Source organism: Lytechinus variegatus, chromosome 3, assembly GCF_018143015.1.
Source record: "Lytechinus variegatus isolate NC3 chromosome 3, Lvar_3.0, whole genome shotgun sequence".
NCBI lineage: Eukaryota > Metazoa > Echinodermata > Echinoidea > Temnopleuroida > Toxopneustidae > Lytechinus > Lytechinus variegatus.
The window spans coordinates 30,895,813-31,007,336 of NC_054742.1; the positions used below are offsets into that span (position 1 = coordinate 30,895,813).

Here is a 111,524-nt window from a genome sequence, read left to right on the forward strand (position 1 = left end):
AGAACAAAGGGTTCGCCAGTCATAATAATGGATGAGGGTCGCCAGTCATAATAGTAGAAGGGGTTCGCCAGTCATAATAATGGATGAGGGTCGCTAGTCATAATAATAGATGAGGTTCGCCAGTCATAATCAACAATGAGGGTCGGAATTCATAATACTAGATGAGGGTCGCTAGTCATAAAAAGGAAGAGGCTACATTGATCATAAGGGTCGCCAGTCATAATAGGGGATGAGGGTCGCCAGTCATAATGGTAGAAGGGGTTCGCCAGTCATAATAATGGATGAGGGTCGCCAGTCATAATAGGAGAAGGGGTTCGCCAGTCATAATGATAGATGAGGGTCGCCAGTCATAATAGTAGAAGGGGTTCGCCAGTCATAATGGTAGATAAGGGTCGCTTTTCATAATAGTAGAAAGGGTTCGCCAGTCATAATGATAGATGAGGGTCGCCAGTCATAATAGTGGATGAGGGTCGCCAGTCATAATAGGAGAAGGGGTTCGCCAGTCATAATGATAGATGAGGGTCGCCAGTCATAATAGTAGAAGGGGTTCGCCAGTCATAATGGTAGATAAGGGTCGCTATTCATAATAGTAGAAAGGGTTCGCCAGTCATAATGATAGATGAGGGTCGCCAGTCATAATAGTGGATGAGGGTCGCTATTCATAATAGTAGAAAGGGTTCGCCAGTCATAATGATAGATGAGGGTCGCCAGTCATAATATGGATGAGGGTCGCCAGTCATAATAGTAGAAGGGGTTCGCCAGTCATAATGGTAGATGAGGGTCGCTATTCATAATAGTAGAAAGGGTTCGCCAGTCATAATAGTGGATGAGGGTCGCCAGTCATAATAATGGATGCGGTTCGCCAGTCATAATAGTGGATGAGGGTCGCTATTCATAATATAAGGAAGGGTTCACCAGTCATAATAATGGATGAGGGTCGCCAGATATAATAGGATTTATTTATTGGAAACATTTCTTAATAACTTTGGCGCAATCTATCAAAATGTATCACTGCAAGGAAAAGACTCCCTGCAGATTATTCAAATCCAAACGTTAACATATATATATCTCAATTAATTATGATATCAAATTATTTGGGATAAGATTAGATAGGCCTATCCAGCCATAATGATTATGCATTCTTCTTTGGCGACTTGCTGTTTTGAAATTGACTGCGGTATGGTTTCGAATTGGGAGGGGGGGGGGACTCGGGTTAAGTAAGTTCGAAATGTTTGTGTGTGTTTGTGGGGGGGGGGGGTTGGTTAACATTGTACTGGTTTATTGAAAAGGACGGCAAGGGGAGGGATTGAGCCTCTCATGGTCCCGGTTTCCTGGGCCAGTCAGAATATCAAGGAAAGTAATATTACATTTCAAGATATTGAAGGTCAAGTCGCAAGAAAAATGTTGACTTAACGTTAAAAATTTCTTATAGATTTATTTATTTAATCATTTATTAAAACATCTTTATACAGGATAAAATGTTCAAATAAAACACTGTTTTTCAACACGGTCCTGTTATATCAAGAATATGAAATAACAATAAAAATGCATACAAACTTAATTAAGTTAAAATACTGAATATGCTTAATTTAAAATAAAAGTTGCAAAAAAATAGAGAGAGCAGGAAGAGAAATAGTGTGGTTTAGTATATGGCAGAAGTAGAGAGAGAGAGAGAAAGAGAGAGAGAGAGGGGAAAGAAAGGAGTACAACAGCATAATACAGAATTAACTAGACAGTTAAGTATACAATAAAATATGGATAAAAGGTCAGTCTACTGTTAATTTAAAAATACTTGTTTTTGTACGACCTCTTGAAATGTAGGAGGTTAGAAATATTCTGGAGTTCATTTGACAAGGAGTTCCATGTCTTTATTGCACTAAATTTAAAGGATTGCTTGAAACTTTCAATATTTGGCTTATAGGTAATACAGCATTCAGTGAATCAGCATTACGTGTATCCATGTCTATCAGTAAATAGTTCAATATCATTACAGAGTCTAATAGGGGCAAGTCCATATATACATTGGTAGAAGCTAAAATACATAAAAAAAATCCCTCCTTGTATCAAAAGATTGTCATAATTTCAGTTAAATCTGTACAACTAATAGAAAATCATATTCTTTCATTACAATACGTGCCGCTCGCCTTTGCAGTCTATTAAGTTCCCTGTTTTTCAATGAACAATTACCCCGAACGGAACGAGCATGATCTATACATGACTGATTATTTTTTTCAATAAAGTATTATGTAAATCTGGTTTAAGAGTTTTACTTAAATGTCGTAAAGCATTTAACTTATTGATCTACATAGATGTTTGACATGAACATTTCATATGAGATTATTATTAACTTCAACACCTAAATATCTTACAGAATTAACTTGTTTGAGTTGCCATTAAGCTTTATATAAAATTTTCCTTTGTTTTTTGAATAACGAGTTGAAATAAGCATAATACTTATTCTAGTAACATTGATCTTTAAACAATTGTTTATATACCACTTATCAATTTCATGTAAACATACCTGTAAATCGCATTGAATTGTTATGTAGTATTTTATGTAGTATGTATTTAAGTTCCTGTTATCCTTTCAGTCATTCACATTCACTTGTTTACAAACTCCCCCAATGTCATCTAAGAATCCAAAAACCCCAATGCCATTTAAATCCTAAACCTTGACCATTAATGACCAACCTCCAGTGATGTCAGCTAACTTCAAGGAAGAAGTAGGACTCACACTTCCAGCCCGAGTCACTTGCACAGAGCATCACCACACCCCTTATACCAGAGAAAGTTTGATAGACAGTTACCTATAGACCAATCAGAACAAGTTAACATCCCCCACCTTGAATTGTTACACCCCAAAACTAATGATATAAATAAGACTGCTTGATTATTGAAGAATAGAATACAGAAGAATACTAGACCCACGCTCATCCAGATAGAGAATCGGAAATGTACACAATTACATAATCAGCAAAAATATTACAAACATGCAGCAGCACTGGCGTAAATCCCGGGATGGGGATATACCCCCCCTTCAAGGAGGGGGAGATGGCCCGAACAAACACCCCCCCCCACACACACACACATACACACACTTTCTACGAAAGAAATGAAAAAAGTATCACAAGAGATAATTGTTCTATTGGTGAAAATTCTTCCTAAAATACCGCTAAACAAATAAAACAATATTATTTAATCATAAAATGCAAATAAAGAGCCAGTTCACCATTTCCAAACGAAATACTTATGTCATTGAAGAGAAACCCCGGTTTCTTCAAATTCATCAATGTTGGGTCTTTGGGAAGGGATTAAGATGGAATGTCAAAAAAATTGAAACATATAATAAATCCATTAAACCATCATCATGATGGGATAAAAAAAGATAATATTGGAGGGGGTTGCCGTATGGACACACAGTGGCGTAACTAAGGGGGGCATGGGGGGCAGCCCCCCCCCCTCCAATCAGCTGAACAAAAAAACAAACGGGGAAAATGAGAAAAGAGGGAGAATGGAAGAGAAACGTAGCGGTGAAGAGGAAAATATTATTCATTATAATGTTATATTATATGATAATTGTTACATTACATAAGAAACATTGTAATCATACCTTTATGAAACATAATTTGCCCAGGGCCTACGTCTTCATTGTTCCTGGTGCTCGCATTGTCTGTTTCACGAGATATATAATCCTGTTGTACTAAAACATCCCGTTTTCAAGTCAATATAAACCAAATATGTTTCCTAGCACTTGAGTTATCACTGTTTTATTTAGTGACATAGCTTCTTTTTCATGACTCAAAAAGTGATTGCCCCATGTTAAGGTCTTCGTATCTATGAAACATTTCCTTCCATTATTACGTTCGCTTTAGTGGATTGGTGAGATATGACAGCTCTTCATGAATTTCTAAAAATCTGTCTTTAAAATATCCCTTCTCCTAATCTGAATAACAAAAAAAATCAGCTCTCGCTCGCATGATTTGGTTAATGAAATACGTATATGGTCCTAGTTAATTCCTACAAAGAAACCTTAGAATGCCCCACTATAGGTCTATATTATTTAAATTTTCAGCTCGCGCTTCGCGCTCGCAATATTTGTCAGATGCGTTTGATAATCAAAATTGCAATGACTGCAAAAAGTGTTTCATGTGTTCAGATGTAATTCTAATAAAATCAGCAAGCGCTTAGCACTTGCATAAGATGACTATGGTGAGATATGCATACTCTAAGTGGATTCCTAAAATATATTTCTTAAAATCTCGCTGTTTGTGGTCTAATTGTGGTCAGTATAACCATGATAACTGGCAATCACTCAGTGATTCAAATATTTTGCTGGCGCCCCCCCCCCCATGCCGTGACCCACGGTACGCCACTGTGAAAGTTATCAAACCATTGTCCTCATCCACTATTATGACTGGCGACCCTCATCCATTATTATGACTGGCGAACCCTTTCTACTATTATGACTGGCGACCCTCATCCATTATTATGACTGGCGAACCCCTTCTACTATTATGACTGGCGACCCTCATCCATTACTATGAATAGCGACCCTCATCCATTATTATGACTGGCGAACCCCTTCTACTATTATGACTGGCGACCCTCATCCATTATTATGACTGGCGAACCCCTTCTACTATTATGACTGGCGACCCTCATCCACTATTATGACTGGCGATCCCCATCCATTATTATGAATAGCGACACTCATCCATTATTATGACTGGCGAACCTCATCCATTATTATGAATAGCGACCCTCATCCATTATTATGACTGGCGAACCCTTTCTACTATTATGACTGGCGACCCTCATCCATTACTATGAATAGCGACCCTCATCCATTATTATGACTGGCGAACCCCTTCTACTATTATGACTGGCGATCCCCATCTATTATTATGACTGGCGAACCCCTTCTACTATTATGACTGGCGACCCTCATCCACTATTATGACTGGCGATCCCCTTCTACTATTATGACTGGCGACCCTCATCCATTATTATGACTGGCGTTCCCCATCCATTATTATGAATAGCGACCCTCATCCATTATTATGACTGGCGATCCCCATCCATTATTATGAATAGCGACACTCATCCATTATTATGACTGGCGAACCTCATCCATTATTATGAATAGCGACCCTCATCCATTATTATGACTGGCGAACCCTTTCTACTATTATGACTGGCGACCCTCATCCACTATTATGACTGGCGAACCCCTTCTACTATTATGACTGGCGACCCTCATCCCTTATTATGACTGGCGAACCCCTTCTTCTATTATGACTGGCGACCCTCATCCATTATTATAACTGGCGAACCCCTTCTACTATTATGACTGGCGACCCTCATCCATTATTATGACTGGCGAACCCCTTCTACTATTATGACTGGCGACCCTCATCCATTATTATGACTGGCGAACCCCTTCTACTATTATGACTGGCGACCCTCATCCACTATTATGACTGGCGAACCCCTTCTACTCTTATGACTGGCGACCCTCATCCCTTATTATGACTGGCGACCCTCATCCATTATTATGACTGGCGACCCTCATCCATTATTATGACTGGCGAACCCCTTCTACTATTATGACTGGCGACCCTCATCCATTATTATGACTGGCGAACCCCTTCTACTATTATGACTGGCGACCCTCATCCACTATTATGACTGGCGATCCCCATCCATTATTATGAATAGCGACCCTCATTCATTATTATGACTGGCGAACCCCGTCTACTATTATGACTGGCGACCCTCATCCATTATTATGACTGGCGAACCCCTTCTACTATTATGACTGGCGACCCTCATCCATTATTATGACTGGCGAACCCCTTCTACTATTATGACTGGCGACCCTCATCCATTATTATGACTGGCGAACCCCTTCTACTATTATGACAGACTGGCGACCCTCATCCATTATTATGACTGGCGAACCCCTTCTACTATTATGACTGGCGACCCTCATCCACTATTATGACTGGCGATCCCCATCCATTATTATGAATAGCGACACTCATCCATTATTATGACTGGCGAACCTCATCCATTATTATGAATAGCGACCCTCATCCATTATTATGACTGGCGAACCCTTTCTACTATTATGACTGGCGACCCTCATCCACTATTATGACTGGCGAACCCCTTCTACTATTATGACTGGCGACCCTCATCCCTTATTATGACTGGCGAACCCCTTCTACTATTATGACTGGCGACCCTCATCCATTATTATAACTGGCGAACCCCTTCTACTATTATGACTGGCGACCCTCATCCATTATTATGACTGGCGAACCCCTTCTACTATTATGACTGGCGACCCTCATCCATTATTATGACTGGCGAACCCCTTCTACTATTATGACTGGCGACCCTCATCCATTATTATGACTGGCGAACCCCTTCTACTCTTATGACTGGCGACCCTCATCCCTTATTATGACTGGCGACCCTCATCCATTATTATGACTGGCGACCCTCATCCATTATTATGACTGGCGAACCCCTTCTACTATTATGACTGGCGACCCTCATCCATTATTATGACTGGCGAACCCCTTCTACTATTATGACTGGCGACCCTCATCCACTATTATGACTGGCGATCCCCATCCATTATTATGAATAGCGACCCTCATTCATTATTATGACTGGCGAACCCCGTCTACTATTATGACTGGCGACCCTCATCCATTATTATGACTGGCGAACCCCTTCTACTATTATGACTGGCGACCCTCATCCATTATTATGACTGGCGAACCCCTTCTACTATTATGACTGGCGACCCTCATCCATTATTATGACTGGCGAACCCCTTCTACTATTATGACTGGCGATCCCCATCCATTATTATGAATAGCGACCCTCATCCATTATTATTACTGGCGACCCTCATCCATTATTATGAATAGCGACCCTCATCCATTATTATGAATAGCGACCCTCATCCATTATTATGACTGGCGAACCCTTTCTACTATTATGACTGGCGACCCTCATCCACTATTATGACTGGCGACCCTCATCCATTATTATGACTGGCGAACCCCTTCTACTTTTATGACTGGCGACCCTCATCCATTATTATGACTGGCGAACCCCTTCTACTGTTATGACTGGCGACCCTCATCCATTATTATGACTGGCGATCCCCTTCTACTATTATGACTGGCGACCCTCATCCACTATTATGACTGGCGATCCCCATCCATTATTATGAATAGCGACCCTCATCCATTATTATGACTGGCGACCCTCATCCATTATTATGAATAGCGACCCTCATCCAATATTATGACTGGCGAACCCCTTCTACTATTATGACTGGCGACCCTCATCCACTATTATGACTGGCGATCCCTATCCATTATTATGAATAGCGACCCTCATCCATTATTATGAATAGCAACCCTCATTCATTGTTATGAATAGCGACCCTCATCCATTATTATGACTGGCGAACCCTTTCTACTATTATGACTGGCGACCCTCATCCACTATTATGACTGGCGAACCCCTTCTACTATTATGACTGGCGACCCTCATCCATTATTATGACTGGCGAACCCCTTCTACTATTATGACTGGCGACCCTCATCCATTATTATGACTGGCGAACCCCTTCTACTATTATGACTGGCGACCCTCATCCATTATTATGACTGGCGAACCCCTTCTACTATTATGACTGGCGACCCTCATCCACTATTATGACTGGCGACCCTCATCCATTATTATGAATAGCGACCCTCATCAATTATTATGACTGGCGAACCCCTTCTACTATTATGACTGGCGACCCTCATCCACTATTATGACTGGCGATCCCCATCCATTATTATGAATAGCGACACTCATCCATTATTATGACTGGCGAACCTCATCCATTATTATGAATAGCGACCCTCATCCATTATTATGACTGGCGAACCCTTTCTACTATTATGACTGGCGACCCTCATCCATTATTATGACTGGCGAACCCCTTCTTCTATTATGACTGGCGACCCTCATCCATTATTATGACTGGCGAACCCCTTCTACTATTATGACTGGCGACCCTCATCCATTATTATGACTGGCGAACCCCTTCTACTATTATGACTGGCGACCCTTATCCATTATTATGACTGGCGAACCCCTTCTACTATTATGACTGGCGACCCTCATCCATTATTATGACTGGCGAACCCCTTCTACTATTATGACTGGCGACCCTCATCCATTATTATGACTGGCGAACCCCTTCTACTATTATGACTGGCGACCCTCATCCATTATTATGACTGGCGAACCCCTTCTACTATTATGACTGGCGACCCTCATCCACTATTATGACTGGCGATCCCCATCCATTATTATGAATAGCGACCCTCATCCATTATTATGACTGGCGACCCTCATCCATTATTATGAATAGCGACCCTCATCCATTATTATGACTGGCGACCCTCTTCTACTATTATGACTGGCGACCCTCATCCATTATTATGACTGTCGACCCTCATCCATTATTATGACTGGCGAACCCCTTCTACTATTATGACTGGCGACCCTCATCCATTATTATGACTGGCGAACCCTTTCTACTATTATGACTGGCGACCCTCATCCATTATTATGAATAGCGACCCTCATCCATTATTATGACTGGCGAACCCTTTCTACTATTATGACTGGCGACCCTCATCCACTATTATGACTGGCGACCCTCATCCATTATTATGACTGGCGACCCTCATCCACTATTATGACTGGCGACCCTCATCCATTATTATGACTGGCGACCCTCATCCATTATTATGACTGGCGAACCCCTTCTACTATTATGACTGGCGACCCTCATCCATTATTATGACTGGCGAACCCCTTCTACTATTATGACTGGCGACCCTCATCCACTATTATGACTGGCGATCCCCATCCATTATTATGAATAGCGACCCTCATCCATTATTATGACTGGCGACCCTCATCCATTATTATGAATAGCGACCCTCATCCATTATTATGACTGGCGACCCTCTTCTACTATTATGACTGGCGACCCTCATCCATTATTATGACTGGCGACCCTCATCCATTATTATGACTGGCGAACCCCTTCTACTATTATGACTGGCGACCCTCATCCATTATTATGACTGGCGAACCCCTTCTACTATTATGACTGGCGACCCTCATCCATTATTATGAATAGCGACCCTCATCCATTATTATGACTGGCGAACCCTTTCTACTATTATGACTGGCGACCCTCATCCACTATTATGACTGGCGACCCTCATCCATTATTATGACTGGCGACCCTCATCCACTATTATGACTGGCGACCCTCATCCATTATTATGACTGGCGACCCTCATCCATTATTATGACTGGCGAACCCCTTCTACTATTATGACTGGCGACCCTCATCCACTATTATGAATGGCGACCCTTATGATCAACGAACCTTTTTCCTCCTTATGACTGGCGACCCTCTTCCTTTATTATGACTAGCGACCCTCATGTTTGATTATGAATGGCGACCCCATCGTTGATTATGACTAGCGACCTCTATGAACAAAGCCCCTTATGAATAGCGACCCTTATGACTATTATGACTAGCGGTCCTTATAACTAGCGGGTATTATGACCAGTGGTCCTTATGACTGGCGGGTGGACCCCATTCTTTCCCTAACCCCTGACTATCCTTAACCCCATACTCTTTGTTTTTTGGATTCACACTGTCTTTCTTAACCCCATACTATCTGCTTAGCCGGGGTTAACGCCTTAACCCATGACTATCCTACAGCTCATGAATATTGATGATTTTACCATACAGAGCATGATAAACGTGCAATTTCTACCTCTGTGATTGGCTATTGCTTAGCCCCACTTTTCCTTAGCCCAGTTTCGTTTCACACTCATCTCTTAGCACCGCAATTTTGGTGCTAGCACCACAATAAGCCGGCTAACCCTACTTTTTGCAGGGCCAGATAGTACCGTACTATTTACCATGCTAGCCCACTTTGCTATGGGAAATTGGCCCCCCCTTAGCCCCACCAATTTCCCGAGGTTAAGGAAAATAAGTAAGTGACCAGTAACAAAAACATACTGCTTCAGAGAAGTTGTGGCACACTACCAACAATAAACCCCATGGTATCTTGGAAAATCTAGTGTAAAGTGTAAATCCGGTGTAAAGGTGTTACCCCTAAGATTAGAGGAGGTATACCTTGTTCTTGAAAATCACAACCTACAAGGTGTGGATGAAAAGGTGTAGGAGAGATTCCAAGCTCTTTGCCCCTAAAAGGGGATTTGATTAGGAGTGTTATTTCATTTATCAATCCATCCAGCATTCCAGGCCGCAGAGAAAACGGAGATAGAGTTCATGGGGACAATCCTTCAGATCTCAAGAACACCTGGAGGAGGTGGAGTCGCCCAAAATTATGCGGAGCTTAACCTCAAATTTCTCACACTTCGATGTACACGGGAGGGGTAGCGTAGAAGAGTAATGACAACCTGAAGTTCCAACCAGCTGAGCGTGGTTAGGGAGCTAAGGCTGCGCCCTGCAATTAGGGGGTGATGGTTCAAGCAGTAACCAAGAAAAACTTGCGACAGAAGCGATATATGCGCCCTGGCAGGTAGCGGTGGTAGTAGAAATCTAATTCTGATCCAACCACGTAAGATACCGATGATTCACCTTCTATCCGCCAAGAATCAAGGGCTAAGGAAGGCATGGAGCTGGCAATTAAAACGCCACAGAGCTCGAGAGCATGCAGAAACTTTAGTCAAAGTTGTGATATTGCTCCATCGGTACATAAAATGTACAAGTGCCTGTAAACACCGGGTACACGTTGTAACATTTTTCATTCCCTCTTCTGGAGCCACTAACGCTCGTGGTCTACTGTTGCAGTAGCGTAAGGCTGCCATGAAGCTGCTGGTCAGCAGCTCGGCGGAGACTGATGGTTTCCAAAAGGAGAAACCACAGTTAGAAGGCCTGTGTTTGACCCTCAATCTCCTCTTGATTAGAGAGGACATCGCTCCCCCAATCAAGTGCTTCTCATTATGGGTGTAGGCTGGGGAGCCATACCCATAGAGGAGTCATGGAAGGATTTGTTGATGGACGAGAAGTCTTCCTCAATAACCTGCAGAGCATGTGACATCTGAATAGACGGTCTCCTCCCCGGATGTGGCACTGAGAGCTGCCGGGTTGGCCAGCCACCTACATATCCCTCAGGCTGACTCATACTACGAGCAGTAACGGCTAGTTGAGCCAGCATGACGGTACTTGGCAGTTCCAGATGCATGGGGGAGACACCACCTGTGCTGGCCTGGGAGTCAGTGAAACATGAGTACTACTGGCGGCTTCCCTTTGCATGGAAAGGCTCTCTACACCTGGCTCATCACTAAAGTGTGCAGGGACACTGGTGGATGAGTCCTGCGAGGCGCTCGGTGAAACAAGCCCACACTGCTCTAGAGCGCTATGAATTAGATTCTTTAGCATCTGAGTCTCCACGCAAGAGGGCGTAGGATCGCCCGGTTGGCTGGGGCTTATATTCGTATTATACCTCACTCTTCTTCCTCTTCTCTGTCGGGGCTCTGCAGGAGCAGAAGAGGGTAACAAGAGGCCTTCAATCAGTGTTGCCAGGTCCGAGCTGAAGAAAATTCCCAAATGGCATTCGAAAAATCCCCAAATTGGACCCTAAATCCCCAAATTTTTAAAATCACAATAATTCATGAAAAATTGAGGATATTCATCATGGTTATTGCCCCAAATTAGTTAATATGTGTTCATTTGTTCATACCATTTTGGCATACACAGCAGATTTTTTGTATTTGTTTCGATGCAAAGTAGATTGGCAACCCCACCATTTACCGTATATTTTCAACCAATTAAAGTTCAATGTAATGAATTCATCGGTTGAATTGCGGGTGATCTACGTATTTTAGCATAAGAGAGTGATATATCTCTGTATTTTTAGCATCATAAATTACTGAAAAATAACGAATCTTGGTGCTTTTCATCAAAACCTTCAAAAATCCCCTGAAATGCATGAAAAATCCCCAAATTTATTTCAATCCCCAAATAATTTTTTCCATCCCCAAAGGCTTCTCAAAATCCCAAAATTTTCAAAATTTGGGGATGGAGATCCCCAAATGGCAACACTGCCTTCAATCTGGTCAACGATCCTAGACAGCCACCATCCTGACTGTCTTTAGACCTGGGTGATTTGTCCCACTCACCAACTGCAAAGAACCAAGTCAATGCGCCTCTTATGACGAGGGTCTGACCACCCTTTGCCCTTGCCCGCAGCACAGGTCTTCAGGCATCAAGCCTAGTCGATTTCAATGCCAAGGAGAGAGCTGCACTCTGTCCCTGGCCCAGTGACCAAATGGCTGGTGGGTCGGGCAGGCCTGGAGAGAGGTTTCAGGTTCCCCTGCATTTAGGCCCTGTCACGGGGTCTTTGGCCATAACCTTGGGGGAACGTGAACGTCTTCAATAAGACAACACGTTTCCAACCCCTCTCTAGCCCATCATAGAAGACTCTTACTTTTGCCTTCATACTCACTGCTGCTTCTGAAAAAGATACACCTGGGTGAGACTCGTTTCCAGCAGTGAAAATGGGCTCGCCTGTAGATGAGTTGGAACTCATCCTCTCCTTTTTGTTTGTCTGAAAAGAACAAGTGGAATGCCTCTGGCAGTCTCACCTGCATTAGGCAATTTGATATAGCAGCAGTACTGCCTTTGAAAACAGCTCATGAATAATTATTCACAGAAGAAAACACTAATATGATAATGAAATATTATGTCCATTGACCCAAAATGACCTATGACCATGATCATGTGACCTAAGACAAGTGCAAAACAATCATTCATACTTGATTATCCTTATGTCGATGTTTATATGCTAGATCCATAAACTTTCTCAGTTATGATGCCAAATCAACACATACTCCCAACACGCCAGAGTTTACCTTTACATGACCTTTGATCTTATGGTCTGGTATAAACAAAAAACAAGAAAAAAGCTGAGAAAAAAATTGATAAAACCACCATTTCATTACTACATGCATGCAGTGTACAGTACAGGACTTTATATGCTAGGATTGCACATAGACACAACACAATGAAAAAAAGTGCATGCAAACAAGTGGGGGACTATACATGAATATTGCTAATTTACAGAAATAAAGCTAGAAAATCATGAAAAAATATGGGCATCAATAGAGAGATTATGAAATTCCCCACAACTTTAATGTACAACTTTTTTCATATAACCTCCGAATGATAAGTTATAGTGTCTCAACTATGATCAAAATTAGAAAATCACTCTCTTGAGCATTACCAAAAATAAACTTGGCAAAGGGGGATTAGTGGCTAGCACTTAAGGGTTGAGTGCACTGGCAGTAAGTGTGTTGCTGGGGGAGCAGGTAAAGAGTTAATCATGTGACCTGAAACTCAGGTAGGATCTTCAGTGATAAACCAATACCATTATGTCGAAGTCTTATGAACTTGGTCCATATCCCCCAACATGGTCTAAGTTCAATGACCCTAAATCACTTTTGACTTTGGTCATGTGACCTGAAACTGAGGCAAGATGTTTAGTAATACTTCATTACCCTTCTGTCCAAACTTCATGAACTAGGTCCATATACTTTCTAAGTTATGATGACATTTCAAAAATATCAGAAAACAAAAGAGAATAAATTCATTTTGTTCTGTTTTGTTCCTACAAAGGTTAATAATCAATAGTAACTGATTAACCAAGTAAAAGAGGGGCAAGGATTATGAATTAATTCAATTAAATAATCCATCAAGCCAGAAGAGGCAGAATTAATAATAACAGCCTCTAAAAGGAGCGAAACCAAGTCTAGAAACCTATAAAGGACAGACTGAATGAAAAGAAGTCTGGCTGCAATCTGAAAGAAAGCAAAGGAATTCACGTTTTAAATCTTAGAGAAGGGGCGACTCCTAAAACTCTGGCTGTGAAGCAAGGAGAACTATTTGCATTACAAAGGACGGTAATAATAAAGAACAGGCATCAAGCAAAGAGCTATCACACAAGAGAGAGCGCAGTGGCCCTAGGGGAGGAAGAAGACCTCCAATAGGCACTGTGTACAAAAATAGTATAGTGGTAAAAAAAGAAGCAATTCACAAGGGAATTTAAAATGAGCCAAACCATACAGTAATGAATTAAAAGTGATTGGCAATGAATCTGGTTGCTAAGAAGCAACACAATATGGCATAAAAATGTATTTTGGAGGTGTACTTAGCTCTTTCAAAAAGATACTTTCTTGAAGACATCTTCACACCGCGAGGGCAAAGAAACAAAGAGGTCTTACGTACGTGCTCACATGATATAGGTGTGAGCGGAAGTAGGCATGGAGCTATCGTGCAAAGAAATTTTGAGGGCAGTCCACGAAATATGGACTAGCAAAGTAGATGGATACATAACGATTATTGAAGTTAATAGAAAATACTCTGAATAACAAGATGCAACAATCAAGGAAAAAAAAAATCATGTTTATAAATAAACCAAAAAAATAAATTTAGAATAATGGAATGGCAGGGTAGAAAAAGTTTGATAATCAGTGATTAAAATACAAGAACCAGAATGTGTTCATATCCATAATATCCATCTTTTATTCTGACTCAGTATTTTTCATAAGGGATGGCTTAAAAAGAGATCCTCTGGATCACAGGTAAGTTTTACTAATAATCCCCAGATATTGCAAGAGTAAAGTGATAAATATCACAATATCCCTACCCACGCTATCTCTTATCACTGTGGAGTGCTAAAAAGCGATCCCCACAGGCATTTGGCAATGAATAAAATGTCTTTAAAATGAGGTAGTAAATATATGAACAGATCCTTATCAATACAGAAAGAGTACTTCCAAAAGATTATGCAGCCTCCGCCAATAATCATCCCCAGAAATTGAGAAATGTATTGGACGATTCCTATCAGTATATCTGTTAGTATATGCATAGGAGAATTGCTAGACAAGTCTTGTTTATCTTCCTAATTCCTTAATCCATTAAGAAAATTACACAAATCCACATAAATCTCATCAATACCATGTAATTGTTGTGATGTCACAATCTTGTTGAATTATTTGTGCCTTTTTTGTTACATCAAAAATGTGGAAAGTTACTTACTAAAATTTAGCCTGCTTGGTGACAGGGCAACTACTTTTTAGCCAATTTTGCTCGAGCACCGACCGTTGGCCGTGCCACTGGATCTTGGGGCATCACCCGATCACCACTCAAGATTTAGCATGGAGTTAAAATTCTGGTGGCGCCTGCTCACTTTTCACTCGCTACCCGAAATACACTCTAAGTCCGGTTTGTCGCCGTCCCGGTGCCGACATAATCGAGCAGTCGCGGTTGAACGAATTAGGTCGAAAATCGTACTTGTTGGATCAACAGCTGTTGAGCGGTCATTGGCCGATCGCCAACCGGTCAGAGATCAGTTGATGATCAAGATCGGACGGGCGATTATCTAAAAATAGAACCGCCCGAGATTTGGTGGGTTGTCAGCGGATCACTGCTCGGATGCCAAACAGTCCTGATTTGACCCAGTAATGGGTAATCGACTGGGTACTGCTCTGCAACCGCCAAGTATTTTTCAGCCCGCTCAACTTCTACCTACAAAAATCATTCTGCAATGCCTAAATTCCAGCAACGCCCAAGCAGGCTACTAATCGGTCGGTTGCCGCTCTGACTTGTGACTTCATCTATATACCATGTATAGAAAAGATTAAGGCCAGTAAACAGAGATGCTAACTGATAGCTCAAAAAAATGCTGAAAACCCAGGCCGGGGGTCCAGGGGCCCGCCCAGGGCCCCTGGCGGGGTCAAGGGCGAAGCCCCCTGAAGCTGGAACGTTTTCTTATTCTTTAGAGGGCTGAAATCATTAATCTACAGTAGTACATAACAAATAATTAATGACATAATAAACTTCATATCATAGGCAAGAAAGGTGCTCAAAAAAAAAAAAAATCATGTAACCCGTACTCATTACGGTACGGGTTAACCTGCTGCGGGTTAATATGCTGCGGCCAATGGGTGCGACTCGGGACGGGTGTATGTAGCAGCTGGGGTGCCCTTTTTCACTCACTGTACTCATCAACAAGACAATCCTATACTATTGAAAATCCATAAATCACAATTTCTATCAAAATGATGGATAGTTCACACATATGAATTGATGAATACGCACCAGTCCACGTCGATTAGCTGAAATCCCGCGGCAGACAACCAATCACTCACGCAGCAGCAGGCAATTGCAGCCACACCGGGCCGTGCTTCGAGCGGTTCTACCGGGCGATCGCCCGACTGGGATAGCGCTGACACCCGTATCCCTGCAGGGTATAGGGCGGCGTTTGCAACTGCTACAATGTATTGCTCGCGCGTACCGTGCAAGTACAGTACCAGCTAAACTTCATGCTGCGCACAACGCTTATAATTTTCCGTCTGCGCAAATTGGCCATCCAAAATTGAAATTGCGCTCTCCGTGACAAGATTTGGAGGGGAGATTTTTACGGATTTCACTTTGACAATCGATTTTTTTTTCCGGAATATTTTTCAGCAAAGGAAAAAATCCGGAATTCCGGAAAAATCCGGAAAATTAGCAACTCTGAGTAAATCATATAAGTTTAATACATCATTTCTGGTCTCCTTACAAAATGTCTAGACTTTTAGAAAAAATTATCTGTCAAATTCATGAATTACCAACATGTCAGGTATGGCAAAAATTAGAGTAAATGTTTATGAAGAAAATTACTATTCCTTTGGTAATTTTTTATGAATCAAAGCAATGAATCATAAAAATACTTACCTGACATTCGTACTTTCAAGATGATCGGATATATCCGTCTACTTTTGCTAGTTCATGTTTCATGGACTGCGCTTGAATATAAATGTACACAGATTTTGCAAAATAGCACCATCTCCAGGCCAACCCATGACCAAATCTACCTCCGCTTACAACCATATCATTCTAGCACGCATGTTAAACCTTCTTTTTGAGCATTCACTAAAGTAACATGTTGCCAGGCAAGGCAAGGGACAGAGGGCAGGATAGTTCTTCAACAATAAAGGATATATTCTAAAATGGAGTAAAAAAGCCAAGAAAAACAGCCGATGCGGCAATAAACCAAACAGTTAAGCCCTGGCATTACGCTCGCCCTGGCCACAAGGACCTGTGAGCCCAAGGGGTATATCCACAAGCATAAGCCTCTTTATATCTAGATGCAAGATAACAGGGCAAGTTTATATAATATGTGTGTACAATGTCTTGGACAAGAGCTGTGTCAGGAATCGAACCTCGGACTTTCACAGTGCAGTCATACGCCATGGACCTCATGACCATGGCACCTCAAAATGAAACTGGTTGTCACTGGCGGTGAAAGCCAAGTCTGAAAAGAGATCATACACACGTAGGGAGGTGAGAGCTCAGGTCCGGCAGACACCCCCTAAAATAAGAGCAAGGCTAGGCTTCAGATAGGCAGCGCATTATGGAGGGTACAAGGTATCCTAGTGCTACCTCAACATACCAAAACAGCTGGAGTTTAAGTCAATTGCATCGTCCAACAACAACAACAAGCCATCATTCCCCTGTAGTGCACCGAGTGTTGAGGGGAAGGGTATGATACTCGGGTGGTGTGAAAGCCCCTCAAGTGTAGCACAACGGGAGTCTTGCGGCCCAGGAAGGCTCAGGTCTGGTTGTGTTTGAAAACCATAGACCTGTGCACAAATTCCTAAGCCCAAGGGCATACTATGCAATAGATGAAGAATTGACATGAAAGGGAAGGTGTGAAATCCTCCCTGATAACACATTCAAGTGAAGTTTCAGCTCCTGGAGATTCAGGTCCAGCAGCGCTTAAAAGCTGGGAGTAATGTTCGTAAAATCCTACACAAAAGAGCATACTTGTGCAGAAAAGTGAGGACAATTACAATGACAGGAGGATGTGAAAGCCTTCCTGATAACACATCCGAGTGAATCAACACTCGGCTGTGCTCCATCCTGATAAGTCTGTGGAAAAAATAACCAACAAACTACTTGCCGAACGAGGCAAAAACTACAATGAGTTTAGCCAACTGGGCATTGTGAAAACCCCCACGGGTGACTATTCCAAAATAAAAAGCCCCCATAGGCCATTGTGCTGCAGTTAGAAATGTCTAACTCATAAAGAAGTAGATTTTTGCCCAAAAGAGTGAGGTGTGAACACTTCCTCAAGACAACACGGGGGGCAGAGCAGTGGTCGAAAGCCGGTGCTCATGTGCGGGAAAAGGACTCGCCGCCAGCTTGGTGTGTTAGCGTGGGTTAGGGTGTGACCAGATCAAAACGCACCAGACCGGTGCTATGATCTAAGGTGGTGAAAGTGAACTGGAGCTAGGACAAATAAGCCTGGCGTGACCAGTAACGAAACATACCACTCCAGGAAGTCATGGCGGACTGCCACTGATAAACCTCATGGTAACTCTCGGAAAATCTTGCCAGGCTACCCGAATGCGCCAGGGAAACCTAGATTACTGACTGGAGCTCACTGGCTCCCTGGACGGCAAAATGATAAGACCACAGCTGGGTTGTTGGTGAAGAATCAGTACTGAAAGGTATTTCTGTTCGGCCTGGTTAAAAGGCACTACCCCTAATGTAAGGGATTTATGCCTTGTTCTTCCCTTACATCACACCCTACAAGGTGTGGCGAAAAAAGTGTAGGAAGGATTCCAGGTTCTTTGCCCTTAAAAGGGGATTTGATTAGGAGTGTTACGTAACACATCGATCCACCCAGCAGCCAAGGCCGCAGAGAAAAACAGATGCACAGTCCATACGGATGACCCCTCAGATTCCAAGAATACCCGGAGGAGGTGGAGTTGCCCGAAACAACCGATTGCTTGACCTCAAATTTCTCGCACTTCGATGTACAGAGTAAGGGTACAGAAGTAGAGTAATGACACCCTGAAACCCCAACCAGCTGATTGTGGTAAGAGAGCCAAGGCCACACCCCACAATAAGGGTGAGATGCTCGAGTGGGTGCTCAGAAAAACATGCGACAGAAGGGGTATATGCAGCCAAGTAGGTAGCAGTGGCAGTGGAATTCTAATTCCATTCCAACCGCGTAAGATGCCAACGATTGGACTTCATTCCACCAAGAATCAAGCGATAAGAAATACATATAGCTGGTGGGTATAACGTCAGAGCAGAGCATGAAGCAACTTGAATAAAAGTTGTCATATTGCTCTGTCAGTACAGAAAACATACGACTGCAGGTAAACACACGGCTCATGTGGCAACATTTTCCGCTCCCTCTTCTGGGGCCACAAACACTTGTGGTCATTAGCGTGAGAGGGTTACTGTTGCAGTACATAAAGGCTGCGCGAAGCTGTTGGGTAGCAGCCGAGGGCGGCTCCTGGGAGCCTTGGACGGTTTCCGAATGGAAGAACTGTGTGTGGGAGGCCTTGAGAATTGTTTGAAATCTAATTTGCCTGTTTTTAACCCTAAATCGCCTCCTTAAGGAGAGAGGTGATCGCTACCCCCAACAAGTGCTTCTCAGATTGTATCCAGAGTGTGCCGACAATGGTCAGCATAGATTCATAAAGTAGCAAACTATCCGAGACAGAAATGTTTAACTCCCAGGTTCTGGAAGGGATGGAGAGGAGATTTCAAAATATGCTGTAAGATGCGATGTTATCTTCTCTGGGGTGTTTTATGAAAGGGAAGTCGCATGCTTCATCTGACCAATCCTGTTTATCCAACAGTTACAGTGATTCTCAGCCAAACAGAATCAAGGCGAGAAGTCAGAACTAATAACTGATGAAGCACTCCTCCAATCTCTAAACTCTGCCATAAACAGCGCCTGAGAAGCGGGTACCCACTCTAGCTCCCACCCTTTGTGTTGGGGGAGGTGCTTATTGCTGTGAAGACTCTCAGTCTTCATGCATGAGAAATAATTTCCATACAGCAGGGAAGATGACACCTTCTTGTGGGCATGTGCAGCCTGCATGCTGCCCTTCCAAAGGAAGGCTTAAAATCATTTGCAGGGGGATGCCCGACATGGGTGCTCACCTTGAAAGAAATGAATGACTCCTCTCCATCATCAGCCAACTCAGTCGCTGATGGGGGAGATAACGCTGGAGCGGTGCTCACCATGCGGTGTAGGCTGGGGAGCCGTGCCAATGGATGAGTCATGGAAGGATTCATCAGCACACGGGAAGTCTCATTCAATAACGCGCGGGGACAGTCTCAATGGATGGTCTGCTCCCTGGGTGGTGCGTCAAGAGCTCCCGAGGCGGCGTGGATATGTACACATCTCTCAGGCGAACTCATCATACTGCCAGCAGTCATGACTCTTGCGCCGGCATGACTGTACTAGGCAGGGCCTGATGCACGGGGGAGTAACCTCCTGTGCAGGCCTGAACGCAAGTTAAACGTAACACTGGCAGCTTTCCTCTACGTGGAAAGGCTTTCTACGCCTGGCTGATCACTATCGTGTGCTGGGACACCGGCGGATGTGGCCTGTGAGGTGTTTGGTGAAATGAGCCTACACTGCCCCAGAGCGCTATGAATTAAATTCATTAGTGTCTCCATGCAAGAGGAGGCATGATTGCCCAGTTGGCGGGCTTTTTATTCCGGTGACATATCACTCTTTTTCCTCTCCTCTGACAGGGGCTCCAGAGGAGCAGAAGAGGATAAATGGTGCTTTGAATCTGGTAGGAGATCCTCGACAGCCACCCTCCCGATTGATGGGAAAGCTGCCGTCAAGTCGCTGTCACTAGTTTCAGGGTCAGGTGAGGTACCTCTCTTTAGACCTGAGTGATTTGTCCATTTCTTCAAATGCAAAGAGTTGACCGAGTCAAGTCAACGCGCCTCTTACGACTAGGGCCTGACCGTCCCTTTGCCCTGGCCTGCAGTGCGAGTCTTATGGGGCATCAAGCCTAGTCTGATGGCCGGTAGGTCAGGCAGACCTGGGGAAGATGCCAAGGTTTCCGCTCCTGTTAAGGCCCCATCGCCGGGTTCTCTGCCATTGCCTTGAGCTCACATGACCATCTCCTATAAGACAACACAGTTCCACCCCTTCTTGAGCCTGTCGCAAAGGACTCTTATGTTTGCCTTTATACTCGCCTTCGCTTCAGATAAAAAACAAACCTGAGGACTCGTCCACTGTGGTGAAAATAGGCTCGCCTGTAGATGAATCGAAACTCATCCTCCCTTTGTTGTTTGTCTGAAAAGAACAAACATCTGTAGGGAGAGAAACAGGGGGCGGGTGGACATCTGTGGACCCCCAATAGTGCCGTAACAGAAAACAAATGAGAGATAAATTCACTTGTGCTGTTCTAGTTAATTAAATGACACCGAAATAATTAACTACTCAATAACTCAGACAAGGGCTATCAATCAATAATAATTGATTAACCAAGTACTACTACAAGAGAGGCAAGGTTTATAAACTAATTTGATTAAATAGTCCATTAAGTCAGAAATATTAACAAGAGTCTCTAAAAAGGAGCGAAACAAGGTCTAAAAACCTCTAATAAGGGAGACTGAATAAATACTTCAAGTCCAACTGCAATTCAAAAAGAAAGCGGAAGAAAGAATTCATGTTTCTAGCCTAAGAGAAAGGAAGAAGACCTTGCATATACACTGTGTACAAAACCAGTACACTGGGATAAAAGAAGCAATTCCCAAATTGCTTAAAACGTTGCACTCAGAGAATTTAAAGTGACCTAAACCATGCAGTACCGAAGTAAAAAGGGGTTAGCAATGGAAGTATACTTAGCTCTTTCAAGAAGAGACTTTCTTGGAGACATCTTCACTCTGCGAGGGTGAAGAAACAGAGAGGAAGTTTAACATGCATGTTAGCATAATAAGGGTGTGAGCAGAAGCAGAAGTGGTCATGGGTTTGCCGGGAAATGGCGCTCTTGCGCAAAATCCGTGTACATATATATTCGAGGGCAGTCCATGAATCATAAACTAGCCAAAGAAGATGGATACATCACAATTATTGAATTAAATCACTTATCAGCCCTGGCTTTATAATATAAAGTAGAAGTATTGCATCGCAAACCTGCAATTTATCCTGCTGCTTACATGTAAAGAATAGTTGAACATAATTACAACTTCTTATTTCCAGGCAAGACATTCCATTCATAGAATAATTTTCAAGAAAAGCTGTTCATGAGATACTTCAAGTATTTCTTGCTCACTATGTTTAAACTTAATGCTTAAACACCTTACAACTTTTGAGTTTGACTACCATTATCATCTCAAAACAACAACAAGTTTATGCTTCTCACAAGCCTTCTGTTTCCCTCTTTTCTGGAAAGAAGTAGCAAAGTGACCTTCTAGGGGTAGTTAAGAGCAATGGTTTGTTTTAAACCCCAGAAGATATTAATAATTCAATAAGTTGACATTTGGAAGTGGAAATCTATTATGGATTTTTTCAAAGAACAGCTGTTAAAAACGCAGTAAGATTACATACATGCAAAACGCATGAACAGGTACCATCAGCACAATTTTATATTTACGAATTAATACATACTAGCTACATATCAGGGTAATATATCAGGATACATGAAGGTATCACGTTTATTATCTTAATTTCAACATTACTGATAAGTTAGTGTGATACACGTTCAAATAAACAATAGAGTCCAACAAAGTTAAACCCGAAAGAAACACAAATATCACATTGAAACATGTATGCAGAATATTTGTGTAGAATGTTTTCATATCTTAATAAGATTTAGAAATCTCTTTTTGGAGGATATTATTTCAATAATATTTCAAAGGAATAAAGGCTATTTGTTTTTTTACTAGCTACATATCAGGGTAATCAGAATAACAATTGCTCATACATGCAATATACCACAGAATACCCCTCTTTGATGTACATGTATAATGATTTAATTCTGCGGGTATCAAAGTAATTGCATTTGCCAAAAACCTATGGCTAATTAGCACTGAGTATGATAGACTATGCTGGTACCGTTTCCATAATTATTGTTTTCTCAAAAGTGACGCAAATTGAATAGGTAGAAAGTAAGATGATGAATTGCGCTTAACACAGTTAAAAAACAGCTGGATTCAGGTAAAGGCTAGTAAACAGGCAGGCAAAGGCTAGTAAAAAGGCAAGCAAAGGCTAATAAAAAGGCAAGCAAAAGCAATTCATATAAAAACACAGTAGAAACATTATAATAACAATACTACACCCTGCGTAGGCATTTTATTTTGTGTCTTCAAATGAATTGCGATGACTTCTTGTCAAACTAATAACTTCTTGAGAGCATGCATGAGCAAAGAAAAAAGGTCAGATTTGCTTCAAATTCAAGGTCTCCCGGGAATTCAGGAAATACTTGTAGATTTTTCAGTCAACAAATATGGTTGATTAAATTCGCAGTCATGATTTCTGCAAGGTGGCAGGAAAGTCAATGTTGAAAAACCATGAAAAGGAATGGCAGTGGGAGTATGAGATAACAATATATGGAACAAAGATGGTGAAACAGCAAAAAAATGAAATTATGGAGGACAAAATACCAGAAATTTATAATAATGTGGAAAAAAAAAATGTCTCGGAGAGTGTGAGGATAGAGAGAGACATGACAAAAATGAAGATAAGTGAAAGATGAGGAATGTCACAGAGAGAGTGGGAATGAGGAAGGGAGGGAGATATCAAAACTAGATTCCTACACGCAAAATACAAGAAATGATAGCAAGGGCACAGGTAATAAGTGATATTATACTGCAGATGATTTGAAAAACACAACGGGGAAAAGGAATAGAAGAATAAATTTAGATAATGAAAAAATAAATAGTAGAGGGATAGGGGTGAGAAATGGGGAGATTATTGTAGAAGGTATCGAAAGGGGAAGAAATGGAGAGAAAATAAAGAGGCAGGGGAAGAAAAGAGAGGAAAAATGAAAGGAGAAAGATAGAGGGAGAGAGAGATAGGGTTATAGGGACAGAAATGGAAAGTCTATTGGGGGAAATGCAAAAGGAGAAGGATAGGAAAATTAATATCTTTATGTCCATTCACACCCTACTGTCAGGCATGCAGTCAGCTATAGAGCCGGAATACCCTTGATTCAATTCTCAGAATCCTGCCCAGGGTCTCCCCACACATCAACATTGATTGGGTAAGGCTACAAAAATTAGTGTTCTATCCAACAGACTACCCTATAATCTTCAGTGATGAATGAAAAAAATGTATTCAGGAATTGGGGTTCAGTGTGATTAAAAAAAAAAAAGATTGCACAATAATGATTAAAATTAGCTTGTATTTGTCTGCATTTAATTGCAAGATCCATGAAAGAAATTCCCTGATATTCCACTCATGTTCTTAGTTAAAATAATCAACATCTTTGATGACACCCAACTGTCATTTCCTGCAATGCATGTGAATAGCAGATATGAGCAATTTAATTGCGTGAAATACTATTGACATAAATGTAATAAGCAGTCTGATAAGCCAAATTTAAACACTCATCTCACTTATATCAATATTCTATCAATTTAAAATTTAAGAAGAAAAAAAACTAAAACTAAAACAAAGAATATTAACATAACAAAATTTTTTCCTCAATTAGAAGAAAAAATTCTGTTTAAAAATTATTCAGACTTTCCCCCAGAGACCCCCTTAAACCCCCAAGAAATTCAGTGTATGGTTGTTCACTTCAATGGATGTAATGTGAAGGGCATATAGATACATGTACAAGGACGCCCCAAGTCCCACTGCTATCCTATTCCTGCTCAAATAAATGTGAATGTGATACATGAATCTCCTTGGATACTAATCCAACAATTTCAGCATCTCATTCACAGCAAACGGGAGATGAGGCTACCGCTGTGCTTCAAGAAAGAGGAGGATGACACTATTGTAAGCAAATTCAAGAGAATCATCTCAGAGGAAAATATGAAATATTAGCTCTGTTAAAGTCATACTAAAGATCTGAACAAAATAACACATTCAATTTGAAAAAAAATTGTGGAATAGAAGGACTACAGTGTTGTATACATTGGTGTGACACTCATATTTTTTTCACCATGGCATGTGGAAAAGGGTTACTCCCTGTACAGAATCAGGACTCGCATTGAAGAACTTTAAAGGTCCTTTCATAAACCTACCCTCCAATTAGCAGCCTAAGAGTAATGCGGATAATTCAATAAAAATTGTGTTCATAAACTCCGAAAATAATCCGCACTATTTTTACGAGCGCCCGTCCTGAAAATGGAGGATAATCATCATGGCAACCGCACACACCCCCTCCGATGCGGTTGCGTTGGAAAAGGGTGACCTTGTGACCGCTCCATGGCAACTATCCGCATTACTTTTGAAATGCGTTCATTAAGTCAAAGTCTGGTCCCGATGCTGCTATTATGCGGATAATTGCAGCATCAAAATAATGCGGATAACTCTGGTCCTCCTCCGATTTTACGACCAAATTATGCTGCTATTAGCCGCATAATAGGGTTTATGAAAGGGGTATAAGGATACTTCACAGTATGTACACTGTATCTTTTGACAAGGTATAGACTCCTACCACAAGGTTATCATTTGAATGTCTGAAATAAATCTTAGGCCATTTTTTAAGTGCTCCAGTATGTAAATTACACAATGATATGATGATGTAATCAGAAACATGCACACCTTTTTACATAATGTGGTAAATGTACAACACGTAGGTACTCAATACACTCTGGTCAAGTCTTTTTCATTGTTACCTTTCAATCATACCAGAACTCAATGCACTTTTTAAGAATTTTTTTTAAACACCTAATGCTTCTTACATAAGCCTGATGTCCATAGCATTGTATTAAAGTAAATATCTTTTCTTTTTCATTCCCACATTTTCATGATTTTATGTTTGCTTTAAGTAATACTGTGAGGATCCACATTTTAAAAATAAGTCAGTTTGCATTGGTTTAAAAAAGTGTGACAGATATCTCACAAAGACAAAAGGGAATTTATTTTCTGGTATGCAAAAAATATCTTTCACTTGTCATTTTGAAGTGGAAGAATGAAAACAAATGTGTGAGTTTCAAATGGATCTATAATGTGATCTGTTTTAGATGTATTACTTTCAAAGTTTTTGTTTCATTTATTTGGTTCAAGTAAGTAGTCATTGATCGTAGATGTTCTCTTTTGGTAATTCAATATGGTAATGAATGCTTCAAGAAGTGTGTTTACATTACTCCTGTAAGATTTTAAGAAGTATGACTGAAAAAATAAAGAATGGCTGTGCAGTTTTAAAACAAACAAATAAGGCAAACAAGACATTTTTTCTATAGTATGCACAGGGTTGGGCGGTAAATACCGGTAGCGGTAATTACCGGTGGTAAATACCGTCCAGTAAATAAGATGGGCGTCCAGTAAATATGTAAAAAACTGGAAATATGATTTATAATTCTTTTTTTTCAATAATTTTAGTTGTTTTTAACCTCAACAAATGAAAATAGTGTTCTGAAATAATCAGAATCACAAAACTCATAGTAGAAACACACAAACAGATAAAATTCATACTGCATGCATGTACATGTACAGTGTACATACCCAAACACACATAGGATCTAAGTCCACACATACGTACACAAACTCAAATTATGTTCCTGGAAATTGAATAATCATACTAAATCAAACAAATTTTTCTCCCTGGTTTAACTTTTTACATGCCATTGTATCTCATTACAATATGATTTTTGTTTTTAAGTGTGAATAAAGCTCAGTATTCTACTGTGTGTAATTGTAAAGAGTTTTAGTGTGTACTAGTGGTTGCTGGTTTTGAATCTTGATATTGCTTATAGAAAAAGATCTTTTTGTAGCCTAAAAAAATTACACAACTCGGATTATGCCATTTTTAGTGTTGCAATTCTTTTAATATAACTTTAAAAAAGTTTAACAAACAAAGCAAACACAAAAATTAAAAAAGCATAACTTATACCAATGTACACAAAAGTGGAAAGAGATGTCAAAAGTTGTTTCCTTTAAAAAATATAAAATGAATACAATAACAACATAATTGACATACTTAAGCTACTGAATGTTTCATGGGAAATGTAAAATAAATAACTTGTACAGTTTGTCATATTCATATTGATTGAAAGCTATTGTAAACAAATCAATCTTGGAGCACGCTCAATTGTTTCCCTTTACAATAGCTTCTCTTTTTAATCAGTCAAAGTGAGATCAACAAAATTTCAAAAGAAAGTCTGGTGCACATTGAGACAAGGATATCCTCGATATACAAGTTTATGCTCATTATGTAGGTATTCATGAATATGGTAATTATTGACTGACTTAATGAAGAACATCATATTTAAATTAGATATATTTTTGGGATCTTTTTAGCATTTAATGGAATTTTTTCCAGCATTTCATGATAACAGACATAGATAACACCCAAACACAAACATAAACATACGAACAAACACACACACATACTCACACAAATGGTAAACACCAGAGCAATCATACTCACCACCTTTGTTTTTATGTTCAAAATTTGACAATCCCTATAGAAAAGTGAGTGGAAAATTATATTTCCCGGTATTTCCTGGTGAAAAGTGGTAAATACCGGAAAAAAGCGGTAAATACCGCTTATTTCCCGGCGTCCGGGAAATAAGCCTCCGAAGCGGGAAATATGCCAACCTTGAGTATGCATATCAAACTGATCAAGTTCATCTTACATGTATATATTTTTTCCTGTTCTTCAAAAGAGGACTGTCCTCCTAGGAGAATTGATTTGTCTCAAAATATGTGAATGTATTGCTGCGATAGCAACATAGTGCAGTAAATACATTTTTGCTGAAAAGTGAGACAAGTTATTTTGGCCTTTGCTATAAATTACAATGGCAGTTTGAACTTTATCAGAAAACAAGAGCTTTGTAACCTGGTTGTTCCTAGTAAAGATATCCGTGGTAAAAAAAATTCTAACAAAATTTGTATCAAAGACTATGATATTGCATTATGGGTAAGGAATCATGAACATATTAATAATGATACAAGTTGATATAATTTTTAAGGCACCTATCTACACTAATAAAAACTGGTCTCTATAAATTCCCCTGTCATGCCCACCCCCATCTTAGCTTTCTCCAATATATCTCTATCTATCTCTCTGCATCCATCTTCTCCCCTTCCCTGGGGCTATGCTCTTCTCAAACAAATGGCACCTTCATTTCATAAGATTATCTTTCAACACCCTGAATGCTAGGTATGACTAACACAGTATTATATCCCTTGCCTGGAATGGGGTGTGGGTTACACAACTTGGTCACACGTGTTAGATTATCAACGCATACATGTACATGCATGTGCTATAGATCAACACATGTAATTTTCATTTCTTTTCCATATTATCCAGCATAAATTTAGGCCCTACAAAAAAGGCGGGAAAATAATTTTGGGCAAACTTTGACCCCAAAACCTACAAAAGGTGAAACCATCAGATAAGAATCAAATACACATTTCTATATTCATTTCCTAATTCAGACATTCATTGGTTAATTGTTCATTAATTTATCAACTCATTCAATTCATGTCATGTCAGACATTGATTCATTTCTCCAATTTCTCATTCATTTATTTCTTTATTTACAAATATTTTTAGAAGGGTATATCTGCACAACATTGTGAAATTTTGTGAAATAATTTGGGTAAATATCAATGGGAACTCGATAAAATTTGATTGGAGCTAAACAGATCATTTTTAACTCTTAAAAACGTTACAATAAAAACAATAGGACTCCACAAAATATTCATTAAAATGAGAGAGCCATACTACACAGAGATAATAAACTATAAGTTGATATCTACCTTAGATAGCTGAAGTGATCACTAATTAAAGGTCATCTGAGTTACTTGACACCATTACCGGAAAATAGGCAGGAAAACCACCTGTCTACTTTTTAAACATCCCACTTATCTATGGATGAGTCTCCTCACAAGAATCTTACCCAAATACAGGTGCATTCTGTATCAAAAGTCACCAGATACAATCTGCATTTACAATCAAAGTCAGAAGGATTTGATTTTTATGATATTTTCTGGTGTTTCTTTTAAACAAGTAAAAAGCTACTCCATGGGTAAATGCAGAATTTTCGTGTTTTTATTTTCAGTACAAACTAAACAAGATCAATATGTTCTGTACAGAAGCATAATGCATCAACCCTCAGACCTTGCAATAAGGGAGATTCATCTACATCTCAATAATGCACTTTTCAAATTAAACCCACCTGATCACAGAACATATCTGGTATTCATGATGATCAGGAATTCTACCTAGATCAAACAAATACTAGAAATTTTTAAAGTGTGAGAGACATGTTCTCTTGCAATATCCCTAAATCTTGAAAGAAAATGCCTGTTATTAAGTAAGTACTTCATTTCTTTTCAAACCTTAGACAAATTGTGCAGGTCATCTCAGCATTGTTTTCAGTGTGTGAAAGCAAATCAAGCACATTTCTTAAAAATAAAATCTAATGTAACAATATCTTACACAGCCACAAATAAATTACAAATAAGGCTTAGATTAACATGTGGTTATTGCATTAGGTTATTTGGGAAGGGGACAGTTTCCCCATACCTGTCATACTTATGTTCATTTATATAGCACTGTTACTATGCGCATATACTCAACAACGCTTTGAAATGTGGCATTTACATTATATACATAGACATGAACCAAATTTGAAATCGAGTTCTAAAATAAATCCATCAAACAGTTCTGAATTTATCACAAGAATTAAGGACAAACAAATAAGAATGACCTGATAAACTAGCACATCAATGATGTGGAGCTCATCCAGCATCTTGCAAAGAAATTTAACACATTTCTAAATTTCAGCCTAGATGACACTGTAGTAAATTATATTGGTGACATCAATTGAGCAAACAGAAATGAAAATGATGAAGAAAAAACAAAGAAGATTTTTTGTTATTTATGAATACATTTTGTATAAATAAGCACAAATAATTTCTAGTCAAAATTTCTAAATTTTGTGTAGAACTTCGGTGAACCTCATGTAGCTCTCAGATTGCACAAAAAAATCAAAATCGGTCAACAAATAAATAAGAAGCATTTTTTGTGAGTTTTCAAAAATATTCATAAATTAGCATTTCTAATGAGTTTCAAAATTCTGTACACAAATGTTGTATCCCTACCTCGAGCTATCATATAAAACAAACAAATTTGAAATTAATCAACAAAATTAATGAAGGAGAAAAAGCATTTTTGTGATTTATAAATAAATTTTGCACAAATCAACAATTTTCTAGTCAAAATTCTGTGTACAGGTTTGGTGAACCTCATGCAGCTCTATCAGATGCAAGAAAAAAAATCAAAGTTGCTCAACAAATAAAGAAGAAGTATTTTTTTTGAATTTTGAAAAATGTGCATAAATAAGCATATTTAATGAGTTTCAAAATTCTGGGTAGATGTTTTGAATCCCCACATAGTGCTATCATATAAAGCAAATAGAATTGAAATCAATCTTGAAATAACGAAGCTAAGCATTTTGAAATTGTGGACGGACAACGGGCTAATAAGCGATAATACAATTCCTTTTTTTTTTGATCTATTTTCAATAAAATTTTCAGTTGTTCATACTTAATTGCTCTCTTTTCATTTTACATTTGGGGTGGATTTAACATTTAGTATCAATGCCAATGGGTAAAATTGAAAGAAAAAAAAACATTAGTTATTAAGTAAATTGAAAAAGGGAGGGATAATTTTGAGGTGAGATATATTGAAGAGAACCTTAGCAAACTGAAACATTAGAAGTGATATTGAGTGGTAGATATGAGAAAATATGACAGAGAAGGTAAAAATTCAAATAGATCATACTCACAGCTCACATAGTCGAGGAGAATCTCAAATTCATTGGGGCTTAGCTTGTCCCATATTGAGAGAGCCATACCTCACTTGTCAATGCTTCCGTGGTCAGCTCCAAGACGCCAACGGCAACTTATGACCAAATTCCCAGCGAACCACAGCAATTACGTTATGTTGTAACCGTCTTCTCAATTTTCACAACCACTAGGCTACTTGAATACAATGTTTCCAAGCCATATGGAAGCAGGAATTTGGGTACGAATACTGAAAATCTCTCACAATTTCCTTTATGATTGAAATATCATTGTTGCCCGATATTTGCTGACAAGACAAGAGTTGGCTATTGATTTCAGAAGCTAATTCCTGGGACTCAGTCTTCCTTTTGCTACTCTCCGAGAACACCCAGGTGGGGGTATTGCTAATCCTAAATAAAACCTTGGTTTCAAAATGGTGTTGGCATGGCACAGGAATTTGGGTCAATCAGATGTCTGGAACTGCATATCTGTGGTGAGGAGAGAAAGTGTGAGAAGGGAAGGAGAAAGAGCGAGACAGAGAGGGAAAGAGTTGCAAGAAAATAGAGAATGAAAAAAAAAATATTACTATGTTATGATTCATAATGTACGGTATGTTATTTTAAAAGAAGCAAGAACCTATGAAATTGATAAAATCTATTTCCATAAGAATAGATTATTAAATAATTTTCCCTTTGAATTCATTAAATCAAATGCATTGTGTTAAAAACACCCACACAACTAACTACATGTATATGTCATCAATCACAAACCATACACTGCTATATTTCACAGGTAATATCCAAATTGGCATGGACTGGAAACAAATTTTCAGAATCCTTGTCACAAATCTAGTCTTAACCTACCGACAATAGCGTTGATAGGCAATGAACACATATCCCAAACACACTTTTGTTTACTCCTGAAAACACTCTGAGCATAATGAGAGACCTGGCTAATATGAGGGCAAAACCTACAGGGAGTCATTATTTTCCCATTCCTTGAGATACACATAATATGCAACTGAGTAGAGTAATTACATTTCTACTTTGAATTAAGGCAGGCGCCTGCTATAACAATCCAGATCTTAGATGGATAGAGGTGGCACAGGAGTAACAGAACGAAAAGGATAAAGGGAAAATGACTTGGGTAATGACAATCTAGCACTGCTTTTATCACCGTCAAAAGTTCATTAAGATCTTATTAATTATCCATGCTCTATACTTTGAACTCTTGTTAATGAGTTCAGTTGAGCAAACCAACATTCACAGATGGTTTCAATCATAGCTTTGATGTATACAAAGTAATTAACTCTAAGCAATTTTTTCTTTCTTTCTTCTTCCTCGCTACACATTCTGCACATTTTAAGCTGAAGACTGCTTTTGGCACATAGAAGATTACAAACTGCTCATACCTTTATTATATGAAAAATATTGGTTTTGAAAAGAAATAATTGGCATGAAACTATTCCTTATGAATGCACCCCCTTATATCCTAATCATGCAACTTTCCTTCATCATTCACATGCATCCCTACACCTTTGAAGGAAAGGATGTCACAGGTCAACTTGCCACTCACACCTAAAAAAAAGAGCTCTTTGTCTTTCTCTGAGAATGAGAAGAAAAAAATAGACAAAGTCAAAGACACAGGCATATGATTCCTGCCTCAAGCCTAACAACTGCAGTTTTCATATGAACACTTAAACCTTGTATGTCATAGTTCGAAAAATATCATTTATTATAAAGACAGAGTTGACATGGACAATTGTGGCCTAATGGTTCTGGCTCTTGCCTTTCATTCACAGAGTTGTGGGTTCAAATCCCAGCCATTCTTTTATTTCCTTCAGAAGGACATTTATCTATATTGTGCTACACTCAATCCATGTTAGGGAAATAGGGGCATGGCAGGAAATAATTTCGTAAGAGGAATGAAAACAAGTGTGTTACTGTAACAGCTGCTCTGCTAAATCAAGTGTAATTATGCTGCATTATTATGGAGTGCTTATAGAGAAAAAGTAAGAGATCAATATTATACAAGATGGCCAAATTATTATTATTCCTTTAAAATAATTATGAAGTAAAGAAATAATCTTTTCAATGACAATGATGGTGTTCAATTTCAAGTGAAATGTATGACTTGCAGAGAATGATTCGTAGTACAACCAAGGCAAATCTTTTCTATGACAAAAAGCCCAGTTCCAGTATTAATAAATCCTCCCCAAATTGCATTCCAGTTGTTACTATTCAATTCGTCCCAATGTGTATACCTTGAAATATTGTGATAAGGATGAATTTATTCTATTGGAGATGTGCAAATTTATAATAAATATTTTGATTGGGTGTCTGATAAAGCCTGGTCAATGAATGCAACAGAATACATGCATATGAAATGATTATTATTATTATCAATACTTATAACCCTACTGTGACTTTCATATTAGGTCCAAAACATTTACAATTAAATGAATTGTGTACAATTATGTTTTAAAGCTACATGTACTATTAAACACACACACATATAAAGAGATCCATTTATAATGCCTCTACATGTACTATTAAACACACACATATAAAAAGATCCGTTTATAATGCCTTTCTTAATATTTTCAATGATTAAGACTGTCTAATTGCAAATGCATGGCAAATCAACACGTTTAATAAATAAATGATTATTTATTAACTATTCAATATTAATGATCCATTACACCATTTTAGTTCACGAAAATTACTGATGCAAAATCTCTAGTATATGTCACAAGAACTGTAGTAAATGAAAAAAAAATCCTTTGGCCACATCATACTCTACAATTATTTCTTTTAAAATACACGAAAACCCATACATCAAAATAACCTGAATTCTGAGCTATTTCAAAAGTTTGTAATAAAGGTTTCTCTAGTTTACATTTTGACTAAATGGACCATGAATTTCATCTTCATATTTCTCTTGGCATCCTGCAGTAAAGAGATTATACATGCCACATTAAACTCGAGACTTCATGGTTCCAGCTTCACTTAAAGGAGCTTGCTACTGTACCTTTGCTATCCACTACCACCTCTGTATCAACAATTTTGAAAGAATCTCCATTGATTCTGAAGAGCTTTTAGTAAGACAATATTATTGTTTTATTTCCATAGAATAAACCTAATGTGGATTATTCTGATAAAAATCTTGTAGGCTTACAGGTTTTTTTTTTCATGTCACTTATTTGTAATGATAAAAGGAGGTGTTTGATTTTTTTTTTACTCAGAAATGAGCAAGGAAATGGAAGGATAATTTTGAAAATTATTCTAAACCATTCTATCTTTTTAGATTGACGAGGTGATTGTGCAAATAACTCATGAGTATGCAATGAACCTTTAAGAGGAAGAATATAAAATGAAATCCACTTCACCGGAGGGGACTATTTTTCTTCACCCTTCCGATTGCTGTCATAATAAGACTACATATTATATGAACGCGCGTCAAATGAGCCATACATCTGTGACAGGTATACACAGTGAACTAGGGAGATGACACAGGAAAAAAACAAGAAAGAAAACAGTAGAGGCTTAGAATCATGAGCGTGGTTTTTAGATAAGGATCTTGAGTTACGAGCACAGACAAGCATTCCCAAATTTTGCCGCTGACCATTCTAAATGCAATGAGAGTCCCATATGGTAGAAATGTTATCTCATGGAACATATGGATACTTGTTAGTGTTTTCTCATATATTTATACTTATCTTTTGCATCTTGTTTTTTCAACATGGAAGAAATTGTCTGGGAATCAAATATCACCTTTTGCAATTTGAAATCAATATGAGGTTATGATATATTTATAATTTTTTTTAAATAATGTGTATTCATTGGTTTTGCAATCACAAACATAATCACAATAGAGTTCGTTTCTTGTTTACTTCCCAACCGCTGTGTGTAATATCTATTTGAAATTCCCATTAAAAATGTTTATTGCCTTATACTTGAAAAGTTTACACAATAACCGATAAAACAAATAAGTAACAAAATAGCAGCTCTATACACTATATCTATGCCAAATAAAATTCAAATTGATTTACTTTTTTCATTTTTAGCATTTGCTAAAAAAAAAATATGCATACAAAGAGGAAGGACTTGGATTGGCCTAACTATGAATATGAATTTTATACTGACTTTCACCATTCTTGAATGGGCACTAGTGCAGATAACTATTGGCACAAAAAACAACATCCAAAAGTTATTCTCTTACATTATCTTTTGTGAAAGTGAATGCTGGAAAGATGATATGCTGCTTTCCCTCTGCCAACCTAACCCCGCATATTTGCTATAATCTTTCCTCCCACTTCCCCTCACTCAACCCTATAAAAGTTTCCGTTTCCCAAATCCCTAATGGAGGGAGACACAAACCATTATTTACATCAACATTTGTTTCACCCCCAAACCACACACAGCACAGTACACTGCCATGACATTTGACTAACCTGTGTAATGTACTTTTTAGGAATTCACCTGCTGCTTCCCAACACAGCAGAACAAGGGGATGGAAGGAACATCTACAATGGGCTAACAGGGACCAATATTGTACATTACATTCCCCTTTAGCCCACAGAGCTCACAAACACACAGCATAAACACACACATGTTTCCCTCCCCTCTCTTTCTCTCTCTCTCTCTCTTGAGTCCACAATAGATCTATGGTAGATGTTGATATATTATAAATCAAATGTAGCTCACTGTCTTAAGCAATACTCGTTTCCATCTTCATTCAACCGTTCTATTCTTTCATTCTCCCATGTTTCTCTTCCTCTTTGTTAATCTTAATTCTCTAATCTCTTAAGCCTCCCCCCAAAAAAATGATAATAAATTTAAATAGAATAAATTGCATCAATTGAATAAATAAAAATTTGAAAAATACATGAGTAAATGTGATGATTAAATGAACAAGGTGTATTCAAGCAAAATACTAAGTAGTCTTCCCATCCTTTCTTACCGGTTTTTCTTTTTCAACAAAAAATCAGGGCTTTGTTTCATACATACACTCAAGGTTAATAAATGGCTTTACAAATGAAAGGAGTATGACACGCCATATTATCAATTATCTTCATATTAATCAGATGATGTTTCAATATGAAGATATCAGTTTATAAATTGTTACTATCTAACACAGCCTATTCCAAAGTATAACTTTTGCAACAAAACAGAAGAAATTAATAGAATCATGATAATTTTTTTGGGGGGGAGAAGTCTCAATCATCATGACAATTTTGGTGCTCATATCCTTGTTTTCTGTCAGAGTAACTTTACAAATGGATTTTACAGAACAGGTCCCTATTGGTACAAAAGTTTATGGCAATTTTTCAATCAAATGCCTACTGGAATCGGGTGGTTCCTGCCTGTACAAATCCTGTATGGGAATCACATGATGGGCTTACTACAGGAATAACTTGGTTCCTAGATCCAAGTGTTAAGAACCAACATCACCATTTTCATGAATTACTGAATCATATAGCAAAATGAAATATAGATTATTTTGTTGCATCAACCAGCATGTGCATCAGTCAAAATGACCATCCTAGATATTTCCAAAGGGATAAAATTGGCACCATAGTCCATACTGGAAATCTGCAAAAGCTGATCGGGATATAAAATAATATGTAGGTCTTCAGAGGCGGTTGGTTTACAAGAATGTTGCTATATTCAACAATACTATTCATATTCACATGAGGCAAGTGTAACAAACACACAACATAAAGTTCAATAAAAAAAAATTGTTCCATTTTCTTCAAAAGTTTTAAGTACTAAATGTGGTATGAGGAAATCAATAGGGGATTTTCAAGAAATTTGCTTTCATACCAGCATACATGTACTACCAGATATTTTCTGATTGAAGATTTCATATTATGAAAATGATAGGTTATTTGAATGATCAAGCAGGTGTCAAACCACACAGACCTACCAGGATAGAGTATAGGTATACTAGATATAGGTTAACAGTCATTGGCAGTTCATTTCACTTTTCATGCTTTGCTTCACTGGTCCTGGCAGTATCCTTAAGAATCCACACACTGTCTGATGCACAACTGATCAAGCAGAAACTCGAATTACCTGTTTTGATACCATTCTCAAGGTTATATACCATTTGAGGAGAGATAATCATCATTCATATGATGGTCCCATTACTCTAAATATAACTAACATTTAATACAGTAACTAATGGGCAACTTAATTCTAGTCATATTTTCTTCAGTGCCATCCCATTGTAATATAGAAAGGACATTACTTGTTCCGGAGCATTTTTTTGGGGGGGAGAATTTTTCTTTAAAATAATTATTTACTGTCATCAATTTAGTTTTTGCGCTTTCCTTTTTTTTAAGTGTAAAGTATCTTTAAAGCCATTTAAAGGTCAATATTTATTTATACATTTATTGTGGTCAATTAAATTCATGCACAACAGTTATTCAAGGTCCATATTTCTTCATAATTATCAGGGAAAACAAAATACCAATCATTCAAGCAAATAATTTGTCCCTGTGAACCACAGAGGCTGTAAAAATAGAATCACAAATTACCAGAGCAAAAAAAAAACTATTGATAATGAAAAGGGTTTTTGTACTACAGAAGTACTAGAAGGTATGGCAAAAAACAAACAAACAGTGAATGCAATTTTGCATATCTTTGTCTGTGTGGGCGTGTGTATGAAGGGAGGGTATGTGTGTGTAATAATAATAATAATATAGGGTATTTATATTGCACACATATCCACCCTGTTGGGTGCTCAAGGCGTTCCTATATTACCCGGCTAAGCTAGGCGTTCATAGCGCACAGAGCTTTTTAAGGAATTACTTCCTACCGGTACCCATTTACCTCACCTGGGTTGAGTGCAGCACATTGTGGATCAATTTCTTGCTGAAGGAAATTACGCCATGGCTGGGTTTCGAACCCACGACCCTCTGTTTCAAAGTCCGAAGACTAATCCACTGGGCCACAATGCTCCACACATGTGTATGTGTAGGAGGAGTAGTAGAACAGAACTGTGAAGATCAACAAATTACAGTTGATGGTTTTAAGTTTGGTGTTAGTATCAAGAGCATGAATCAAGCTACCTGAGCTCCAACACCCAATGTAGGTTTACAAAACTAACACCGAGTGAGGTTAGTCCTATAGAACCAGCCTAATATCACATTCATTGCTTGGGCTGGAGCTCTTTTCAATCACTGAAAGCTGATCCTCATATTTCATAAGCACTTTCCTCCATTTTCAAACATATTTTTTCCCTTTTTTCAGAAATTACAAGCCATGAACCATATTTTCAATTTCCTGAACCCTTAATTATTATATTTTGAATGACACAAGTTTAATTTTCCCTAAGGTATAAAGTTTATACACATGTTTTTTAAATTGTAAGTTTAAAAATAATGTTTAATCTCATAATATGTAACGTGCATTTTAAAATCAAGCATGACATTTGATTGATCTAATACATACTACTTGATTGAGTTATCCCCTTCCTTCAGCACTATACACTGGAAGATTCAATTATCAACAGAATTAATAAGCAATTACCATTGGCCTTGGGGAGTATATGAACATAAACCCTAGGAGACTGACTTGAAAAGGTTGTCCATACCGCTTTCTGTTTATGGACGTTATTGCAAACAATCATATGCTATGATGATGATGACGTTTGCGTAACCATGTATCATTCCAAAGGTCATCTCTTCCTAACAACCGATGGTAAACCCTGAAAAGTTGAATGTCAGGAGTCAGATTGACCTCTAACATAAACACATTAAATGGTAAATAATCAAAGTCTTGAAAGTTTAAAGTGCACTAAGGTTGATCACACTGCCAAGACAATGTACTACAGTCAAAAACATGTTTCAGCAAACAAAGATGTGACAATATTGTCATTAATCTAAACATTAGATTAATAGATATAGACAATATTGTCGTTAATCTAAATTACTATTATTGATGAGTTGATCCAAAATTTCTAAATTTCTTTATTAAAAAAAATTAAAGCAAGAACCCCATCATTGCCTTAAATCAATAACAATAAATCAAATAGAAACTGTGTCAGTGTTGTGTCATCAAATGCACATTATCAACCCACTTTATCACAAATGAAGGGAAGTACCAAAATTTGGCAGAACAAATAATGCAATGACACATTGAAAGATCACTTGAAATTTGAAGAAAACATAGCACAGTTGGCATGAAGAAACTTATTTGTATTACACTTCATTCATTTTTTAAGAACATTACATCAGATGGTTCAAATTATAATCGTCAAAGACACAGAAAAATCACTATAAGCCCTTGGCTTGTCATAGATGATTCATCAGCAATTTTTCTATTTCAACATTGTAACACATTGTAATATACAACAGGATATTACATACATTTAATGGAAGTAATTTATTTGCTGTTGCATTCCATTACTATTCATTTCTTTTGCTCTTTTAAAAAAAATGAAAAAATGGAAATTCCATTACATAGGTCCAGAAATAAATGTAAAAGATTTGGTGAAAATCATAAAAAGCTCTTGGCTTGTCAAATATAATGAAAAAGATGGAAATTATATTACAAAGTTCTGGAAATGAATGCAAAAGATTTGGGGAATCATAAAAAGCCCTTGGCTTGTCAAATTCATTTATCATATATGTATCAATCTTAAAAAAATGTCATTCTTTGATTCAACAAATCCACGGTATTATGCAAATTTACTGGTAGTAAAGTTCTTTGAGTTAAGTTTTCTGTGACAGTGAGAGGGGCAGAACAGGATGCATCATAATGTCTAAAAGAGTTAAGCTGACATAGAGAGATCTAATAAGTGTATGGAAAGTGGGGCAGAAGGTTTTGTAAGATTGCATCAGTTGATCGGTTGTATTGAATGGGAAAGACGAAAAAGGTTATGCCTAACTTAATAATGAGAAGCGGGAAAGAACGGTCAGAATGCCAACAAATATCGCCATTGAATTTCATTCATCAATTAAATCTCTTCTTTTTTTTATAGATGACAGAACAATTATTTTCTCTCCATCCTTTCTGTGGTAGTATTTCATAGTTCATACATATTAAACTAATAAAAGGAGACAATTTTTTTGTTTTTGTTTTGAACCAAAATATTGAACCAAAATACATTTTGTTTTGTTTATTCATACTTTGACTAGCATCATGAGAAGATTCAAATTTTAAAGTTTAAAGATGGCGCTGCTTAAAATGATGCCACTTTTGATCTTGTCTCTACAATTTTTGCTGAAAATTACACTTTTATATTCTCAACTGTAGTATGTATTATGTATTACAAGAAGAAAATGAGAACATTGTATTTCCATTAAACTGTTAAATATTTCCGTTTTTATTATGACACAATTTATTTTCCAGTTAATATTCAATTCCAAAATTCCAAAACATAAGTAACTTCAATACCTCACATTATCAGTAATATTCATATGTAATTATCAGTGTTATTGTTTCAACAATTTTTGTGTCATTATTACTTTGTAAATACATCGTGATTCGGCCTTAGCTGCGATGTCTTGATTTTTATTGATAATAAGCCATTTATCTATCTATCTATCCCATCTATTTATTATTCTAACTTTTTATAGCATTTTTCAGATTGAAACTTTATACTTCAGATTCATCTTAGAGGGGTTTCACACGTGTGCATTTTGTGTCATTCGAATGACACATTTTGAGCATGTGAATGCAAAATTTGAAAATGTTCAATTGGTGCAAACCATAAACCGCAGAATTCACAAAGCCTACTCAGTTGTGTGAATGGAACATAATTCTAGCGTCATTACAATTCAGACCCCTTTATTCACTTAGACAAGACTTCTTTCATAATCTTTGTGTCAGTAATAAACATGTTTAAAAAAACTTGTACACATTGAAATTAAGCACATCAATAATCCTTAATATTATCCCATGTATATTACAGATTAAAACTACATGCACCAATTGGCCTCACTAATCTGTCTAAACAACCTTAATATGTACAACAAACAAATGAGTGAAAGAAAAACATGGTGGAAACCCATATAGCCTGAAGGGCGAGGTCAGGATCCCTTTAGGTAAACCAATAGCCTATCCATTAGCATGACTGTATTAGATAATGCCAGAGAACGCTCTCTTGCAAATATACACAAATCAAGAAGCCATTAACAATTTATTTCTGGTAGTGGTTTCAGGTTTTTTTTAATACGCTTCATTGGATATCTCCAGATGGATGAGCAAAGGAGAGATAGAGACAAGAAATAGTGGGAGAGAGCATGATAATATAAGCGGGGGGGGGGGGGGGGGGGGGGAGCAATGACCTCTCATACATTTCTATATATGTATGATTTTGCTCAATAATAGTATTAAAAAATCCTATTGGTTTTACACAGGAAAACTATTACTATAAAAATGAAAATCCTATCTAAACAAGAGCCCTGAATGGTAAAAATTAAGATTCTTTCCTTCAAATTTGGTATGATTAAGAGATCTGTACTTAAAAACCAAAATCTCAAATCAATATCTGCCCTTGTCATTATTAGTATTCTTAATTTCAAATCCCTCAACAGGTAATTAGTTCCCTGAAAACTACAAAATAAATTTTTTTTTCTTGGGTTAAGATGTTTTTTTCTATTATGATCCTCCAATTTGAGCATAGAAAACCAGTGGAAAGGGCAAGAAAATTGAAGGAAAATCCTTGCAAAACTTTGAAAAACAAAGTAACCATTCATATTCATTGACTATCAACTCAATTGATATAATGGATAAGCCCATGAAAAGGCAACCAGATGAATTTCAATGAAATAAAATGTCACCTTGGCAATAAATTTGACACATATACAAGCTTCTCCTCTGTATGGTAATGGAATGTGTAGAACCATTCATGTTATTGAAGTCTCTAAGCATGTATCCAAGGAATAACAATAAATGGGACATTTCAGGGAGATACTTCTGAAAATGGTCGAATCATATTAAGCATGTTATAAAATAAATACCACAAGGATTGCGTGGAGAAGGTACCAAATTGGTGATATGATGAATTGATGTGTAATAGTATTTTCTGCAAATCTTGCGTTACATCCAATAATTCAATAAAAGCCTTGAAGACTGGTGATGTTAATTCTCTCAGTAACCCTTTGTAAATGTCACTTCTGATATATTATGTCATTCCTTTGACGTCAATACTTGGTTTAGTTAACTGTTGGTTCTATTTCTATTTCCTTCTTATAATTTACTTTTTGTCTACAGGTGATCTATATTTCAACAATTTTAATAATATATCACATACAAAAGTTAATGGTTTGAAGAATTGTACTATTCAAGCTGTAACCCTACTTATTCACAGCTCCTCCTCCTTCACAGCAAGTCATACCCTTTGACTCATCTTGGTTGGAACTCACCCCTTATAGTTTCATTTATTTACAAAACACCATCACCTCAGCAGGCTCAGTTTGTACACCCTACCCTCTTTACTCTTTATTGCTAAAGGTGGTGTCACACCTTGGCGTTTTAGACAGCGTATGCCCGACGTATCAAAATTTCTCTAAAACGTCGGCATACGCTGAACTTTGATTTTTTTTCAACTCTGGGCGTATACTTAGCGTATTCATAACGAGTTAGACGTATACATAACGTATTAGTAACTTATATCGAACGCTTCGTTAACTTATAAGTAACGTATTCCAACGAATGCTTAGCGTATTGCTGGCGTACACAACTTATGCCCTACGATAGCCTAACTTACGCATAGCGCGCGGCAGCGTATCGCTGATGAACACGTGTCGTAGCCTATAAAAAGGCTGCCGCTCGACTATTCAAATCATAACCGCACGATACATCACCGTATCAACACCACCGCCATGTCGAAGAAAACTCCTGTGAACCCCACCTTTATATACCAATTCCTATAAACATTGTCAATACGCCATTATACGGTAGCTGTAAGTTATAAACACGTTCAGTAAGTTTTGTGGTCGTCCGAGCACGTCTTCATACGTCAATATATGTTGGAGTTAAGTTACACATACGTTCAAAGCACGTTACTCATAGGATAGAAGTAAGTTTTAGGGTCACTGGACATTATCTCGACGTACATCGACTTATGAGTAACTTACGAGTAACGTGTGTCAACGTGTATCAACGATCGCGTTACTTGCCTACAACTTATGACTCGCGTATGTGGGACGTATGAGCCATACGCTGGCATACGTCGAAAAAATTTGTGCTTGCACAAAATTTTTCGACGACCTCGCTGTATGATGACGAACACCAGCGTGTTTTAGTGTACTCTTAACGTATGCAAAACTTACCCGTAACGTATTCGACGTACGCCAGCGTATTCGCCAAATTTCTCATACGTCGGGCATACGCTGTCTAAAACGCCAAGGTGTGACAGCGCCTTAAAGGGGAAGTTCACCCTGTAGACAATTTGTTGTAAAAATATCAGAATAAAATGATTAAAAATATTGGTGAAGGCTTAAGGAAAAACTATTAAAGATCAATAAAGTTATAATTTTAAGTTTTGGATTTGTGACGTCATAAACGAGCAGCTGCCCCATGTTATGTAATACAAAATACAGTCCGACCTCTCTTATCCGGACACGATGGGACCAGCGCCAATCCCGATAAGGGATTTATCCGGATCTGGGAGACCCACAGCTGCTGCCTCCTCATCTGCAGTAGCTACACGTTATCTCTTGTGGTGGGTGTACAGACAGTATTCACTGCAGTGTCAGTGCAAAAAAATAGGCGGTATTTTTACAGAAATTAAATCGATCGAAAAACAGTTGGATAATTTACCTGCTAAAATGATTGAGGTATACATCAAGCATACCTCGAAAGAAAGAGAATGACTTGATGAAACTAAGTTTTACAATTAGATCATCGCGGCAGGTATCGCAGCTTTGCAATGTCAGCCATTGTTATATTGACTGTAGGATCAAACATGATAGATGGCGCTGTCTGTATTGAGGCCTAGCGTTAGCTAATGAGATATGTGTTGTTTTTTTCCGCGAAACAAAAAGAGAACGTGATGAAATGCTTTCGCTGCGCCCTGATTTACTGGAAAATTATCCTGCCTAAGTTCTTTCGTTGATTTGAGGGAGATATTTTCATGAAAAATAATGTTGTAGGTAGACTATATTGGAAAATATATGTAATCAAAGTGAGTTTGCATAAAGGATTGAGTTTAGATTGAAATCTCATTTCCTCACGTACTAGATTGATTTGAAGAAAAAAAATCTTGGCAAGTGTGCGTTCGGATAATAGAGAGATCTGGATAAGGGGAGGGCAGATAAGAGAGGTCTGACTGTATATAAATTTCAAAAATTGTTGATGGTTCTTGATGACTTTACCTTTTTTTTAGGAATGAATGTGAAATAATTTGTATGTTGATATAGTGAAGGTACAGAGAAAACCATTATCAATTTTCTTAGAAAATGACATTTCATTGATTTTTTCCCCATAAAATATGTAGGGAAGCTGCTCGAATATGACATCACAAATCAAACAATTAAAATTCTAATAACTTTATTATTTGATGGATTTTCTTCAAACCTTTGCCAATAACGTTGATTATTATAACTTTTTGCTATTTTTACAATAAACTTTTGTCAGGGTGAACTTCCCCTTACTACCTTTCCCTCCTCACCTTGCCACAGTTCTACCACACTTCAATTCTCGACCTCTCCCCTGATTCTGATCCACTCCCCCCCATCTCACCTCTCTCCCTCCATTTATGTTTGATCCCCCTCCCTTTCCCTCTCTCACTTTCTTTCTGTCTCCATCTCTCTCCCTTTCCATTGCCATATGGTGCTCTTCATTTATATAATGCATTACTTTCCCCTCCTCCTCCTCCTTGTTATCTATTTGTCTGCAAAGAAAAAGAGGGGATGAATAAATGCTAATTGGCACTTCCTTCCCCTTTCCATTTATTTTTAGTCGCAATTCAGATTTACCGAAGACAGAATCTGTCAATACAGACTGATAGCTTGTATGCTTGACACTTTTAACCTTTACCCAATTCTACGAGTAGGAAGTGCTCATTTGGGGCATTAAGTATGGGTTTTATTCAGGACTTGGACTGGACAGATAGAGACAAGGCCGTTCTATCTAACTTATTACCTGACCAATTCTATTTTCATTCAAATCAATGTCCTTTTTTTAATTTTTTCTTTATTCAGATCTACATGTACACACAAAGCACAGCTACCTTTTGCATTTCAAGAACTACATGTAGATAAAAGCCAACTGAAACTAATCTAATGAAATTCATCCAAGATAAAATTCATTATGCATAGGGTCTTAAAACTATATCTATATAACTAATATCTAAAATCATGTTATATGGCATAATGCATTAGTGTAATCTTTATTTACATGTTTTTAAGAAAATCCTCATTATCATAATAATATGTATTTTAACTTCTAATCAAAACTACAATAACATAAAAAAGGAAATTAAAATGATATTCAATATCAACTATTTCCTGAGACTAATGAAAGAAAGAGGGAAGAAGAAAAGAGGAAAATATGTCATGCCAGGGATAAGCTGAAAGTGACAAATGATTAAATGTATATCAACAGTAGGAGAGATAGAAAAAAAACAGAATGAGAGCAATATCTAGAAGAGAGCAAAAGATATGTTGGCTAACACAGGCAAAATATAGTAGGAGATAAAATTGAAGAGTATGAGATTGATGAATTGATCTGACCCAGTGTTTGCTCTGACCAAACTATCAGTCTCATTAGGGTGGCAACCCCTATTGATCACATTGATCTTTAAAACCTCTGCAACCTGCCTTATTTGCCGAGGTGCCACAGACTCTTCAAGACGGTGACTTTCTTCACGCCTTCTTGGTACAACGTGCACAGTGTGCAAACAAGGTCATTGCATGGCTAAGATCTTTGAATGAGCAAGGAAGGAGGGATAGTACAGGCTTTTTAGATCGTCTGTATTTGATTTCACTTTACTAAAGAACAAAAATCATGAGAACTATCACAAATAATACATTCAAGTACAAACAGCTAATTAAATGTTTGTAGCAATTGCAAGGCATCTTAAGTTGCAGCAGATTAAGAACCGATTTCAAAGCTTGTACCATTCTTGGGGATATAGTGCTATTCATGACATTACTTGGCAATGATGTTAATTTCTATAAAATCCTTAACTTTGGCTTTTCATATCATGGAAATAAACATTAATGATGAAGTGAAATACTATCATGGTAAAATGGTGATGTAAATGTGTGCACACAGGGAAGGGTGAAACATTGAAAAACTATAGAAAATTAGTTGTTAAGGGAGATAACATGCGATGAGGGGCCAATCTCTGTTTAGCACATCGTTTCACTCTTGATGAAATGAAAAGAAAATATCAAAGGAGTGCCCATGGTGTTTGAAGGCAAAGCCAAGGACATCTCAAAGACAGGCAAAAAATCAACATGACAGACCTACAAGGAAAGAGAAGAAAACAAAGAAGAGGGGAAAATGTGATCTCATGTGGAGATATGAAGCAGTTCACTAGGCGTTCCCCTGAGACCCACTGTTCAGGAGTATGGGGTTGAATTAACTAGGCCACGGCGCCCTAAAAATGAACCGAAATATAGCTGTCTATGTACCATCGCCAGCTTCATTGAATGAGACATGGATGGAGAAGACTAATGAAGATACATATTAGAGTCTGAAATATGTGAGAGAAAAAAACAGAGGACAGAGACATAGAAATTAAAAGAAAAGAGAGGGAGATAGGAGAGGGATGGACAGATAAATAACCAGAGGAAGCTAAGGGAGAAACAGAACAGGAAGAGTATGAAATGGATAGATAATGATTAGATTAAGATTCAATAATATTGAATAAAAAATGATAGATGTATATTGGGAGAAAAAATTATTGCTTAGAAAAGAAGACCTTGAGATCATAAAATAAACAATGGATAGTTTAGAATCTTGAGTATTAAAAGCATTAGGAGGGAATGGGTCCTTCTCCACAGACCATGAATCTTACCAATATAAATGCCCTTATACCATATCAATGTATTTCAAGATGTGCATGTAGATACAGGTTACTTGTATACATAAAAACCAATAATGCCTATACATGAGTGAAGGTAATATGGAACAAAGTCAAGGAATCTGGAAACTAAGAGAGGAAGGAAAAAGATTGTCAAGTGATGAACATCAATTAAATATTTTGAACATGCAATATAGAAAAACTGAAAAACAAAGAAGATAAAACAAAACTCTCTTGGGAAAAGAACATTAAATAATAGAACATATCTCTTATTATGTCAGGCAAATTATCTTCAATGGTTTTTCAGAGGAATTCACAAATTCTTGCTTCTGTAAAAAACATTTTCATTTTTCAAAGCACAGGATATTATGGAAATTCCCTGACCCATACAAGCCCAGTTAGGATAACCTCAAGTGGATGATTAAGCGGATAACAGTTTGGTTCGTGTATAACACAGCAAAAAGGATGGCCATTACAGAATAGATAATTGCCTACCTCTACAAGCAGGACGTAATTTACGAGAGGCCTAAAGGGAAAGTGATACTGTAATTGAGCAAATGAGTAATCAGGACATTTCACTAGATTGGAACCAGGACACATTAAATCCACCAAACTAGCTGAAAGATATAGGACTCTATATAAGAGATGTTGTAAATCATGAAAATTCATGAAATTTTTCACACAGCAAGATTAATCTCCCAATGACTATTTGATCTTGTATTTGATGATAAATTAATTATTGTGAAATTATTCTCATAGATGACATTGGTATTCTGAAATTTAGGAAAAAAATAACACTGATAAAACAATAATGATGATGATGGTGGTGGTGGTGGTGGTGGTGATGATGATGATGATGATGATGATGATGATGATGATGATAGTAATAATGATATTGATAAGCATAACCCAATCAAATGGCCATGGTATCATATGTAACATGCTTTGTTACAATGCGTCCTGCACAAGAAATAAGAAAACTGTACTTCACAAAGCGGCAAGTTCATATCTTCCAAAGATAAACATCTAACTATGGGAAGGAATAGAACTATATGCATATTATACAAGGTACACATGGTAGACTAATGGCCATTACCAAAGTACATGTAAATAAAGAAAAAATAGTCAATAGCAATCTGACCATTGCATTATATGTATGCCTGTATCCTTGTGTGTTTAGTCTGTATAGTTAAATGTATGCATATGTGCTGGTAAGAGTATGTATTTAATAGGAGTCAAAATATCCAGAGAGTGTGTGTGAGAGAGAGAGAGGGGGGGGGGGGGTATAATTAACTGCAGTGTTTTGTGATCATAACATTGACCTGATAGTAAACCTTTAATAAAATTTAATGTAGTGGTATAAAAATGGGAAGAGAAATGGATAGAAGGGGATATAAGACCAAACAGTAGGTATTGCAAACAATATCAACAACTTACACACAGGTTCACAATAATACATGAACAGTGGAATAGAGCAAAATATACAAAGATACAAAATACATACAAGTTCATAATATATAAACATTTTAAAAGTGCAGGGGATACAATATGGCATTAATAAGAATAGTAGACTCGCAGGGTAGAAATGAAATAGGTAAAGAATATTTAACGCAAAAGAGATATTCTTTCTACACTTACAGTTTTTCACCACAGTTAAACCTGGGACCATACATGAATAGTATCCAGTCTAAATGCCCAATTCTTCTCTATCTCTCCGTATAGCAATGTCAAGAGTAAAAAATGCAATAACATCTGCCCTTATCGCCCGTCAGAAATCATTCTGCGCTACAAGGATCCATTGGCAGGCCGGCCCATCCGCTACGCTAAAATATACCCAAAACACAAGCGACTGTCGAAGCAGCGGAACAACCCAACAGCAAGTGAGTGGTGACAGAGAGAGCCTTGGAGAGGGAAGTAGAGAGAGGGGGGGGGGGGGAGCAGTTCAAGTGAGAGAGCATCTGTGACAGAGAGAGCGTGAAAGATAGGGTGGGAGTGTACAGTTTACAGGGCAGTGTGCAAGTGTTAAGAACATGTACATGGGTATTTAAACATGCATTAATACTCCGTTTGAGAGAGTTGTTGGCTATTTGGGTCGAGAGCATCTAGGAGTATTATCCTCCTCCTCCACACCAAAATGCAGGCAGGCAGGCAGGAAGGCATGTAGGCACTCACATGCATTGGATTACATTTTCAATAAAGATTTTACACGTCATCATCTACAATGTATATGATGTATGATGCCTGTTGTGTGTGAACACGCAGTGCACTCAATGAAGGAGTATACAAGTTGTAAGGTGACTTCAAACATCATGATCATATTCATGAAGTGGAAATCAAATAGTGCAAAAAAAGTATCAAAAGATTACAATAACTTTCACAAAATACTATTGATATTCAGATGTTGTCATGTAAATTGAGTTCACTATTTACGAAAATTGATAATCCTTCGATCAATTACTCAACATAAGCCATATACCTACAATAGTTCTCTCTGTACAATATCTTACAACAGGCAATCTTCTCAAAAAAATATCATATAATTGCACGGACGCCAGGGCAACATTGTCTTGTTCACATTCTGTATTCCTATTTTGCGTTTTCATGGTTTTTTCTGGGGTTCTCTCTAAAAGACTCGTACATAAGACACATAGTCCTTGTTAGCACTGCAGAGCTACCTCTTATCATCTAAATTCTTCACAAAGTTTGAGCACATGTTCTCCAAGACCCACTATCGATTACCAGAAACTTCGTTTTCCAAAACTACCAATAGATGTGTGACCAGCAAGGCACCATTCCAGAGGCATTTGTATACCATTCTTTATTCTTGCATACTCCATTTTCTTTCATACTACAGACTTCTAATAAAGTGATATAGGTAGTTCAGGAGCTGCTCTTTTACATGCAATTTCAATATTTCCTTCAACATGCCATCTTCATGATTTTAAATCAAGTCTGTAGTAGCCTGCTTTAAAAAAACACATGGTTCCTTTATTGTAGCTAAGCAGATGATTATATACATGTGTCTTATGGATATCTGTTTTTTATCAGAGCAAACGGCAGCATAAGATTAATGTGAAAAACTTATCTTTTTCATATTTTTCACTTGCGTGCATATAGGCGCTGTCACACCTTGGCGTTTTAGACAGCTTATGCCCGATGTATGAGGAATTTGGCGAATACGCTGGCGTACGTCGAATACGTTACGGGTAAGTTTTGCATACGTTAAGAGTACGCTAAAACACGCTGGTATACGTCGTCATACGGCGAGGTCGTCGAAAAATTTTGTGCAAGCACACAATTTGCCAGCGTATGGCTCATACGTCCCGCATACGTGGGCCATAAGTTGTAGGCAAGTTACGCGATCGTTGATACACGTTGACACACGTTACTCGTAAGTTACTCATAAGTCGATGTACGTCGAGATAATGTCCAGCGTACCCTAAAACTTACTTCTAACCTATGAGTAACGTGCTTTGAACGTATGTGTAACTTAACTCCAACGTATAATGACGTATGAAAACGTCCTCCCGACGACCACAAAACTTACTGAACGTGTTTATAACTTACTGCTACCGTATAATGGTGTATTGACAACGTTTATCATGTTTACAGGAATTGGTATATAAAGGTGGGGTTCACAGGAGGGCAATTCCACAGGTTGGTGGACATGAGCTTAAAAATTCAAATTAATATTTTCTTGAATTTTTTAATACTTTAAGTCCTTCATGCATGATAGTTTCAGGAACAAGAAATAAAAAGTTTATTTTCATATGTATACTTTGGAAAAAAAATGGTCAAAAGTTGTATCTTCCATTCTGTACCAAAATACAAGAAAAATAGTGAAAAATGAAATATGCCTTATTACCATTTTGTTATTGCAACAACATACGACTTTATATATTTCTGAAGTTTAGAAGAGTCAAATTACCTAAAATACACAACAGCTTTTCAAGTAAATTTGAAGTACTCATTCAAAGAGGAATATTGCAACCTGCTAAGGTGATGTAACTTGAGTAACCGAAAAAAATGACTTTGTTTTCTGAGAGAAAAATTCTTCACAGTTAGTTGGTGGGATTTTAAATTCTCTTCCTTCAAACAATCTTTGACACAGTAATGACTATCAAAATCATTAAAAAGTACAATTTTTTTATAAAAATGATAAAGAAAAACTGTAACGTGAGTAACTTTGTAACGTGAGTAACCATCATGTAATGTGAGTAACCAGTAAAAATTATTCAGTTAGGTAACATTTTTTGTGGGATGTCAAGTTTAAAGTCTCATGGTGAGTTGTGAAGTTATTTTTGATTAATTAAAAGCAAAATGAGGGTACACCTCTTTGATGTGACTCTTTGTTCATCAAAATATCAGTGGTCATACAATCACACAAAAAATTGAATATTAGTAGAAGTATTCACGATGCGAGAGTGCATTAGTAAGACTTGGTTTTGATTAACCAAACTTTAAAGAGTGTTTGAACAACACATTGAATGTCCTTACCTGTAACCCTATCTAGGCTGGGGTATTTTGGGATTTAAAATGGCCCGGGGGGGGGGGGGGTGGGTGGGGCCTCCCAGGCCCCCCTTAAGATCTCGGCCATTGGCCACACGATCACGCCGAAAATTTGCACGCAGGTGTCTTGGACATAATCTACAATACTGAACAGAAATTTATTTCATGCAAATTGGTATTAAGCGATTATGCTAATTTATGCATAATTAGTAAGCAAAATCATACTTTTCCCTCTTACTCCCTAATAAAGCTCAAATTGTTCTAATTTTTTGAATAAAATCTCTTTTTAATGTTCCTAGCAATGAATTTTACACACATTATTGGATTTTTAATGACATTTGTGTTGTTAACCATACATGGACAAAATGTAACGTGAGTAACCGTAACGTGAGTAACCATATTATCTGCACCCCAAGTAAAAACCATGTGTTCTTTATTTTTTTTTATCACAATAAATTGTTCATAATAATGTAATATTCAAGCATGCCAATGATTGGGGTTTGACTTATTTACTCTGATAATCACTGAATAATACATCATTAACTTCCTGTAAAAAACATACAAGGCAAGTTTTAAAATAGTTCAATATGAGTGGTTTGCTAAGATAACTATGAAGCTAAAGCAAATATTTCAGTGATTTAATGACTTTTACAATCCCTTTCACATTTCTACTCCACCATAGCCTACTCAAGACCAAAGTACATAGTTTCAATATCCAATAGGATTGTAAGATTCAGCACTAAGGAGTCTTATATTTATGAGCTTTATCAATTTTCATACACGTTATCCTACCATATTATCCTCCTCCAGCTAAAGTCATGATTCATTCATGAAGTCTCCAATATGAGATTCAGTCCCCAATTGTCTGTGTGCCGCAAGAAAAAAATAATAAAACCCACTCCATGCCATTCATCACAATGTCTGTACTCCTAAGTCCATTAATTCGTGAAATATCATTATGCGGCCTGCATTATTCATGAAAGTTATGACTTTGGATTTGAAAGAGATGGGGCATAGAGTAAATAAGTGAATCAATAATTGATTTTATAAAGACAGGAAAATTTATCACGTAATCCTCATAGGCAATGAATATTTGGAAAATAGTTCCATTCATTTTACTCCATCCACATTGTACTGAATGCATGTAGCTGTAAGTGTACATGCTCTTACTCACTTTTTTTAGTTGCTTCCTCATCATTGCAAATATAATTGAATAATTCATCTTGAAAGTAAAAATGATTTCAAGACTGCACACTGTAATTGTATGGTAGGAATCATATTTAGAACTTGATATAACAACTGACCTACACATTACAGTGCATATAAAAGTTCAATGGTTATGCAAAAGTTATTCACTTTCATGGTATCAGGTCCTGCTTGTTCACAAATTCATTCAATGTTTACCATTGTGTATTTAATGGCTTTTTATTTTTACTTCATTGTTGTTAACTGTTAGATGTAAGTGACTATTCATTTTATTGCTTATTCAATTTCTATTGTTTGTATCTCGTGTATTAATTTAACTGGACGTTCTAACTTACAACTTTAAATTGAATAGCTTAAGCAGGCCTTAAGGATGAAGTTTATCTTATTTGAAAAAAATTGTACTACAGGAATCCATTTCATAATTTTTTTTTCTTATTTGATAAAAACTCACTTGAAAATTATTTTATGAAAATATTGAATGCATCGCAGCCTGATGTCACCGTGACAATTTATTTCACAAGCCACACACGCCAGTACAACGACTGAGCACAAATCATCAACGCAACACACATCAAATACATGTACATACTTGGGCACTGTCACTCACCAAAAATCCCAGCTGAAAATCCTAATTTCGCCCTTCAAATTGTGTGATCCGTACCATATTTCCAGAGCACTCAGTGGCTTAGTTAAGATTTAAGTCGCCGAAAAATGGGCTAAAATTTAAAAAATCTGTGATTTTGTTCCAGTTCGTGAACTCTAATTTTCTCACAAACTTAGTATCGCATCTTCAAAAAGACAAATAAAGAAGCAAATTTTTCGGTATCAAAGTTAATTAAGTTATCGTGAGACCTGGTGCCGTGCAGCATTTTGAATAATAGTACCCCTGGATAGTTATCTAGGAATTTAAAGCAAGATAGACATAGACAAGTGTAGCGCCCGTGATTCTAAAAATTCCACTCATTTACACGTCAGAAAGCGACAATGCATGTAAGTAAAAACTGCAGCTGCGCTAGCCTGGCTCCTATGCAGGCGTGGATGGGAGACTGGACGGGCGCGGACGGGAGTGATTTTCATGTTTTGAGTTGCTCGGTACTTGGCAGATTTAGGCACTTGAGAGAGTGATTCCAAAACAGAAGGGAGCGAAATCGCTTGTCGCTCCCATGCATTTCAACACTGCCAGAGAATCTTATCCCCTCCCATCAGAGAACACATAATATTTGCATAGAAAATTGTAAATGATCAGCTCACCTTTCAGTTGATGACTTAACAGCAAGAACACAGTTTAAACACAAAATGCCTAAGTCCCATTCCTTATACCTTGCAAGCATCCCTATACATCATAGCAAGAGAGAGAGTGAGAAAGAAGAATTCAATCTTTGCTCCAAGACCCTTATCCATCCATCCATCCGCCTGCCTTGCTCATTCGTTCAGCGCAAAATCAATCAGGGAGCATTGGGGAGCATATTTTCATGAGAGCCAGGCAAACAGTGGCAACAAGTTCAGCGAGTTCTAATGCGCACCATCAATTCAGACATGCACCTATTTTTTTTCTCTCTCGCTCTCAATCTCTCCGTTCAACTGCCTCGCAATAATTGTTTGCAGCGTTATTTTTCGTCTCTCTCCCTCTCTCACTTTCATTATCTGTTATGAATGCTTCTGTGTGTATCGAGTTACTTAGTAAATACCAGCAAGTTTGTCCGAGGATTAGCTCCTAATAATGAATGTTCAATGTCACTGATCATATTGCTCTCTGTTTACACTGCAATATTTTTACATATATATATGTATTCTGTCCATAGATGCATCCTATTGATCATAGACAGAGTCTGCACAAGCGATTGAATGTCTTGGTTGTCTATCCTAGTCCAAACCTGACTGCCCTTATTTTTTCAAATAATATCATCTTTTTTAATGCACTTACATAAAAGCAGACAGGGCAAGCCTTCTATGAATTTGATTCATAGGTACTTTATGTAGCATAAATTAAAAGTGCACTACATGAACATTATACATGTACTAACTTTTTTATGCATTTTCGACTAGGAAGGATTGCATTTTTGCTCTCAATTTGAGTCTGCTCGAAATATTATATCCCACAATCAGAGAGATTGAGAAGATAGCAGAATAAAATACATGTATTATGAAGTTAAAACTGGACTTTGAATGGCACAGGTGTAAATCTATGTCATACTATTCGATTGGGGATGAGAATAAAACAATAGTTTACCCCACTGAAAAATAGGTTCACTTCTTGGATTTACACCAGTGATGAAAGGACTTACTGTAGCTTGTCAGTTTTTATGTGGAATATTTTAGTAGGTACATGTACTTGATACAATCTGACACTGGATTAATATCATAAATCTATGATCTATATATACTGTTAAAATGTATGGGAGTGTAAAAACATCATAAATTCCAACAAGATCACTAGTTCACATTTCAAAATTTTCTGGTAATGGCTAGGAATGCAGTCAGAACAAAAAAATTGATCAAATGAATTCCATACAGTCACAAGTAAACATAAATTAATAACTTGACATATTCAGGGGCAGCACCAAATATATATAATAGGGTTTTGAAAAAGTGGGGGAGAGGAGAAATGGGGGGAATTCACCCTGACAATTAGTTGGCTTCAATAAAAGCAGAAAAATAAGAGAAATACGTTATTTGAACAAGTGGAATGCCACTGGCAGTCTCGCCTGCATTACGTGATTCAATATAGCACCAGTGCAACTTTTACTACAGCTATCGAATAATTATTCACAAAAGAAAACATTAATATGATAACAAAATACTATGTCCACTGACACAACATGCCCTTTGACCATGCTCATGTGACCTAAGACATGTGCAAAACAAATGATTACCCTTATGTCTAATCGTCGATGTTTCATGAACTACAGTACATGGGTAGATCCATAAGCTTTCTAAGATATGCTAATTAAACAAATACCCCCAATACGGCCAAAGTTCACTGACCTTAAATGACCTTTGATCTTGGTCATGTGACCTGAAATGCACACAGGATATTCAGGGATACATGGTTTCTCGTCTCTTATGTCCAAGTTTCATGAACTAGACCCATAAACTTTTTTTTTGAAGTTATGGCAATTCCATAAATACCCCCAACATTATCAAAGTTCATTGACCCTAAGTGACCGTTGACCTTGGTCAGGTGACCTGAAACTCAGGCAGGATGTTCAGTAATACTTGATTACCCTTGTGTACAGTTTCATGAACTAGGTCTATATACTTACTAAGTTATGATAACATTAAAAAAACTTAACCTTGGTTAAGATTTCAATGTTGATGACGCTGCTGCCGTTGCCCCATCAGGAAAGCGGCACCTGTAGTCTCACTCTGCTATACAGGCGGGACAAAAATGGCATTTCACAAATTAATAGAACTTATTCTTTGACAGAAATTCATCAACCTTCACCTATATTTTTTGAAATATTTTTTCTGCTTTTATTATAACCAACCTATGTCAGGGTAAACACAATTGTGAACATCATTAAACTACATGACTTTGATACATTTCATTTACAAAAAAATAACACCTTCAGGTCCCCTTGCAATCCCCTCCCCTTGAAATATCTGAATGCCATCCATATCATGAAATACACATGAATCCTGAAGGGTAGCAATATTAATGAAAAATCCCATATTTAGATTCCCTATAGCTACATCAAAAATATTACTGAAACATATTGAAACATGCTTATAATTAGGATTCTTTATTTTGTTGACCTCCCCATCTCCTGTCCAGGAGAGATTCATAACAAGTTTTCTACCCTTCAGCTTAATGCCCAGGAGAGAGAGAGAAAGAAAGCAAGAAAATATCACTGCAGGGGGGGGAGGACAAATTGTCAATTTCAATTATTATTTTACAATTTCTGGCTGGAAACAAAGCTCTCTGTTTCCTCCTCCTTACAATAAATGATTGCTTTTCACTCTAGTTGCTCTAAGGTTGAAAAATAAGAGCCGCCTTTATCAATTTAGAGTTGTTAATTTGCCATCGATTGAATTGAGACTGAAAGATTGTGACGTCAGCATCTACGCAAGCAAGGGACAAGGAAAAATGGTTTTGCCTCCTGGATGTACTCCAAATTACAAAACGGAATATTCTCCCTCGTCAAATTACGGGAAAGGCAGAAGAAATAGCTGATGATTGTATTACAAATTACTGAGAAACTTCTACCTTGTCAACTGATCTGGAAAAATTAAGAATATTGTTTGGATGACTTATTCTCGACCCAACGTCCATTTGTGTCGTCATCCATCATCCATTCGTCCCAAAATGTTAAAAGTCTTATATTTTCTTCAAATGTAATAAGAGTAGATTTCCAGAATAATTACGAGGCACCCATGAAACCACGATTGCACAAACCTTTTTCTAGACCTTTGCTGTTGCGGATGTTGCTCATATATTATTTGAAAGTGACCTAATAATCAATACTGTCATTCATTTCACCAAATCTGTAATCTAATATAGTGGAAGCAACACTAAATACAACTATACAAAACCTTGTTGAATAAAGGTGTTTAAAAAAACATGCAAAATGCTGAGATGTGCAATGGCTCAATGATACAATTTGAGGTCTACAAAGACTGTGACATTCCAAAATTAGGGACTTTTTAAGTACTTTGTTGGCGTAATGGACTTCTAGTTATGACATGATTTTTAGGGCACTGCATAAATGAGCATGTACTTTCTAAAACGTTACCAAATAAAGACATTGTTTCGATTTCATTCAAACACAATATCACAGCTAGGGGTTTTGCAACATGGAAATAGGCAAATGAGACAAAATCATACAAATAAATGTAATTCTTAATAATAACAAATGAATTTATGATGTACTTCGCCCACTTTGTACCAATTAAATGAGAATCAATTACCATTTTAAGGGAAGTATCCTGGCTTCCCCAAAATGTGGGATTTAATAATGTTCAAAGTGCTATTATTGCAATACGGTATTATTTTGCTATCATTGTCTCATAAGACAACTATTACCCTTTTTACACAGGATTTTATTAACCCCGGACTATCGCTAACCCCGTACTATCCTTAACCCCGGATAAGGAATGCTTGCTTTTTACACACGAAACTCGCTAACCCCGGACTAGTGGTTTTTGTCGATCATTTGTAGTACAAGTACTTCACTCGTACACTTTTTACACACGCTAAAATTACCTTAACCCCGTACTTTAGGTGGGGCTAAATTGCTATTTAGCCCCACCCAGGCCTCGAAATAATCGACGGCCATCGACAGCCATGACCGTCGATGCCCCCATTACTGGTCGTCATGCCCTTCTTCTTTTTGCTAAAAGTAACGGCCACTAAAAATGTGCCCTTTTTATATGGCCATGGTGCCCTTTTTTCTCATAAATGTGCCCTTTTTCTGAAATATAATGTACCCCTTTTGAAAGTCTGCACCTTTTTTTCTGAGCGAGGAAAACTTTTCTCCGATCTCAAAAAGTATTCAATACCTTAGCTTTACCAGCGACGTCCAGTGCATGTATGCAGTCTAGTCTGAAGCCGCGCTGAACGATGAGCTAGCTATACACAGCTGGCCGGCCGGCCGGCCGCTAGCGCGCTTTACATATGCTATGTACATAAGCTGCAGCATAAGAATGGACGAACGCGAGCTCCGTATGTGTACTACACAAATGTCGCGCGCGCTGTACTGTCCTGGCGAGCGCGCGCGATGCGTAAGTACAGTACTTTGAATGGGAGTGTTTCATAAAGCTGTTCGTCAGTTACGAACAACTTACGAACGACCAGTGATACTTTCTTGGGTGCTAATCAGATTCACATTTAATTACATGTAGCTCAAGAAGGTATCACCAGTCGTGCGTAAAGTTCATTTTTTCTTAAGTAAATAATGTGGTTTGGTAATGAATCTAATGTATAACATCGACTATGGAAAGCCCCCCCCCACGCCGCGAAACTGTAACACCTACAAATAATTTATTACATGCCCCTTAAAAAGTGGCCTTGGTGCCCCTCTGTATGGCCTTGGTGCCCTCTGCTGCCTGGCCTCAGTGAAAAAGTGCCCCTCAAAAAAGTGGCCTTGCCCCCCAAAAATCCTATTTCGAGGCCTGCCCACCTTAAGTACGGGGTTAAGCTTAGCCCACTTTCGTTTTACACTAGCGATCTTAACCCCGTACTATCGCTCTTAGCACCGCAATTGCTGGGATAACCCTGCTTTTGCAGGGCCAAATAATCCCGTACTAAAGGTGGGGTTAGCCCCCATACTATAGGTGGGGCTAAATGACAATTTAGCCCCACCTATAGTACGGGGTTAAGGAAATTTTAGCCTGTGTAAAAAGGGTATATATGAGGCTGTTCTCACTAAAACTAGTTTAGTGGAAACTAGTTTAGTGGAAACTAGTTTAACGCGTAGTGAGAACGGTCAAAGCGGTCTTGGAAGCGATCTTCTAAACCAGTTTGGAAAACCACCTCGCGATGTAGTTTTCAAGATCGCTTTGCCTTGTTAAAGTGGTTTTAGCGTAAGTGAGGACACAACCGTTCTTCGGGAAGCGATCTTCGCACATTTTGAGCGCGCTACTCCACACGACAGGTGTAGAATGCCTATGCTGCAGTTTCGAATTTCGCGCGAAACGTGTCACCCTACTGAGAGTGTTTCCATAGCAACAAGAGCACTTTACGTGAAGTGATTTTGAAAACCACTTTCGTGTGATCAAGTGGGAACGCTAGCAAAGCGATCTTCCAAAGTGGTTTCCTGAATCGGCTTCCAGTAAACTAGTTTTAGAAAGCGTAATGAGAACGGCCTCTTTGTGCACAAGTGGAATATGTACACTCACTTGGAATAGTATTTTACATTCATTACTTGTGGTGTTCATGATTGATAAGTGTCACAAGGTTCTATTTCAAGTGAATGCAATACCCTGTTTAGATCTGCCAAAAATCTGCAATGCCTCAGGAGGTTCTAGATGAGTCATTAGATCATAACGGTCTCGGCACAAAGGACAAAGCACGAATCTGAGGTAATCGCAAGGGAAAATACACCTAGACAGTCTTGCACAATCGCAAGAACACATGGCGTAAACTCGACATAGAAAACGGAAGTCCTTTATCGAGCACATAGCCTCGATCGTCGTGCAGCTCACGTTCTCCCGTGATTGACATTTTGCCATGATGACGCAATTTTCGAGTCCAAAGGGATATGATGTACCTCACGATTACCAAAGATGATCTAAATGGCCCCTCGTGTTTTGATTAGGAAATTCATGCCGTGTTTGCTCCAGACGATTACCTAGTGTGACACGAGAGAGAAAGATCTTAACGGGGTACAAGATGGCGCTTCGCAACATGATATCCCAGGGTACTGAGTGGTGCATCCTTTGCACTTTTTTCCCCAAAAGATAAGATAGGCCTTTTTTTTTTTTAAACAGTAAGTCATCTCCACTATGAACTTCAACACTGCAACCCATTTTTTTTTTTAATCCATACATGAGCATATAATACCATGCTAGAACAACACATGAAACGCATGCCTGCAGGTCATTACTCTTTCTTCCTCATCAGCACTTAAAGGAAAATTTGATTACACATTTTTTGTGAAAAAGGTTCATGACTCCAATACCAGTGTTGCATCTTCACACCATCTCATATTAACACACTACTACATGTACTGCACCACTTCAGCCTCAATCCAATAATGGCAGCATGAAACAGACCTTAAAGACCTGATGCTTGTGAGGATACAGTCTTTACGACAATGACGGATGATAAATTGCCCTCATCTATATTTCATTCAAATTAAACGAGGCTATGGCACTGCTGCCACGACAGAAAAAAAAGGAGGCTGGGAGAGTGACAACGCATTAGGCCAACACAATTAGATTGCATTAAAATTAATGACATATGAATACTAGATACCATCAAAAACTGATCAATGGTATCCTGTTCAAATAAGAAGCATATTTTTCATTTCCTCTTTTCAAATTTATCCTATGCCATTTGTATTCACCATATTTTCAGTTTTATTATGAATGGTTTGACTGCAATATAATTAATTCAGTTTAGGGATAGTAAAGGATAAAGGCTACTTATTGAATGGGGCTCTCTTGGGGTTAACAAGTAGGTATTTGGAAGTTTACAACTGGTACAAGATGACGTCATTTTCAGGCACTGCGCGTGCATCACGTCCTCACCTCCCTCTCAGAATTGAGAACCTCACCACTTTCATTTTGCAGTTCTACTAAATCATAGTCGACGTGCACGGGGCTCACTTACCATCTCACTGTTTAATATGGACATACATATACTGCGTCAAGTGAAATCTAAAAAAAAAGTATCGTTAGTGAACATGTGCAGACAACATTGACACACATGGTCAGACAACTGTAACACAGTTCTCATTCACCACTTCTTTCTATAACTCTCTGTTAAACCTAAGTCACACCCGTACACATTGTCTGACCATTGTTTTTCATTTTATTTTTATTGCAATTAGATTTATGTGGTATGGCCAGTGTCGGTAAATCGGGATTCTGAAATTTATTAGTAGAATTGTTAGTCCACTATCTAAACAAAATATGAAAATTTACAGATTGCCATAATGGTGCTATGACCTCTAACATGGAAGAAGGTAAATAGCCTACATGAAGTTTTATAGACAACTATTAATGTCTATTTTTTTATCAAAAGAGTGCACGGTTTTAGAAAATAAACTCTACACTACATTTATACTACAGTTTACAATTACATTATCTTTTAGAAGCCAAATTATAGGGCACACGTTCCATTCATACCTACATGTTCTATATATAAGGAAGCATAAGATAATAATGATAATAATGAAAGCCAATTTTTATAGAGCACTTTTCCCAGAAAGGCTCAAAGTGCATTACAGCATATCATTACCCCGGTCATTGGATTCATTTCAATCCCACACGAAAAGTGCACAATTTCCACTCCCTGGGGAGCATTCCTTGCATTCATCGCAGCCTCATTATGGCGCTGACAAATCAAACATGCAATATCTTTCGCATCCTATGGGGTACCCATTTAGACCTGGGTCGAGAGTGGCAAAGTGTGGATTAAAGGTAAATGCTAGTTTTGGTAATGATATCAAAATGAGTTCGTACAGAATCCAATGAAATGACAACCAAAGTGTCTGTTTGTATAAATAAAACGCATGTGCCAAAGAATTCTGGAAGAAATTGTGTAATTGCTGAGAAATCAGCAAATAAGCACAGGAATCGGGTAGGGCGTCGGGCCCGACGCCCTAAGCAATAATTACACATTGTCCCACGTGCGCTTATCTGTGTTGGGGATCTTCGTTGTGAACATTTTTCAGCGTAGATTTCAAGATTTTACAAAGTTCAGTTTATGTAACTGTACCAGATCTAGATCCTCGATAATATACTGACAATTAAGCCTTGTTTTACAGACTTTCTCATGAAATCAGTGTTTACTGCAACTACTGGAATTTCTCTTTAACGCCTTGCCAAAGGACGCTAGACCACAGTGGGATTCTAACACACGACCCTCTGTTTACAAGGCGAGAGTGAACCACTACACCACGGCTCTTCCACATAAGATCTGCAACAAAGTTTTGTGACATGATTATTTAGCAAAAAGTGTTTGATGTAGGCATGCACAAGCCAGCTACTATCAATACCCTGGATTGAACATTTTGCATAGAAAATCCAAATCCAGTACATACAGAGAAATGAAACATTACATGTACAATGCACTAATAAATGCTCATCACTAAAAAAGGTCTGAATCAAAATGCTTACATGTCATGTTCAATAAATAATGCATCCAGACAACAAATGTATCATGAAGTCCTCTTTTACAATGTATATTCTTCAATCAATATCCTGGGACTGCCACCAAATGCACTGGAAGTTGACAAAGGGATTGAGCACTAAAATGCAGATTGCTCCAAACCTACATTGGTTAGCATCAAGCAGGTTGACAAACATCGAAGCCCCTATAGAGAGTAGCAAGCTTTAAATTCAACTGCCATTCTAAATTGTCTGGCCTACCAAGGAGCTTCAAACTCCTTGGGCCTTGCTGCATACAGAACTGAGTTTGTAAATCTTGCTCATTTACACTAAAAAAAAATGCCTAAACTTATCATCACTCTCAAGCAAAACTATCATCATGAAAGCTCAGAGATACAAGAATGACCACCAAAATCATGTGGCCCAATTATCACTGGTAACTGCAATTGACCAAGGTACCTACTGCTCACAACACACCCTTTTGAGAGAAGACTTCAGAAATTAATGGTTTTCTTTGCAGTGTGAAAGCCCTAAAGGAAGCAGTAGCTGGGTAATAATCTATCACCCTGCTTTTTCTCCTAATACCCTTGAGGATGAACTACTCTGTCTATAGAAATAATATAACCTTTCTGTCATATCTGTCACATCTCCATGCGCCAAGAGAGAGATGACGGGTGCAGCGGTGACTACTTCTACCACTCGCCATTCCTGCCGTGCACCTCACATCCCCGTAATAATAATTGGCCAATCTCACAAACGCAAGCACCAAGCTGTCAGACCGTTCTGTCTCCTCTTCAATGATCGGGATGTGCATTTAATGAAATTAGACTGACTCCCTTTCATCATTCCTCATCGATCGCATTACCCGAATGTGTATACACCTCATCATCCATCCTCAATTTTTTTACCTTCTCTGTTAGGTAAGGACAGCTCTCTGTGAACATGATAAACTATCTTGTCAACACCTCACTCACTTAGTAACTCAGCTCAAATTCTATTGAAGTACAAGCTAAACTTCAATTTAAGATGGTAAAACCAGGAAGCAGCAAATATTTAAATTTGTTTCACATGGAGACACATTTTCCTTACAAGACCAAGATGGAAAAGCCAGTCACTAGGGCCGGGTGAACATTCAGTTATCAAGGATAATATAAAGATCTCTTCTGTTTGTATATTTTGTAATTGTGTTTCATTGTAGAAAAAATAATGAAATAATATCTGCAAAGATAAGATAGAATTATCAAGGATCAAAAATAAAAAGATACAAAAAAGAGGAGCATAATGAACAAGAGCAAATATGTCCAGCTGTGAACTTATGTACAACTTCAAAACTTGAATTGGAATATAAAGTGCTAAGTGAGATGCATGTAGTCAGCAAGCAGAGAACAAGATTGGCACTTAATCAAGAATTGGGTCTTCAAAGAAGTCTAGCATTACTTCCAACTTGTATCAAAGTACAGTACACAATTGTACTATGCTCTGGTAGTCTGAATGATGAGACCACTGCATTCAGATTATGGTCTGAGGGGAGAGAAATTCCCCTGGTCTTGGGAAAGTTGCTTGAAATGGCAGCATATACAGAGAAACTGTAGGAGGCAGTGTAGGCATTGAAAGAAATGTTTACTGCTGGTTATGTGTGGCTTAGCAATAAGAAAGAGTGAACAAGTAGTACTTTATAAGCTGTTATTTTTGCGTGCATAATTTTTTGCGAATTGCGGGGGTCCCAACATTTTCGCGGGTCGTTGAATTTGTGATCAGAAGATGTACCAAACGCTTCCACAGCATTTCAGAGTTAAACAAAAATAGTGCAAAACACGTGTAAAAATATACTCCACAAAATCCCCATGCTGACATGTCTTTTGTATATAAATATGTCCCTGTAAAAACAGTCTGAGAGTATGAAAAAATTTGTTCAAATTTCACTTTTTTTACCTTTAGATTTGAAAATTAACCATGTCACAGTTTGATCTGTGAAAGTAACCTTTGGAAGTTGTGTTTTGGTAGATTCATTTTTTTTAGAAAAAGGGTTTAAGTGCAAAAATGTTGAATTTTGTGAACAGAGTCTCACACCTCTAAAAACCTCTGGTCATGTGACTTATGAATATTAATGAGTAAGCAAATAGCTGCCAATGTACCAGTGAATACAGTCAATCAGATGACAATAACATCAAATTATTTCATGGAAAATACATTTGTGATATTACAATGAGTGAATAAATATTGCTAAAAATATGTCGGGAAATAATTAAGATTTTGATTTCTTTTGAGAAATAAAAAAGTGAAATTCTAGCTAACTTTTTAAATATATAGCAGGGCGCGACAAACCCGCTTGCCCGGGGCAAGTGAAAATGGCGTGCGGGCAAGCACTTCTCAAAGTCAATTGCCCGATCGGGCAAGTGGTTGTTGCGTCTTTTTTTTGGACCGTACCTCGTTTTTCCATAAATCATCCAAAATCCACACTCAAAATCATGAATAAGCCTAAAAAATAGCAAGTAGCGCAGTTTCAAATTCCGAAATTGCGTTATTTTTTCTGTACCACGTATTTCCATAAATGGTACCAGCAGGTATGAAAAAAATCAACGCAATGGCCGGGAAACAGTTGAATGTAGTATAGGGGTCCATTATGACTACCACCATGTGCAATTTCTAATGCACATTTTCCCTCCTTCCGATATCACGATTCTGTGATAAAATAATTAGAATTACACAGGAAATCAATCACAGAGTCTATAGTAACCTCGCATTGGTGAGTTGTCATTCGGCTTTGCTTTTCAAAACGGCCTATTTAGTATTAACATCCAAAATAACTTGCCGTATTTGTTAATTATAACTTAAAATTCATTTGTTTCCCTTTTTGAGGGGATGAGGTAAATATCAGACAATAAATCACCAAACAAAGCTCCATCTATTTTACAAGGCCGGCGGGAGGCTCACACACGTGCGCACACTAGCTAGCCAGTCTGAGCAGTCTGTCTCTCTGCCAGAGCTCTGGGGGACAATTCGCTCAGTAAAGGCCTCAATGATGGTGATTTTCTGTTTCAGACAGAGTTTACATTTCGGGTATATTATTCAAAATTTCCTATAAAGTTTGATGATTTCTTCATTGTCATGTATATTTAAGTTATTAATGAATACATTCTCACCAAATTTAGACTCCCCCATAGAGAAATGCAATTTTCGTAGAAGTCTGCGTTTTCAAAGAACTTCAGGAAAAGTTAGGGTATGTGGGCCTTTATTACATGGCCGAGTACAGGTTATTGTACTGGAATAGGCGAAGTAGAAATTAGATATTGAATTCATTTATATCAACTCAAGTTCAACTCACAGTCACACCCACACAAACACACACACACACCCAAGATTCTAAGCATAGTGAAAAAAATTACTTAAAATCATACAATATTAAACAATGTTAGTAATAATTCATTAATAAGTGAACAGGTATTCCTCAAAATAGAAAAAAAAAAGTAGCATGTGAAAACGTAGATAAAATTATTGATCGAGTGGAACATCATAAAATGCTGAAGAAAAGACTTGATGGTTTCCAACTAATATTTTTTTTTTAATCAAGGAAATATGGAAAATAAATGACCATTTCATGGATTTAAAGATGCAAAATGTGAAATTTTAGCCACTCCACTTTGATGATAAAATAATTTTTTTCCGAGTCAATAAAGAGCTGAACATTTTTCACTGGCTTTCTTTATAGTTTCCAACTATAAATGAAAGCAATTCTAAGGAAATATGGTATGCAGGTAGCCATTTCATGGATTTAAAGATGCAAAATATGAAATTTTAGCAACTTTTGTTGAAGGGTTTTTTAAAACCTTAAATACCCATAAAATATTGATTTTTTTTCCTCCAAAATAAACGTAAAGACTCAGGCCTACGTTGCTGAAAATATCCTTTTCAATGTGTGTTCTTTTATACTGGACATGATTCTCAATTGTTATTTTGTATACATGTACCTTAATAAAAATAAGAGTAGTGCCGTCATAATGAAAAATTATTTAAAAAATTGGGCAAGCAGTTTTTTCTATCGGGCAAGCAAATTTTTTCATCACTTGCCCAACAGGGCAAGTGACGAAAAAAATTTTTGTAGAGGCCTGATATAGATCCATATCTCATACTTTTTCACCACACATTTGCAATAACAAAGCTTTGCTGTTAGGGACATTGTCAGTGATTACTAAATGTGTCAATATTTTTGCGCATTGTTAAATTTGCGGCCGATCGGTAATTCATGAATTCTGCAAAAAAATAAAACCTCCGCGAAAATAACAGCTTTAATATGCAATCATGTAAACTACACTTTATGTAGATATGAGCATGGTTTGTGAAGGGGATAAGGCTACATGTGAACAGGTCTATAAAGGAAAAGTTACGGAAATACCCAGCCCGTCAGTATGGTGTCTGATATGAATTCATCAAATCAGTCATACATTGCCCCAATCAATTACGAGATTCATTCCATCCCACCCAATTAATGAGGTGCAAAATTGCTTCTAAAATTAGATCTGCTAAAATTATCTGTCTGCTGCATCCTCCTCCTCATTCTCTCTAATCCCCCTTTCTCCTTCTCCTTCCCCATTTTTGTCTTCCCCCATTCATACAGTATACTGTCAAGTGGCTAATGAAATTACACTATTCATGAAGGGGAAGCTGACCATGACATTAAGGAGAAATTCCAGTAGTTGCAGTAAACACTGATTTCATGAGAAAGTCTGTATTACAAAAAACAAGGCTTAATTGTCAGTACTAGTATATCATCGAGGATCTAGATCTGGTACAGTTACATAAACTGAACTTTGTGAAATCTTGAAATCTACGCTGTAAAATGTTCAGACTGAAGATCCCCAACACAGATAAGCGCACGTGGGACAGTGAATAATTATTGCTTTGAATGTCGGGCCCGACGCTCTACCCGAATCCTGTGCTTATTTGCTGATTTCTCAGCAATTACACAATTTCTTCCAGAATCCTTTGGTACATACGTTCTATTTATACAAACAGACACTTTGGTGGTCATTTCATTGGATTCTGTACAAACTCATTTTGATATCGTTACCAAAACTAGCACTTACCTTTAAGTTGGTTTAAGTGAAAAAAAAATGAGTTTGGCAAAAATGCATCAAACAATTAACAGATATTTCTACAGATTTTTAACATTTTAATTTTATGAAATCTCATGCAATCTGCTCGCCAATTTGTCAGGTGGCCAAAAATCCTTAACACACATTTTTTTTTCTTAAAGAAGGTAAATTACTTTACCTCTACATTCAATATATCAAACACTTTTTTTAAATAAAATAATCATGTTAATCCATTAAAAGATGGAAATTAAAGAACTTTATATTACATGTCATACATATACTAGCTGCTCGCAGGTGATGTCATACAATAAAACTAGAAAAGTCCATCACTCTGTATTCCTTAATGGATGTTTATCAAGAGCTCATTAATACACTTCAAAAATTCTTCTTCAATTTTATTTCAACCACATTGATACTGGGTGTGGTTCACAACTAAAGATTTTTAAGTATGTCTACAACTTGTTACATTAGAGTGACTTTTTTTCTTTCAATACGCAAAGATGAAACGCTGAAAAAGATGCATTTTAAAATACTGCAGAACTTCGCCGAGGAATTCTCCTCTGTTCCTTCCATACTGAGCAGTTTCCCCTCCAGTGAAGTTCACAGGGGAAAAGCGCAGTATGAAAGGGACGTAAGAGAACATACAATTATAAATGACATTGTAAAACATTCCCCTTTGTAAAATATTAGCAACTAATTTCCACAAAGCCTATATTACTTGTGCTTAACTGCACATTGTATACATGTACCATGTACATGTACGACCTAATAAATGCTGAGTTGTTATGAGCTTTCATTATAGATGGTCTAATATCAATCATATCCTTTACAATTATATACAAAACAAAATCATTAAGGTGCCATCTTTGAAACTGTAGTACATAATCACCTAATTAATTTGTCATGCTTTGTCATCAACTTGAATGTAATTATTACCGTTGACCACTATCCATATCTGAAGAAACATGAAAAAAAAAACTTGTTTTTGTACAGCCATACTGTACCAGTAGAGTGAAAGAATATCCAGAGCAAAATAATGAAATTGGTGTATTAATATAAACATAAATCTTTGTGTGTGTATATATATCATATATATATATATATATATATTGTAAATATTACAAGTTAATACTATATCAATTAACTCAAGGTTTCTATTAGTTTGTTAAAGGACAGGAAATCATGTATATAATTATGAAATGCCCTTGCATGATGCTTCAAAAGTAAAAAATTAAATAATGAAAAATACAAAACAAAATTAATTAGAAATTAAAACATAGCCATGTTTAATTGGCATTTGAAACAAATAGCACACACATGTAAAAAAAACAAGAAATGGGGTGAAAATATTAATAGATTCCTACGTTTTCCCTTGTGTGCTCTAGTATAGTATACAAAAGCCAAGAGTGTGTTTTAAAAATTGGAAAGTTTTTATCCTCCAATTTCACTTTATAAAAATATTCCTGTACTATTTTGGTAACAACATACATTCAATTTCCTGTATTTATAGTTGCAATCATTGCAACAGTATATGTAATGTTCCAATAATTGTCCTCAAACACTGGGTACCTATAAACACATACAGATACTGTATTTGCACTAAAACTGTCTATATAAGTAGCTCAAATAACAATGAAAGTCCAATTGTACAGAAGTGACTACATCACCATGGAAACCATGCAATAACTTCCTGGTAATAAGAATACCAATAAAAAGTTATCCCTTGAGGTGGAAAGGTGAATAGATTGATGACGTCAATAGAACAAAATAGACAAATATGCACAAGGCACCACATGAAAAAAAAAGAACTGCTAAATACCATTTGATTACATGTAAATGCATCAGGCATGGAGTATTTTTCAGACCAAAACTATCACACACTATTTTGTAGTCCTAATAAAAAACTAATACCCTTTTTACACAGGATTTTCTAAGCCCCGTACTTAACCCTTAACCCCACACTATTTTTTTTCCTTTTCACACATGCCAAATTGTTATTGCTAACCCCGGATAAGGAATGCTTGCTTTTCACACACAAACTCGCTAACCCCGGACTAGTGGTAGCTCATACTTTAAATACATTTGTTGATCATTCGTAGTACAAGTACTTCACTCGTACACTTTTTACACACGCTAATGTTTCCCGTACTATAGGTGGGGCTAAATTTCCATTTAGCCCCACTTAGGGTTAAGGTTAGCCCACTTTCGTTTTACACTAGCGATCTCAACCCCATACTATCGCTCTTAGCACCGCAATTGCTGGGATAACCCTGCTTTTTTGCAGGGCCAAATAATCCCGTACTAAAGGTGAGGTTAGCCCACTTTGCAAAAATGCTGTGTAAAAAGAAAGTGGGCTAAGCTTAACCCCGTACTATAGGTGGGGCTAAATGGCAATTTAGCCCCACGTATAGTACGGGGTTAAGGAAATTTTAGCGTGTGTAAAAAGGGTATAAGTCAATTTTCAAACCCCCAAACATATCCTATGCATGTACTTCTCATATGCATGTAACTCTCCCAAAATGACAGACTCACTTAATATAACTCTATTTCCTGCCGTTTCATCGTTTCTATGACAAATGTCCCCTTTCTAGACATAATAAAAATAAAACACTGCTATATGAAGGGTGGTTGATTGAATAATCCAGACTGATAAGCTATTTCTATCCCCTTTTACCATATTTAAAGTGTACAAACATCTTTCATTGCATAAGTAGTGTTTCAAAAGTTCCTGTACATTAATGATTGCTTTTTTTTTAATTTGAACTGTTGAATTCCACATCTGTAGCCTTCCTTCTTTTATGTTGTGATTTTGTTTGTCATTCTAAAAGCTTTTTTGCACACCATAGGGTTTCTGCCCTATCCCACCATGATCCCACAAAGCAAGTTACAATGTGTAGACAACTAGCTGCATTTTGATATCAATTGTAGCCTTTGCATAGCCTTCTGTCTTTTCACTGTGATCTTGTTCACCAAAAAATAGTTGTACACCTGTGAAGTGCAGTATGGTACACTGTACATATGTATTGTTTTTTTTAAGTCAACATAAAGTGCATAATAACTGATGTTATTATCAATATCAATATAATATAGAGTAAATGTATGGCCGTAAAACCTCACTGCGTTTCAAGGAATAATTTTTTACCTGGTACCCAGCATCTCACCTGGGTTAAGTGCAGCAAATGTGGGTAAATTTCTTGCTGAAGGAAAACATGCCATGACTTAGAAGTGAATATCCCTCAGATTGAAAGATGGGATTCATAACCACTAGACCAAAATGCCCCCACCTAGTAAAAATAGACGTTTGTAATGATTTTCTTGTCTGCACTTTATAGAGATGGCCAAATATACTTCCACAATTTTTCCAGGAGACCTGCATTGTAGGCCTACATATTCAGGCATATATAGCTTAATCACTTTCAGAGCACTGTTGAATTAGACACACCCATTTAATCTCATATTAATATATTGATGACAGCAAGTAGAAAAGCCTGCATAATAATAAAACAAGCCATAACAAATTTTCTCAAATTATGTCTTATTGACACTTGAGTCAATTACAGTCATATGCCAGGTAATTGACGCACAGTTTTATGCATACAAGAGAAACTGAACGTGAAAGTCACCTTTCCAATAAATTTTATGTTCTACAATTAGATAATACTAAGACTCTTACCTTTCAAGAATATTCAAATTGTCCTGTTTCTGTTTCTATCCAAAATTGATCAATCCAAACAATATAAAGCTTGTCCCATGCCAGAGACACTCTCACAACAATTAAACCAGGGAAAGTGGGTTATTAAAATTGTGTCTACTGCAGGTACTGTAGGTTGATCTGTGCATGGCATGCGATTTATTTCCTTGATGCCTGGTCTACATGTACATGTAGTATACAAACATGACTGATTTTCTAAATCCTTGCCCTTATAGTGCGCATCAATGATGAATAGAACTTGGGACTGATCCATGAAGCACAGTGGGCGGAAAGAAAGGGAGAACTACATTTTTGTTTACAAACTTCAAGTTGAGGCTCTAAAACCTTGTGTTTGGTCCTGGGTGAGTAATAGAAATTGGACAATGGACTGGGGTAGTATCAAGGGACTTTTTTTAGGGTCCAGTAAATTCGAAAAATAGGGTAATCCAATAATCATACAAAAGGGACATAACTATATCATGGGTTAAGATTTGGTAAAGAGTCAATAAATTGAACCATACTTGAGCATCATTGATCAATACAACAGTGAAAAAGCATTAGTAGTCATTGAATCAATTTTTACCCATTAAAATTTAAAATTTTAGCACCTTCTCTTGGTAATGATTCTTACTTTACTATTTAGTAACTGGATATTAGAGCTATATTAAAATTATATCCTGAAATTTTAAGCCTATTCCATGTTTGAGATGGTGTTTTCTATAAACAAGATAAAAACATGCATAATCTATTTTGATCTGGCAACTGATCGAATCAAATCTGATGTAAACTTGGTTGATTTTTCCAATAAAACACACATGCACTTATGGTGGGATTTACCAAAACTTAAAGGACAAGTCCACCCCAACTAAATGTTGATTTGAATAAAAAGAGAAAAATCAAACAAGCATTACACTGAACATTTCATCAAAATCAGATGTAAAATAAGAAAGTTATGACATTTTAAAGTTTTGTTTAATTTCACAAAACAGTTCTATGCACATCCTGGTCACTATTTCTTATGTATTTCATCATATGAAATATTCTCATTTTCTCCTCATTATCAAGTGAAATGACGATTATTTCCTCCGTGAACATATGAAATTAGCATTGTTGAAAAATATATGATTCAGTCAAGTTGGTCCTTATTGTCACATCTGTAAAAACTCAAATATTGTATTCAAACAATACAAAACAAAAGAAATAGTGAGTGAGGGACATCATCGACTCTCTCATTTGCATGTCACTGAGTTGTGCATATCACTGTTTTGTGAAAAATAAGCGAAACTTTACAAATTCATAACTTTCTTATTTTACATCCGATTTTGATAAAATTTTCAGCATTATGCTAGTTTGATTTTTCTCTATTTATTCAAATCAATGTTTTCCTGGGGTGGACTTGACCTTAAAGATAGGCTTTCACAGTGTCATACGGCACAGTGAGGAATTTTGCATTGTTATGAAAATGTTCATGATATGGTCTTTGGACTTATCTGTACGTGTGACGATCATAAAACAGCGTGAATGGAATGAGCGTGGGCAAAAAGAGGCATGAACTTGACAAGATTTTAAAAATATGCTTCACTGCTTCCTGTTTTGGAGTGATTGGAATGTTTGTACATGACTATTTTGTCTGTTATACCCTTTTTACACAGGATTTTCTTAGCCCCGGACTATCGCTAACCCCGTACTATCCTTAACCCCTTACTATCTTTTTTCCTTTTCACACATGCCAAATTGTTATTGCCAACCCCGGATACAGAATGCTTGCTTTTCACACACGAAACTCGCTAACCCCGGACTATTGGTAGCTCATGCTTTAAATACATTTGTCGATCATTCGTAGTACAAGTACTTCACTTGTACACTGTTTACACATGCTAAAATTTCCTTAACCCCGTACTGTAAGTGGGGCTAAATTGCCATTTAGCCCCCCCTATAGTACGGGGTTAAGCTTAGCCCACTTTCGTTTTACACTAGGGATCTTAACCCCGTACTATTGCTCTTAGCACCGCAATTGCTGGGATAACCCTGCCTTTTTGCAGGGCCAAATAATCCTGTACTAAAGGTGGGGTTAGCCCACTTTGCAAAAATGCTGTGTAAAAAGAAAGTGGGCTAAGCTTAACCCCGTACTATAGGTGGGGCTAAATGGCAATTTAGCCCCACCTATAGTACGGGGTTAAGGAAATTTTAGCGTGTGTAAAAAGGGTATTAGAGTACTCTACTATAGAGATTAGTCTGCAGGCACAGACCCTGATTGAAACTTTGATCAACAAGTGTGTGTCCATGCAGAGACTAGCAAATACAAAACTGTCTGTTTCAATTCAGGGCCTTCAGTACACAGTGGTTAAATATTTTTGTGTCTGAAACAGGATAATAAAAATGCTCCCAAGAAATAGAGAAAGTGCATACTGGACAGTATGAATGGGATGCTTGTGTCATCACAGATCAATTCTCATCAATGAAAACCCTGCACCGCCATTCTGAAATTTAGAAATGTGCACCTTTGATGATTCCAGCCTGCTGTACATGTAGCATAGCTCCATCACCATGAATTCACCACTAAAGATCTAGAAGGCAGTATCAGTATCTTTTCTTCTCTTCACCGGTGAATTAAGATTTTCGTGCTAGTAAAGTAACGAAACGTAACAGATATTTGTCGATTTTAACGGTGCTCTCATTCAAAAAAAGAATACATACACCAAGGGAAAGAGGTGATTTATATTATACTGAAGTATACTTAGGAAAATTGAATTACTGTCACAGGCTATTTATCTATTTTTATATTTTTTTTCTTCTTCAAATATTTCAGATAATGAATTGAACAGTTCTAGCTCCACCAATGCAATGTACAAGTAGACCACGCATAAGTAACCATCATCTACAACGTTAAAACACTAATAGCCAGAAGGCATCGTGAATTATTAAAAACAGTGCTTCACTCATAATGTGGCTTATATGAATCTTTCTTTTATGGAATAGCCCACAGGTGCTTTAAAACCAGCTGTGCTCATTACAATGTTTGTTTTTGCCAAGAATTCTTGGTTATTGCCGGTTTCATGCTGTAATTGATAGATATCCTGGGCCTATCAGATCTAAACAACATACAAAGTGTTCTCAGGATTTTTCAAATCCTGTACAACCTCTTCCTTGATGATGCAGTGCCTCAGCTACAGACAAAATGTAATGTGTTAAACTTAATGGAAGCCTTAGTACCTTCTTGCAGCTCATTTTAAGTCTGGTACACCCTTGGAACTTTCACCACTGTTCACCAGTTTCTCGGTCAAGTTCATTTTAAGCAATGCTGAATAGGTCATGTTTAAAAGGTCCAGTGAATGAAGAATAGTAAGACAAGGTCTTGACCGGTATGAGTTAACAGAGTACATATAAGAAAGCATGATCATATATCTTTCATATTCATGAGCTAATATTGAACTTTAAAAGATTCTGTGAGATACAAGAGAGGCATCTATCTACCTGTAAAGCACATAGAAGACACAAGCAGTGGTATGGAAGTAGAGTTCTGTAGAAGGATGCAGCACATTTCCTGAAAACAGGGAGATGGGTTTACACAGCCCTACCCAGGGGGAAATGAGTCAGTAAGAGAGAGAGAGCAAGGGTATGGAGCTCTAAGGGGGAGTTAGAAGGGAATGAGAGGAGACATACAAGAGAAATTGAGAGAAAAATACAGAAAGGGGGAATATATCTTGAGAGAGCAACAAAAAAGAAAAAAGGTAATAGAAAGAGAGAACGAGGGCGGAGAGTGGTGAAGAAAAGAGTATAAAAGATAAAATAGGCAATAACTAAGGAAATAGCAGCCTACAGTGAAAAAAAAATATGATACAAAACCCAATTCTTAAAAAAAAGGAAAGGTACCTCACACATACCTCACTCATTGTACTACATAACTACCATATACATGTAGCATCCAATGTTTGTTTATTCAAATAAATGTTACCATTATTCCCTTGATTAAACTGTTTCTCCCTCCTTGTCTCCCCATCCACCTTGCCATTATGCCTCTCCTCTGTGCTTTTCAATGAAGCATGATATCTCTGCCCATAAGTATCGATCACACCAACACATCCATTTCCTTGCCTTTCTTCTCTTCAGGAAATGGTCTACCACCATGAACCAAGATGGAAGATCCTCCACCTTCTAACCAAATCTCTACCGCTCTCTTCTTGATGAAGTATGCGAGGCAGGCTTTGCTCATCTTGTCGACCCATGAGATGTATCATCATCAGCCCGAGAGTAGGCTCCATTAGCTTCCCCTAACATCAGCACAGAGAGCGCACTGCAGTTCGGTCTAACATTTCATAATAATAGAGGAAATCCAATTTCTCTGTGCATACATGTACTCTCCAAAGAGACTGTCCTGCCCACCCTTATATCATACCCAATTGCAGCAGGTCATTAATTAAATTATAGGCTAATGAAGACCAGTACACTATTGGAGCACCAGTGCCACTTAAGATCACATGAAGTGAAACATGTTTCTAGGCAAATTTGATCATTTCAGGGTAGGTGTCGTTTCCATGGACAGTGTAGCCTTTGAGCAAGTCCTTGCGCACTGCTTGTCTGGCGATCAGGGTTTGAAAAAGAACTCCAGCACTATGCTTTTATTGTAATGATATCCAGACTGAGCCACTTTAGCAGCGAGGCCTCTGCTAACTTGGAAAGGTCGTTATATACAATGTATTTGCATATTAATGAGGGCCTTACAATCGCGGCCAATCATAATTGTTTTATCAAGTGTTTTGTATAGATTCGTTTACTAGATCATGGCAGTTAATATTCTAACATACTAAAATAATTACTAACATCTAGTTGAACTTTCAATAAATCATAGATTTATTACATGAAAAAAACTTTATTACAACTGATTCAGTATTCATTATCAATGCTAGTTAAATATAAAGTTTTGCTCCATTATTTTTACATTATTTTTAAATAATATGTCATGCTAGCAGCTGATCGAAGAAATTTATTGTGCAACAGGGAACTTTTGGCACATATGAATGCGAATAGTCCCTCCCGTTGAACTCTGGCGGTTTTGGGAGGAGACAGTTAAATGGCTTGAAACGATAAAGATTGGCCATAACGAGTCAGAGACACATATTCACCCTTCTATGCTGATCCTATAGCATTTGATTGTAAATCTTTAAATGTTACAATTTCAACGTTTCCACCACATATTCAAGGTGTTTTAGCTGTGAGATCCTCTTCGCCGCCTGCTATGTTCATAGAGCATGCAAAGATGCTTGAATCAATCGATCAATCAAAGCTTATATGATATTCATTAAATTATCTCTGATACTCTTGATTGGTTTATCGGATTAGAAGGTGTGGTTTTGTCTGCACTCTCAATAAGCTATTTTGCATCTGATTATCTACCACTAAATTGGTAGAGTTATAATACAGAACTAAATAAATTAACTACAATAACCACTCAGGTCAGTATACATGTAGGCATTAGTTCTTACCCTCATTCAACAATAATCTACATTTTTAGGCAAGTCTAGGTCATGTATAGAGAAACAACAGCACCAAGTACCTTGGCCAAGGCTAAGGGTAAAGCTGAATGAAATTTTACTTAGCATAGAAAACAAACATTATCCTGTGCTAAATTGAAGGGAAAGTCCATAGCGCCACATCGAAATTCGCACAATCATCCTCAAAAAATGAAGTAAATGCTGCACTTTTAAATGTCAAGGTTACTTTCTTTATGTAGTTAATAGGTGCACTTGACTTCAGGAAATAAAAGTATACAAAACACTTAACCAAGGGTCTTATACCAAAAATAATTTCTTTATTGAGGAGTTTATTTATATCATAGTTTTAAACTGAACTAAACATGTGTGTCTTCCTGCAAGTCTTCATTAGTTGTATCAAGCTAGGATATATCTTTGGGTCAAGTATATTGTTATGTGTTGTAGAATGTATCCTGTCTTCTGAGGGAACCTATTATAATAATGAATAGTAATAATAATAATAATAATTTTATGTATTCAGCACTCAATCTTTACTCTGCAGAATGCACAAGGCACTAATTATCATTTTCATCCCAGTGTATATTCTACGTAAAGCGATACATCTGATGTGGAAAGACTAATAAACATGGTTGTGGAACAACACCTATGTACATGTATTCCTGTCTTGCTTTTTAGCAGTGTTTTCTTTCATTGATGAATATCCGGCAGCAGTATATGGCAAACTGCATAGGCCCGTATTCTGAAGTCGGGTTTAACTTAAACTCAGGTTTAAAGTTGTGGTGTAAGTATGGACAGCCAATTGTTACATAATCACTTACAGTAGAGATATCATACTTTCAGCTCATTCGGCTCTCAAATCATTCATAATTGAGTAGGAAATATAAATAGATGATTGTCTTCACCATCAATGAATCAGGAAAGAGCACAGTAAACTAAAGAAACATACAACTTAGTAAAATTTTGATACTTTGAGCTTCCCATACTTAAACCACAACTTTAAACCTGAGTTTAAGTTAAACCCGACTTCAGAATACGGGCCATACAAATTGTAAATTTTAACTGCATTACACCTACGGAGTACTCACCTGCGGTAATTCCAAACTGCAGAATATGATAGAACGTCAGATATTGGTCAGACCTATTTCCAAATTACAGAGTGTGGTCAGGTTTTATTCCTGTAGAAAGTAGAAAATAGAAAACAAATGAGATGAGAAATTGTTCGCAACAACTTGTAGATACAGGCTTTAAGTCAAGATAAATAGCTATCATAATCATAGATCTAGAGTGTTTTATCAACACTTTTGTCTGACAGGTTGTCAGATCCGACTTTCTTTGGTTTTGATTGGTTGAGAACAGATCCTATAATACCTGTTGGATACAATCTACTTTGTCAGATAAAAGAACTGAAAAGTCTTTTCATGTAATGCCCTTCCACTACGGTTCTGAAAGTGAAAAAGTGTTAAGCACATGTAAAAATATGTTTTGATTATTGCTTTCAAAATCAAAGTGGCAAATCAAGCAGGCATTCTGGAAGGAAACTTATGGATTACCAGAGAAATTTAGAATACATTTATATAGGATGTGTTCATAGATCATGCTGAATTTTAAAGGAAGAAAAGGCAGTGCTACAAAAAAATGAATCTGAAATATAGTGAAGCATCACTGCAAAGACTCATAACTGACTTGAAAATCATACATACAGATTAGAGAATTCCTTTGGAAGGTCAAAGGCAACTGAACTGATAAAATATCTTGACATTTGCCAAAATATGGAAATAAAATCTCTTCTTCCAAGTGTTCATGCTGTGATATGGAATTGAGTGCCTTCTCAATTTCTACACAAACTGCTACCAAACTTTTCTTTTTTTTCCTGCGGCATCACTACATGTAGGCCTACATACCAATTTACAACTCCACAGAAAAAGTAACTTACTGACTGGCAGGGCATAAATCCATGTTTCGGATTGGAAGCAAAAGTGAAAAAAAAAATGTCCAAAATTTTTGGTGCACCCCACGCACCAAAATACAGAAATTTGAAAAACTGACAAGTTGGTATGTTAAATACAAAAGAGTTTTTTGCTAAGTTTAAAGAGGATGTAAAACTAAAAAAGAAATCTTGCCATTCATTGGAAAGTGCAATGCATCGGTTGTATACTCATGGCAGACATGTTTCATATGCTCTATCCATCGAGTATCCGTTCACAGTGATTTCCGCCAATTTTGGAGCGGATGAAAGTGAAAAGAGCCACTCCCAAAATTTTGCTCGTCCATTTGTCCTGTATGCATAGGTTTTGTGTCCATTGGCCACTGGGACCAGGCTGTAAGCGAAACAACCTATTGCACCTTGCACATGGATGAGAAAGTTCTCTATTGCACCTTGTATACTCAGATGAGAAAGTTTTGTCGTATTTTGCTTTCACACTACAAGAATACCCATGACCTTGGAAAACATCCCTGTGAAAGGTCTTCTCAGTTTGACAAGTACCCGATACATACTTGAACATATGCCTATAATTTAACCATGTTACATATACATGTATAGTACCTTTTTTCATTTTCAGACTCAAAGTGCTTCACAATATAGCATACATGTATCAATATCATATGAATAATAATACTCTTCTACTTATAAATGTATATATACAGAGGAAATTTACCTGCAATTTAGCTCTTTCAGGAATATTACAAGAATTTGCTTTAAAAAATACTTGGCATTCTTGGTTTTCATGTCAGTCTAAAAGAATGTTGAGTTCCATTATCTCCAGACTCCGCCAGCAAGAAATATTAGCTTGCATAAAATCAGAACTATTCCAGAATCATGATAGAAATTGAGTGCTAAGTTAAAATTCAAAATCCCTATGAAGAAAATGATCAACATCAACAGAGCCACATTGGTTTAAGTGTCACATTAATTTCCACATTGCTTGTGACTGCCTGTAGTACTCCCCAACTCTCATTAAATACTCTGTAAAACAATACAGCAAGCCAATAGAATAAAGGCACCCACAAAAGCATTAACACTGTGATGGAGAATTAATTGTGGTATTATGTTACATCAAGGCGTGCTTACAGCAAAATATGGTGACCATGAAACACTTCATACACAAAGGCTAGATGAACATAGACATAGGCATTCACACTGCAAGAAAATTCAAAATTATATTTCTGGGCTTTGTGATATAATGATATTCAGACCTATAAATGTAGCAGAGACACGTGTACATGTACATTCAGTATATACTATTTCTTTGCTTTGAAATTCCAGGAAAATCTCTTCAAAGTTTGAAGTCTGAATTCTCTGAATATACATGTAAAATAAATTCATAACTTTTTAATTGTCAGTCACATGACTTGATACATTTCCAAACTATTACTTAATTGAATATCAACAAGTTACGCATGCTTCTCCTCTACTCCCCCCCCCCCCCCTCCAAAAAGAAAAAGTGGATGAGGAAAAGTCAGAAAGATTTCATAAAATCATTCCCGAGTGTAAATGATACCCAAAGAAAGGGGTCCTGACATCCATAATTAACATACGTATGATATCAAATATACATCACATGTATATTACCCTTTTTACACAGGATTTTCTTAACCCCAGACTATCGCTAACCCGTACTATCCTTAACCCGTACTATTTTTTTTCCTTTTCACACATGCCAAATTGTTATCGCTAACCCCGGATAAGGAATGCTTGCTTTTTACACACGAAACTCGCTAACCCCGGACTAGTGGTTTTGTCGATCATTCGTAGTACAAGTACTTCACTCGTACACTTTTTACACACGCTTAAATTTCCTTAACCCCGTACTATAGGTGGGGCTAAATTGCTATTTAGCCCCACCTATAGTACGGGGTTAAGCTTAGCCCACTTTCGTTTTACACTAGCGATCTTAACCCCGTACTATCGCTCTCAGCACCGCAATTGCTGGGATAACCCTGCTTTTTTGCAGGGCCAAATAATCCCGTACTAAAGGTGGGGTTAGCCCACTTTGCAAAAATGCTGTGTAAAACGAAAGTGGGCTAAGCTTAACCCCGTACCATAGGTGGGACTAAATGGCATGTATGCAAATGAGATAGCCAATAATGTCACACTGTTCACACACTCAACATTCCTTTGTAATTTATTTTAAAATATATAATATTAGATTGTTTTAGATATAGCAACTGCAACAAGAAAGTTCTTGATTGCATCACAATAGGTAACAAACAAATTCCACATGTTCAAGAGCAACAAAACCATGTTTTACATTATCATAGAGAAAAGGAATTTCATATTGTACTAAAATACAAAAAGAGAAGTAAAAGCAGTAAAAACATTATCCAGATAGGAAGTCAGTGGCTTTGTGTTTTCTTCTTGTATGGTGGCAGTAATTCAATGTTGTTTATTGGGGAGAAGCAGTCACAAGCAGCATCTGTATTTGACACCGATACCTGTTACAGTGGCCAAGCTAAAAATGGAATAGCTCAAAATAGTCCTCAAACCCAACCAAGTGAAACATTGAAGCACATCCGAAACACACCATCCCGCATTTCAAGCATCAACATTCCACATGCATCTTCAAAATGCGGGTAAACCTGGCTCAGCATGGACGGCACAAGAGTCATCGGAATATTCACCTGTAGATTTTAATTTGTAATTGAGACATCACAGGTTGTATGGATGACTTGACGCAGGGAGCAAGCGGAGGGAGCTTGCAATGGAAGTGGGCCAGGTCATTGATGACTGCCCATTACCAATCAACAAAGCAAAATAATTCTAATGGGAGTAGAAGAAGTAGAGGGAGAAAAGGAGAAGTTATGCTTCCTGTTTTCATCCTTAGACGATGCTTACACACATGTCCTAATATATAAATAGCGAAAAATTACAAGAACATTTTCAGGACTGCCAAAATTAACATATTTTCTGTTTTCAAATTAACCTGAACCAGAAAAACCTCTTGTACACTGGGTGATTTCAAATTTGGTGTTCAGTGTTGTTCTCGGTGTTGAGATTCCGATAAAACACAACGCCGTGTTCAGGACAATCCTTGATGGCACATGACATCAACCCTCTGCTGATCATCTCATCTTCATGTCAGAAGGCTTAATCGATGCAAGTGAAATGAAAGTGAAATCAGGGAATATTGTAAATGTTATCATCCAGGATGTAAGTTCTAAAATCACGTCAAGAAACTGAAAGAGTAAATATAATTGCTCATTAAATTGTATAAAGCTGTTTTGCTCTGCTCTCATCTTGACTGTAAAAAGCTCATTTTATCTTGGGGTTTCACCCTGTTTGTGAGCTCAAGATGGGTGTTAATGAATGGGAAAATTGCACGTAGATCATCAACACCACCAGTAATGATTGGTTCAGCAGACGACATTCAAACACATCCGCTCAACACAAACTGCCATAGAAATAATTGTACATGCTATCTTCTGAGGTCATCAATCCCAACATCAGCCTCATTTCAAGTACAGTGTTGTAGATGGTGACACTGAGCTTGAAATCACCCATTGTAATACTAGTCTATAACAAGTATCATATTCCTACAGCAAATATTGTGCATAACCCAAAGATATCAATAGAATTACTCACAATTGTCAAATTCTGATGGGATTACCTTTTTTCACATTGATGAACTTTCTGCCATTTTCTGATTGTGAAGTCAATCTGGATTCAATAGAAAATACCATGTACAGGTATCTTCTATACAGGGCAAGTGTGAAAGCCCCGCATTGCTTCCAAAGAGAATGTGATATAGGTAACTAGGCGATAGTGATATTATATCAACATGGCAAGATGAAAAGCATTTCCATGAATTTATTGGCCAGTGGTGGTCAGGAAAAAAAACTTGCCTGATATATTAATGTCCAAGCACACACACACAATATGCTGCAGTCAGACCAATGAAACTGATCCAAACTGACCGATGGTTATGTCTTGGACATAAAGTAATAGCTTTTGGTCAGTTTAAAGTCGGTTGCACTGGTGTGACTGGAATAGACAAGTCATATCCAAAGACAATGTCAATGGTCAAACATGTATTGATTGATTCAAGTAGGGAATTGTGTCTACAGGTATATTTTGGATAAAACATTTTATTGACTGGAAGTGAGTCTGAAATTTTCTAAATATCCCTGATATTTGATTATGATTCAATCCATAATTTTCACTATTGTTTGAAAGACCAATTCAAGGAATGACGATGATCAATGATATGAATGGCCAGTCATATACAATGTCACAAGGGAAATTTTCCTTGAGACAATTTTCAAAAATCATGAAACAGACACAGTACAGCAGGAATGACTTATAGAAAATTACAGACCCAGTATAGCAGAAATGGTTTATAAAAAAATATCTGGTCATAAACTTGTTTTAATTGAAAAAAAAATCAGACAAGCAGATTGGTGAAGGTTTGAAAAAAAAATTGGACAAAGAATAAGTTTTAAATTTTCAAAAGTAAAAATCAATAATTACTTTACTCAACACCTTCAAATTTTATCACATAATAAGTGATGTCATTGTGATGTAGAGTAGGGACAATACACAAATAGCGAATACGATGTTGGTGCAAGATTTCGTATGAGGTGAAAGAAAGATGCTCTATTCAACGAGGCGTTAGCCGAGTTGAATAGAGCGTCTCTTCTTTCACCGAATGCTAAATCCCACACCATTGCACGCATAAGAATATTCGCTATTTGTGTTGTGCAACACCTTCAGAATTTAGCGAAAATATGAAAAAAACAAGTTTTTCCCTGCTGTAATCTAGGAAAAGGGAGTAAAAAAAGTGAAAGTGAAAAGCAAAATCCCACAAGTGCACATTTCCTTGAGCAGCATTCACATTCAGCCAGCAGGCTTATACGCGTATTGCACCTTCATTTTACTGAGCACAATGAATTAAGTTGTATTCTGACATCACCTCCTAAAGCTGTGCAACGATACATTTTGGATGGTACGTCTTGTGTGCAACGATACAAATGTTTGACAGCCTCTCATTTGCTCGCTTACAACAAGCTAAGTAGGCGTTGTACAATTTCTGCGATTGCTTCCATACACAAAATGAGAAAAAATAATTTATAATCAGAATTATATTTATCCATGATGACATATAACATACATGTACATCCATTAAACCTTTAATGTGCCCCAAGGCAAAAAGGGGCTCAGAAAAAAAGAAAAATATATACTGGTAGTATTGAAAGGAAAAAAAAGATCTACATGTACAGCTGCCAGTCTGTCTCACTATTGAGATTTTAAGTGTATTTCTCCATAAAGCACAAGTCAGGTGATTATCTCACAATATCTGAAAATGTTGCTGAGCTTTGTATTATCATTCACATATGAACCAAGATTACATGAAACTTACCTACATTGTATTTAGGGTAAGAAGTACTATTTTGGATTTGATGATGTGTGATCTTATCTAATTATCCACTTTTATTTTGCTTCATTAAATCAATCAAAACTAACAAGATGTCAATTTCTTTTATTTTTCAAGAAGTTGATTGACTTAATGATTACTCTGCTCTGGTGTTACATCACAAACCACAAGATGAACTGTACTTTTTTTGTTAAAGGGCAATCAAATTTTGAGTTCTTGAATTATTTTTGTGGAGGAAAACAATGTACATTATCTGAGATGATTTGTTTCAACATGCCTGAACCAAATTCAAATATCCATACGTACTTTATCTTCTTATCATTCTCTTTTACATGTAGTTCGCTTCAATGAATTAAGAAAAAAATATCAAGATATCAATTGTCTTATTAATTATTTCTAAGAAGTTAATTGAATGGATGATCACTTTCATGGATGGCGAACTACGGGGACGAGTCTATTTAAAGGTAATCCAACCTCGGTAATGAAATTATTTATGTAGAGGATAAAACAGAATAGTGAAAGTTTGATAATAATCAGACAAACGAATAACAAAATTATTGCTGTGCGAAAATGAGATCAATAATATAATTTCAGTCTCAAAATGGCAGCTTATTTGAAGGTGATCAGAAGATTACCCACAAGCAGTCAGGACAACTCTCTCATTTTTCATACATGTACATTTAATCACAAGGAACTTTTTATGATTTTCTTTCAAGCATCATTATCAAAGAGTGTGATACAGTAATTCCAACTTTTTACAGTTTCAAATATTAAAAGATAACTTTCTTTATCAATAGTCTAAATTTATTTACAAACATACACCAACCTGTTTATCTGACATTTCTCTTTCCTTTTCAAATAACTATCCTCTTTTGGTGAAATTTCTTTTAAAGACAGAAGACCAGATCATCTGAGAGAAATTTACTTGCGTAAAAACATTTCAATCAAATAACATATTTGCCAATCTTTGTTTCAAAAAGTTCTGAGGGCAATTCCTTGAGGATAAGCATATATATGAAAAATGAGCTTCCTCCTGGTCAATTATATTATTTAGTGAAAATTCATTTCATAAAAAAAGTGTCTTTTGTGGCAGCAAGATCCATATTAAATATTACATGTTTTTTCATTTGTATGAAAGAAACATTTTACTTCCCTTATTGAATTGCTTTGACATCAAAGAGAAGCTCTTGATTCAAATCTTTTAAAAAAAATAGGTATTTTCATATATCGGAATTCATGTGATGTATTAGGGTGTTATCATCTGAAGATATCAACTTAGTGAACAAGAATAAAAAGAGGCAAATGTAGCAGCCACATCAGTAACATATATCTATTGGTAAGAAAAATAAACAAGCTCATTGTTCAAATCCACAGGTTTGTAGTTTAATTACACTGAAATTGGTCTCAATTTGCAAACAAATGGAACAAAATAAGAATACATGTAGGCTACAGTAGTCTGCTGCAACTTCTCCAAACCATGACATAGACATTTTTAAACAACAGACATGCACAGGATATGTATGCAAGACTTGCCTCAAGACCTCCAAATTTTTTCTTGTATTAATTGGGTTACATGTACGTACCTGCAGACTACATTAATGAGGACAAAGAATTAAAACAAAACAAGAAATCAATTTGCAATCAATCTTAAATATCAATCATAAATTTGAATTAGTTATAAGCAGTCTTCATTACGACAGCCCAATTCTATGCAGTCTTCATTACGACAAACCAAATCTACTTTATGTTATAAAAGCAGACAAGTCAGCTTAATCAATAGGGAGTATGCAATGAACTGAAAGACTTTTGAATAACGATGGCTTGCCATTCCTTTACTGAAGGTTAACGTAGCTTTAACCATGACTGTTGCATCATTTCTCTCAATGTGCTCAAGGTCCCTCAACACTTAGAGACACAGTCTATATGGTGTTCATCACTAAGTACAGGTATATATTCACCAAGTAGACCAACCAAAACTATCTCTCCTAATCCAATCTTTTTTCAGTACTTCCTCCTCCCCCTTTCTGAAATTCCCCCAACATTTTGCTTATTCTTTCCAATCCACTGGATGCTCACTACAAAACAACTGGCAAGAGAGCTTAAAAGCTGTTAAATTGGCAAAACAACACATGGTCTTGTTCTTCTATCCCTATTCGGTCACATAGCGGATGGGATGGCAACCCCCGGGGGCAGCACCCATCAATTTGATTAAGAAGGAAATGTACCCCAGGGCACCCAAAATTCTCAAATGCATTAAGTCTATTAGTTGAATAAACTTGAAAGCTGTCAGACAGGCCCAGGACAAACTCCTCTTTTTCACGCCACCACTATTTGTATCACATTATCACGAGCAGTGTCAAAGGATGGATACTGAAAGAAAATGACAGAGAATGAACAAGAGGGGGAGACAGAACAAGAGACGGAGAAGGGGAAAGAGTAAAAACACTGAAATGAGATAAAACATTGCTTTATCAATAAATACACAAAATCAGAAGATCCACTCTGATTGGGCAAAACAAAAATTGTTTGGTTGAGCTCGACAGACCAAACAAATTTTTTGTCATCTACCCATTTTCAAAAAAAAATTCAAACTTTCCCCAAAAGTTGCTGAAATTTCACATTTTGGATCTTTGTATTCATGAGATGACCATCTATATTCCATACTTCCTTGAAATTGTTTTGATTTAGGTGGAAACTACCCTAAAAAATGAGGAATATTTACCTCTTACTTGACTCTGAAATATCATTTTATGATGGTACCATACTTGCCAACATAGAAGACTGCAAAAGCAGTAGACTTTGCGTGGGAGTGTGGGGGGGGGGGTCTTGGAGCTAGAGACATTGGAAATTTTGAAATCTATTGAATGCATCTTGAAGTGCTTTCAATAATTATGCCCCATTTTCATCTCACATAAAAACTAAATTTTGGCTCATGCTTGCAGTATTTTAAAACTATTTCAAGAAAATTGTCAGCTTGCGCTACGTGCCATCTATCTCTGCACATCCCACACTCACCCACTCTCCCATTTATATTCAGAGATGATGCAATATCTCCCCATCCCTCTCAGAACTGATGCCAGACATCAGTGGTCCTATGTCAACTTGTGAAAATGCTCCATCAAAGCACCTATATATTGGTCATGCTGACAATTCTGTTTTCAGTGAATGCAAAAAAAACAAAGATTTTTATAAATGAAATGATTTAAACACCCTCGACTATACATTAACCGTTCACCCGCTGCACCTCCCAGCATGCCTACAAACTGGTGTTAACAAGAAGCACAGTAATAGAAAAATAAACGATATCACAATCCAAAATTTAACTTGATGAAAAGAGTTTGGGGCCGAGCATAAGTGTAAACACTGTATAGCATATTTTAAGTAAAACCTGGTGAAAATACAACTCAGCTAATGTTTTTAAGCAGAAGTTTCTAGGAGAATAAAGCGTAAGGTGGTGAAAATGCCTGAAAACAGTATACCACCGCCAAGAGCAGTAGAGTTGGCAACTACTGAGGTGCACTCTGTAAATAATGCAGTCCCACATGTTGATTTTCATGGAGTTGACTGTTACTGTTGCAACAGCTTTAAAGTCTACATGTGGAACTGCAATACTAGTATTGACCGAGCGTACCGTGAGAAAACGATATTTCAGAGTCAAAGGTGAATATTCTTAATTTTCCTGATAGTTTCCAACTACATCCAGTGGCAGACCGTGACCCAGAGGAGGCACAGCATTGGAGGGGCACAGCATTGTTCATTTACAATACAGTGCCCCTCCAATGCTTTGTCTCCTCGGGTCACGGTCCGCCACTGACTACATCAAAACAATTTCAAGGAAATGTGGAAAATAGATGGCCATTTTATGGATTCAAAGATGCAAAATGTGAAATTCAAGCAACTTTTGGCAAAGGTTTTTTTTTCAATTTTTTTTTTAAAACCCACGCTGGTTAACCATTAACGCCCATTATCAATAGTGTTTAAATGTTTTTCAAAGTAAACATAATGACTTAGGCCTAATTTTTTTTCAATTTTTATGGGAGGCAGGGGGGGTTCATTGATTTATCAGGTCCATAAACATGTATGTAGGTCCTTGTGTTGTAGGTTGTATGTGTGTATATGGTTGTAATAATAATGTAATACAGTATGCAGATCATTGAAGACATCATCAATGGATTGGGGGAAATCATTCCGTAGTCTGAATTTAGACATTTATATTTATATTGTTGTTTTTTCAAAAAAAAGTTTCCTTTATTTCTTTGTTCAATATAACATGTTGCTATATCATTTGTTTTTAAAAATCTGACAGACCAACCATATTTTTAAAGAATGCCCGCAGGAAGACAACCAAACATTTCTCCTTTTTTGCGTAATTAAGTACCATGTTTTCAATTTCAATGAATAAATCATACTATGCACGTTTCGAAGTGAAAATGGGTGAGTTCGAAACATGGATGTACATGTACATATATGGGTTGTACATACATGCATAGTCTGCTGTGTAAACCCTTCACTCATGTTAAGGGTCTGAATGTGCAGCCTATACAGCATTGTATACTGCAAGTTTTATATGTCATTGTGTAGAGACCCACTGGTTGATCAAAGTCTAAATCAGGGTCTGTGCCTGCAGACTTGTCATTCATCAGAGCTCATACTGTAATTCTTGCCAAGATTGTGCCAAAAGACACCAACAATGGTAAAACATACTCTTTTTCATCACCAAACATGTCATGTCATTAGTGAAGCAAATTACCATCAGATATTGATTTACCATAAAATGTAAAATCTCTCATGAATTACACCTTGGGTTACAGCCTCCAAGTGATGAATTCTAAATCCATATGTATCTACTGTGTATTATGATCTGTGCATATTCAACTCTCACTTATGCACTACACATGTCAGGTGCATTTTATGTACCCAGTATGATTTACATGTTATTAATTGCAAAATTGTCATTTATGTATAAATCACACGTTTATGGAAATCAAGCAAACACATACATGTACTATGCATAACCTTGTAATTGCCAGCTAGTATTAAAGACATACAGTATCGGTTTGAAAATGATTAGTTCCAGGATTAAACCATTATGCGACATTCTCAATTAAGAGCAACAGTGAATATTATCAGGACACCTGTTGCATATTTTCCCTATGTATTAATCTAAGTACAGCACAGTACATGTATACCTCCCATTTAATCACAATCTCATTACCTGTAATATTAAAGTGGACCGTAGTATAGAACTTGGAAGAGTCAAACTGGTCGGTCAACTAGCGTCTGGCCGGTATGACTCAAGACTGGTATATTGGCATTCGTAGGACAACACAAGGGAATTTATTTTATAAGGCATTAGCACTATTTAGCAGGACAACAAAATTAAATTGGCAAAATATGTTTACTGCAATATAGAACAAATTAAATATTTTTGTTAATGTTAGTGTATACAATCATACAGATGATTGTGAATACATTGTGTACCATAAGAAAAGAAACAAAATTTTCAAGGATACATGAAGCTATCCCAATATCCCCATCATCAAATACATTTGAAATGCTTTTTTTATTTGATACAATTAAAATGAGTGATACATGTATGTATGTTTAAATCAAAACCTAATTTGAAGAGGATCCATCTCACATGTAATAAAGCACAAAAAATGGGACCTGACAAAAATAGTTTGTGCTGAAACTTTTGTTTCAATTTGCATCCCCTGTTATTCAAATTCAATTAAAGAAACATTAGAACACCGAAAATGCAACTAAATGATTCTTTTCTCACACAAGGTTGCTGAATCCTAAATAAATTCACAATTTTCTATGGAACTTGAGTTTTACATTGATTTTTCAAAATTCTTCATGCTGACATGTATGTATGCATAAACATTATACATAAAATTAAGAACAAAAGAAAAACTGAACTTTATGATGAAATTTGCCCATATGCTGGAAATTGAATTCCGAACCTTGGTATTTTTATCAGAATGTACTACTGTCGTCTCTCACATAATGTACCATGTCTTCTGTAAAACGTGTTTGTGATAAGTGCACTGATGGGAAAGTCAAGTGACCTATTCGATATGGTGAAATAGTCAAATAAAATGAAACACTTCGAGATAGAAATGGTTCACAGAGCCTTTTTCTTATTTTACTGCAATTTCAGCAAAATGCTATTATTTAGTATTAAGGATCATGTGGCAAGCTTTCTCCACTCTGTCGTGAAATGAGTACCTCGACATCAGTTGCTCCATCTAATACCAATTGTGGTGTATATTAATCTCCCTCATGTGCATACTCTATTGATCAGAAGTGTGATTAAAGCACTGATGACGTCAAGAAAAATCTGAGACACCACCCTTTGCTTCTGTTGAAAGAAGCATAAGATGTACATATACCCCCCCCCTTCACCGTATTCTCTTAGATGTACTTGTAAATTTTCCTACCCTTCAGTAATTCTACAATTTTTTGTCCAATCTAGGAGGTTGGGGTTTTAGGGTTAAAAACTCCCACCCCCTTGGACTCCCAAAAATATACTTTTCTTTATTGTAAAACATGTACAATCACAGCACCTTCCCTGGTGACAAAAGCCTCACATGGAGAATACCTGGGCAGATCTAAGGGGGGAGGGGTAGGACACAATACGTCGTAACTCATCATTCTTGAGTCAAACCCCTCTTTGGTCTTGTCAATCAAACAGTAGAATGCATTGAGTAGGATGGTCTGTTCAAAAGCCCTGAAACTGGTCGCAAACGGTTCCATATTTAGAACTTCATATGTAATTTGAGCTACATATAGATTGTTAAAAATATTGTCGCACGCACCACGAACCGTCCTCTCTGCGCACTTCGATGCGAAAGTTAAGTGCACTGTGTCTTTTCCACGAACCGTCCTCTCTGTTACGTTGCCCACTGTGGCGTAAATAATGAACTTCAAGAAAATATAAAGATACGAGATGAAACTTTGGAACCTGAACTTTTTAACGAAGATACTGGAAAATAATTTACTCTCCTTGTAGGTGCACTTATTGCTGGTTTTAAAAAACTTTTCTTTAAATGCGTTTTCTGCAAAAGTAACTTTCGCATCGAAGTGCGCAGAGAGGACGGTTCGTGGTGTGTGCGACGATATATATACATGTATATATATATATCCGTGAGAAAGGGATGGGATGAACAGTCACATCCAGGTTAAAGTTGGGTATCTTTTAATGTTCTGTATTGATGAAAGTACTGAAAAGTATTGTTTTTTTTCATACATGTACAATTACAGAAATGATTTGAGATATCAGGCAGCTCAGAACCTACATGTACTGTCATGAAGCTGCCTCTGGCTCAGAGGCTCAGTGAAAATATTGCTCTTCCGTTTGCCTTGCCTACAGATGAATAAAACATGAATGAGTGTTTGAAGTGGTATTAGGGATCCCTGTAGTGATCATGCTTTCCTAATTCTGAGCAGTTATATTTGAATTTGATGCAAGTGGCTATCAGACTAGCAATGAGTGTTTTAAGCCCGGGATCAAACAGTGATGAGGATTAAAGCTGATGTCCCAAGGATTGCATAGAAATGGTATTGCTAGAAAGTCGTGTTTAACATCCTGATTCTGCATAGGGTGATCTTGATAACTTGCACAATTGAAGATCCTGGATTTTACAAACGTTATCAAATATATGAATGTACACAATATTGTTCAAGTTTGAACATTATTAGCTTTCATCTTCTTTATTATGCACAAACGTGACTGTGTTTGTTCTGGACTTTCATGCATCAATATACATATACATTGAATCCCAGGATTGGCATTTATTCAACTTTAATTTGAAATATAAATGATAGTGCTTTATCAAAAGACTTATCAAATTTTTTCTCCAACACAAAAAAAAAACATTTATGAAGTCACCACAGATAAACTCAGGAATAGTGGAGAAAAAATTACGAAAAGTAATGAGCAAACAAATAGCCTCCATGCCATAAACAGAAATAGAAAAGTAAACCCAAGAAAGAAAATTTTCTTTTTCCTGCTGACAAATATCCTACTGTTACACATTAACATACAAATTCAATTGGTATGAATACGTTTGGAGAAAATAGCTTTATTTCCATGAACCAATCACTCCAAGACTTGTTTCGTAACAAATACCATACAGGACACACAAGAGTACTTCACGCTCCCATTCACTAATGTGTTAAATAACAGCTCATCAAAAATTCATCCCGCTATAGATTTTTATTTAGATGTATATACACAAGCATTAATCATAATGAACAATACAACAACACTAGGTACATTAATCAGGTACCTTTCCAGCTAAAACAATAGTTAAATGGCCTGAAACAAGACTAAACATAATTTGGATGAGTGACACGGCGAGAAACACAAGAGCTGTATTGGCGATAACAATAAATCAAACAAAATACGACAATACAGTCCAGCTTCTCCACCAATGGCCCAAATCATGAAAGAGTATGAAAGTATAATTTTTTTTGATTTATTTAAATATAAAAACATTCAGTCTATTTTTTTGTGAAATATTTAAATCAAATGTTGGGCATGGATGAATTACTCATGTGTGCCCTAAACATGTAGCTACATGCAGGCGGTAAGGCCTACAATCTGCAATCCTACCATACAATTCAGAAATTGGCAATTCAGTAAATTGATAAACCTTTTAGTACGTCCAACCTCCATTTTTCTTAAATCTTACTTCACTTTATACAGTGACCAAGTCATGGTCCTTTGAGAACATTAGGCCTACAGACTGTCAAAAGAACATGAAATCAGAGACAGAACATTTCATGAAGGTCGATACAGGGGGTCGGATGTACATATTTATGGAATTGCCCAAATGCTTGTGGAGATCTGGATGTTCATAGTGTATTAACCATGCAAAGAATTCTTCAATATTGCCATTTTCAACCATGAAAACACATTACATGTAGGAATTCATAAAAGGTTACCATAATTTTCTACCTATTATTAATTCAAATGAGATTTAAAAGATTTGTTATGAAGTGGTCAGTGAACAATTTAGTTGCAGTACAATGTGTCTATGTAATAGATCCCTCCCCCATGAAAAAAAAAATCATATCAACAACATCAAATGAATTTTTAATACAATCATTCATTGATTAATTGATTGACTTCTCTATCGAATGAATAGATAAAAAAATATGATTAAGAAATAACAGAATCACAAAATCAACACTGTATTACAAAGATGTCATGTCAGTATAAAATTTGCTAGGAAATGTAAAGTTTTAGTGGGCTGTCTAAACTTCATGTAGCCTACATGTACATACAGTAAGACTTAATTGAATCTCCCTGGTAGCTGCGAAAAAATATGCATTCATTAGCATCATTCATTGTTCTAAAAAAATACAGTATGTAAAAATGAAAATAGAGTTTATTTCCTGGTAGGAAGACTACATGAACATGTAGCTCTGAATCCCCCAAACCTATCCCTGTCAATACCCACTGCTTGTTTGGGCACTTCAATTGAAAAATTGCGTAGCTCTAGGACTCTCATGTTTGTACCAATGGCCGCAAATCGAGGCAATTTTCTTTCCTCGAACTCCACTTGAAAGCCGCTCAAGTTGAATGGCTGAGAACAAATTAACATCAATCACTGTAAGATTCTTCCACATCAATGTCTGACGCCACTTTAAAAGAAGCATCTGCTCTAAATGGATTTTGGTTTACCCAATGGCAATGCTCTTCAAGGGTAAATATCAATGAAAATATGAAAGGGAGGGGTGTCAAACCAACACATTTCATATGTTGGTAGTAAATGCACATACCTGTAGATGAGTAATCCAGGAAAGGTCTTTCAATCTTATACAGTGTACATTTATAAGGCAAGTAAACATCAATCTTACCAATGAATGAATAAAACATCAATTGCAATAGATCCGCAAGATCTGCATTGGCTACATATTATAAAGCATTTCTGTGATGATGCACAGAATATTCACAAATACATATAGGTACATTTTGCGTCACTTTCAATGTAAAAGTGATCTCAGTTTGCGGTGCAGGCCTGTATATATTTGTACTTCTTTCTTTCATCCCTGAGACCAATCTCATGAGAAAAGAACACAAGATGAAACAGTCAACAGGTCCATACATACAAAGTTTATTTAAGATCATGGATATGTGCACTTGTTTTTACTCCATGATGAGCTATATTAAATCCACAGTCAGAAGTTATGTGCGATGACACTATTTGATAAGTCATATGTAAAACCAATGAGATATCTATTCAAGCAACCATCACATCTATGCAGGGAGTGTGTGAAAGTGTGTGAGAGCCTCAGCCTTCACAGAGGGATGTATGTTGTACATGTATGTGACCATGGTCTTATGGGCTATTCCACGGTTACTCACGTTACATTTGGAGACACCTTGACTCATACTTGGAGCTGTAACTCCATTATTATTGATAGGAACTAAACATCTCCCTATCACAACATAAATGTAGTACACAGTCTGACTATCCTTTGTATAAAAACAAAACTTGGGAAATTTTATTTAATAAAATTTCCCAAGTTTATGCTCCTGGCAAATCTTTAAAATGTGTCGGTTACTCACGTTACATGATTTGGACATGCGTAAAATGAAAAGTCTCCTCATACAAGGCTTTTATGAAAGTTGATTATATCCATTTCAAAGAAGTACATTAGGGAGACAAACTTTGTACATAATTTAAAAAATAAAGAACAAATGGTTTTTACTTGGGGTGCAGATAATATGGTTACTCATGTTACATTTTGCCCATGTATGGTTAACAACACAAATGTCATTAAAAATTCAATAATGTATGTAAAATTCATTGCTAGGAACATCAAAAAGAGATTTTATACCAAAAATTGGAACAAATCGGAGCATTATTAGGGAGTAAGAGGGAAAAGTATGATTTTGCCTACTAATTATGCATAAATTAGCATAATCGCATAATACCAATTTGCATGAAATAAATTACTGTATAGTATTGTAGATTATGTCCAAGACAACCTGCGTGCAAATTTCCAACGTGATCGTGCCGCCAATGGCCGAGATCTCAAGGGGGCCTGAGGGGGCCTGGGAGGCCCCCCCCCGGCCATATTAACTCCCAAAATACCCCAGCCTAGATAGGGTTACAGGTAAGGACATTCAATGTGTTGTTCAAACACTCTTTAAAGTGTGGTTAATCGAAACCAAGTCTTACTAATGCACTCTCGCATTTTGAATACTTCTACTAATATTCAATTTTTTGTGTGATTGTATGACCACTGATATTTTGATGAACAAAAAGTCACATCAAAGAGGTGTACCCTCATTTTGCTTTTACAACTTTACAACTCACCATGAGACTTAAAACTTGACATCCCACAGAAAATGTTACCTACCTGCATAATTTTTACCGGCTACTCACATTACATGAAAAATTGTACTTTTTAATGATTTTGATAGTCATCACTGTGTCAAAGATTGTTTGAAAGAAGAGAATTCAAAATCCCACCAATTAACTGTGAAGAATTTTTCTCTCTGAAAACAAAGTCATTTTTTTCGGTTACATCACCTGAGCAGGTTGCAATATTCATCTTTGAATGAGTACTACAAATTTACTTGAAAAGCTATTGTGTATTTTAGGTAATTTGACTCTTCTTAACTTCAGAAAAATATAAAGTGGTACGTTGTCGTAATAACAAAATGGTAATAAGGCATATTTCATTTTTCACTATTTTTCTTGTATTTTGGTACAGAATGGAAGACACAATTTTTGACCATTTTTTCCAAAGTATACTTATGAAAATAAACTTTTTATTTCTTGTTCCTGAAACTATCATGCATGAAGGACTTAAATTATTAAAAAATTCAAGAAAATATTGAATTTGAATTTTTAAGCTCATGTCCACCAACCTGTGGAATTGCCATTATGCAGAATTTTTTGCTGGGGGGGGGGGGGCAGGACTCAAGAACTTTTTTAAAAAAATCAAACGCAAGGGAACAAAGCGACCAAGGTAATCATTGGGCGCTTTTGAATTATAAGTGAATTTATAGGATTTATAAGGGGATTGATATTAAGACACAAAATTGCAGATATATTTTGATTTGGCATCCGATGCAAAAAAAAAATTGCCAGCAAATTTATCCAATGAAACACAATTATATTTCACATCCTTATTATCTGAACCATTTGAGGGCACTTCAATTCACATAATTCATACACTTATGGGGAATCACCAAAATTTTAATTTTTAATAATGGTCAGACTATTTGAGGGCAAGTGACGCAACATGTATTTTCATCATCATCTTGCTGTCAATACTATCCTTTAAAGTACACACACAAAGAAAATTCACGAAACTGATGATTATAGACAAATTATATATGGATGGAAAGTTATTGTCTTTTTATACACAAATATGTCACTAAAAAGTCTTATAGCAGGGCTCGAAACTAGCGGCGGTCCGACGGTCCCAGACCGGTAAAAATCGCTGTCGGGCCAGTAGATTTTCAGAAATTGGAAGATTTACTGGTCTGACATGACCAGTAAAAAATTTCATTGTCGGGCCAGTAATTTTTCCAAAAATAGCAAGATTTAAGGGTCCGACATGACCAGTAATAAAAACCATTGTTGGGCCAAAAACTTTTCCAGAAATGGTCAAATTCACAGCAAACCATTTCCCCCGTTAAATTCTGCCATTCACACACAGAATACACACAGAATGAATCGCACGTAAGTGTTACTAGAGTACTATACAGCATGCATACAGTGTACATGTAGTCTGCCACACAAACCACATGGTAAATTCTCCACTGGCTGCACGAACGAAGCCTGGCTAAACTCTGGCAGAAATCTCTCACATAACCTTCAAAATTCAATGTTCATACTCATGAAAGGCTCTTATAATGTCCATATTTCCTAAAAATTGGAGCAACTCTGTCATTTGTAAGCAGTAAAAGGAGAAATTTTCACTTCTGTTTTGGTTCAAACAGATCGGGTTTCGGGTGATATCGTCTGAATACATAATAGCCCCACATATGCATTTATGTGTGTGTTGATACACTAATGGTAGGCCTATCTGACTTTCTTTCGTAGCTATTTTAAATGAGCCAAAAAGAAACTGATAAATTATTTATAATAGTTTTAGCTTTCTTCCTATCTTTCTTTCTTTCTTAATCTTTCTTTGTTTCTTCCCTTGAATTTTTTTGTTACTGTCTTTCTTTTTTAATTTCCCTTGTTTTCTTTCATTCACTTTTCTTTCTATCCTTTTATAAAATATTTTCTCTCTCTTTCTTTCTGATATTTTCTTTCTTTAGTTTTTGAGTCCATCCATCCTATATTCATCTCTTCTCTTCCTTTCTTTCCTTCCTTCCTTCTTTTTACCCCTTTCTTCATTCTTTGTTACTTTTTTTGTTTCTTCCATCCATCATTTATTTACCCTTTCTTTTTTTTATTTCTTTTCTCAGCCCTTTCTTTCTTACATTCGTTCCTTCCTTTCTTCTATCTGTCTTGTTCTTTCCTTTTTCCCTTTTTTTTATTTCCTTTTTTTATTAATTATATCATTTTACGTTTCCTTTATTTTTTTTGACTGCTTGCTTCCTTTCTCTCCTTTATTCTTTCATTCCTTCCTTTCTTTGTCTCTCGGTCTTTCTTTTTTTTCTTCCTTTCACCTATTCTTTTTTTTATAATTGCTTGCTTCTTTCCTTCCCTTCCTTTATTTATTTCTTTCCTTCTATCTATCATTTTACCTTTCCTTCATTTCTTCCTTAATTCCTTCCTTCCTTTACTAATTTCTGGATTTGTTCTTTCTTTCTGTATTGCTTGCTTCATTTCCTTCCTTAATTTCTTTTCTTTCTTTCTTTCTTTCTTATATTTGTTCCTTCTTTATTCCTTCCTTTCCTTCTTTAGTTCTTACTTTTTTCTTCCTTCACATCTATCCTTTCTTTCATTTTTTTTCTTCCTTTCTTTTATTCTTTCGTTCTTTTCCTTCCTTCCTTCCTTCCTTCCTCCCTCCCTCCCTCCCTCCCTCCCTCCCATCCTTCCTTCCTTCCTTCCTTCCTTCCTTTCTTTCTTTCTTTCTTCGTTTCTCTCTTTCTTCGTTTCTCTCTTTCTTCGTTTCTGTCTTGCTTTCTTTTGGTCCTTCATTTTCCTTCATTTTTTTTTTTGGGGGGGGGGGTAACGAAAGGCTAGAAGTGCGCCTTTTCTTAATGTTTTCTTTATATTTGGGGACCAGTAGATTTTAGTTTCGGACCAGTAAAAATTTGAAAAACTGGGTATCTACTGGTCCGACATGAATAGGTTGGACCAGTAGAAAAAATGGGTTAGTGTGGAGCCCTGCTTATAGATGTCGTGGAAATGCAAGAAATGAAATTATTAGACACCCTTCTCGGCCCCCCAGACTGACAATCACGCAGCCGAAAACAGACGAGAATAATGACGTCACACAATCGACGAGCTCATCATCTCTCTGTGGATCATGCACTGAATCACCTTACTGACCTGTTCGTTATCTTCTGAATTTACTGTTTTCTTCATGTAATGTGATATTCAATTTCTGTTTTCGACAACTTCAGACCAAAAGTGAATCAGAACTGTGTTCCTTTGCCTGTTTTTATTGACTTGTGAACTGTAAAGACCGATTTTGTCCACTGCAGTCGTCGTTGTGTTGCTCGACTCCAGTCAGTGAGTGAGTGAGTCCCTGCCCAAATAAGAATCTACATGTAATCAAGAACTTGAAAATCAAAGGCAGCAATTAAGAAGTAAGATCTAATAAATACAGGACTGAATAGAATCTCACATGAAAATAAAAAGAGAAAAAGAGCTGGTAGGAACGGGGAAGGAATACAATTTTTAAAAAAATCCTGAATGGAACCAAAAAAAAAAAAATCAAGAGGTTCGAACCAGGATCCCTGCACTCATAAAAAATCAACGTGCTTACAGATTTGTCCATAGACCATATCTCTTCCCCCTCCGGTTTCATTATAATATCAAACAAAGTGCGTTCGCTGCTGTTGCCTCGCAATGCTTCGGCAATCAAACTGCAATTCCAATCATTTTGCGATGGATATTGCCGTGTTTTTTTGTGGTTCCTGAACTTGCTCATAATTAAATTTCATAATTTTTGTTCAGTCGTGAAGAAGAATGTCTATGCTTTATATTGGTAATAATATCGATGTGGTGCACGCGTGATTTCTAAGTGAAAATATGCTTTGTTTATTCACGTATATTTCTTGAAAACAAATAAATTTTTCTAAGCTAAATATCGGTTACCAAAATATGTTAAATGTGCATTTCATTTACTGTTCAGAAAACTCAAACTTTTATCTATGTAATAAGACCAATCTTGAGAGGAATAAACAATTCTAAGAGCAAAAAACGCTGATTGGAAAGATCGTCTTCAATGGTCTGCTGTCAGCTCAGCTGCTCACTGCTCTTCGTGTGACGTCACTCAGCTGGAGCTAACCAGAGGACGGACATGCCATGAAAATAAGTCATTTTTGAGAGCTGATTTCTGCAAACTCTAATCACTATTAAAAAAGTGAAGTTATACAGTGCGTCCCAGAATAAACGAAACCGAGATTTAGCGATCATTTATCATAACTTAATCATAAATAGAATAGACAAATGACCTACCAATTTAAAGCTTAGAATCTCCTCTTTCATCTGATATTACTTAGGTTATTTCTTATTCACGCATGAGTGAGTAAAAACAATTTGAAGAAAGGATACCAAAAACTCATTTGGCGGGGGGTATCTGGGTTTCAAAGAGAAAACCACATTTCTGAAAAGTTCAATATCTGCTCTTTAATTTGGTGTCTCAATTAAAGAAAATGGTCAAGAAATAAAAAAGTTCTGGTCATTTGAAATAAGGCTTGTATTTCCATAATTTCATGAGATAAACGAGTTTTCACCGGTTTCCTACAGAAGCTTTCGCATGGTGAACAAAAGATTTAATGCATGGCTGATCGTCAACAAAACGGAGTGTCAAGTGAGTTTGAAAGCCAGCCTGGAGAACCTCTTCAGTTTATGAAATTATTGAAATTCAAGCCTTATTTCAAATGACCAGAACTTTGTTATTTCTTGACCATTTTCTGTAATTTAGGTATCAAATTAAAGAGGAGATATTGAAATTTTCAAAAATGTGGTTTTCTTTTTGAAACCCAGATACCCCCCGCCAAATGAGTTTTTGATATCCTTCCTTCAAATTGTATTTACTCACTCATGCGTGAATGAAAAATGATCTAAGTAATATCAGATGAAAGAGGAGATTCTAAGCTTTACATTGGTAGGTCATTTGTCTATTTTATTTATGATTAAGTAATGATAAATGATCGCTAAATCTCGGTTTCGTTTTTTCTGGGACGCACTGTATATCTGATTAGTAATACATCCCCTTTACAATGATGACCACAAAAAGTCATTATAAAATACTTTTGATTCTTCGGGTGTGTACTTTAACAGCATGTTCCAAAATTTACGATAATTTAATAAGAAATAGGAATACATTTCTTCCTGTTTTTAGACTTGTCTGAAAAGGCATCTCTGAACAGGATATGGTTTCAGTGAACAACATGTCTCAAGGAATGGTGAGTTTCTGATGAGAGGATAACAACATGTTTGCCAGCTTATGCTCCAAGCAAATCGATAGAAAGTTGACAAATGTCACAGTCTATCTAACAAACAGATATTCTCGTCTTTTTTTGCTTACATCAGTTGCCACAATATGATGTGGTTTTTTTGACAGATGGAAATTTACATTAAAACTACATTTCATATTGTTAAAGCAGAAGAGCTCAGCATTTTTCACCTCACTGCCTGAAAGCTGGCAGGTATCAAGTCATAAATGAAATTATAACCAAAACAAATTAAACATACAGTATACACACACACAGGAGATTAATTTCAAAATTCTATAAAAATCATGTATAGAGTGTCCTATGTTTCAATTATTTTTTTACAACAGATCAAGAAATTTATTTATTTATATCATTTTAATGTAATATTATCCAGGGGAGCATTTCATAAAAGGAGTTGTCAGATGTTTTATCCAACAGGACTTGTTTTATCTGACCATTACCATAGTAACAGCCAATAGCAACAACCTTCTCAGCCAATAAGAATCAAGGAAATTTGCCATATCTGACATCTTGTTGGACAAAAATTGTTGATGAAAAGCACCCCTGGAATGTAGCTATCAACATAGTAAAGTACATTGCAAACATCTAATTGTTCCCTTTGTTTGCTAATTCAAAAACTCTAAACACCATGTGTTTACCAATGCGATAAGTTTCAGTTTACTGGAGTACTTTACTTTAATTTTGAATTGAAAAAGGGAATTAATCCAGGATTTGGTTTTGGTATACCATTTTCATGGAAAGTTGGAAACTACATGTATGTACAAATGGTTCATGTATATCCAACTTGTGCAGAATGTACATTAATTGAAAATAACTCAATGAACTTATCTCACTTATGTTTCAAAATTAAAAAAGAATCCATCCCTGTGACAAATCTTCTCTTTCATTCTCACTTAAAAAATGGGCATTGAAAATATGGGCCAGGGTGACTGATGTAGGGGAGTGGTATCAATAGGAGAGATAACTCCCCCCCCCCCATTATCAAGGGTGACTGACCTAGGGGAAGAATATCAATAGGAGAGATTATCCCCTTTGTCAAGGGTAACTGACCTAGGGGAGGGGTATCAATAGGAGAGATTATCCCCCATTTTCAAGGGTGACTGACGTAGGGGGAGGGATATCAATAGGAGAGATTATCCCCCATTGTCAAGGGTGACTAACCTAGGGGAGGGGTATCAATAGGAGAGATTATCCCCCATTGTCAAGGGTGACTAACCTAGGGGGAGGGGTATCAATAGAAGAGATTATCCCCCATTGTCAAGGGTGACTGACCTAGGGGAGGGGTATCAAAAGGAGAGATTATCCCCCATTGTCAAGTGTGACTGACCTAGGGGAGGGGTATCAATAGGAGAGATGATCCCAATTGTCAAGGGTGACTGACTTAGGGGAGGGGTATCAAAAGGAGAGATTATCCCCCATTGTCAAGGTTGACTAACCTATGGGAGGAGAGATTATCCCTATTGTCAAGGGTGACTGACCTAGGGGAGGGATATCAATAGGAGAGATATCCCTATTGTCAAGGGTGACTGACCTAGGGGAGGGATATCAATAGGAGAGATTATCCCCCATTGTCAAGGATAACTGACCTACATGTAGGGGAGGGGTATCAATAGGAGAGATTATCCCCCATTGTCAAGGGTGACTAACCTAGGGGGAGGGGTATCAATAGAGAGATTATCCCCCATTGTCAAGGGTGACTGACCTAGGGGAGGGGTATCAATAGGAGAGATTATCCCCCATTGTCAAGGGTAATTGACCTAGGGGAGGGGTATCAAAAGGAGAGATTATCCCCCATTGTCAAGTGTGACTGACCTAGGGGAGGGGTATCAATAGGAGAGATGATCCCAATTGTCAAGTGTGACTGACCTAGGGGAGGGGTATCAATAGGAGAGATTATCCCCAATTGTCAAGGGTGACTGACCTAGGGGAGGGGTATCAATAGGAGAGATCATCCCAATTGTCAAGGGTGACTGACATAGGGGAGGGGTATCAATAGGAGAGATTATCCCCCATTTTCAAGGGTGATTGACCTACAGGAGGGGTATCAATAGGAGAGACTATCCCCAGTCGTCAAGGGTGACTGACCTAGGGGAGGGGTATCAATAGGAGAGACTATCCCCTATCATCAAGGGTGACTGACCTAGAGGAGGGGTATCAATAGGAAAGATTATCCCCAATTACCAAGGGTATTAAACCTACAGAAGGGGCATCAATAGAAGAGATCATCCCCCATTGTCAAGGGTGACTAACCTAGGGGGAGGGGTATCAATAGGAGAGATCATCCCCATTGTCAAGGGTGACTAACCTAGGGGGAGGGGAATCAGTAGAGAGATTATCCCCCATTGTCAAGGGTGACTGACCTAGGGAACGGGTATCAATAGGAGATTATCCCCATTGTCAAGTGTGACTGACCTAGGGGAGGGGTATCAATAGGAAAGATTATCCCCCATTGTCAATGGTGACTGACCTAGGGGAGGGGTATCAATAGGAGAGATTATCCCTATTGTCAAGTGTGACTGACCTAGGGGGGGGTATCAATAGGAGAGATTATCCCCCATTATCATGGGTGGCTGACATGGATACATGAACTTTGATTTCTCTTCCCTTTTGAACAAATAATCATTCTTAACAACTTTGCTATTGCTCTTTGCCTTTCTTAATAAATTTGATGGAATGCAACTGCTTATCTCCATGTAAATGTTATATGGTGAAGTTCAGTTAAATGACTTTAAAAGAAAATTCTCACCAGTACATTAAAATAAAATATCAATTTCTTTTTCAGTTTGAATCTTTATGGTCATTATTCATGGCTCAGCCAGCTCAGACAAGGCATTAAAAATGTATTTTGCCTGTGCATATATATATGAACCCAAAACACCTTGCTGAGTGAGAGTGAGAGACTGATGAATCACTGTAATCGGACATGAAACACTTTGTGCAAGGGTCTAGCGTGAAATTGCTGAATCGAAGATTTTAGTATGATTATAAATGAATGTGTGTGATTGCGTCTCTACAGAGTTTCCGTGATAATCAAACAGATTCCATTTAGACTCTACTTAAAGGTCAATTCCACCATAGAAAAAAGTTGATTTGAATCAATATAATAAAATCAAACAAGCATAAAACAGTTATGTACACAATTTAGTGACATACAAATGAGAGGGTCAATGATTTCCCTCACTATTTCTTTTGTTTTTTATTGGTTGAATGATACAATATTTCAAGTTTTACAGAGTTAACAATAAGGAGTAACTTGACTGAACCACAGTGTTGAAACAATGGCAATTCCACATGATCAGGGAGGGATAAAACCTTCTTTCACATGACAATGAGGAGAAAATTAGAATATATCACATTTTACAAAAGCAAAAGTGAATGAGTGATGTCATCAGTCCCTCACTTGCATACAGACCTAGCCTAGAAGACTCTGTGATAATATTTTTTATGATTTTGATATTGTCATTTTATCACAGAGCCTACTACACACGCATCATGGGACTATACCTAGCAAACTCTGTATACAAGAAGGGATTTCCCTTCATATTAAACTTTGCAACTGCCGATTGTATTTTAAACCAAAATATTATTAAATTACAAACCTTTATACATGTACACGTAATTTGTACATGTATCAAGGTATAAAAAAAACTCTAAATTATATTATTTGTTATTAAATAATCATTTTTATCTACGGGTATAAATTGTTCTTCAGAACGGCATTTCGCAACATTGCTCATGGAAGCTACATGTACATGTATGTTACAACGAAGTGGTTAAAGGGTCAAGCCTAATGTATTTGCAGTGTTTACGAATGGATACACAAGATCAGTTTGGTATTAAAGAAACCTCTCATTTTTCTTATTTTTTGTCTTAAATTTTTATACCTTTATACACATTAGGTGTAGACCCTCTAACTAATAACTTCAATTCACTGCCGATTCTATCACATGCGCAATTTGCGTTTGCGATGTTTTGGAATCGGCAGTGAATTAGTGAGGAAGTTACTGGCTATTATAAATCACCAATTTTGAGCCTGATAGAAGTGTGGAAATAAGAATATCAGTTTTAATTGTTTTTAAAGGTTGTGTTATTGCGTGTTGCACGAGTTTCTTATTTTCCCCCATAATATCCCACCTTTGTCACTCAGATTATCAGAGCGAGTTCACCATCTTGATGTTCGGGTAGGTGTAGCATAGTATAGCAGTAGTTAAGTGGAGCCTACATGAACATCACTTGAGGTAGATCATGACATAAACTTGTTCATTGAATGAGTGCTTTCTACCAGAATCCTTGCTCCGGGGACCTCGACACGACTTCAGACAGTACACTTTGTTTGTAAACCAGGGGCCTGTTGCATGACGAGATGAGCGGTACGTAGGAACGTCCTAGGACCATTCTTCCGAGATAGGAAAATTGGCGACAAATCAGTGCTTTCCATTTCACGAAGGCAATTTTGTCTTCCAAGTCCGCGACATTGTTTGATATCAATAGTTTCGGAAAATATTTAGTCTTCATTGTCACCTGAACCTTTCATTTCGGAATAACGACTTTCAATAAAATCATATATTTCAATAAATGGAGATCAATAATGTTTTATTTATTACTGATTGTAGAACTGATGTATGGAGCTTACTTTATGAGGTAAAAAAAAAGATTCACATCACAAACAGGAAAAAATCTAAATTTTCATTATTTCCCTTATTTAGAACATGGTGTCCTTTTAGAGACACCTTTCTTTGTCTTCCGCTTGGACGACAGCACGCAAATCGCGCGATTTTCATGCTGTCGCCAAGCGGAAGACAAAGAAATCAAGATGGCGACTCAAACACGGACGTACATGTAAGCTCTTCCCATCTTTTCATAACAAATCTCTCGTTTTTTTAATGAATTCTTCTTTAAAAATGAAATCAATATCACAGAAATGTTGAAAATGAAGTTGGACCCCATGTACATGTTTAAGGGCTAGATCTTTTAGAGGGAAAGTAGAATTCTCGGGGGCGAAAGTTTCTGGTTTTGTACCTGTATGTGGGGAAATATAGGAAGGAGTACCAGGCGTTATTGGGGAGTGACCATACGTACAGTATATGACTTTCACTCCCCAAAACGCCCCAGGCTACTTTTACTGCCTTTTAAAGTACAGGCAAACTTGTTAACTTTTAAATCAACCCATGAAAAACCATCTAAACTACTCCATTTACGTTACTTACCACGCTGCTGATGATCACAATTAAATCACCCTGCCCATCATGAAATGAGACAGTACTGGAGCTCGCGAGTATCCCAGCAAAACAAACGTTGGGCCGAGGCCCTCGACAGCGAAGGTAATGAAGAGAACGCCAGAAGTAGCGGCGTACAGTCCTCCAAAGTGCCGTACACAGCGTTCAAATTCAAGCTACGGAAGCAACGTTTGAATGCATCGAAATGGAACGAAGTCTCCCCCTTTCATGCCTTTTATCTCCGCTGTTTTTAATTCTCAATTTGACTGATTCGAAACTATCGATGAAAAACAATGGGGAACTGTGGCAAAATTTATCGAGAGACCTGAACCAAGTTTGGTTAGAGATGATCTCGCAACAGAAAATGCAGTCTGTGCAGAGGCGATCGCGATCGAATGCCCGAAGTTAGCGCTTTAGCGGAAGTAAAATTGGAGGAAAATATCATTTTATGTTGTTGTTGTTGTTAGCTTGGGTTTTGAGGCGCGTGTCATTCAGATATGAATATGAATATTTAGAAGGCCCAATTGTTAGACTTATTGCAAGGCGTCAGCTGCAAAAATAAGAAACCATTGGCATTGCATGAGCTGGGTGAGAAACCTTCAGCCACATAGGCCTACATGTACTAATTGCAAAGTGACGTCATGGAGTAGAATGGCGTCACAAGTGAACAAACAACATAATATCATTTGGATATCCTGTGAATATTGATATTCTGCATGAGGATTCCCGTTCTGGCATCGTTTTCATGTTTGAGTTTAAAAGGATTGTGTGTTTAACCTGTTTCAGCCTAGAACCCCGACAAATGTGTTTGATGGGTACAGCCTGAACTCAAACAGAAATACCATTCTCGTTTAGTTAGTTTAGTTTAGTTTACTCCAACGATGTTTACCCCTATTTCAGTGCTTCGACCCCCCCCCCTCTCCCCTTCCTTACGAAGACGTAAAAATGACAATGTAACGGTAATTTTATCATGGTCAGCCCCCCCCCCCCCCCGACTTCAAAACTGTTCCCTGTACCCTGCAGCTTTGGTCCATGGGCCATGGTCATGGGCTCTGAAGCAGTGGCGATTTGCATGGAATCCTGGGCCCTGACTGTTGTACAAAGAGTTACGATTGATCCGATCAATCGCAACTATGGACGGGCAGCAACGTCAACATCTATTATGCATGTTTGTTCAAAATATTTTATAGCTGTGATGTATATTCATGCATTCATTGATTTCTTGAAAATTCACTGCGCTTCTCTTTGCATAAAAAGGACATTGTGCAAATTTTTCGTAGAAAAAAATTATGACACTGATGGATTTCCATAGAGTTACGATTAATTGGATCAATCGTAACTCTTTGTACAACAGCTAGGGCCCAGATTTGTGAACCCCAAGCCGCCACCAACAATAATTTAGCCTCGATAAATATAAAGAACGAAATGAAATCAATCCTAGAAAATTATTGTCTTTTAGCTTGCATTCACCAGTTTTAGCATAACTGTGAATACTCATTAAACATTTCAAGGAGCACATTTGCTCCACAAATCCATTAATACACCACTGGTTCGAGTAGGAGAATGGCCGCTCTCCAGAGGACGTTAATGCTGATGCGGGAATCGAACCCCGAATCTTATTGTGATCTTTACTCCGGTATGCTAAAATAAACACTCCAAGCGAAAAGAAGGGCTACCCCCCAAAAAAAAAATAAACAAAAAATAAACAAAACAAAAACAACAAAAGTGAAGAAAGGGCAACCGAAACCAAACTAAATTAATTTTGTTTGATGCCACCTGTGTTAATTGATATCGTGGCATGGTACATGGTTGGCAGGGTTCGTCCTTTTTTAACACAATAAAGAACCACTAGCGTACCTACGGGGGGGGCAGTCTGCACCCCCCCTGACGAGCTTGAAGACCTTGTTTGCCCCCACTGACGAGCTTGAAGACCTTTTTGACCCACCCCCCCCCCCCCTATGGAAAATCCTAGGTACGCTACTGTAAAGAACACAGCAGCGATGATACCCCTTAGCGGAAGAAACTTGGCATTTATGTTTTCAAATATCTGATTGAATTCTTGAATAACATATTTTAAGATAACAAAAGGCATTCGAATGTTTTCAGGAATTGAATGTCAGTATACATAATTTTCAAAAATGTTTGTAGCACCTTAACAGAAAAGTGAAATTAACAAAGATAAATGGGTAATAAATTTAATAAGAATTAAAAAAGGGAATAGAAAAGAAAAAATAATAGAAGTAGAATATGTATAGCAAAAGAAGAATTAGAGCAGTTGAATAGTTAAGCAAGTAGCCATGTGGTCTGAAAATTTTGCTGTCCGTAAATAGTAGACCATGAAATAAAAAAGGAATCTTTTTGTCTATTATTCATTCCTTGGCTTTTTCATTCACTCAACATATATTTACTTTCAAACTAAAAACAAACCTGTTATAACAAACCGTGAAAATACAGATTTTTTTCTTGTAAACTATATAAAGCAATTATCTTTTTTAATCTTAAAATCTGCTAAGTAACCCTTCCCCCATAAAAGAATGATAATAATAATAATAATAACAATAACAACAACAACAACAACAACAACAACAATAATAATAGTAATAGTAATAATGATAATAATAATGATAATAATAATGATAATAAGTCCGCCTTCTGTTTAATATACCAACAGAACATCAAGTTGTGGACAATGGAAATAATAGTGATAATAATAATAATAAAGAAGAAGGAGAAGGAATGTCTCATCATAGATATTGCGATTCCAGGAGACTGCAGAGCTTGGCGTAAAGAGGAGGCAAAGATATAGAAGTATAACGACCTGGCATGGAAGCTAAGGATATGGAAGGTGAAGACCTTCCATATTACCAAGGTTTTACCAATAGTCATCTGCAAGGGCGCCGGAAGCGGGGGGGAGGGTGGCAGGGGAGGCACTTGCCCCCCCCCCAAATAAAATTTTTGGGGGGCAAAACGAGATTTTGCCCCCCCCCCCCCCAATGTGCCCCCCTGAAAGTAGAAAAAGGATAAATTATTTAAGGACAAAAGCAAACGAAGGCACTATTCTGCCTGAAAATTGTCATTTCCATTGTCAAAAATGAAAAAATTTTGCCCCTGACGGGGCAAATACAGTATCATAGTAAGCCTCGCGTCTTTCGACGAACAGTTCCTCTGTGAAACATACCTTTGATAAGCCCCTTTTCCATCTTATTACAGTGTGATAACGTTTAACCTTTTAATGAATACATTTCAGACTAATAGCGAATGGCAAATTGATAGTGGTCCACCAATTATTAGGTTTATAACTCTATGATGCTGGCTGTGTCGTCTAACAAACGCGCGGTCGCCCAGAAACGCTCAGACCGGACCCGATATCACTTCCCACTCGAAAGCAACTTGAGATAATGTTTAGACATGAAAAAAATAAAATCTGTGAAAGTGTCTTCTTGATCGGACTCATATTATCCGAGATATGAATAAAAATGTAAATAAAGAATATAAAAGAAAAAAATAATCGTTACAGTACTGCTCTACTATAAAAAAAAATCTTAAAATATTTTCACAGCCCCGTATTTTCCTCTATTCCTTTTCATTGGCATGACTGCATGGAAGGCGTTTTGTCTGATACTATTTCAGCTCATATGATATAGCACTTATGTATTTTAGATTCCAAAACTTCTTCCCATTACCTGTTACTAATCAGATCGAGATGGCAGCTATGTTCTCTGGTTCATCCCAGCTTTTGTTATTCATGGACGTTTGCAAAAATCTAAAAACAATCCGGGAGTGGGTGGGGCTGCAAGACCTAAATTTTCGAAGAAACTTAAGAGCGAGGGGGTTTGTGATGGGGGAGCTTAAAATTTTTCTAAAATAAAATTGAAGGATTTCGTGCACACTTTTGGTGAATTTTGCCCTCTCGATCGGCGGCCCCCGGCTGCGTACGGTCATGTTTGCCATCTTAAAGTCTTTAAAAGGCCTATATTACATTGGTTTGAAACAATTTCGTTTGAAATAAGGCTCGTAATTTGCTGGAACTGCGACCCTGATCATGAAGAAACACCAGTCTGGGTTAGAAGGGAGGAAACAGAAGGAGCAAAAAGAACTCCAAGACTGTTTAATTCTCAAGAAATTTATTTTTGAATGCTATTAGAAACGCAACTTTTATACTCCATTTTTACACAAAGTCCTTACCGTGGGGGGGGGGGTCCCACAGCCTCTCCCACTCGATCGCTTCGGTATCTCACACTGTCAAAAATATTGTGCCCCCTTCAGGATTTTGCCCCCAAAAAACTGAAAGTGTTCCGGCGCGCCTGGTCATCTGAGCCCAGACACAAAAGCTTTCTGGCTGTTCGAGGAGTCGAGGTGTCCTTTGAAACAATACAGAAGGCAAGCTTGCTTGGAACAGCTCATATTCAACGGAAGGTCTTGAATTAGAAAGAGAAGTGAACAATGTGAAGAGGACCCATTTGATATAATAAAGAACAATAACCCTGGATATCTGGAAAAAATCCGGTTGCTGTTAAACATATACCAACAAAACATCAAGTTGTGGACAAGGGAAATAATAATACTACTACTAATAATAATAATGATAACTAATGATGAGGAGGAGGAGGAAGAGGAGGATAAAAAATAGTACATTAAAAAGTTAAAACTATATCAGACTCGTTGGTAATGTTGTTGATTAATGATCATGATGATAGTGCTAATGAGAGTGCCTAATGCTAACCTGGCTTACTTTGAGTTAGAAATCGAGTTTGATATTATATTGTATTGGAAGTCTGATTTGAAGTCTAGGGCAACATTTTGTAATAGTGGGTCATACTAGATGTTACTCTGTAATGATGTTAAAACTAAGATTTTCTTTAAACTTACCATACCTTGCACTCTTCCCCCCGCAAATTAAAACCTGTATTGTTTGAACTTTTTATTTCCTACATAGTGAACATGTGCTAATTCATCGTCAGAATATTTGTTTAAGGCGGTCAAAAAGAAAGAGCTTGTTAAAGGGTCACATGGCATCAATATGCCGAGTTACTGTTTGCATAGCCCTATTGCAAGAGTGAATATATAATATATAGCTTATAATTACTTTAAAATGATAGCTTCGACACCTTCCATCGGGCATGGTGGCTCAGTGATAGAGCGTCTGCATCATGAACGAAAGGTCGTGGATTCGATCCTCGGCCGAATCATACCAAAGACCTATAAAAATGGGACCTTCAGCCTTCTTGCTAGGCGCTCAGCATTTAGATTGGAGAAGGGTTACGTTATGCAGGGCCCGCTGGTAGAGCAGTTTCCTATAACTTAAGTGGCTACCCTGGGTAAACAATACGTAATTATTATTATAATTATCATCAATGATGGGTGGTGTGATCCTGGATTAGATGGTTCAGGATGCATGTCCTTTAAAGCGATATACAACCTCTGCCCTAAAAGAAATCATATACCATCACTTTTATCAGTGATACAAATCATCTACCTTGACCAATTACCAGATTGATATCGACAAGGATACCAGATCACGTTAGAGGATTCATTTCTTGTTTGCGGGACACAGATTTAGTTAAGACGTATTTTTAGAGTAGATTAACATGTAGGCCTAGTCTGAATCATTTTCTCTATCATGTACAAACACATATGCTATATATATTAAGATTACACATAATTATAGCCCAAGATCTTCTAAGCCGATGTTTTATTGTCATCAG

The 111,524-nt window shown here is 37.2% G+C and overlaps 1 long non-coding RNA gene across 2 annotated transcripts; it reads right to left on the reverse strand.

Annotated features, from left to right (window-relative positions):
* Positions 1–30,377: 30,377 nt before the first annotated feature.
* On the reverse strand, positions 30,378–106,237 carry LOC121410755. 2 transcript variants are annotated; one of them, XR_005969371.1, is made up of 4 exons: positions 105,811–106,237; positions 77,701–77,790; positions 53,817–53,898; positions 30,378–31,351 (listed from the first exon to the last, which is right to left on the reverse strand). It is a non-coding gene; the product is annotated as an uncharacterized LOC121410755 (long non-coding RNA). The 2 variants fall into 2 exon arrangements; XR_005969372.1 differs by lacking the exon at positions 105,811–106,237 and adding an exon at positions 79,273–79,828.
* Positions 106,238–111,524: the final 5,287 nt, after the last annotated feature.